Source organism: Stegostoma tigrinum, chromosome 18 (genome assembly GCF_030684315.1).
Source record: "Stegostoma tigrinum isolate sSteTig4 chromosome 18, sSteTig4.hap1, whole genome shotgun sequence".
NCBI lineage: Eukaryota > Metazoa > Chordata > Chondrichthyes > Orectolobiformes > Stegostomatidae > Stegostoma > Stegostoma tigrinum.
The window spans coordinates 58,949,404-59,084,890 of NC_081371.1; the positions used below are offsets into that span (position 1 = coordinate 58,949,404).

At 44.5% G+C, this 135,487-nt stretch overlaps 1 protein-coding gene across 4 annotated transcripts; it reads right to left on the reverse strand.

The window, feature by feature from the left end:
• Positions 1 to 6,322: 6,322 nt before the first annotated feature.
• On the reverse strand, positions 6,323 to 115,873 carry nr1h4 (nuclear receptor subfamily 1, group H, member 4). Of its 4 annotated transcripts, XM_048549148.2 has the most exons (10): positions 115,768 to 115,873; positions 103,192 to 103,315; positions 94,027 to 94,389; positions 67,409 to 67,549; positions 55,121 to 55,254; positions 52,228 to 52,326; positions 50,190 to 50,289; positions 46,291 to 46,437; positions 26,440 to 26,553; positions 6,323 to 11,448 (listed from the first exon to the last, which is right to left on the reverse strand). In XM_048549148.2, the coding sequence occupies exons 2-10, from the start codon at positions 103,283 to 103,285 to the stop codon at positions 11,210 to 11,212; spliced, it is 1,431 nt and encodes a 476-aa protein (XP_048405105.1). In that variant the 5' UTR covers positions 103,286 to 103,315; positions 115,768 to 115,873; the 3' UTR covers positions 6,323 to 11,209. The 4 variants fall into 4 exon arrangements, with proteins under 4 accessions (XP_048405105.1, XP_048405106.1, XP_048405108.1 ...); XM_048549149.2 differs by lacking the exons at positions 103,192 to 103,315; positions 115,768 to 115,873 and adding an exon at positions 103,106 to 103,176; XM_048549151.2 differs by lacking the exons at positions 103,192 to 103,315; positions 115,768 to 115,873 and adding an exon at positions 97,866 to 98,018.
• Positions 115,874 to 135,487: the final 19,614 nt, after the last annotated feature.

Sequence of the window (135,487 nt, forward strand, 5' to 3'; positions counted from 1 at the left end):
GCACGACCTACCCTTCACAAAACTGTGCTGACTATCCCTAATCAATTTATTCTTTTCTAGATGATTATAAATCCTACCCCTTATAACCTTTTCCAACACTTTACCAACAACTGAGGTAAGGCTCACTGGTCTATAATTACCAGGATTGTCTCTACTCCCCTTCTTGAACAGGGGAACCACATTTGCTATCCTCCAGCCATCTGGCACTATTCCTGTAGACAATGACGAGTTAAAGATCAATTCCAAAGGCTCGGCAATCTCCTCCCTGGCTTCCCAGAGGACCCGAGGATAAATCCCATCCAGCCCAGGGGACTTATCTATGTTCACCCTCTGTAGGATTTCTAATACCTCTTCCTTGTGAACCTCAATCCCACCTAGTCTAGTAGCCTGTATCTCAGTATTCTCCTCGACAACATTGTCGTTTTCTAGAGTGAATACTGTTGAAAAATATTCATTTAGTGCTTCCCCTATCTCATCTGACTCCACACACAACTTACCATTACTATCCTTGATTGGGCCTAATCTTACATTCGTCATTCTTTTATTCCTTAAATACCTACAGAAAGCCTTAGGGTTTACCCTGATCCTATCCGCCAACAACTTCTCATGTCTCCTCCTGGCTCTTTGGAACTCTCTCTTTAGGTCTTTCCTGGCTACCTCGTAGCTCTCAAGTGCTCTAACTGAGCCTTCACATTTCATCCTAACATAAGCCTTCTTCTTCCTCTTGACCAGGGATTCCACCTCCTTTGTAATTGTGTTGGGAAGAAGTCAGTTGTATGATTTGTGTCCAAATCCTGGCATTCCTTCCCTAAGGGCATTGTGAGCCTACCCGACAGTATGTGGACAACAGCAGTTTAAGAAGGCAGCTCACCACCTTCTAGAGGACTCTGGTGAGGCCACTTTTAGCTTACTCTGTTCATTTGTTGCCCCCCTTCAATAGGAAGGATGTTGCTAAACTTGAGAAGGTGCAGAAAAGATTTACATGGTAGACTGGTTAGTAAGGTTAGATCACATGGGATCCAGAAAGTGCTAGCCAGTTGAACACAAAATTGGCTTGAAGGTCAGTAGGAGACAGAACGTGGTGATAGATGAGCTCTTTTCAGACTGGAAGCCTGCGGTTTGCCACAAAAATCAGTGCTGGGTCAACTGATTTCTATCTTTTATATAAATGATTTTGATGTGAAGTTAGGAGGTATGATTAGTAAGTTTGCAGATGACACCAAAATAGATGGTACATGGCCAGTAACAGAGATTATCTCAGTGTACAATAGGACTTTGATCAGCTGGGCCAATGGGTTGAGGAGTAGCATTAGGAGCTTAATTTAGATAAATACAAAGTGTTGCATTTTGGAAAGGCAAGCCAGGGCAGGACTTACATAGTTAATGGTAGGGCCCTGGGGAACGTTGTTGAACAGAGAGACCTCGGAGTGAAAGATAATAGGAACTGACGATGCTGGAGTCTGAGATAATAAGTTGTGGAGCTGGATGATCACAGCAGGCCAGGCAGTATCGGAGGAGCAGGAAAGTTGATGTTTCGGGTCTGGATCCTTCTTCAGAAATGGTGGGGGAGGGGGTAGTGGATTCTGAAATAAATAGAGATCGGAGGGGTGGTGCTGGGGAAGGTTGGTGGGGTGGTGATAGTGAGTGCAGGTAGGCAATAGCTTCAAAATCTCCACCACCCCTAACCTCATCCCATGACCAACCCTCCCTCTCATCCCCACCTCCTTGGTCTGTCCGTCTTGTCTCCCACCTATCCTCTCCCCCCACCTCACTGACCAATCCCCACCACTGCCGACCTGCACTCACTCTCACCACTCCACCTACCTTCCCCAGCCCCATCCCCACCCCACCCTTCCTCTCTACTTATTTCAGAGTCCCCTACCCCTCCCCCATTTCTGAAGAAGGGTCCAGACCCGAAACATCAGCTTTCCTGCTCCTCTGATGCTGCCTGGGATGCTGTGAGATCTAGGAGAGCATGTGCTTGGTTCTTTGAAAGTGGAGTTGCAGGTATGCAGGATGGTGAAGAAGGTGTTTGGCATGTTCGCCTTTATCAGCCAGAGCATTGTCATGTTGAGGCATACAGAACATGAGGCCACTTTTGGAGCACTATGTACAATTCTGGTTGCCCTTCCTCAGGACAGATGTTACTAAATTGGACAGGATGCAGAAAAGGTCTACAAGGATGTGGCCTGGACTGGAGAGTTTGAGCTACAGGGAGAGGCTGAAAAGGCTGGTGTTTTTCTCCCTGGAGCATCAGACTGATGTTATAGAGGTTTATAAAATCATGAGGGGTGTGGATAGAGTGAATATCCATGGTCATTTTCCACAAGTGGGAAGTCTAGGTTTAAGGTGAGAGGTAAAAAATTTACAAGGGACCTAAGGGGGAACTTTTTCACACAGAGGGTGGTGCGTTTATGGAATGAACAGCCAGAGGAAGTGGTGGAGGCTGGTACAATTACAAAATTTAAATGGCATCTGGATGGGGGCATGGATAGGAAGGGTTTAGAGGGATATGGGCCAAATGCTGGCAAATGGGACTAGGGATTGGGATGTCTGATCAGCATGGACAAGTTAGTCTGAAGGGACTATTTCCAATGCTCTATGACTCTATAACTAGAGAAGGGTGATAAATGCTGGCCTAGCCAGTGACACCATGTCTCACTAGTGAATATATATACAAAAAAACAAGCTTTTCATTAAATGCCATCTATGGGATCAGCAGTGTACCGGTTGATCAAATATTCCAGTTGATAAGAGAGCAAAATAAGCAATGTAAAAATCGGCACTAAGTAATAGAAACATAATGCAGGGATATATGCATCATTATTATGCTTTACTTACAACATAAATCATTTAAATAATAATGCAACTTTGCCTTAAATAAAACATACCAGTAGACAGACTTTTCTCTCACACCCTCCACTGACTACTCGGGCATCACGGTAGATCACAGTGTTTGAGGAGAAATTGACTTGAAATTGAATCAACTGTTGATATTTCATGGGGCTCTTCAATTGAACAACAAATATATTCTCATTGAGATAAAGAAATTTAAAAGAAACTACAATAATTTGGCAGAATGATACAGTAAATATTGCAGTATTTGAGGTATATATATCCTTTGCTGGTTCGTTGAGAGGGTCAGTTCTTAAGGTGCTGGTTAAAACAATGTTTGAGACCAACAAATCTGTGGCTGATTTGCCCTCAGCTCTAGATTGTTCGGTATTATAGAGGGGGTAAGAAAAGAATAAAGAGAAACTGTTATATTTATAGATAACCAGGTGTGGAGCTGGATGAAGACAGCAGGCCAAGCAGCATCAGAGGAGCAGGAAAGCTGATGTTTCAGACCTGGACCCTTCTGCAGAAATGGTCTTCAGAAGGGTCTTCTTCATTTCTGAAGAAGTGTCTACACCCGAAACATCAGCTTTCCTGCTCCTCTGATGCTGCTTGGCCTGCTGTGTTCATCCAGCTCGTCACCTTATTATCTCAGATTCTCTAGCATCTGCAGTTCAAACTGTCTTTTATTTTTATAATGCTTTTCAAAGCTATAAAAGTTACAAGATGTCTCAAAGTGTTTTACAACAAATGGAATACTTCCAAACCATCAACATTATTATAATGTAGGATTGACACCAATCTGCACACAGAACCATTCTCCAACAGAGAGCAAAGCGGTGTTGAGTAGATAGTCTGTTTTTATGATTTTGATGGGGGAATAAATATTGCCAGGGCACCTTGGATAACTCCTGCGCTCTTCTTGAAGAGAGCCGGCTGTGGGATATTTAATGTCCATCTCTAAGGGCAGAAGATGAGTCCTTTTAATAATGCCTAAGCAGGCAGACTCATGTGAATGAGTCAGAGCTTCAATAGTTAAATGAGATCAAAATAAACGAAGTCTAATGCCGTTACTGAAATTAGTAATGAAGGTCAGAGACTACAGATTACACATCGCTGCGATCAGATAAAATTAAGGCACCAATATTTATTTTGTCTTTTGAGCTAGAGTTCACATTAGCCTTTTCGAATGAATCACCAGGAATGAAGGATGACCTAACGTTTCTGTTTAAGTCCAAGGTAAAATGTTAGTTTTGTGGGAGAAAGGAATGGAAAGATTTGTTTATACAATAAAATGAAGTAATTGGGAGGAGTCTTTCCTGGAGCCTAAATAGAAACTTTTAAATAAATATGAAAGTTTCCATGCTGTAACTCACATGGGATACTCTGAAATTACAACAGCTGCACTTCATTGGCTGTAAAATACTTTCAAATTTGCAGATCTCATCAAAGTTACTATACAAATGCAAGTGTTTCATCTCTCTCTTTGTGGAAACCCATCTTTAATCAGAATATAGGGCCACTGAGTCATAGAGATGTACAGCACAGAAACAGACCCTTCAGTCCAACTCGTCCATATATCATAGAATCATTACAGTGTGGAGACCACCCCTCCAAACAGCACCCCACCCAGACCCATTCCCCTAATTTCCCATATCTAACCTAAACATCCCTGGACACTATGGACAATTTAGCATGGCCAATCCACCTACCCTGCAACTCTTTGGATTGTGGGAGAAACTGGAGCACCCAGGGGAAACCCACGCGGACACGGGGAGAATGTGCAAACTCCGCACAGACAGTCACCCGAGGCTGGAATCGAACCCGGTCCCTGGCACTGTGTTGCTCATATCCTAAATTAATTTAGGAACTAAAACAGAAATTTCTGGAAAAGCTCAGCAGGTCTGGCAGCATCTGTGAAGAATGTTTCAGGTCTGGTGACCCTTCCTCAGAACCCCAGAACTGGGACTTCTTCACAGATGCTGCCAGACCTGCTGAGCTTTTCCATCAGCTTTTGTTTTAGTTCCTGATTTACAGCACCCGCAGTTCTTTCTGTTTCTAATTGAATCTAGTCCCATTGGCCAGCATTTGGCCCATATCCCTCTAAATCCCTCCTATTCATACACCTATCCAGATGCCTTTTAAATGTTGTAATTGTACCAGCCTCCACCACTTCCTCTGGCAGCTCATTCCAGACACACACCACTCTCTGCCAGAAAAAGTTGCCTTGCAGGTCCCATTTACATCTACCCCCTCTCACCTTACACCTATTCCCTCTAGTTTTGGACTTCTCTACCCTGGAAAAATAGACCTTGTCTATTCATCCTATCCATGCTCCACATGATTTTATAAACCTCGAATTGTCACCCTTCAGCCTCAGACATTGCAGGGAAAATAGTTCCAGCCTATTCGGCCTCTTCCTATAGCTTAAACTTTCCAAACTGAGCAATATCCTTATAAATCTTTTCTGCACCCTTTCAAGTTTAACAATATCCTTCCTATAGCAGGGAGACCAAAATTATACGCAGTCAATAGACACTCCTTCTGGTTAACCAGCCTGGGTTTTTCTCTGCTCAGAGAGGCCACTGCGATGCCAGCTATTTGAGATAGCACAACACATGAAAGGGACTTCATTGGATTAAAGAAGTTTGCAATGCAAAGAGACATCATTCATGCCAGAAGGCCATACTAGCTCCTTGAGCAATTGGGGCGAATGTGAGAGAATCCCACTTAGCAATAATGTTGGGATTGGCTTCTGAGGACAAAGCCAGTTCTGTGCTAAAACAGTAGAGAGAAACTTCCTCCTGAAGGAAAAACATCAAGACCTATCCCCTCTCGTGTTTGAAAGGTAGCAGCAAATCCAGCTTCTGCTAGCTCTGCTCACTCTATGTGAATTTACGAATAGCTTCCAAAGTATTCAAAGGATTAATTCTCAACGAATAACCAAAATAAACAAAACACCGGTGCAAATTAGCTTGTGTTGTTGGTAAAGAACTGAAGAGGCAACAAGGGAAATTTGAAAAACATCAAACTCAAATCATTCAGAAAACACCATTTTCCGGATTGGCCTCATCAAACAGAATTATCCTTTTATGACCCTTTAAATCCAAGTTTTTATCTGTTCATGTCTGTCTGTGGGTCTGTCTGTTTGTGTGTGTGTGTGTGTGTGTGTGTGTGTGTGTGTGTGTGTGTTTGTGTGTGTGTGTCCATCTCTGTGTGTCTATCTCTGTGAGTCTGCTCATGTGTCTGTATCTTGGTGTGTGTGTATCTGTCTATGCATGTCTGTCTCTGTCTGTGTGACTGTGAGTGCGTGTGTGTCTGTTTCTGTGTGTGTGTGTCTGTGTGGTTGTGTGTGTGTGTGTCTGTCTGTCTGTCTTCGTATCTGTCTCTGTGTTCGTCTGAATGGTTAAGAAATGGTAGACTCAGAGTTTTAGTTTATGTCAAGAAATAACTATTAATTCATCTTTTATTCAGTATTATATACACATTTCACAAATATTTTTCTGATCATGGCATCAATGCTAGTTATAATGTTATCACATTAAATTAATCGTTATATAGTGTGAGTAAGAATTCCTTAATAACTTCAACATGCAACACATTATGAATGTGAACTGCAATGCGTTCAGATTTGATGCTGATGTAATTCTCTACCCTGTAATGGCTTCACAATGGTTAGATTGGAATAAGTGGACTGAGGGAAGGTTGGACAGTCTGGGTCTGGTTCCTCTAGAGTTTACAAGAGTCGGAGTTGAACTAATTAAATCCTATTAGAATCTAAGGGGACTTGACCAGACGGATTTGGAAAGAATGTTTCCTTTTGTGGAAGAATTGAGATCCGGGGGGCGGGGACGGGGTCACTGTTTAAAATGAGGGGGTGCCTATTTAAGACAGAGATGAAGAAATTCTTTTTTTCCCTCTCAGAGGGTTGTGAATCTTTGGAATTCGCTTCTTCAAAAGGCAAAAGATGCAGAATTTTTAAGTATTTTTAAGACAGAGGTAGATAGATTCCTGATGGCCAAAGGGATGAAAGATTATCGGGGATGTACAGGAATGTAGAGCTAAGGTTAAAATCAGCTCAGCCATGATCGCACTGAGTAGTGGAACAGGCTCAGAGGGCTGAGTGGCCTACTCCTGTTCAGATATAATGCAACATTTCTTTTTCTTTTCCATGAGCGAGCTTCCGTCCCAAGTCACAATGTAATACCTGATTGGTTGCCTCTTTGAAATAAGATATCTTCACGTGGGAGGGTTTCACAGCTTCCTTTTCGGAGTAAAATTGTGTGAAAAGATTTCTCAATTTGCCTTCAATACCAAACCACAGAACTCTTCGAGGTCCACGTTAGTTTCAGCAAACATGATAAAATGCTTTGAGGAATAAGGCAAGGAATTACATTTCCATAGCACCTTTCACGTCTCTAAATCTCTCCAAAAGCTTCACAGTGAATGAAGTACTTTTGGAAGTGTAACCATTGTTGTGATGTCAGACTCACTGAAATGGCCATTGCTGTAGAAATTAATGTGTGTACAGACCATTTTTTCAACATACAATGTGTGCCCATTAACCGACTTAGCAATGAGCACATTTTCCAGCCTATACAAGCTTCTCCAGGCTGGTTTAATCAGATTTTAACTGATGAGAATTACATGTTGATCAAGGCACTGGGTGAAGCTACAGGGCATTGGTCAGACCATATCTCAGAAGGATGTGGAAGCATTGGAAAGGGTGCAGAGGAGATTTACCAGGATGTTGCCTGGTCTGAAGTGAGGGTCTTCTGAGGAAAGGTTGATGGACTTGAGGCTGTTTTCGTTAGAGAGAAGAAGGCAAAGAGGCAATTTAATAGAGACATACAAGATGATCAGAGGATTAGATAGGGTGGACAGTGAGAGCCTTTTTCCTCGGATGGTGATGTCTTGCACGAGGGGACATAGCTTTAAAATGAGGGGTGATAGATATTGGACAGATGTCAGAGGCAGGTTTTTTGCTCAGAGAGTAGTAAGGGTGTGGAATGCCCTGCCTGCAACAGTAGTAGACTCACCAAGTTTAACGGCATTTAAATGGTCATTGGATAAACATATGGATGACAATGGAATAGTGTAGGTTAGATGGGCTTCAGTTTGCTTTCACAGGTCGGTGCAACGTCGAGGGCTGAAGGGCTTGTACTGCGCCATAATGTTCTATGTTCTATATCTCAAGTATTATATTCAGTGTTGGAGACAGCTGAGTCCTGATGAAGGGTTTTGACCCGAAATGTTGACTTTCCTGTTCCTTGGATGCTGTCTGACCTGATGTGATTTTCCAGCTCCACATTTCTTGACGAGTGGATGGTGTTGGTTACCTTGCTAAAGAAAGGATGTAGATGTATTGGAGATGGTTCAGTGTAAGGTTTGTTGGACTAGTTACTGGGCTGTGGAGTTTACTGATAGGGAAAGGTTAAATAGATGGGGCTTGCATTGGCTGGAGTTTAGAAGTGTAAGAGACAACGCGATTGAAACAGAGAATCTTGGCAGGACTTGACAGAGTGAATATGGAGGACATCATGGGAGAAGATAGACAGAGATGAGAAGTTTTTTTCTCTGAGTCCTTGGAGATCTCTTCGTGAAAGGTGGTGGAAGCACAGCCCTTGACTATTTTTAAGGCAGATGTAGATAGATTTTTGGTAAGCAAGAGTGTGAAAGTTTATCTAGAGTAGGTGGCAGTGTGGAGTGGCTAAATCAGCCATGATCCTATTGAATGGTCGAGCAAGTTTGAAGGGGCCAAATGGTCTGCTTCTAGTTTGTACGTTCATACATTTCACAATGTTCCTTAAATTAGAGGCTCTGGGATCTTTAACTGTCTAAATGAAATACAATAGGTCTTTTAGGGCTCAGATGAAGAAAAAGTTCTTCACCCAGAGAGGAGAGCCGATGGAATTCTCTGCCACAGAAAGTGGTTGAGGCCAAAACATTAAATATTTTCAAAACAGAGTTACACATGGTTTTTATTGCTAAAGGGATCAAAGAGTATGGAGTGAAAGCAGGAACAGGGGACTGAGTTGGATGACCAGCCATGATCATATTGAATGATGGAGCAGGCTCAAAGTTCCTAGTTTTTACGTAAGTTCTTCCTGAGAGGTCAGACACAGTTTTGGTATAACGTCAGAGCTGAGAATTTAAGGAACACTTATGCATCTTTTTCTATCTGTAGAGGATTGAACAGACTAAACATTGCATCCATCATTAGCATTTCTGCACATCTTTCCCCATCGCTCTGCATGTGAAACTGGCTAACGGTCCCTCCACAAAATTAAATTCATCAACTTATATCCCGCAATCTTTCTCTTCAGATATGCACTCTGCCCAAAGGAATGGAAAGGCAAAACTTTTGTAAAAACCACACATTTAATTTTCCTCCTTTACTGTTGAGTTGTGGACTCCCAAAATAAAAGATACTGCTTTAAATGTGCAAAGCGATGGTTGCAGTTTTTTAAATCACATTGATTCGAGCATGTTGTGTGTTGTAAACAAAGTTGCTTTTTGCAGCAACAGTGAGAGTGAGAGCAGACAGAACCAAACTGATATGTTTGGGGCACAAATTTGTGACAATACTGCTTTGATTGCTCCTGACCAGGTGACCAGCTGGATGGATAAAAAACTGGCTGGGCAACAGGAGACAGAGGGTAGTAGTAGAAGGGAGTTTCTCAAATTGGAGACCTGTGACCAGTGGTGTTCCACAGGGATCTGTGCTGGGACCACTTTGTTTGTGATATATGTAAATGATCTGGAGGAAGGTGTAGGTGGTCTGATCAGCAAGTTTGCTGATGACACTAAGATTGGTGGAGTAGCTGATAGTGAAGGGGACTGTCAGAAATTACAGCAGAATATAGATAGACTGGAGAGTTGGGCAGATAAATGGCAGATGGAGTTCAATCCGGGCAAATGCGAGGTGATGCATTTTGGAAGATCAAGTTCAAGGGTGAACTATACAGTAAATGGAAAAGTCCTAGGGAAAATTGATAAACAGAGAGATCTGGGTGTTCAGGTCCATTGTTCCCTGAAGATGACAACACAGGTCAATAGGGTGGTCAAGAAGGCATATGGCATGCTTTCCTTCATTGGGTGGGGTATGGAGTACAAGAGTTGGCAGGTCATGTTGCAGTTGTATAGGACTTTGGTTCAGCCACATTTGGAGTACTGTGTACAGTTCTGGTCGCCACATTACCAAAAGGATGTGGATGCTTTGGAGAGGGTGCAGAGAAGGTTCACCAGGATGTGGCCTGGTACGGAGGGTGCTAGCTATGAAGAGAGGTTGAATAGATTAGGATTATTTTCATTAGAAAGTCGGAGATTGAGGGGGGACCTGATTGAGGTCTACAAAATCATGAGGGGTATAGACAGGGTGGATAGCAAGAAGCTTTTTCCCAGAGTGGGGAACTGAATTACTAGGGGTCATGAGTTCAAAGTGAGAGGAGGAAAGTTTAATGGAGATATGTGTGGAAAGTTCTTTACACAGAGGGTGGTGGGCGCCTGGAACGCGTTGCCTGCGGAGGTGGTAGACGCAGACACGTTAGCGTCTTTTAAGGTATATTTGGACAGGTACATGGATGGGCGGGGAGCAAATGGACACAGACCGTTAGAAAATAGATGACAGGTTTAGACAGAGGATCTTGATTGGTGCAGGCTTGGAGGGCCGAAGGGCCTGTTCCTGTGCTGTAGCTTTCTTTGTTCTTGGTCCTTTGAGTTACAAGCTAACAATTCCTACTTCCTGTTTGCCATTAGATAAGGACGATTCACTCATAATAAAGGGCTTTTTGTTTGTTAAGTAGAGAATTCTGAATAAGTATTTTCTTTCAGGTAAATTTGGATAATCTGACCAAATCTGTCTTGATTCCAGGAAGAGTGGGACTTAATTTCCTCCATGCTTCCCCAGTGTTGTGAAGCTTGATGTTGCAACAGTTCACCCTGGATATGCCTCCTCAAAAAACATTCAGTGAAAGTAGAATTCACTAAAGACAAAATGCTCAAACAGACTACAAATAATCTTACATCATCTTTGAAGGGTGTCTGTATTTTAAGATTATGAAGACAATTTAAAAAGTGCCAAACTTCATTCAAGAAGATATAGGGCGCACGGTGCTTCTCCTGCAGAACCTTGCTATTCATGGACATGGGTGAGTGTTATGGAGCTGAGATGTCACATCCTTGTAGTTAAACTGTGCTTGTGAAGAGTGAGTCTTTGCACTGGCAAGGGAGTGACAGGAACATGCTTACATTCCTCAGTGTGGGTACACTCGCTGGGTCAGAACGTTCCAAAATTGGCAGCTTCAGTTTCCAGGCTATTTGTAATTACCGGGTCCTGTAATTGACACAAGAATTCTCGTGAGGAAAGGGGGAATCACTGCACATCCCAGATCTCACAGAGAAGCGGTGTGAACTTCTGATCATTAATCTTCCAGGACATCAGCATCTCTGAATGATGATGGTTAAAGGTCCTGAGCTCGGTGAGTCTGCCCAGCAACCGGGCAAAGTGCTGGGGGTCCTCTGGGTGGTTCAGTTTGCAATATTTCTGCAGGATTTCCAACAGTGGTTCCTGAAGTCTGTCAATGTCTTCCCAATTCTTCACAAAAGAACGATCTACAGGAGAAGAAGGGGATAATTAAAAACTTCAGTGTCACATCATCCAACCTGTTGGATCAGAATCCCTCACACACACATCCCCACTCTACACTCTGAGGGATTCCCTCACAGGTCTCTTCTAATGGAGCTCATTGGCCTAACTCTACACATTCGGACATATCCAGTTTTCTTTGGGCAATGGAGATGGTGGTAGTATGGAGATTGAAACAAACCACCACAGTGTTTCCAGAGATGAGGAACTTTAGTGATGAGGATAGATCAAAGAAGTTGGGAGTGATCTCCTTGGAGACAGGAAGGCTGAGGGGAGATCTGATTGAGATTTGCAACATCATGAGGGGGCTGGACAGAATAGATTGGAAACAACTGCTTCTACCTCAGAAAAGGAAACAGAATGAGAGGCAGTAGATTTAAAGGGATGTGCAAATGAAGCAAGGGTGATGAGAGAACTTTTCTTTCATTCAGTGAGTAGTCATGGAATGCACTGCTTGGAAATGTGTGTAGGCGGGTTCAATTGAAGCATTCAAGAGGGGCATTGGATCGTTATTTGGACAGAATGGCCTATAAGGACAAGGGGGAAAAGCAGGATGTTGGAACTAAATAATAGAGCCAGGCTATGTAATAGAGCTGATGTGGGTATGATGGGCCAAATGGCCGTTTTCTGTACCATAACAATTCTGAGATTCCATGAAGTGGACATTGTTCAGCCCCTGTGCTGAATGGTACAGACCAACATGCCCTAAAATTGGAAACCACCAACCAGATTACCTCAAAGCTGCTGGCCCTTCCGCAATAAAAGATGTTAGACAAACAACAAGTGATTGATTTCAGGCTAGCGGTGGGATGAGGGTTTGTTGGGGGTGGCAGGGTGTGGTGTTTCATTTGATGGACCTTCTCTGATGGTTGGAAAGGCCAGTCCTGATAAAGGATGTTCTGCCATAGGTGCTACACTAGAATCCTCTCAGAGTTGTTGTGCCATGTTGTTCTCAGCATGGGCATCTTTTGGCTGCAGTACCTGTTCACTCTGGTGGTACATGGCAGCCCAATGAACGAGGTGTCATTTTCCTCTGTGGTCAGTCGGTGACTCCCAAGGTGCAGGGGTTAACGTTTAAGGCCTTTGTGTCATTCTTACAAACTGTCTTAAAGCTTCAAGTGTTTTCCTCATTGCCTTGCCACCTTGCTATACATGACGTCCCTCCACCCCACCCTGACCTGGTGTCCAGGGTATGCTCTCCCAGTCACAAAGCTGCCTCTGTCTGATGAGTGCCAAAAGGTTTTGGAGCTCTGTCATTGAGAATCCTGTGGGGAATAAGCTTTCGTGCAAAGTATCTCAGGGCATCAGTCCCTGAAATTCCAACAGTGCCAAAGCCCACTTTCCCACAGAGGAGTGATGGAGGTGGGCAGTCAGCGGGAGGGGAGAGGAGATGAGCGATTGGTAGCTGGGAGCAGAGTGGAGAAGGGTGGAAACATGTGAACCAGTGGGGTAGGGAAAATGGAGTGGTACCTTCTCCCAGCTCTGCATTTCGGTAAGTTTGAGGAGATGCAGTAGACCCCAAACTGAAATAAATCACTTTCACTGTGAAATATTCCCACCCAGTGCTCCCAATACCAACACAACCAAGATGACAGGATAACAAAGTCTGGAGCTGGATGAACACAGCAGGCCAAGCAGCATCTCAGGAGCACAAAAGCTGACGTTTCGGGCCTAGACCCTTCATCAGCCCCGGTCTAGGCCCGAAACGTCAGCTTTTGTGCTCCTAAGATGCTGCTTGGCCTGCTGTGTTCATCCTGCTCCATACTTTGTTATCATGGATTCTCCAGCATCTGCAGTTCCCATTGACACAAGATGACAGGCTGCACACAGCTAAGGGAGCTATGTAAGGATTCCAACTCATCATACTGTGTGCTTAGGAGTAACACACAAAGAGTCATATAGTAGAGACACAGACCCTTTATTCCAGCTAGCCCACTTCAGACCATATTCCCAAACTAAACTAATCCCACCTGCCCGCACTTGGCCCATATCCCTCCAAACTTTTCCTTATACAAATAGCTGTACTTGCATTCACCATTTCGTCTGGCAGTTTACGCCAACACAAACCACTCTCTGTGTCCTCATGTCCTTTTTAAATTTTTCTCCTCTCACCTTCAGAATATGCTCCCTAGTTTTGGACTCCTCCACCCTAGGGAAAACTCCTTTGCTATTCACCTTACACATGCCCCTCATTATTTCATAAACCTCCGTAAGGTCACCGTTCAACCTCACACGCTCCGTTGATAAAAGTCCCAGCCCATCCAGCCTATTTTTCTAACTCAAACCCACCAGACCCGGCAACATCTCGGTAAATCTTTTCTGAACCATATACAGAGCTTAATGAATAAATTAAACATCCACTAAACAAGTTACCCTTCCACTTCCTTGGAGGAGTTGAGGCACATTTTTTCCTTAATTTATTTGTGGTGGTGACTCATACTGACCATACAGAGGCCATTTGGGCTATTGCTCACATTGCTCTCCCTTCCCTGATCATTCCCCGTCATCCTGTAAATGATCTCCCCATGTGTATCAGTTGTGGTACAGTTGGTTGCTCTCTCACCTCCCATTCACAGGTTTCCTGCTCCAAGTCCCACATGCCAGGGCCTGAGCACAAAACTCAAAGCCAACACTTCAGAAATGGGCCAGAAGAAGGGTCCCAATTCAAAACATCAACTCTCCAGCTCCTCTGATGCTGCCTGGCCCACTGCATTCCTCCACCTCCAACCCGTATCATCTCTGACTCCAGCATCTGCAGTTCTTGCTATCTCAAAGCCAACGCTGCAGTGTGGTACTGAGGGAGTGCCGCACTGTCACAGCAGCCAGCTTAAAGATGAGACTGTGAGCCTGCTGCACCTGATTGCTTGCCAGAGTGTAAAAGATGCCACTGTGCGATGCTGGAGCTGTCCCTGGTGCCACAGAAAAAGATATTCCCAGTCTGTTTGCAGGAGCAGGGTGCACACAAATTGCCTGCCACTTTTCCTTCATTTCATTGCACCTTCAAAAAGCACTTCATCAACTGCAAAGCACTTTGACACATCTAGAATCTGTGGAATTCACTAACCCAGCGAGTGGTGTTTGCTGAGACATTGAATAAACCTCAGGAGCAGGTAGACTGATTTTTAATGAGCAATGGGTTAAAGGGTTACGGGGAGCAGGCAAGAAAGCGGAGTTGAAGCCAAAATGAGATCAACTATGATTGTATTTAATGGTGGAGCAGGTTCAAGAGGCTCCTAACCCTAGTTCTCATGCTGTTGTGTGCCTTTGGCTGTCTGGGCCTCTAAGCACTGGAATGCCCTTCTTAAGCCTTTCTGCCCCTCGCCTTCTCAAGAGTTCCTTAAAACAGCGATTCCCAAACTCATTCCCACAGTGACCCCATTCTGAGGCTCAAAAATAATCATGAACCCTCAGTGAGGAATGAGGGCATGATGAGGGTGGGGAATACCTACAAGGGGTAAGGTTTGGGAGATAGGATCAGTGAAATGGGAGTGGAGGGAGTGAGCAAACGAGCTTTTGTTTCTGATTAACAGCATCTGCAGTTCTTTTGGTTTTTGTTTGAATCAAAATCACAGACGGCAGCACTTCCTTTTCTTCATGTGGTAACTCATGGGACTGACGATAAGGGAGGCACGTGGGACCGTGCACACGCAGCAAACTGGTAACTTGGCCTGTCTCTTACAGAGAGTGCACACTTTACTCTGTATCTCCGAAAGCGCGGTTAGTTATGAGGGCCAAATTGGAAGGGAGGTGGGCACCCAGGGATGGGGCATGCACCCATTTATTTGGTGCTCCTAATTTATTAAAGGGAGCCAGACCTTGCCTCCTGTCGTACCTATGCTGTTACTTGGCTGTGCAACAGACCAAGGGAATGGGAAACAGAGCTTGAGTGATGTTAACTAAAATGAGACAGCGAGACATCATGTAGTGCTAATGTCAATGGACTAATAAGCCAGAAGCCCAGTCCTGGGGATCTGGGTTCAAGTCCATGCAGAGGGAGATCATTCAAATTCAGTAAAAAACTGAAATGAAAATGCTGGTCTAATAGTGCACATGTAACCACTGCTCCTTTTCATGGTAAAAAAAACCCTGATTAACTCATGTCCTTTAGGGAAGGAAAACTGCCTTCCTTACCCAGTCTGGCCTACACATGACTCCAGACTCATAACACCCCTTAACTGACACAGAAACACACACACACACACACACACACACACACACACACACACACACACACACACACACAGAGGAGCGTGTGCACACACACAGAAACACTCACACCCGCGTGCACACACACACAAACACTCTTACACACGCACGCGTGCACACACACACACACAAGCACATACTCACACTCACTCACAGAAGCACACTCACACGCACACACTCACACACACAGAAACACACACACCTACATACACACTCACACACCTACATACACACTCACACACACCTACATACACACTCACACACACAGAAACACACACAGAAACACACTCACACGCACACACTCACTCACACACAGAAACACACAGACACACACACACACACAGAAACACACACACAGGCACACACACACTCACACTCACAGAAACATACTCACACGCACACACTCACACACAGAAACTCACACACCTACATACACACTCACACACATACATACACACTCACACACATACATACACACTCACACACACCTACATACACACTCACACACACCTACATGCACACTCACACACACAGAAACAGACACACACAGAAACACACTCACACGCACACACTCACTCACACACAGAAACACACAGACACACACTCACGCACACAGAAACACACACACGCACACACACAGAAACTCACACACCTACATACACACTCACACACACCTACATACACACTCACACACACAGAAACAGACACAGACAGAAACACACACTCACACTTACACACGCAGATGTGTACACTCACACAGAAACACACACATGCACACACACTCACATGCACATGAGCGCACACACACACTCACTCACGCGAGGGTCAGATGAAGAGGCGAGGATCAGGTGGAATATCAACATCAGTACTAACCATAGATGGGCTGAACTGCCTTGTGGGAATCTTTGCAACTCAGACATAGCCATAACCCTCATGGCCACTGAGCAACACCAGCATTTTCAAAGTGTAAGCTGCTGACTCTGAGCTGTAACTAATCATCAATTCTCTCAACTCCATCACTGCTGAAGCAGCGGACAATTTACCTGACATCAGGCTATAACGCGGTAATTTGATGAACAGCAATGCTCTCTCATTAAATCACTGCATCCATTGTTTTGAGCCCCTCCCACGCCCATTCCAAACTCCACTTGTTAGCTCCTAACTCCCTGCCCCAACTGAAATGAAATCAGTCTTTTTACAATTTTGATGTTACATTTGATCCTGGGATGAGCCTCTAATCATATACTTCTCTCATAAAGTGAGGGTTTTTCCACAACATCACTCAACTTTGCTCCTGTTTTATGTTACAATTGAAGCAGGAGGAGTGAACGGCTGTTCCAGTCCCACTGACCCATGTGTCATTACGTAAAATAAAATGGCTTTTCCCAAGTATGGGATGTTGACGTTTATTTCAAAGGGAATGGGGTGCAAAAGTCAGGAAGTCCTGCTGAAACTATACAAGACACTAGTTAGTCCACAGCTGGAAAACTGTGAGCAGTTCTTGCCCCTTTATCGAAGGAAAGATGTGCTGGCATTGGAGACAGTCCAGAGAAGGTTCACTAGGCTGATCGCTGCGATGGAGGAACTGCCTTATGAGGAGATGCTGAATAGGTTGGGACTCATCATAAGGAGAATGAGAGGTGACCTTACTGAAACATGAAAGATTTAATTTAATAGAATTAGCTCTATGGTCACACATAGTCAACTAAGTGCAGTGAAAAGGTTTGTAATGTTGCCACTTGCAATGCTGTCTGAGATGCAGGATACATAGGTACAGATACTTAAGCAATTAGCATAAAATAGAAAATATAATAAATTAGAAGCCAGCATAAGAATAGCAACAAAAAATATACTCAGTTTACAACCGTGCAAGGTTCTTAGGGGTCCTGGCAGTGTAGATGTGGAGAGCTTGTTTCTCTTTCTGAGAGTCTCTTAGGTCAGAAGGCATCATCTCAGAATAGGGGGATCACACGTTTAAGTCAGAGAGTTGTGAATCTGTGGAATATTTTACAGCAGAAACTGTCAAGGCTGGATCATTCGGGACTGAAATAGAGAGTCTTTTAATCCACAAGGGAAGAATGGGTTATGAGGAAATGGTGGGAAAGTGGAGTTGAGGATTAACAGATCAACCATGATCTCATTGACTGGTGGAGCAGGCTCAATAGGCTGAATGGCCCACTTTTTCTCCTACATCTTATGATCTTCTGATCCAAGATCCTTAATTCAGTTTCTTATCTAGTCAGGTTTTCATTAAAGATCAGTTAACTAGATTTCATTAATAAACACAATTATTGGTTTATTATCAAAGCAAAAAACTTATTCGATAAAGATGCAATGATTGGTTGGCAGTCTATATACTTACCCCTCTAAATATCCCACACACACTCACTCTCGCTCACTTCAGGAAATAAAAGAAGCAAAACAAACTCTCTCTGCAGAGGTTCACTTGGAAAAGACATTTTCTGTCCTGAAGGCAAAAATTATAAAGTGTAACATGTTGTAAAACCAATCATTCTGGCGTCCTGGCACTAATTACACATGATTGTCTCTGGAGTGTTGGCAGACACAGTCCGCTCAGGAAATACAATATTGAGAAGTTCTTGCAATCACTCTCACTGTGAAACAAATAGATTTTATCCCAAAGTCAACGAGAGGGTTATTTTTTAATAGAAATAGGAGAGCCCAGCTGGGTAGCCGTTTCTCATGGGCTGTTGTTCCTAACTGAAGATGAGGTATCACTATCCATCGATCACTGTTCAAACAGCCCTAGCAAGGGTCAATGGTAGGCAGTTATCACTAGTCACATGATTTCCAGGAGTCTCATTAGAAAAAACTCAAATGTTGTAGTAAACTTTCCGTTACCTTCTTTATCCATTTCTTTTTCACAGTCCTTCAAAGCTCCAAGAGAAAGATATTAAATATGAAGGGGCTTGGTAACTCTCAGTTCATCATTTGCTGAATCCCTGTAGCCTGCCTTTGTTAAGTCTGGAACTGGCTACTCCAATGCACTCCAACTGACATGGCACATTCTAGCCCCATCCCTCCCACCAAACCAGAGGTCGTCCAAAACTCTGATCATAGATAATGGGAAGTGCAGATGCTGGAGAATCCAAGATAACAAAGTGTGAGGCTGGATGAACACAGCAGGCCAAGCAGCATCTCAGGAGCACAAAAACTGACGTTTCAGGCCTAGACCCTTCATCAGAGAGGGGGATGGGGGTGAGGGTTCTGCAATAAATAGGGAGAGAGGGGGAGGCAGACCAAAGATGGAGAGAAAACAAGATAGGTGGAAAGGAGAGTATAGGGGGGGGAGGTAGGGAGGGGATAGGTCAGTCCAGGGAGGACGGACAGGTCAAGGAGGCGGGATGAGGTTAGTAGGTAGGAAATGGAGGTGCGGCTTGAGGTGGGAGGAGGGGATGGGTGAGAGGAAGAATAGGTTAGGGAGGCGGGGACAAGGTGGGCTGGTTTTGTGATGCAGTGGGGGGAGGGGAGATTTTGAAGCTGGTGAAGTCCACATTGATACCATTGGGCTGCAGGGTTCCCAAGCGGAATATGAGTTGCTGTTCCTGCAACCTTCGGGTGGCATCATTGTGGCACTGCAGGAGGCCCATGATGGACATGTCGTCTAAGGAATGGGAGGGGGAGTTAAAATGGTTCGCGACTGGGAGGTGCAGTTGTTTATTGCGAACCGAGCGGAGGTGTTCTGCAAAGTGGTCCCCTAGCCTCCGCTTGGTTTCCCCAATGTAGAGGAAGCCACATCGGGTACAATGGATACAGTATACCACATTAGCAGATGTGCAGGTGAACCTCTGCTTAATATGGAAAGTCATCTTGGGGCCTGGGATGGTGGTGAGGGAGGAGGTGTGGAGGAAAGTGTAGCATTTCCTGCGGTTGCAGGGGAAGGTGCCGGGTATGGTGGGGTTGGAGGGGAGTGTGGAGTGAACAAGGGAGTCACGGAGAGAGTGGTCTCTCTGGAAGGCAGACAAGGGTGTGGATGGAAAAATGTCTTGGGTGGTGGGGTCGGATTGTAGATGGTGGAAGTGTCGGAGGATGATACGTTGTATCCAGAGGTTGGTGGGGTGGTATGTGAGAACGAGGGGGATCCTGTTGGGGCGGTTGTGGCGGGGGCGGGGTGTGAGGGATGTGTTGCGGGAAATGCGGGAGACGCGGTCAAGGGCGTTCTCGACAACTGTGGGGGGAAAGTTGTGGTCCTTGAAGAGCGTGGATATCTGGGATGTGCGGGAGTGGAATGCCTCATCGTGGGAGCAGATGCGGCGGAGGCGGAGGAATTGGGAATAGGGGATGGAATTTTTGCAGGAGGTTGTGTGGGAGGAGGTGTATTCTAGGTAGCTGTGGGAGTCGGTGGGCTTGAAATGGACATCAGTTACAAGCTGGTTACCTGAGATGGAGACAGAGAGGTCCAGGAAGGTGAGGGATGTGTTGGAGATGGCCCAGGTGAACTTGAGGTTGGGTTGGAAGGTGTTGAAGTGGATGAACTGTTCGAGCTCCTCTTGGGAGCATGAGGCGGCGCCGATACAGTCATCAATGTAATGGAGGAAGAGGTGGGTTTTGGGGCCTGTGTAGGTGCGGAAGAGGGACTGTTCCACGTAACCTACGAAGAGGCAGGCATAGCTGGGGCCCATACGGGTGCCCATGGCCACCCACTTTGTCTGTAGGAAGTGGGAGGAATCGAAAGAGAAGTTGTTGAGGGTGAGAACGAGTTCGGCTAGGCGGATGAGGGTGTCGGTGGAGTGGGACTGGTCTGGCCTGCGGGTCACTTCACATCCAAAACGCTATTGCCTATATCTTAACTTGCAACGAGACCCATTAGTCCACCACCAGGTGCTCACTGACAAATACCGTAATGGAATTCCTTGTTTTCAAAGTTTTCATCCTCATTTCCAAATCCCTCTATGGCTTCACCCTACTCTGACCCCGTCATCTGCTCCAAGCCCCCAACCCTCCGAGAACCTTCAACTCTTAGGCTTCCATCGTTGACAGCCATACCATCAGCTTCCTGTGTCTCACGCCTTGGGATTCCCTCCCTCAAATTCTCCCCTTCTCAGTCACACCCTCTTTAAGATGCTCCTTCAAATCTACCTCTTCAACCAAGCTTTTGCTAACCGCTCTAATATTCCACCAGCGTGTCTCGATGTCTTGCCTGGGTTGAGAACGCTGTTGTGAAAGAACAATATATAAAAGGTGTCATACAAACTCAAGTTGTTGCTGTTAGGGGAACCATGGGCAATGCAAAGTGGTCTTCACTGGTAAGATTGTGGAACTGTTGTGGGCAAACTTGGTTCTTTTTAACCAACCAACAGTGCCTCATCTTTGTAAAACTGCAGTGCTAAAATTATAAACAATTGTGGAGGGCAGGGGCAGAACTTAATGTGAAACCCCTGAATTAGCGAGTCTGAAAATAATACTGTCCCTCTTCCCCAAACGCATGACCCTGTTGCCTTCTCCGCTTTATCTCAGTGAAACACTGCAGGACATGTTCCTGCACTATAGACACTTCACAGAATCAGAGAGGAGGCCATTCAGTCCACTTTGTTCCATAGGCTGTTTAAATGAGCACCATTGTCTAATGCCAATCTTCCGCCTTTACCCCATTCTTATCCAAATAACCATCCATTAGCCTTTTGAATACCTTCAATTGAATGAATTGAATTAATTGGACTCTATTAGATTGAATTACTATTGAATTATGTTAATTTTATTTTAATTACAATTAATTCACCTGAACTACATTTTGAGGCAGTGCATTCCGGAACCTCAGTGAAAAAAGTTGTTTTTCAGATCAGAGATAATGGGAACTGCAGATGCTGGAGATTCCAAGATAACAAAATGTGAGGCTGGATGAACACAGCAGGCCAAGCAGCATCTCAGGAGCACAAAAGCTGACGTTTCGGGCCTAGACCCTTCATCAGAGGTTTTTCAGATCACTTCCTTTCTTTTCCACATCACTTAAAAAAAATGCAAATAGATTTGTGAGTACTAAAGGGTATGAAGATGATTGGAATGCAGGAAGAGGAGGAACTGATGTAAAATATAGGTGGGGTCATTACTGATTGGCCAAGCAGTCTCAATGGGCAGGCAACAGACTCCTGCTCCCAGTCATAGAATCACAGAGGTCCACAGCATAGAAAAAGGCTCTTCGGCCCATTGCATCAGTGCCAGTCAGCAACAACCGTCTAACTATTCAAATCCCAATTTTTCAGCTCTTGGCTCTTAGTCTTGGCATAGCTAGTGCATATAGAGTTATACAGCATGGAAACAGAACTCTTGGTCCAATACATCCATGCTGACTAGATATGCTAAACCAATCTAGTCCCATTTAGGCCTCTAAATAAAAACTAAAATAACTGCAGTCAATCAGGAACAAGAACAAATTTGCAGGAAAAGCTCAAAACCCTTCTGAGGAAGCGTCACCAGACCAAAAACATTAACTCTGTTTTTTTATCCTTCACAGATGCTGCCAGACCTGCTGAGCTTTTCCAGCAACTTTGTTTTTGTTTTTAGCCCTCTAAACCCTTTCTATCCATGCTCCCATCCAGATGCATTTTAAATGTTGTAATTGTACCAGCCTCCACCACTTCCTCTGGCAGCTCACTCCATACAAGCATCACCCCCTAGATGAAAAAGCTGCCCCTTAGATCACTTCTAAATCTTTCCCCTCTCACATTAAACCTAAGCTCTCTAGTTTTGGACTTCTTTACCCTGGGAAAAAAAAAACCTTGACTATTGAGCCTATCCATGTCCCTTAAGATTTTATAAACCTCTATAAGGTCACCCCTCAGCCTCAAACACTCCAGCAAAAACAGCCCCAGCCTATTCAGCCTCTCCCTAGAGCTCAACCCCTCCAACCCTGGCAACATCCTTGTAAATCTTTTCTGAACCCTTCCAGGTTTCACAACATCCTACAGAAGGGAGAGCAGAATCACAGACAGTACTTCAAAAGTGGCCTAACCAATATCCTGTACAGCTGCAACATGACCCTCCCAACTCCAATACTCAATGCACTGACCAATAAAAGCAAGTACCAAATGTCTTCCTCAATATCCTTTCCACCTGTGACTCCATTTTCAAGGAAATATAAACCATCATCCCAAGTCATCACATCTGGAGACATTTTAAATGTTATGAGGATTTCTGTCCCTACATCTTTACAGGCAGTGAGTTCCAGATTCTCAACAAGATAATAAAGTGTGAAGCTGGATGAACACAGCAGGCCCAGCAGCATCTCAGGAGCACAAAAGCTGGCGTTTCGGGCCTAGACCCTTCATTAGAAAAGGGGGAGGGGGAGGGGGAGAGGACTCTGAAATAAATAGGGAGAGAGGGGGAAGTGGACTGAAGATAGATAGAGGAGAGTATAGGTGGGGAGCTGGGAGGGGATAGGTCAGTCCAAGGAGGACGGACAGGTCGAAGAGGCGGGATGAGGTTAGTAGGTAGGAAATGGAGATGTGGCTTGAGGTGGGAGGAGGGGATGGGTGAGAGGAAGAACAGGTTAGGGAGGCAGGGACCAGATTCTCACCAGCCTCTTCTTTAAATCACATTGAATTGTAAATGTATACGCCACATGAGATGGGGGGAAGCAATAAAGAGTTCATATTGTTGCCAAACATATTGCCTGTGCCTGTTTAAACCCTCATCAGCTCCAGCGTTGTATGGGACTATGTTTTGAGTACATTGTTTTTGTCATTTTATGAAATATTTCTTTCTCAGTCAGTGTGGGATTAGCCCAAATGTTCCTTCTAGTCCAACCCCAGTTCTCTGGGGCAATGAGTAATATTATGAACAGTGTCGACAGTCTCAATTTGAATCTTGACACCAAGATTTCTTTCCTTTACTTCTTTGCTACAGTTGTACAGGGCCTTGGTGAGATCACATCTGGAATATTGTGTGCAGTTTTGGTCTCCTTATTTGAGGCTGGATGTTCTGGTTACGGAAGGAGTACAAGGAGATTTACCAGACTGAGTCCTGCAAATGCAGGATGGACATATGAGGAGAGATTGGATCAGTTAGGACTATACTCACTGTTGTTTAGAAGAGTGAGGGGCATCTCACAGAAACCTATAAAAATCTAACATGAGTAGACAGGGTGAACACAGGAAGGATGTTCCTGACGACCAGGGAGTTTAGTACTAGAGGTTATAGTCTCAGGGCATAGCCATTTAGGGCTGAGATGAGAAGAAATGCCTTCACCCAGAGAGTGGGGAGCCTATGGAACTATCTACCACAGAAAGTGGTTGAAGGCAAAACGTTGAATGTTTATAAGAAGGAGTTGGTTATTAAGGGATCAAAGGAAACAGGGAGAAAGTGGGAATAAGGGACTGAGTTGGATGATCAGCCATGATCATATTGAATGGTGGAGCAGGCTTAAAGGGTTGAATGGCCCACTCCTGCTCAGCTGTAAGGAAGGGTCACCAGGCCCGAAACATTAACTGATTTTTTTCTTCGCAGATGCTGCCAGACCTGCTGAGCTTTTCCAGCAATTTCTGTTTTTGGATGTATTCCTGCTTCTATTTTCTATGGTTCCATTATTCTCCAAATTGGATACTGGTCATTTTTAGATCCTGACCTGACTTGGTCGTGTTTTCCTCTAGATTTTAGCTATGGGGCTGCAGAATTTCTAATAGACCATAGGGATAGAATTATGGGGACAAATGTCCACCTGTTTGCTAGGGAATGGAGGGTGGTTTGGAGGCAGGGGGCCCATTGGAGATGTGAAAAGTGTGTTCCTGAAATAACCAGTGCACCAGCTGATTACTTCCTCTTGTCCCACACCATCTGCCCCACACAATGTGACCACTGTCATCCCCCAGGCTAGGGAGCAGGGACCTCAAAACTCTCCCTCCCTTCTTAATCTCCTCTGTCCTCAATGAAGGAAGGACAAACTTGCCACAGATGTCCCAGGTACTGAAACTCAGTTGATTAAGAATTTAATCATGGATTTAGGAGCACTGAAAGGGGCAATGAAATGACCTGGGCAAACAAGATTAGGGAAAATCTCAAGGTGTTTTGTACAAATAGAAGGAGGAAGAGGGAAAGGGTAGGTCCACTTATGGACAGAGGTTGGAATGTACGCATGGAGCTGGAGGAAGTGAGTGAGGTCCTCAACAAATACTTTGCAACACTATTTGAAGGAAAAGGGTATGGTGGATGGTGACTCTCAGGAGGGGCATATTGGTATTCTAGGGCATGTTGTGATAAAGACGGAGCAGGCACTGCGTGTGTTGAAATGCTTCATGGTAGACAGGTCTCCAGGACCCAGAAAGCTGAGAGAGGTGAGGGACGAAATTGTTGGGCCCTTGTACAAAACCTTTGTATCCTCTTTAATCACAGGAGAAGTCCCACAGGATTGTGGAATAGCCAGTGTTGTTCTTTTGTTTAAGGGTGACAGGAATAATCTGTGAAGTTACAGCCTCGTGGGTCTTAGGTCAGTGATAGGGAAATTATTGGGGATGGATTTCCTCGCATTTGGAAAAACATGGGCTTATTGGCAGCATGGCTTTATGCAGGGGAGGATGTGTCTCACAAACTTGATTGAGTTTTTTGAGGAAGCGGCAAAGACTATTGATGTGGTCGGGTGGTGATTGCTATCTACATGGTGAAGGCCTTTGACAAAGTCCCTCATGGTAGGCTGATACAGGCAAAGTCACATGGGATCCACAATGAGCTGATAAAGATGGGTACATACCTGGCTTGGTCATAGAAAACAGAGAGTAGCAGTGGAAGTGGAAGGGTGGTTTTCCAAATGGAGATCTGTGACTGTGGTATTTTACAGGGATCAGTGTTGGGACCACTGATGTTTGTAATTTATAGAAATGATTTGGCAGAGAACGTGTGTGGTCTGATTAATACGTCCGCAGGTGACACAAAGATTGGGGGAACTCTCGATAGGGAGGAGGATTGCCAGAGGATACAGCAGGATATAGACAGGCTGGAGACTTGGGTGGAGAAATGGCGGATAGAGTTTAATCTGGACAAATGTGAGGTGATATGTTTTGGGAGGTCTATCGCAGGAGGGAAGTACACAGCAATGACAGATATATTAGAAACATCAACATGCAGAGAGATCCAGGTGTACAGGTCCACAGTTCTCTGGAAGTGGCAACACAAGTGGATAAGGTGGTCAAGAAGGCAAATGGCATGTTTACCTTCATCAGAAGGGGCATAAAGAATAAACTTGGCAAATCACATCGCAGCTTTAATTAGGCCACACTTGGGATTTCGTGTACAGTTCTGCTGCCACACTGCCAGAAGGATGTGGAAGCTTTGGAGAGGGTACTGATGTTGCCAAGATGTTGCTTATTTTGGGGCCAACCTGATAGAGGTGAACAAAACTAGAGCATTTCTCCCAAGGGAGAAATGACAATTACTATGGGACAGAGGTCGAAGGTAAAAAGGGGAAGTGTTAAAGGATACAGAGGGTAGTAAGTGCCTGGAATGTGCTGCAGAGGATGAGTTGGAGCGGGATACAATAGCAATATTTAAGGGGCATCTTAATGTATGAATTGGCAGGGAAGAGAGGGATATGGTCTATATAGAGGCCAACAATTTTTATTTTAGAAAGGTGTCATAATTTTGCACAGTTTCGTTGGGCGGAAGGGCCTGTGTTGTACTGTTCTTTGCTGTTTAAATCTACAACTCAGAAGTGAGAGAGTCGCTGAGTCACTGTCCCAGCGCTGTCCCAGTGGGAGAGCCCGAAAACAGGCTGAACACTCAACTCAGTTACAACCAGCACATACCTGGTGACAGAATGGTGATCGCTGTTAAAAGACTAAACTCCTCTTGTGTCATTTTCAGCTCCCCGATACTGCGATAGAAGTTAAACATGGGGGTGATGTACTCCTCAGCTATGCCTGTTCAAAATAAAAATTATGCTTGGTTATAATCCATCACAACCACTTACTTAGATAACAAAACATGTCACTTTAATTAACAAATAAAGCAGGGAACTGCAGATGCTGGAAATCAGAAACAAAACCAGAGGTTGCTGGAAAAGCTCAGCAGGTCTGGCAGCATCTGTGGAGAGAAACCAGAGTTCATGTTTCAGGTTGAGTGACCCTTCCTCAGAACACCATACAACGTGATAATGGGCCTCGGGGCAGATGAGTGACTGTACTAAAAGCAATCCATTTCATGACTGGACTGCAGGATGGGTTAAAAGTACTGGAGGACGGAATCAAGATCAAAAGTTATTGAACTCAAATGTTGCGTCCTAGAGGCTGCAGGGTGTGGAATGTGATGGAATACTCCCCACTTTCCTGGATAAGTGCAGCTCCAAAAACACTCAAGAAGCTCGACACCATCCAGGACAAAGCAGCCACTTGATTGGCATCACATCCACAAACATCCCACTCCCTCCTTCATCGACGTTCACCAGCAGCAGTGTGTACTGTCTACAAGGTGCACTGCAGAAATTCACCAAAGATCCTCAGGCAGCACCTTCCAAACCCACAACCATTTCCATCCAGAAGGACAAGGGCAGCAGATACATGGGAACACCACCCCCTGCAAGTTCCCCTCCGAGGCACTCACCATCCTGACTTGGAAATATATTGCTGTTATGTCACTGTCACGGGTCAAAATGCTGGAATTCCCTCCCTAAGGGTATTGAAGGTCTACCTCCAGCACCTGGACTGCAATGGTTAGAGAAGTCAGCTCAACCCCACCCACATCCCACAAAATGTATAATAAAAAAAGTGAGATTTTGTCCTTTGAGCTTGTGTTGAGTTTCGCTGGAGCACGGCTGCAAACCTCAGACAGATGCTGCCGAGGGAACATGGTGATGTGTTGAAGTGGCAGGCAAGTGGAAGCTCAGAGTCAGTTTTGCATGTCAATTTAAAGTATTTTAATGATTTAGACATCATTTATAGACCTCACATCAAGTCCCATTTGTCACTGATCAAGTTGGATTCTCTCTTTTAAAAATCTCCTTTCTTGTCTTGAAAACTCTCCATTGTCTCTCTATGTAATCTCCTCCAGCCCCACGACCAGTGACATCTCTAAACGTTCCCATTTTTATTTTTCACTCTCCCCGAATTTTCGTCGCTCCATGATTAGTGGGCATGCTTTCAGCTCCCTGGCCTCCAAACTCAGTAATCCTTTCCTGAATGCACACCATACCCCTCTCTTTCTCTCTCTCTCTCACTCTCCCCCATCTCTCCCTGAATCTTTCTTTCTCTCTCTCTCTCCTCCTTGTCTAGATGCTAATTAAAACAAGGTCCCCTGCCCTAATAGCTCTTTCTGGGCCTCAGTATTAAACTGTAACACTCGGGTGGAATACCTTGGGATGTTGTGTGTCATAATCAATCCTGACTCGGAATTGCATTGCCCCTCTTTAAGGCCACATAATATACAGGAGGAAAAGTGGGCCATTCGGCGCATTAAGTGTCCTCTGCCATTCAGTGAGATCATGGCTGATCTGATAATCCTCAACTCCACTTTCCTGCCTTTGTCCACTACCTGATTAAAATTCTGTCGGTCTCAGCATTGAATCTACTTAATGGCCCAGCTTTGGCAACCCTCTGCAGTAAAGACAGATTCGCTCCCCTCTGAGAGAAGAATTTCCTCCTCATCTCCTATCGCCTCATCTTAAATGTGTGACCCCTGATTCTGAGATTACGACCTCTGGTCCTAGGCTCTTTCAGAAGGGAAGGCAACAATTTTTGCATCTGTCCTGTCAAGTCCCCAAGTGAGGATGTTTCTATAAGATTGTCTGTCATTGTTCTAAACTCCAATGAGTACAGGCCCAAGCCCCTCAACTTCTCCTTATATCACAATCCCTCCAAACATAGAGTTACAGTGAACTTTCTCCTGCAACAACAGTATACGATCCCTTAGGTAATTCACAGCAGTGCAGGGCCACTGAATGGTCCCCCATTGGTAGGAAGACAACAGTTTTCGGTTGTACGTTGTCCAATCCTACACCCCTGCTTTCTCTTCATATCACGTTATACACCAGATTTTGCTTCTTCAAATCCTTCGCCAGTCTAGTGACTTTCAAAAGGATTGATTAACTTAACCACAGCGATAGTTTGCACCAAAGAGCTTATCAGTGGCTTCCAACTTCATGTTAGAATCTGGCACAGGAGAAATGTGAGGCATGAATATTATATCAGTTGGCCAAATGTGAGGCTGAACACTTTTCTCGACAATGGGCTTATTAACCAAATTCAGCATAATTTTTGTCTACGTCCTACCTGCTTTGAGCGATAGGGAGAGGCTGAATAGACTGGGGCTATTTTCCCTGCAGCGTTGGAGGCTGAGGGGTGACCTTACAGATTTATAAAATCATGTCAGGCATGGACAGGGTGAATACGCGAGGTCTTTTCCCGAGGGTGGGGAAGTCCAACACCAGAGGGTTTAGGTTTAAGGTGAGAGGGGCAGAATTAAAGGCACTTAAAGGGCAACATTTTCATGGAGAGGGTGGGGCATGTGTGAGCCTCCAGAGGAAGTGGTGGAGGCTGGTACAGTTACAACATTTAAAAGGCAACTTAGATGGTACATGAATAGGAAGGGTTTAGAGGGCTGTGGGCCCATTATGAACAAATGGGACTAGGCTAACTTAGGATATCTGGTCAGCATGGACAAGTTGGACCGAAGGGTTTATTTCCATGCTGTACGACTCCATGACACTGGCTCACCATCAACAGAGTGTCTGGGAGGAATAAGTGAGCTTGGGTTTATGGATCCTAAAGCCCTTGAACACCAGGACCATCCCTGGCATCAAGCTTGCTGGACACTGTAGACTCATTGATAGTGATTGATCATTGTTATTGGTGAATAACTGCATGTGTGAGATAGACTGTGTTCTTCTTAAATTGGAGGATTCCGCACTGTAACCTCTCCCTCTCACGAACAACCCACCAGAAGGTTAGGCAATGACCTAGTGGTATTATCACGGACTATTAATCCAGAGACCCGGGCAATATTCTGGGAACCTGGGTTCAAATCCCACCACAGCAGATGGTGGAATTTGAATTCAAAAATATCTGGAATTAAGAGTCTAATGATGATCATGAAACCATTGCCGATTGTCAGGGGGAAAACCCATCTGGCTCACCAGTGTCCTTTAGGGAAGGAAACTGCCATCTTTGTCTGGTCTGGCCTACATGTGACTCCAGTCCCACAGCAATGTGGTTGACTCTGAACTGCCCTCTGGGCAATTAGGGGTGGGCATTAAATGCTGCCTGGCCAGCGATGCCCTCATTCTGCCAATGAATAATTTAAAAAATTGATTAGCTGTGGTAACCATAATGTCCTGTCTGTCTCCCACACTAAATACCTTCCTAAACATGAAAGATAAACATTCACAGCCTTTCTGAATTTGTGTATTGAGATCACAGGGCCAAGAAATGTCTTATTAAAAACGAAAAGAACTGAGGATGCTGAAAATCAGAATCAAAAACAGAAGTTGCTGGAGAAGCTCAGCAGGTCTGGCAGCATCTGTGGAGAGAAATCAGATTTAACCTGTCCCAAAACATTAACTCTGCACAGTTGCTGCCAGTCCTACTCAGCTCTTCCAGGGACCTCTGTTTTTGTTTGTGCGTGCATGAAATGTCTTTTCCTCATTTCCTTGTTCGCTAGTCAGAAATGAATGACACAGATCTGAAACAAAGCTAATGATCTTAAATTTATGACATCACGAGTAAATCCAATGGGGAAACTTTGTTGACCAGGGAGTGTTGAGAATGTGGAACTTACTGTCATAGGGATTGGTCAAAGCGAAGCCAGAGCAAAAAATTACTGATCAGGGGATTTGAAGAAGTTGAAAGTTGGGTCCAAATTTGCCAATTATTTACTGTGTAGCATGAGTCTTCATTTAGCATCTATTACACCAGGAATTACTTTTCCAAAAATTCTAGCACAGAAAAACAAAAGAGATGACCCACAACAAAAGCAGAGGTCAGGACGCACAATGAGCTAAGTGCCAACAATTGATCTGGTGCTAAATGTACCCAATTATCAATGTGTTACTTTTGAAGTAAAGATTATGTTCACAAAAGAATGAAAACTAAACTTCAGACAGAGGTGGGAAAAAGGACAATGCTCATTCAACATCATGAAGAGAGATTGAGTACTTGAGGCCTTGGAGTTTGGAAGAATAAGAGAGATCTAATTGAGCTATGGAAGATGTTAAAGGGATTTGACAAAAGTAGGCACAGAAAGGATGTTTCCTCATGTGGGGCAATCGAGAACAAGAGGTAATAGCTTCAGGATAAAGGGTAATAGATTTAAAACAGAGATGAAGAGAATTACTTTTCTCAAAGGGTCACCAGTCTGGAAGTCTCTCCCCTGAGGCCATGGTGGATGCTAGGACATGGAGTAAAGTGAAGGAGGAGATAGACTTTTATTGGTAACAGTCCAGCAGGTTACAGGCAGCAGGTAGAAACATGGAGTTAACGCCTAAATGAGATCATAATGATCATATCAAATGGTGGAACAGGCTCGAGGGGCTGAATGGCCTACTCCTGCTCCTAGTTCTTATCACAAACCCATCCCATGGCCATTGGCTGAAAGCGTTCAGGCAATAATTGATGCAGAGCTAAGTTACCTGCCCCTGGAAATCTGAGATAACAGCAAGTGCTCTGGGTTGAGGGGAGTTCACATCAAGAGCTGTTTTCAGAGATGGAAGTCAGACCAGAAGAGGAGGATGAGAAAGACTGAGGGAAGAGTCCCGGAACACTTCGCTGGAATGCAAGATGCTCTCCCAGAATTTTAACAAGCCAAACACATTCCACTCAAACAGCCTGTTTGTGCTCTAGTATTGGTGAAACATTGTCAATGCTTATGATTGTATACTTTAACCAATTAAATAACATATCATAACAAAATTTCTGCTTCTCAACATAATAAACTACTATAGATTAGTCGACTGTCTACACTAGATAACCGTGAAACCCCAAGACTAACAGTATCAGGCAGCTGATGTGAATCATGAACAGTGACACAACACGCAAACATGTAACTTCCTACAACCTGACACTGCTTGCAGTTCACAGTTATAACCACCAGATGGAGGTGTCTCCGGTCATTTCATTGTTCTGTGTGTTCCAAGGGAGTTTTTCTTAACATTTTTAAAAAGTGCTTCCTTGAAGAAGATAAATAACAAAAATCTTTGACTGTGGAATCAGAAGAATGGATGGAGAGCAGTGGCAGCGTCCACCAAGATACTGGGGTAAGTAAGAGACTATCATGGGACATAAAGAAGATCATAGAATTCTGACAGTGTGAAAACAGCCCTTTGTAAGCCCACACTTACCCTCGGAGCACCCACCCAAACACACAAACACCATGGGCAATTTAGCATACCCAATCCACCTAACCTGCACACCTTTAGACTGTGGGAGGAAACCTATGCAGACACAGGGAGCATGAACAAACTCTGCACAGACAGATGCCTGGGGGTGGATTCGAGCCCAGGTCCCTGGCGCTGTGAGGCAGCAGTGCTAACCCTATCGCCATCATGGCACCCACATGGACTAGCTGACTGAATGAACATAAAATTGGAAGCAGCTTCAGTATAATGTGGGTGAATGTAAACTCATCTAGAAATCCTTTGTCAGAACTCAGGGTCTCGCTTCATGTCTATTGAATGGCTTCCAGCATCTGCAGTCCTTACTTGTCTCCTATATCTAATCAGATGCTTATTAAAATAATCCATTCAGTCCATTTGCATTGACAGAAACTACTCTCAGAATACTCTATTCCTACTTTCCAGTATAGCTTTGAATGTGATGACATTGTGTGTTCTTCCAGGTCTTTTTTAAATGTTGATGCTCCCAGGGAGCGCATGCTAGACCCCCAGCACCCTCTGGGTGAAATGGTGTTTCCTCAAATCCCCTCTAAACCTCCTCCTGCCTTTCACCTTAAATCCTGCCGTGTTAGTTAGGAGTGGTTTGTGAGTGAGCTTGGGGTGGTAGTGTTCCTATTTCTCCACAACTTTTCTTTCACTTTCTACCAGTGACTTTCAGCCTGTTCCCCCAGTTACTGATGTTGTGAGGAGTATCTGGACCCTGGAGCAATCTCGCAACATTAGGTTGTGGATGTGCACATGACTTGGCATAAGTAACACCGTGTGGGCAGGCTTAGACCGCTCGGGAAACAACACTGGAATGCTAAAGGGAAGCACATGGGTGTGAATACGTGAAGCAGAGAGATTGGTCACTATTGAACATAACTTTCAATCAAAGCCTGGTCTAAGATGATGAAGTATTTAATATGAAGTTTAATAAACAGTGAATAACCAAACCCAAAAATATTCCTCAATGATAACAAGGTGTAGAGCTGGATGAACACAGCAGGACAAGCAGCAGAGGAGCACGAAAGCTGACGTTTCGGACCTAGAGCTTCTCTGTGGCAGATCTGTCACGAACTCAAACTGATTGTGTGGCATAAAAACACATTTAAAAATTGGGCTCTGTTTCACAACGCTGGGAAATAGTTCCTTTCCACCCAGTACGTCTGGACAACAAAGATACCTACATCAGGCTCCTGCTCGTTGACTACAGCTCTACCACCAACACCATTATCCCCTCCAGACTGATCTCAACACTCCGACACCTTGGTCTCAGCTCCACCCTCTGCAACTGGATCCTCAGTTTTCTGACCCACAGACCGCAATCAGTGAGGGTTGGTAACTGTACCCCCTTCATAATAACATTCAGCACTGGAGCCCCCCAAGGATGCGTTCTCAGCCCCCTACCGTACTCACTGTACACCTATGGCTGTTGCCAAATTCCAAACAAATGTCAGCTTCAGGTTCGCTGAAGACACCACTCTAGTGGGACAGATATCTAACAATGACAAGTCAAAATACAGGAGGGAGATAGAGGCCTTGATGACACGGTACAGTGAAAACAACCTCTCACTTAATGTTGGCAAAACTGAGCAACTGATCATCGCCTTCAGACAGAAAGGAGGAGAATATGCCCCCATCTACACCAACGGAACGGTGACCGAGAGAGTGAAGAGCATCAAGTTCCTCACGGTGATAATAACCGATGAGCTGCCCGGGACTTCCCACATAGATGTGCCAGTCACATACGCACAACAATGTCCCTTCTCCCTCAGGTGGCTCAGGAAATTCAGCATGTCCTTCAGGTCCCTCACCAACTTCTACAGATCGAAAGCACACTGTCCGGGTGCATAACGGCCTGGAACGGCAACTGCTGAACCCAGGGCTGTGAGAAATTACAGAGGGTGGTGTGCACAGCCCAGACCATCATGAAAGGTGGCCTTCCATCCATGGGCTCTATTTCCATGACTCACTGCTGCAGACAGGCGGCCAATATCATCAAAGACCCGTCACACCCTGGCAATAATCTCCCACGGCCTCTTCCATCAGGCAGAAGATACAGGAGCCTAAACACACGCACGAGCAGGTTCAGGAACAGCTTCTTCCCAGCCGTTACCAGACTGATGTTTGGACTCACGCCTCGAATAATGTACCCTGCGATGTAACCTGTGTGCTTCTAAGTCTTTTTGATTTGCTGTGATCTGCCCGTACCACTTGTAAACAAAGCTTTTCACTGTATTTTGCTACATGTGACAATAAAATCAACCAATCAATCCAGATTCCCCAGATCCCCCTCACTACGATTTTAAAAGTAAAAGTACCTTATATCTTCTATTTCATTAGCGAGGGGGAGGGATGGAGGTACGGGCTTCACCCAAGGATCACCATATCCTCAGGTAAGTGGAGATTTTGAAAAGGAGAGTCCTTCACAATAAGCTGGTGTGAGAATTGAGCCCACACTGTTGGAGTTACTCTACATTGCAAACCAGACATCCAGCCAACTGAGCTAACTGACCTCCATTGTAATGTTATACACCATACTGATTATAGCGAGGTCAGCCAGATGGACCTCCTAGAATAGGAGTTCCCTGACTGGGGCCGTTAACCTGGGTGTTTGATCAGGGACCCCTGGTTGAGAGATAAGAACAGGAGGTTCAGGGATCCCCTTCACTCTGAGAGCTGGCTCTGTAAGAGCTGGATCAGTGTCAAGGACTCTCCATGTGTAAATAAAGTGTGACTTGGTGACAGGATACCGGCCTCTGTGGAGTTGTTTCATTCACCTCAGTTAAATATACCGTCACCCTCATCTCTTCAAGAGGAAACAGACCCAAGCCTCACTGGTCTTTCCTTCGAGGTAAAAGGAATGAAAAAACAGCAAGTGCTGGAGAAATTCAGTATCTGCAGGACGAGAGAAACACAGTTGGTATTTCGGATCCCATACAACTCTTCCTGTAAACTCCACTGATGCTGCCAGAGACAAGAACTTAAGAACAAAGTGCAGGAGTAGGCCATTCAGCCCTTCGAGCCTGCTCCCCCATTTAATACAAACATAGCTGATCTCACCTCAGTCTCATCTCCACTTTGCAGCCCGCTCTCCATAAACTTTCAAAACCTCTCTATCACCTCCTTAAATTTACTCAACGTCCACCTCACTCTGGGGCAGTGAATTCCTCAGATCCGCAATCCTTTGAGAGAGGTAATTTCTCCTCATCTCAGTTTTAAACCTGCGGCTCCTCATCCGAAAACTATGACTTCTCATTCCAGGTTGCCCCACACGAGGCAACGTCATCTCTACATCGTCTTTGTCAGTCCCCTTTAGCATCTTATCAAAGTAACATTACCATTGCCTTATCCCACCATAGGGCTGCTCTCTCATTGGAGAGATGTGACTGATGGTGGTTTAAGCTAAGGGTCACCAGGCCTCGACTAAGGGAAGAGATTAAGAGTGAGAATATTTCATGGTGACCTCACTGTTGGTGTCACATTGCATTCCAAGCCAACCAACCCCACACACCCCGGCCTAGCATCCTAGGCACAGCCAATAGATCTCATCTCATTCTTCTAAAATAAAACCCTGCTGAGTTTCTCCAGCATTTTGTGTTCAATTTCGGATCGATGGCATTCCACGATATTACACTTGAACTGAAATTCTCCAATGCCTTGCTTGGTCTCCTCTGCACCTTCTCTCGTGCAAACGCAAACTTTACTGCAAAGTGTTAATTGGGGACTGGTATCTGAATGATAAGATTACACGGTGCGTGCACACACCAGGGAGCCTCAGGTAAATTGAAGGTTTAATTTGGGAAGTTTGACGCACAGCTGAGAAAATATCATCAGGACTCTGCCATCAGAATGAATACAAATTTCATGCTTTGAAAACCTTTCAAGTTCCTCATGCTTCAACTCTCACGTGGGCGTAAAGATCATAATATTCTGCACAGCAAAGGGAAAGACATCCATTTGTATTGTTCTCAGATATGAAAAAAGCTGCCCTTTGTTTGAAGAAAGAACTCATCCATCTCCTATGAATAAATGCTTCTGTCATAAAGGCAAGATCAGACACAACACCATTCAGCCAACAGAATATTAAGAATTCATTATAGATTTTTGCAGAATCTGAAGCACGCAAGTGAATTATTCATTAGACTGACCTTAAGTTAAAAAGTTGAGAGGTGACAGTGTGAAGGTCCTATCTGGACAGTTCAGGCAGGAATGTGTCATTTATCACACCCCGACTGTGTCTCCCAGACAAAAGCACGAGATAATCATTTCGCTCTCCACTGTCCAGCTTAACAAACAATTATCTGCCCAATCCATGGAGGGATGTCAACTCCACAGCACTGCCATTTCAAACCGGATTCTCGAAAGAATTGCTTCACTCTACCGAAAACAAGGGACGCACATCAGGGGCTGACAACCAGAGGAATCAATCCTGTGAAGCAGGAGAGATCAGCTGGTACTGGATAAAAAGATGTCAAAACTTACCTCAGCTGATGGTTAAAATGAGTTTCAGAACGTCCAGCAGATAGTCCAGAGGCAGTGCCGAGGCAGTGCCGCACTGTCAGGGGGTCAGTGCTGAGGGAGCGCTGCACTGTCAGGGGGTCAGTGCTGAGGGAGTGCCGCACCGTCAGAGGGTAAGTGCTGAGGGAGTGCCGCACCGTCAGAGGGTAAGTGCTGAGGGAGTGCCGCACTGTCGGAGGTTCAGTATGAGGGAGCGTCGCACTGTTGGAGGGTCAGTGCTGAGGGTGTGCCGCACTGTCGGAGGGTCAGTGCTGAGGGAATGCCGCACTGTCAGAGGGTCAGTGCTGAGGGATCGCCGCACTGTCGGAGGGTCAGTGCTGAGGGAGTGCCGCACTGTCGGAGGGTCAGTGCTAAGGGAGTGCCGCACTGTCGCAGGGTCAGTACTGAGGGAGTGCCGCACTGTCGGAGGGTCAGTACTGAGGGAGTGCCGCACTGTCAGAGGGTCAGTGCTGAGGGAGTGCCGCACTGTCGGACGGTCAGTACTGAGGGAATGCCGCACTGTCGGACGGTCAGTACTGAGGGAATGCCGCACTGTCAGAGGGTCAGTACTGAGGGAGTGCCGCCCAGTCAGAGGGTCAGCACTGAGGGAGTGCCGCATTGTTGGAGGGTCAGCGCTGAGGGAGTGCCGCACTGTCGGAGGGTCAGTGCTGAGGGAGTGCCGCACTGTCAGAGGGTCAGTGCTGAGGGAGTGCCGCACTGTCAGAGGGTCAGTACTGAGGGAATGCCGCACTGTCAGAGGGTCAGTACTGAGGGAGTGCCGCACTGTTGGAGGGTCAGCGCTGACGGAGTGCTGCACTGTCAGAGGGTCAGTACTGAGGGAGTGCCGCACTGTTGGAGGGTCAGCGCTGAGGGAGTGCTGCACTGTCAGAGAATATGTTTTTGAAAACATCCAGAAACAGTTTGGCCAATGTTTATCGCTCAAACATTGTGTGCAAAACAGAAGAGCTGCAAGTTCTGAGGAAGTGTCACAGGAACCAAAATATTAACTCTGTTTTCTGTTCACAGATGCTGCCAGACCTGCTGAGCTTTTCCAGCAATCTCTATTTTTAACCTGGTAGTTATTGCATTGTTGTTTTTGGGATACCCCTGTGTACATTCTGATTGCTTTGTTACACTCGAAACATTCTTCAAAAATACTTCATTGATCAGATTAGTCCAGAGATTGTAAATGGTACTGTACAAATGCAAATCATTTTTCCTTATTGTTAAAGATGAAGTGAGTTGAAAGAATTTCTTGGATATGCATATTAATCAGTCAAAACCCGCACCTCCTTTCTAACTGATGATAGATTTAACAGGAGGGAGTCAGCCAGCCATTTTTGGTTTCTTCAATACTTTCACATCAGTTGTATGATCCTTAGAGCTTTAACTTATAAATTTTGTGCCTTTGGTGCCTCTCTAGCTACACCTGATGAAACAGCAATGCTTTGAAAGCTAGTGTTTTCAAATAAATCTGTTGGACTGTAACTTAGTGCCGTGCGACTCCTGACTTGGTCCACCTCAGTTCAACACCAGCACCTCCCCGTCACAGCTATCATTGGCACACCAACTGCCAGCTCGAGGGGAGAGAATGTCCAAGAAGATTGTGCATATCGACACAGGCATCAAGTTTGTACAGAAATTCAGGAAAAGAAGAAAGATCCCGAAAGGATGACAGATCACAGACCCACTCAAGTCGACCTACAACACAGATTACACTGTGTGACTTTGCTGTCACATCTCTGGCAAAGCCCTCAACCATCTCATAAACAAATTCCTCAATCATCTCGTACACAAACTCCTCAACCATCTCGTACTCAAACTCCTCGACCATCTCGTACACAAACTCCTCAACCATCTCGTACACAAACTCCTCAACCATCTCGTACACAAACTCCTCGACCATTGCTAACGCAAACTCCTCAACCATCTCGTACACAAACTCCTCCACCATCTCGTACTCAAACTCCTCAACCATCTCGTACTCAAACTCCTCGACCATCGCGTACTCAAACTCCTTGACCACCGCTTACGCAAACTCCTCAACCATCGCATATGCAAACTCCTCGACCACCGCTTACGCAAACTCCTCGACCACCGCGTACGCAAACTCCTCGACCACCGCGTACGCAAACTCCTCAACCATCACGTACGCAAACTCCTTGACCATCGCATAAGCAAACTCTCGAACATCGCGTACACAAACCCCACGACCATCGCGTACGCAAACTCCTCGACCATCGCGTACACAAACTCCTCAATTATCTCATACACCAACTCCACAGCAGGTGGCACAATCCTGAAAGCGAGGTAGAGTCCATATTCCCAACTTGTGCTCAGGATACAGCAGTGCAGTTATGAGACACTGCCAAACAGATGAGGCAATGGAACTACACCACCTACATGCACATCAAGGGCAAGAAGCTGGGGAAAGTCAGCATCACCACCTGCAATAACTAAGTCTCCACGGTACCCCAGTTGAAGGTGGTAGCACCACAAGGAAAATCCAACATCAACGTATCTGACCACACCCAACAACCAGATGGGATCAAAGTTCTCAGCCGAGGACTCAATTTTTGCCCCATCAACAAAATGTGTCCTATTGGTCTCGGGGCACACACAGAAGAATTCATCAGACAAATGAGATTCTGGGAATTCTTCCAAGATTTCAGCAACAAGCCCAATGAGACAACCAATGAACCGGATCTGTCGACAGAGAGATTCATGGAGGAGCAGACACAGAAGGAGTTGGATTGGGCCCCTTTGAGGGCCATTGCCCGGGGTTTGACACGTATACTCAGGCCATCAGAGAAAGCATGAACGCCAGATCCATCAGCCACACTCACAAGGTGGCACAAAACATCACCGAGGCACAACGCAATGCCATCTGTGCACTCAGAACCAATTGCAACATTGTCATCAAACCAGCAGACGAAGGAGGAGCCATTGTCATATAGAATAGAACAGGCTACCTTTTCTGAGTAGTCAATACTCAGCGCTCAGCTTCAGTACTCAATACCAATTTCCAGACGCTATCCTACAACTCACCCGCTCATCCTCGAGCACAACGTCTTCACCTTCGACAGCCAGTTCTTCATTTAGACACATGGAACAGCCTTGGGGACCAGGTTCGCTCCCCAGTATGCCAACATTTTCATGCACAAATTTGAACAAGGTTTCTTTGCTGCTCAGAACCTCCAACCAATGTTATACACCAGACACATTGATGATATTTTTTTACCTCTGTACTCATGGTGAGAAACAACTACATAGTGCTATCAACAAGTTTCATCCCATCACCAGACTTACCATGGACTACTTTTTCAGAATCAGTCTCATTCTTGTACATATGTATCTCCATCAGGGACGGACAGCTTTGTACCTCACTCTACCACAAGCCCATGGATAATCTCACGATGCTGCACTTCTCTAGCTTCCATCTTAAATTAAAACAGCCATCTCTATGGACAAGCCCCACACATGCACAGGAGCTGCTCAGATGAGGAGAACGAGACTGACACATTGAAGGATGCCCTCATAGGAATGGGATACAATGCTCAGCTCATTGATCACCAGTTCCAACGAGCCACAGAGAGAAACTGTAATAAGCTCCTCAGAAGACAGAGATGGGGCATCACCAATAGGGTACCCTTTGCAACAGTTGAATGATCGTTTGATTTTTTACTTATAAATTCTGTGCCTCGATGCCCCTCTCACTACAACTGATGAAGGAGCTGCAGTCTAGAAGCAAATATTTTCAAATAAATCTGTTGGACTGTAACCTGATGCCATGTGATTTTTGACCATATAAATAATGTCTACCGATTTGCCTCCATCAGTCTTCATTACCACTTTGTATTCAACTTGGGGGGGAAAGGCTTGTTGTGGGTGAGATTTGGTAATCACTGGCGCATTTACTGTTTGGATCAGTTTGGATGCAGTGGGAATATTTGCTGAGCCACTATCATCAGGATAGGAACATTTGACATTGACAGAATGCAGAGCTGGGCTGAGAAATGGCATATGGAGTTCAACCTGGATAAATGCGAAGTGATGCATTTTGGAAGGTCGAACTTAAATGCTGAATATAGGATTAAAGGCAGGATTCCTGGCAGTGAGGAGGAACAGCAGGATCTTGGTGTTCAAGTGCATAGCTCCCTCAAAGTTGCCACCCAGGTGGATAAGGTTGTTAAGAGACCATATGGTGTTTTGGCTTTCATTAACAGTGGGTCGAGTTTAAGAGCCGCGAGGTTATGCTGCAGCTCTACAAAACCCTGGTGAGACCACACATGGAATATTGTGTCCAGTTCTGGTCGCCCTATTATAGGAAAGGTGTGGAGGCTTTGGAGAGGGTGCAAAGGAGATTTACCAGGCTGCTGCCTGGACTGGAGGGCTTGTCTTACGAGGAGAGGTTGACTGAGCTCGGACTTTTCTCACTGGAGAGAAGGAGGAAGAGAGGTGACCTGATCGAGGTGTACAAGGTAATGAGAGGCATGGATAGAGTCGATAGCCAGAGACTTTTCCCCAGGGCAGGATTGACTGCCATGAGGGGTCATAGTTTTAAGGTTTTAGGAGGAAGGGATAGGGGAGACATCAGAGGGAGGTTCTTCACCCAGAGAGTTGTGAGCGCATGGAATAGTTTACCAGTGGTAGCCGTGGAAGCGGAGTCATTAGTGACACTTAAGCGACTGCTGGACATGCACACGGACAGCAGTGAATTGAGGGGAATGTAGGTTAGGTTATTTTATTTTTGGATTAGGATTATTCCACGACACAACATCATGGGCCGAAGGGCCTGTACTGTGCTGTACTTTTCTATGTTCTATGTTCTATATTGTTTCAATAGAAGGGGTGTGCAGTGCTCTGAATGTTGCTATGTCACTGAAAATATTACTGCCACAATATCCAGTGTGTCCGAACTCTACCCACATATCTCCATGTGTAAGAGCTTGTTTTAGCGCGGCTTGATCAGTTTTTCTCAGTCACAGCAGTAAGGACATCAAACATAAACCACGTCCTCAAACAACCTGAAATCAAACTCCAGGATAACAGTGGAACTCTGTCTCTCTCTCTCACTCTCTCTGTGCCATTGATTTAAATACAGAGCAGTAGAATGCGGACAATACTGTGCACTGAAATATTTATCTTTTCTGAGACCTCGTTTCAAGCTACAACATGCATTATTCATGTCGTTGTTTGATCAAAAGCCTGGATAAATTGCTAGATATTGTTACTCCTAGCAATTCTGAGTTCACAACACAGGTGTGTAAAGTGTAAAACTGGGAACATATTTACACCAATAACAATGAATTGTACTCAATATCACTGCAGCTGCTGTTAAATAGGAATTGTTCTCCTCCCTGGTGAAAAAAAGTCCAAAGGTTTTAATAGGCTGGGCTTTGAAACATTCCTAGGATTGTGGGAACGGGCCATTCAGCCCTTTCACCCCCTTCCGCTGTTAGAACATAGACCATAGACCATAGACCATAGAGCACAGAGCATAGAACAGAAAGCACAGAACACAGAGCACAGAGCATAGAGCATAGTACAGTACAGTACAGTACAGGCCCTTCGGCCCATTATGTTGTGCTGACCTATTATCCTACTAAGTTCAATCTACCCTGAATGTTCTGCATTTTACTATTCTCCATGTGCCTATGCAAGAGTCACTTAAAAGTCTCTAAAGTATCTGACTCCACTACCACTGCTGGCAGCTCATTCCAGACACCCACGACTCTCTGTGTGAAGAACCTACGTGTGACATCCCCCATACCTTCCTCCAATCACCTTAAAATATGCCCCCTTGTAATAGTCACTTCTGCCCTGGGAAAAGTCTCTGACTATCCACTCTATCTAAGCCTCTCATCATCTTGTACACCTCTATCAATGTTCAATAAGATCATGGCCGACCTGCATTTGAACAGCACCCAAGCAGCCTGGTTCCCTGTGGAACTGTAAAACTAAACAGCTCTGAAAGGGCACATCTGTCCTAAATTGCTGATAGCATCCAGGGATGTGCAGGCTGGGTGAGTTAGTGACAGGAAACACAGGGTTTCTGGGAGAGGATAGAGGGGTGGGACTGGGTGGGATGTTCTTCGGCGGGTTGGTGCAGACTCGATGGGCCAAATGGCCTGTTCCGCACTGTAGGGATTCTATGATTCTATGAAAGTTGAGCTCCAGTCTTTGCCACCTTACGACAAGAGAGTTCCACACTTGCCAACTTCTCCTGCAAATGACCAAGCTCAAACTTTAGCTGTAAGCCCCTGTGTCCTAACAGTGCTGGAAAGATTCTGATGCCCTGTTTGTTCCTTTTCAAACCCTTCCTCACCAATAATTGAAAATATTTTCAATTGAGAATCGCTCGGTACAACCAGCTGTGATACTCCAGATTATTAACACTTCTCGGCAGATCCCCCGTGGCATTGCTCATCAGCGTGTAAACAATTTGATTCTGATCTCTGGTTGCTAATGCAACCTGTGCCTTTAAGGCCAATATTTTAAATAGGCAAAACAAAATCCATATCAGCTTAGCCACACACGCTGCTTAAATCTTACCAGGTGTAACTAGAGTCCAATTTCCTCGACTTTTGACTGTGTTTAAGTTTGACAATAGACAATAGATAATAGTTGCAGGAGTAGGCCATTCGGCCCTTCGAGCCAGCACCACCATTCAATATCTTCATGGCTGATCATCCACAATCAGTATCCTGTTCATGCCTTATCCCCATAGCCCTTGATTCCACTATCTTTAAGAGCTCTATCTATCTCTTTCTTGAAAATATCCAGAGTGTTGGCCTCCACTGCCTTCTGGGCCAGAGCATTCCATATATCCACCACTCTCTGGGTGAAGAAATTTTTCCTCAGCTCTGTTCTAAATGGCCTACCCCTTATTTTTAAACTGTGTCCTCTGGTTCTGGACTCACCCATCAGCGGAAACATGTTTCCTGCCTCCAGAGTGTCCAATCCCTTAATAATCTTATATGTCTCAATCAGATCCTCTCTCATCCTTCTAAACTCAAGTGTATACAAGCCCAGTCGCTCCAATCTTTCAACATGTGATAGTCCCGCCATTCCGTGGATTGACCTTGTGAACCTACGCTGCACTCCCTCAATAGCAAGAATGTCCTTCCTCAAATTTGGAGACCAAAACTGCACACAATACTCCAGGTGCGGTCTCACCAGGGCCCTGCACAGCTGCAGAAGGACCTCTTTGCTCCTATACTCAATTCCTCTTGTTATGAAGGGCAGCATGCTATTAGCTTTCTTCACTGCCTGCCGTACCTGCATGCTTGCTTTCATTGACTGATGTACAAGAACACCCAGATCTCGTTGTACTTCCCTTTTAACTAACTTGACTCCATTTAGATAGTAATCTGCCTTCCTGTTCTTGCCACCAAAGTAGATAACCACACATTTATCCACATTAAACTGCATCTGCCATGCATCTGTCCACTCATCCAGCCTGTCCAAGTCACTCTGTATTCTCATAACATCTTCCTCACATTTCACACTGCCACCCAGCTTTGCGTCATCAGCAAATTTGATAATATTACTTTTAATGCCTGCATATATATCATTAATGTATATTGTAAATAGCTGTAGTCCCAGCACCGAACCTTGTGGAAACCCACTGGTCACTGCCTGCCATTCAGAAAGGGATCCGTTTATCACTACTCTTTGCTTCCTATCAGCCAGCCAATTTTCAATCCAAGTCAGTATTTTGCCCCCAGTACCATGTGCCCTAATTTTGCTCACTAATCTCCTATGCCGGACTTTATCAAAGGCTTTCTGAAAATCCAGGTACACTACATCCACTGGTTCTCCCTTGTCCATCTTCATAGTTACATCCTCAAAAAATTCCAGAAGATTAGTCAAGCACGATTTCCCCTTCGTAAATCCATGCTGACTCTGACCTATTCTGTTAGTTTGATTTGTAACAAAAACAAAGTGTTACCTGGAGCACAAAGTCAGGATTGTGACTGAAATGCTGTAAGCAGGAACCGTGTTGTGTATTTCTGAGCAGAAACATAACACTGCGTTTGGGAGCCAGTCTCAAATGTTTGGGTTGTATTTATTGCTGATCGTTGAGTTACCATTTGTTTGCTGTTATCGTCAATGTAGGAGCCTGGTCAAGGATGCAGGAGTCAACATCGCAAAGCACTGTCCCTCCCAGCAATGTGGCAACAACCCTCTCCCTCTCTCTCCATTCCCGATAGCTCATCAGGGAAATATATTGGAATTTCTGACCTGAATGGAAGTCTAGTGGTAATGGTACTGGACTAGCAAGTAATCTAGTTACCAGGGCAGCCTAGAGATAGGAAATTAAGAACATATAGGAACAAGAGTAGGCCATTCAGCCCCTCAACCCATCCCCTATCCATCATTCAACGAGACCACGACTGATCCACAGTCCAACTTCATATCCCTGCCTTAGGCCCTTATCCCTTTATACCTTTTGTTTAACAAAAATGTATCTCACTCAGGTTTAAAATTCACGACTGATCCAGCATCCACTGCCATCTGTGGAAGAGAGTTTCAAACCTCACCCACCCTTTGTGCCTAACATCTCTCCTGAATGGTCTGACCCTAATTCTCAGACTGCGCCCTTGTTCATGAATCACCAAGTTCAAGTTCAAATCCTAGCACATTCAACGTTGACCGTTCAGTTAATTAATAAACATGAAACAAAATACTTGCGTCAGCGATAATGATCACTAAATGCTGGTTCCCACATCCCACGAATTTTTTTTTATACAGTTAGAATAAAAACCCAGCTGGTTTACAAACACCTTAATATTTACAAATACGTTACACTTATTAAAATTCATTAATGAGATGCATGTTATTCATTGCCTGAGGCCAGTCAGGAAATGGGTCCAAAGCTACATATAGAGTAGACAAGGAGAAATTATTTCCTTCCCCAAAAGGCATCAGTAAACCAAATGGGTTGTTAAAACAATTGACAATGTTATCTGGCCAAAATTAGACTAGCTTTCTAATTCTGGGGTGTATATTCAATTCAAGTTGCACCACCTGCCCTGATGGGATTTTGCACCAAATCCACACCCCCATGACTGAGGTGTGAGAGTGGTATCAGTTGTGTATTTATTAATTTGTTGAATACTTCATATCCCAGAGCTCTGCATAGATGATATTGAGCAAGAGGTTTTATTTACACTGCATAAAAATGCTTGCTCCTTGTTTATCCCAGTTCGGTGTCTAAGTCTTTGTGTGATGTCTGTTGTTTTTTTTTGTATATATTGCGTCCAGTTTTGTGTGGCACCTGCTTACTTTCCTTTGAGCCACATCTAGGCTTAATCAGTTAGTGCGGATTGGGATCCTCCCACCTCAAGCCGCACCTCCATTTCCCACCTACCAACCTCATCCCGCCTCCGTGACCTGTCCGTCCTCCCCAGACTGACCTATCCCCTCCCCACCTCCCCACCTATGCTCTCCTCTCCACCTATCTTCTCCTCTATCCATCTTCGGTCCGCCTCCCCCTCTCTCGCTATTTATTCCAGAACCCTCTCCCCATCTCCCTCTCTGATGAAGGGTCTAGGCCCGAAACATCAGCTTTTGTGCTCCTGAGATGCTGCTTGGCCTGCTGTGTTCATCCAGCTTCACACTTTGTTATCCTGAGTGCCTTATTACGTTTTTCAGTAGCTCAAAACAAACATCAAACAAGTCAATATCTGCCGATGTTAAGTGTACCCTGGTCGTGACAATTACCCTGGGTGCAGCCCAACACCTCCTGACATGGACTGATAGAAATTCCATGTAGGTTCTTCAGACTTACCACTGTGACGAATTCGATCTTCCAGCAATTTACTCTGCTGGGAGGGGATCTTCCTGCTGAATATCTGAGCTGACCGAAGGAACATGGCCTCAACAGCAGAACCTTTCAGCAAGGCAATCTGATCCTCGTTGTCCAATGTCTGGAACCCTGCAGAGTAATGGAGAGGCAGTATTATCCACCACAGCCATGGCCAATGCTCCTCATTTCACTGGGAGTGCTCAGTCACCATAGACCCAGATGACCAAAGGGTTTCTCTCTTACTAGAGAGATAGAGATAGAGAGAGGCAGACAGATAGACAGAGAGAGAGAGAGTGTGGTGGTCTCACCCATGAGGGTCAACATACTTCAAGGTTGAGAGCATGGGTTCTTCAGGGTCACCTCAGCCCAGTTGAGGAATTAGTCACACCCTGATTGGTGCCACTCTGCATTGCAAACCAGTTGTCCAGCCAACTGCGCTAACTGTTAGCCTATGGAAAAATCCATTTTCCAGAGCGAAAGCCTGGAAGCTGTGAGTGTAGGCTCCATCCTATTGCAAGTAAGATCAATTCCTTCCAGAAAACCATATTTTCAGACACAGTATTCAATTAAAAACTGTGGTGAGTGGAGTCTTTTCAAGAAGAAATAACTTTGGACTGACAATTTCCAAAGCCCTCCATCTAAAGCTCAAATTTTTTCTCTGATTGATCGAGACTGATCACTATAATTGATGAATAAATTCACTATAATTATAGAAAATGGCTGCCGTGATTGTACAAAGCAGAGATTAACCCTGACTTTTTACAGAATCCCTACAGTGTGAAAGCAGGCCATTTGGCCCATCAAGGCCACACCAACCCTCCAAAGAATATCCCCACCCAGACTCCCTACCCTATCCCCATAGCCCTGCATTAACCATGGCTAACCCCCTTAGCCTCTATATCGCTGGATACTATGGGGCAATTTAGCATGGCCAATCCACCTACCCTGCATACCTTTGGGCTATGGGAGGAAACCGGAACACTGGGAGCAAACCCACGCAGACACAAAGAGAATGTGCAAACTCCACACAGACAGTCGACCGAGGGTGGGATTGAACCCAGGCCCCTGATACTGTGAGGCAGCAGTGCTAACCACTGTGCCACCCCAATGGGGTTTCAACACTAGGTACGTATGATTTCCCATTGTGTGCTCGCTCTCCCCAGTGAAGAGGAAGTCAGGCATGGATCTGTTCCTCTCACCTACATTGCCTCTGAACCATGTGTATCTCATGCCTGTGTAGCTCACAACCCATTTCCTCCTGTGCCCTCTGGTTGGGAACCTTGTGGTGCTCTCAGTGTAGCCCTTTGTTGGATTTGATCATTCATTGCAATGAGGACACCAATCCGAGTCTCTCCATGGTCTCCCCCACCCCCCCCTTCTCTGTTTACCTGCAACCTTACCCCTTCTGAGGCCTCCACCATCCTCCAACTCTGGCCTCTTGTGCCTCCCCAATTTTAACTACTGCCCCTTTGACTGCCATATCTTTGGGCAAAAGATACTTCCAAGGAGGAAGTTCAGAAAAGGTTCACTCGATTAATTCCAGAGGTGAAAGATGGGTCTTATGAGGACAGATTAGGCAGGTATGGGGAAGCAATGGTATTATTGCGAGACTTTTAATCCAGTAGGGCGCAGTAATGAACCTGAGACCTGGGTTTGAATCTGTTGTGGCCGATGGTAGAATTTATATTCAACTAAAAATCTGATATGAACAGTCTGATAATGATGGTGTGGATTGCATTGAAAAACCCATCTGGTTCACTAATGTCCTTAGGGAATGAAATCTGCCATCCTTACCTGGTCTGGCCTACATGTGACTCCAGACCCACAGCAATGTGGTTGACTCTTAACTGCACTCCGGGCAATAAATGCTGGCCTGGCCAGTGATGCCCCCATCCCGTGGATTAAAAAAAATTGAGAGATGTACTGAGTCAAGTTAGGAAGAATGACGGGGCATCTAATTAAGGCATATAGGATGCTAAAGGGGATTAACAAAGTACACACAGTGAGGATGTTTCCTCATGTGGGGCAGTGTGTTACGACAGGTCATCCTTTGAGACTAGAGTGAGACATATTTCAAACGAAGATGAAGAGGAATTACTTCCCTGAAGGGCCTGTGAATCTGTGGAGCTCACTGTCTGAGAGTACAGTGGTTGCAATGAAAAGATTGAAGGAGGAGATAGATAGATGTTAAACTAGTAATGGGGAGCTTGTCAGGCATGGGACCCCCCACATGTCCATCCCCTTGTCCCCCCCCCGCCATCTCATGGAGCTGGTTTTAATTGACTCAAAATCAGAAGTCACACAACACCAGGTTATAGTTATATCACAAGCTTTTGGGGGCGTTGCTCCCTTGTAAAGTATAACTTCCCCTGACAAAGGAGCAGAGCTCTGAAATCTTGCGATTTCAAACAACCCATCGAGTTGTGCGATTTCTGACCTTGGCCACTGCAGTCCAACACCAGCACCTCTACACCTAGTTTGATTCACCCCTTGCTACCAGGCAGATTGGCTTCCTTTATTCATTCAGGGGATGAGGGCATGGCTGGCCAGGAAGCATTTATTGCCCATCTCCTAATTGCCCAGAGGGCAAGTTAAGAGTCAACCACATATCTGTGGGTCTGGAGTCACACGTAGGCCAGACCAGGTAAGGATGGCAGTTTCCTTCCCCATAGAACATGAGTAAACCAGATGGGTTTTTCTGACAATCAACAATGGATTCACAGTCGTCATTAGACCGTAATGTCAGATATTTGTTGAATCCAAATTCCATCATCTGCCATGTTGGGATTTGAACCCAGATCATCAGAACATTGTCTGGGTTCAGGATGAACAGTCCAGCTGTAATACCACTAGGCCATCACCTTCCCTATGGCTCGGTATGGGACCTTCCTGTAGGACCATCTTTCTTAGCATTAGATTTGAAGGGTCATCCTCTGGTGTTACTCCTCCAGTGCTTTGAATTGCCTGCAACAGATTGTCCAAATATACTGCAGTCTTTAGGAGCTCAGGAATCACTGCAGCCTGGAAAACCCTGGCCTTAGCCTGAGGTTTGAAATTCGCACCTTTAAATCCTCTTTTCCTCAATTGTCCAGAGGCTGGCTGGTGCATTGGAAGTGATGCTCAATTTTATCACCTATGTCTGCCTTCATGGAGAGAAGACCCTGAAGACCTGGGGAATGAAGTGTCGTGGTTTAGCAGTAATGTCACTGGAGCAGAAAGACCCATTTCTCCAAGACTCTTACCACGGCCACTCCATTGTTAGCCCAATTCCTGTCTTACGGAATTTCCAAAACTAGGGTCCATAATTATGAGAAAGTCACTAATAAATCCAAATGGGACTTGAAGCAAAATGGTTTTACACAGAGAGCAGTGTGAGAGTATGGCGCTCACTAGCAGAGGGAATGGGTTGATGTGAACACAATTGTACAAATACATTGAAGATAATAGCTGAGAATTTCATCTTCCATTTGTTCAGTAAATGCTCCCTCTAATGTGTCAATTTCCTATGGGGGAAGGATTCAAATCATTATGGGATGTACTATGCTCTCCAGTACTTCCTCTACTCAAATTATTTGATTCTGCATCTCCTCCTAAACTACATAAGCTTACATTGTTATAATCCCTATTAGTTCACTTAAGTCCCTTTAGCGAAGGAACCCTCTGCCCTTATAGCCTGGGTCTATTTGTGGTCCCACAAGGCTACCTCTTCACCAGCTCCCCAAGGCAAGTCCTTCAGTTGTAACAAGGTCTTCGCAAAGTAAAAAGCAGCCCCTACCACCTTCTCAAGGGGTGCTGAGGGACTGGCAATAAATGTCAAGCTTATGAGAAAACCTCAGGCCCCTAGGAATGGAATGAAAGAAACGACAAGTCAGGTCACTTACCGGGCAATTTCTTTGTGAATTCGACAAGCACCTGTACATGGCTGGTGGCTGTTTCAGTGAGCAGGAGGAAGTTTTCCTCAGCACTGCTTCTCTGCTGTAGCTGGAGAGACACACACACACACAGAGCAGTCAACACTCTCCTTGAGTAGGTCAATATCACCCCTATTTTTCCTAACAGGTGCTGAGGATATCTCAGATATGGAGTCGCAGAGGTATACAGGATGGAAACAGCCCCTTTGGCATAACTTGGCAACACCAACCAGGTTTCCTAAACTGAACTAGTCTCGTTTGTCTGCGTTTGGCCCATACCCCTCTAAACCTTTCCCACCCATGGACTTGTCCAAAAGTCTTTTAAATGTTGTAACTGCACCAGCATCTACCACTTCCTAGAGATGTAGAAAAAGATTGCACACTTGGATTCAAACTGTGAAACTTTTTTTGTATGTCTCCTTCTTATGGTTTTATGAGATTGTAGAATGGCTCAGCAGTAGGAATTTAACACAATCCAGCCTGATCCGTTACGCTAGCCAGAGCTGTTGCACTGAATTTCATTTGGTTTTTCCTGCAGTCAGGGACCTGGGGAGACCTGGCAGGAGGTCACTTTAAGCTCAGTTGGTCGTAAGGTCATGATGCCCGGGTGTTGGGCTGGGGTGGATAAAGTCAGAAGTCACATGACACCAGGTTATCGTCTAACGGGTCTGTTTGGAATCAGTTAGCAAAGCAGTGTGAAGTAATGGGTTCAATCCCTATCACCATCAGGTTACCATGAAGGACTCTCCTTCTCAACTCCTCCCCTCTCCTGAGGCATGGTAGCCCTCTTGTTAAATCCACCACTCTCTCTAATGAGAGAGCAGCCCTATGGTCTGATAAGACGACGTTGACTTGACTGGGCATCCCCTGCAACAATTTTTTGTTGTCCATCCCTCATCTCCCTCAAGAAGGTGGAGTAGAGCTACCTTTGAAATGGGACTCCCACAATGCCATTAGGGAGGGAATTCCAGGATTTTCACTCAATGATAGTGAAGGAATGACAATATACTTCCAAGTCAGGATGGTGAGCAGTTTGGAGGGGAACTTGAAGGGGGTAGTGTTCCCATGCATTTGCTGCCCTTGTCTTTCTAGATGGAAGTGGTCATGCATTTGAAAGGTAATGTCTCAGGAGCCTTGGTCAATTTCTGCAGTGCATGATGTAGGTAGTACACACTGCTGCTATTGAGCATTGGTAATGGAACATATTTATGGATGTGGTGCCAATCAAGCAGCCTGCTTTGGTATAAGTAGTATTGTCTTACTGTTGGATCTGCAACCATCCAGGCGAGTGGGGAATATTCCATCACACTCCTGACTTGTGCCTTGTAGATGGTGGACAGGCTTTGGGGATTAGTGGGTGGGTAGTTACTCATTCTGTGATCCAGATTTGGGGCCACAGGACAATGGGACCATTCCGTAAGTGCACATGGGAGAACTGGCAGTAATATTATAAGGTTCATCCAGTTCTGACTTCATTGCAATGGTTGCTACTTAAATTGAGAGCACAAACAGGAATAGATTACAATGATAACATCCTATTTCAATGCAGCTGCCAAGTCAAGAAATACAAATGAATCTTACATTATGAAGTACGCTATTGCTTGGCACTTTTTAATGGTCGTTTTTACTAAATGCTCATTTATTTAAATGATCAATTTATTGCTTTGGATTTTTATGAAATTCACATTATACTGTTTTAAAAATCTACACGTTTCAGGAATTTGGTCATTGGTCCCAAAGAAGAGAGAAATTGAAAATGTTCGGGATCTCTGTCTTAGCCAATATTCTCCCAGTAGCTGAATGTACAAAACATAAATTTATATAGTTGTTCATTCATTTGCTCTTGGTGTGAATTATGCTCTGTCAAAATTGACTGCATATCGGTCTTGTCAACGTAGCAAAGATTGAGCAAATGTGAAAGAGAAAAGATCAGTACATTTGCTTTTGGGATGTGCCAAAGATGTAAAACAACACTAAATAAAGGCACATTCTTCCTCTAATCACTTACCAACTTCCTGGTCACTTCCTGAGGGATTCGATACTTGGAGAAAGCATCGAGGATATGTCTCAGGAGTTCTTGTTGCTTCTGGGTGAACTCTATTTTATGCTGGAGGTAATAGAAACATGATCAAAACCTTAACTCAAATGTTAAATGATGAATGATTGAAATGCTGACTGGATGATCACCCTGTGTCATTAATGCAGTATCTTACATCCTCACTACCCTGTCCAAAACCCCTCCATACCTGCTGGTCTGCTCCTAGGGAGGGTGTGAAATTCCAGCCTTGATGTCAATCTGAGCAAGCCAGGTGTTAAAAGCTGGAAGTTTAACAAGTGATGACCAGGACTGACCAACATCAAGAATTGGTTATGTAGCCCTGTCAAAAGTTGTTAACCTGGTAAATATTTATCTTTCTTTGGTCTGAAGGACGGTCTTTGGACCCCAAACATTAACTCTGCTTTTTCCTCTCCATAGATACTGCCAGACCCACCGAGTTTCTCCAGCAATTTCTGTTTCTCTTTGTTCTGCCATGGGCGTGGGTATTACTGGAATTTGTCGCCATCCTGACTAAAGCTTGAACTGGGTGGTTTTCTCTGTTTTCTCAGAGGGCAGTCAAGAATCATCCACACTGCTGTGGGTCTGGAGTCACATGTGGGCCCGACCAGGTAAGGACAGCAAATTTCCTTCCCTAAAGGAACCAGATGAGAGTTGACTGAAATTTGACAATAGTTCCATTAACTTTGCTGTCCTGTTTAGCCTTTCCCCGGTCATCTGCTCCTAATCTCCACTTGTACAATGACCTATACACACTCAGTTACCAAAGTTGGCTCTGCCCTCCTGCTCCCAGATAAGCACTCTGTCCTCCATGCCACCCCTCACACACACACACACACACACACACACACACACACACACACACAGTCACACACACACACACAGACAAATGAACATGCGCGCGCACACACACACACACACACACACACACAGACACACACACCATTGGACCAGGCTTGTGGGAAGTTCCAATCACAACAAGACACTGGGCATCCACTTTCTCCGAATTCTCTGGGACTCAGCAGAGCATTTTGTGATCTCCTGTACATCAGACTGGTATAGAGCACATGGCCACAGGCTGTGGTTGAGGCCCCAACCATTTCAAACCAGAGGTTTTTTGACTCAGAGAGAGTTGTCAACCTTTGAAATTCTCGACCTCAAAAGGCCCTGAAAACTTGATTGTTAAACATACCCACAGCTGGGATAGAAGTTTGATCTCTTGGGGGAATGAACGGACACAGGGACCATGCAGAAAAGCAGAGCTGAAGCTGGTCAGTCACAATGCACTGACTAATGGAATAGGCTTGTCAAGTTGATGGTGCAAGCCTGCTATAGTTTCTTATGCTCCAGTGCATACCACAAGGTTTAAACACATGGATAGCCTGAAGATCACAAAGAAGGAAATTCCACTGACATCAGGTCTTTAAGGTTACCTGGGAAACTGCTGTACTGAATCATAGAGCTGTGTAGCATGGAAACAGACCCTTCGGCCCAATTCATCCATGCTGATGGGATATCCTACATTAATCTAGTCCCATTTGTCAGCATTTGGCCCACACCCCTCTAAACCCTTCCCATTCACATGCCAATCCAGTTGCCTTCTAAATGCTGTAATTGTACCAGCCTCCACCGCTTCCTCTGGCAGCTCATTCCATACACTCACCACCCTCTGTGTGAAAAGGTTGTACCTTAGGTCCCTTTTAAATCTTTTCACACTTGCCTTAAACCTGTACTCTCTAGTTTTGGACTCCCTTATCCTGGGAAAAGACCTTGACTATTCATCCTATCCATTCTCCTCATCATTTTATAAACCTCTAGAAGGTAACCTCTCAGCCTCCGATGCTCCTGGGATAAAAACCCCAGCCTATTCAACCTCTCCCTATAGCTCAAACCCTCCAAACCTTGGCAACATCCTTGTAAATCTTCTCTGAGTCCTTTCAAATGTAACAATATCTTTCCTATGGTAGGGATGCCAGAATTGAATGCAGTATTCCAAAAGTGAATTAAGCTTCCAGTTTATAAGAAACACACAGAAAGTTGCTTGTAAAACCCAAAGGGGCTAGCAGCATCTGGGGAGGGAAAGCAGAGTTAACATTTCTGATTGAATGACAGCAACAACTGCCAATGCTGGAATCAGAGTTAGTACAGTGTGGAGCTGGTGGAACACAACAGTCCAGGCAGTGGCCCTTCTTCAGAACTGATTGGAAAGAGTTGGTATATATGCTGGAGAAGGCGTAGGGGGAGGGGAGCAAATGATAGGTGGAGATGGAGCCCAGACTGAGAGAAAGGCACTTGGTCAGAACCTACCCAATTCCTTTGTCTGCCCAGCTGTTTTTCTCCCTCTCTGGGCTCCCTCTCTATCTATTGTCTACTCCTACCCCACCAAGCTCCACCACATCTTCAGCACAGATACCAACTTTTTCCGAGTTACAATTAGTTTTGAAGAAAGGCCTATGTATCCAAACCATTAGCTCTGCTTTCTCTCCACAGATGCTGCCAGGTCTGTTGAGCTTTTCCAGCAATCTCTGTTCTTGTTTCTGATTTCCAGCATTCACAGTTCTTCGGGTTCCCACGTTTTATAGCTGGTTAAGGAAATGCTTTGTCGATCTCTCCTTTTTCACACGGGCCCAAAGACCCTCTATTTCCCAAATAGCGGTTGTTCGACTGCCCTGCTTGGTGTCCTCCCTCATCGCTGTGCCACCTGCTGCTGGTAGTTCTGTGACCCTTGCCCCCTGTCCAGGATAATGCCATCCCTTTCAGAAACCAGGACAATTCAGGACACTTTCTTGGGGAAATGTGATCTGAATGGCGCGTTACGCAGGAAAAAAATGATGAACATTTTTACTTTGTTGTGTCGTGTGGTGGAAGTGATTTGTTTGGAATCGATTCCATCAAATGTCTCTTGGCTGGGCTGTACAGAACGAAGTGTTGGGGCTTTCCTTAGTCTCTTTGATTTACATTGAATTTCTGTTAATAGACCTGGAAGCAGAAAAACATGTTGTAACATTAGATTGGCTTCACAGCGAAGATTTATAGATATGATTGAATGCCCCCAGTGCATTAGAGCCCAAACATCACCAACACTTCAATTTTTAAAAGATCATCCTTGTTTTTAAATCTCTAGTGAGACCTGACTCATTCATATCTCTGATATAATGAGCTGTAGAGCTATCAGTACTGATAGGATATGCTATGTTTTAATCTAGTCCCATTTGCCACCATTTGACCCATATCCCTCTAAACCCTTCCTATTCATGTTCTCATCCACATGACTTTTAAATAAGTTCACCCCACATCCTCTGATGCTCCAGAAAATGAAGAAGGGTCTAGACCCTAAACGTCAGCTTTCCTACTCCTCTGATGCTGCTTGGCCTGCAGTATTCATCCAGCTCTACACCTTGTTATCTCAGATTCTCCAGCATCTGCAGTTCCTACTATCTATCATCCATATCTCTGTCACTTCCTCCGAGCCTAGCACCCTCTGAGATCTCCGCATTCATCTAAATCTGGCCTCTCGAACTTACCCCAGCTGTGAGCGTTGCTGTAAATGAAGCAATATTCTACCAAGCCTTCTTGACCTTTTTGAGGGGAGAATCACCAGAATACCAGTCACAAATGGATCAACAAATTACACTGCAGGAAATGGGGATATTGTTCAGTAGGGAAATGGGCTCTGATTGGTAGGCCCATCAGTCAATTTGTGACCATGCCTTCAGCTGCCTGGAATTTCCTCCTAAACATGGTGGCTCAGTGGTTAGGACTGCTGCCTCACAGAGCCAGGAACCCGGGTTCGACCCCAGTCTCAGGCAACAGTCTGTGTAGAGTTTGCCCATTCTCCCCGTGTCCATGTGGGTTTCGTCCCACAGTCCAAAGATGTGCAGGTCAGGGTGGATTGACCATGCTAAATTGCCCATAGTGTGCAGGCTAGGTGGTTTAGCTATGGAAGGTGGATGGGATACTTTTCAGAGGGTCAGCATGGACTTGAAGGGCTGAATAACCTGCTTCCACACTGCAGGGGTTGAATTTCACTTCTCCTTAAAACCTACTACTTTGATCAGGGTTTTTGTTCAACTGTCCTACTATCTCCTTTCCGTGGCTCAATTGTCTGATCATACTCTTGCAAAAAAGACTTGATACATCTTAGTATGGTGCTATATAAATGCTATTGAGTCATAGGGTCACACAGCAAAGAAAGAGGCTTTTCAGCCCATCATGTCTATGTTGACCAACAAACATCAAACTACACCAAGTAAAAACCGAAAGAACTGCGGGTACTATAAATCAGAAACAAAAGCAGAAGTTGCTGTAAAAGCTCAGCAGCTCTGGCAGCATCTGTGAAGAGAAAATGGAGTTAACGTTTTGGGCCGGGTTCTGAGGAAGGGTCACTGGACCCGAAATGTCACCTCTGATTTCTCTTCATAGATGCTGCCAGAGCTGCTGAGCTTTTACAGTAACTTCTGCTTTTGTTTCACACTAATCCAATCCCATTTACCTGCATTTACTCCATAACCCACTATGCTCTGGTATTTTAAGAGCTCGTCCAGAAGCTGCTTAAATGTTGTGAGTGTAGCTGCGTCCAGCACCCTATCAGGCAGCACGCTCAATATTCTACCACCCTCTGGGTGAGAGACCTCTTTCTCAGATCGCCTCTAAACTACTTGCTCCTCACCTTAAACTTATGCCGTCTGGTCTAAGACTCATCAGCCATTGGGAAGAGATTCTTTCAATCAACTATGTCTATACCTCTCATAATTTACTATTCCTCAATCAGATCCCTTCTCTGTTGCAGGGAAAACCAACCCAGCCCTTCCAGTCTCTCCTCATAACTGAGACTTTACATCTCAGGCAACATCCTGCTAAATCACTTCTACATCCTCTCCAATGCAATCATTTCCGCTTGATAGTGTGGCAATCAGAACTGCATCTGTGGTCTAACCAAAGTTTTATAAAGTTGTAACGAAACTTCCTTACTCCTGTACTCTATGCCCTGGGTATTGAAGATAAGCACTTTATTCAGGGATCTATGGGCTTGTACACCAAGGTCCCTTTGTTCCACAGTACTCCCTAGGGACCTAACATCATTGTGTATATCTTTCCCTTATTAGACCTCCCAAAATGTATCACCTCACCTTAACCAGGATTAAAATCCTGCCATTGTTCTGCCCAAGTGTTCTGATCAATGTCAGACTGTAGCCTGACACCATCTTCCTCACTATCAACAACACTCACTTATTTTCACATCATCTGCAAACTTACTAATTAAACCTTCCGCATTCACACCCAAGTTGTTAATGTACACAACACAGTAAGGGTCCCAGCACCGATCCCTGTGGTACACCGCCGGTCACAGGCATCCAGTCACAAAAACATTCCCCCACCATCACTCTTTGCCTCCTATTTGAAAGCCAGTTTTGGATCCACTTTGCCGACCTGCCTTGGATCCCATGGGATCTTACCCTTTGGACCAGCCTTCCATGTGGGACCTTCTCAAAGGCCTTATCCAAATTCCATGTAAACAACATCAACTGCGCTACCCTCATCAATATATTTTGTCCCCTTTTCAAAAACTCAATTAAATTAGTCAGACAGAATCTCCCTCTGAAAAATCTGTGCTGACTATCCCTGATCAATCCCTACCTTCCCGAGTAATGATTAATCCTGTCCTTCAGAATATTTTCCCAATAATTTCCCTACTGCTAATCTCAGACTAACTGCTCAGTAATTACCCGGCCTATCCTAACCCCTTTTTTGAACAAAGGAACCACATTAGCTGTCCTCCAGTCTTCTGGCACTTCACCTGTGACCAGCAAAGTATTAAATATCTCCGCCAGGGCCCCAGCAACACCCTCCCACACCTGCCATAGCAGCCTAGGATACACCTCATCAGGCTCTGGGGATTCATGCACCTGTCTGCCCATTAAGATATCTGATACCTCCTCCTTATCAATCTTCATGTGTTCTAGAACCCCACCATCCCAAGTGAAATCCCCGGCTACAATGTCTTTCTCCTCTGTAAACACAGGTGAGGTCGATAATGCAATGCCCTCATTTCTCTTGCTTCAGCAAGCCCCTGTCACACCTAAAACACCTACACCCTGGAATATTGAGCTGCCAGCCCTGTCCTTTCTTCAACATATCTCTGTGATTGTATCATTTTCCCACGGGCTGTTCAATGTTGTAGCGAATCCACTTTACCAGTCACACTCCTTACATTCAAATAAATGCAATATATCTTTCCTGTTCTCCCATGTGCTTGATCCTGCCCACTCTTTTTCCACCTACTGGACTGTCGTAACATTCCTCCTACATCTGATTGGACCGTGCTCCCAACTTCTCCACTGTGCCCGATCCTCTATCCAAATTAGTTTAAAACCTCCCCAACCGCACGAGCAAACCTCTCAGCAAGGATATTGGAACCCATTCCAAATTTTGCTTTTAAAATGTATCACTCCTCCCAAAACCCTGCCTCGGATCAGGTAGCTGTCAGTAAAGAGACCGTTTCTTCATGTTGTGCTATTGAGGACCAATCACAAGAACACTTTGAAATCCTTGCCTCCTCCTCCACTGCACCCATCGAAATAACACTGCAATAGAAATTCTACCAATCTTTGCTAAAAATTCCTACATAACATACACACTTTAATCCTGTTAACTCTGATGGGGTTTTGGTGGCACAGTGGGGGGAACATAGAAGCATATGAGCAGGAGTAGGCCATTAAGCCAATCAAGCCTACTCCAGTATTAGGGCAGCACGGTGGCTCAGTGGTTCACACTGTTGCTTCACCGCACCTGGGGCCTGGCTTCAATTCCACCCTAAGGTTACTGTCTGTGTGGAGTTTGCACATTCTCCCTGTGTCTGTGTGGGCTTCCTCTGGGAGCTCCAGTTCCCTCTAACAATCCCACAAAGATGTGCAGGTTAGGTGGATTGGTCACGGGAAATGCAGGTCTACAGGGATAGGGTGCATGTGGCTGGGATGCTCTTCAGAGGGTCAGCATGAAATTGATGGGCCACATGGCCTGCCTTTACACTGTCAGGATTCAATTAGACAATGTGTCTAAATTCAATGTCTTTTCCCTGTATTATCAGTTTACACCATTGGTGTTTGGAAATCAATAAACATCTACATTAACCATGCTCAGAGACTGAGTTTCCAAAGCCCTCTGGGGTATAGAATTCCAAAGTTTCACCACCCTCCAGTTGAAAAATATTCTCCTTACCTCTGTCTCAAGTGGTTTCCCCCATACTGAATTTCTGCACCTTGGTTCTTAATTCCCCTCCCAGGGGAAACATCCTACCTGCACCCACAGGACGGCACAGTGGCTCAGCGGTCAGTGCTGCTACCTCACAGCACCAGGGACCTGGGTTTGATTCCACCCTCAGGCGACTGTCTGTGTGAGTTTGGACATTCTCCCCGAGCCTGCATGGGTCTCCTCCCACAGTCCAAAGATGTGCAGGCTAGTTGGATTGGCTATGCTAAATTGTCCCATAGTGTTCAGGGATGTGTAGAATAGGTGGGCTATAGGGATGGGTCTGGTTGGGATGCTCTGAGGGTCAGCATGTACTTGTTGGGCTGAAGGACCTGTTTCCACACAGTTGGGTTTCTGTGAATGATACCCTTTCCATTCCTTTAAGTATTTTTTAGACTTGAATGAAATTACCCCTCATTTTTTTGAAAATTTAGGGAATAAAAGGCCCAGTTTGGCTAATTCCTCTCCACAGGTCAGTCCCCCTACCCCGGGAACAAGTCTGGTGAACCTTCATTACACTCTCTCTTATGGAAATTATACCCTTCCTGAGATAAGGCAACCAAAAGCAAGAGGTAGACCAGCTAGTGGGAAGGATTTTACTGGGAAGGAACCAAGGGATCGGTTAAAGTGTGTTTGCTTTAATGCAAGGAGTATCAGGAATAAAAGTGATGAACTTAGAGCATGGATCAGTACCTGGTGCTATGATGTTGTGGCCATAACAGAGACATGGGTTTCTCATGGGCAGGAATGGTTGCTGGATCTTCCAGGGTTTAGAACATTTAAAAAGAATAGGGAGGGGGGAAAAAGAGGAGGGGGTGTAGCACTACTAATCAGAGAGGGTATCACAGCTACAGAAGCTTCCATTGTCGAGGAAGATCTGCCTACTGAGTCAGTATGGGTGGAAATTAGGAACAGCAAGGGAGTAGTCACCTCGTTAGGGGTTTACTGCAGGCCCCCCAATAGCAGCAGGGAGATTGAAGAAAGCATAGGTCGACAGATTTTGGAAAAGTGTGCACGCAGTAGGGTTGTTGTAATGGGTGACTTTAACTTTCCTAATATTGATTGGAACCTCCTTCGAGCAGAAGATTTGAATGGAGCTGTTTTTGTAAGGTGTGTTCAGGAGGGTTTCCTAACGCAATACGTTGACAGGCCGACGAGGGGAGAGGCCATTCTAGACTTGGTGCTCGGAAACGAGCCGGGGCAGGTTTCAGATCTTGTGGTGGGAGAGCATTTTGGTGATAGTGACCATAACTGCCTCACATTCTACATAGCTATGGAGAAGGAGAGGATTAGGCAAAATGGGAGGATATTTAATTGGGGAAGAGGAAACTATGATGAGATTAGACATGAGTTAGGAAGCATGGACTGGGAGCAGTTGTTCCATGGTAAGGGAACTATAGACATGTGGAGACTGTTTAAGGAACACTTGTTGCGCGTGATGAGTAAATATGTCCCTCTGAGACAGGCAAGAAGGGGTAAGATAAAGGAACCTTGGATGACGAGAGCGGTGGAGCTTCTTGTGAAAAGGAAGAAGGTAGCTTACATAAGGTGGAGGAAGCTAGGGTCAAGTTCAGCTAGAGAGGATTACACGCAGGCAAGGAAGGAGCTCAAAAATAGTCTGAGGAGAGCCAGGAGGGGGCACGAGAAAGGCTTGGCAGAAGGAATCCGGGAAAACACAAAGGCATTTTACACTTACGTGAGGAATAAGAGAATGATCAAAGAAAGAGTAGGGCCGATCAGGGATAGCATAGGGAACTTGTGTGTGGAGCCTGAGGAGGTAGGGGAAGCCCTAAATGAGTTTTTTGCTTCTGTCTTTACGAAAGAAACAAACTTTGTAGTGAATGAAACCTTTGAAGAGCAGGTGTGCATGCTGGAATGGATAGAGATAGAGGAAGCTGATGTGCTGAAAATTTTGTCAAACATTAAGATTGACAAGTCGCCAGGCCCGGACCAGATTTGTCCTCGGCTGCTTTGGGAAGCGAGAAATGCAATTGCTTCGCCACTAGCGAAGATCTTTGCATCCTCGCTCTCCACTGGAGTTGTACCTGAGGACTGGAGAGAGGCAAATGTAATTCCTCTCTTCAAGAAAGGAAATAGGGAAATCCCCGGCAATTATAGACCAGTAAGTCTCACGTCTGTCGTCTGCAAGGTGTTAGAAAGGATTCTGAGGGATAAGATTTATGACCATCTGGAAGAGCATGGCTTGATCAAATACAGTCAACACGGCTTTGTGAGGGGTAGGTCATGCCTTATAAACCTTATCGAGTTTTTTGAGGATGTGACTAGAAAAGTTGATGAGGGTCGAGCTGTGGATGTGGTGTATATGGACTTCAGTAAGGCATTTGATAAGGTTCCCCATGGTAGGCTCATTCAGAAGGTCAGGAGGAATGGGATACAGGGGAACTTAGCTGCTTGGATACAGAATTGGCTGGCCAACAGAAGACAGCGAGTGGTAGTAGAAGGAAAATATTCTGCCTGGAAGTCAGTGGTGAGTGGGGTTCCACAGGGCTCTGTCCTTGGGCCTCTACTGTTTGTAATTTTTATTAATGACTTGGATGAGGGGATTGAAGGATGGGTCAGCAAGTTTGCAGACGACACAAAGGTCGGAGGTGTCGTTGACAGTGTAGAGGGCTGTTGTAGGCTGCAGCGGGACATTGACAGGATGCAGAGATGGGCTGAGAGGTGGCAGATGGAGTTCAACCTGGATAAATGCGAGTTGATGCATTTTGGAAGGTCGAATTTGAAAGCTGAGTACAGGATTAAGGATAGGATTCTTGGCAGCGTGGAGGAACAGAGGGATCTTGGTGTGCAGATACATAGATCCCTTAAAATGGCCACCCAAGTGGACAGGGTTGTTAAGAAAGCATATGGTGTTTTGGCTTTCATTAACAGGGGGATTGAGTTTAAGAGTCGTGAGATCTTGTTGCAGCTCTATAAAACTTTGGTTAGACCGCACTTGGAATACTGCGTCCAGTTCTGGGCGCCCTATTACAGGAAAGATGTGGATGCTTTGGAGAGGGTTCAGAGGAGGTTTACCAGGATGCTGCCTGGACTGGAGGGCTTATCTTATGAAGAGAGGTTGACTGAGCTCGGTCTCTTTTCATTGGAGAAAAGGAGGAGGAGAGGGGACCTAATTGAGGTATACAAGATAATGAGAGGCATAGATAGAGTTGATAGCCAGAGACTATTTCCCAGGGCAGAAATGGCTAGCACGAGGGGTCATAGTTTTAAGCTGGTTGGTGGAAAGTATCGAGGGGATGTCAGAGGCAGGTTCTTTACGCAGAGAGTTGTGAGAGCATGGAATGCGTTGCCAGCAGCAGTTGTGGAAGCAAGGTCATTGGGGTCATTTAAGAGACTGCTGGACATGTATATGGTCACAGAAATTTGAGGGTGCATACATGAGGATCAATGGTCGGCACAACATTGTGGGCTGAAGGGCCTGTTCTGTGCTGTACTGTTCTATGTTCTATGTTCTAAAACTATGTACAATATTCCAGGTGGGGACTAACTAAACTCCTGTACAATTAAGGCAAGACTTTGCTACTCCTATACACATATTCTCTTGCAACAAAGGCTAAATTTCTATTTGCTTTCCTAATGGCTATGAGCCACTGTCTGTTAGCCTTCAGTCACTTATCAATAACAGCACCTGGGTCTATTGGCCCATTTCCCCTTGCCAATCTCTTACCATTTAATAAATAATGTACACATCCATTCCTCCAACCAATGTGGGTAACCTCATACATTTCTACCTTGTACCGGCAATGCCACTGGACTACCAATCCAGAATGCCAAGCTGATGCTCTAGGGACACGGTTCACAGCTCAATATGGCAATGGATGGAATTTAAATTCAATTCATGAATCAGGAATCAAAATCTCATCTCAATAATAGTGACCAGGATAACTACTGTCGATTGCTGTACAAATCCCCCTGGATTACTGGTGGCCTTTAGGGAGGGAAATCTGCCATCCTCACCTGGCCTGGCCTACATGTGACTCCAGATCCACATCTTACCCACCCTCTGCAGTGGTTCAACAAGGCACTTTGTTTGAGGGGCAATGGAAGATGGACAACAAATGCCTGTGACACTCACATCGCGCGGACAAATAAAACAACGCAATTAAAGCTGCAGGGAGTAACAACTGGCATTTATACGATACCTTTGATGAACTAAACATATTCACAGGAGTGAATGGAATTTTGATACTGAGCCCAAGGGCAGGTGAGCGAAAGCTTGTTGTAAGGGGAGATTGAATGGGGGAGAGAGGCTGAAGGTTTAGGGAGAGAATTCCAGAGCTTAGGGCTCAGTTATCCCCAATGAGGGAGCGATGGATAGTAAGGATGTTTAAGAAGGTCAGGATCAGAAAGTTGCAGACATGTCGGGAAGGTGAGGATTCTAGAGGCGGTCACAGAGACTGGGAGGGGAAGGCCGGGAAGGAGTTAGACAGTGAGGAAGAGCATTTTAACATTAGCAGCCTGTTTCATGGGCAGCTAAAGAAGTTCAGTGAGATAGTGGGGTATTGGTGTGAATTGGAAGGCAGGGAGAATGTTTCCAGCTGGTTTTTTGGGTGGTGGAATGTGGGTGGCCAGCCACACAGGGGCTGCTGAAATAGTCAAGTCTGTACAATATTTATAAATAACAGTGATGTTCAATTCATGAGCAATTTGAGCAGCCCAGCTTGGAGCTTAATGTTTCCATTACTCAGAGCCTGGAATAGCACCATCTCACTCATCACAATTTGACATGTCCTTTAGTGTAACCTCGCTTGCACCTTCTGCTTAAGCCTGACCTTTTGGCTTTGCTGGGAATTAAATCTTGACTCTCCGAAGCTTTTAACGAAATGTCATTTCAGAACGACGGAGGAAGGGGTGGTCCCTGTCAGAGCTTTCAACTCAAGGGCTGTATTTTACTCATCTCCCAGGAGGGGAGAAGAATGATATTTGCTAATCTCAGTATACAGAGGGAGCAGCACGATTGAATCAATCTAGACACACACTTTCTGTATGAGTTATGGGCAATTGTCAAGCACAAAAGCTTATTTTAATAAAAAAGGTGGAGTTTAAAGTCAGAAAATGATCCCGATATGATTCTGCCCTATATGTTCACTGATATTTTCATGTATTGGGTGTAATGTATGTTCTGACAGCGTCACCCTCCCCCGACAGTTAGATATCAAGACAATGCAAGGAGGCTACAGTGAGATAGAGACAGGTTGTGAGGGTGTGCACACATGTGGCAGATGGATAAAATGGGGGACATTGTGAAGTTATCCACAGAAAGTGCTGGCAAAACCGCAGGTCTGGCAGCAGCTGTGGGAAAGGAATGGAGTTAACCTTGTGGAGTCATAAGGCATATCCAAAGCATCCGTGCTGACCATAATCCCAAACTAAACTAGTCCCACCTGCCTGCTCCTGGCCCATATCCCTCCAAACCTTTCCCTATTCATGTGCTTCTCCAAATGTCCTTTAAATGCTGTAACTTTACCTGCATCCACCACTTCCTCTGGAAGTTCATTCCACACAAACTACTCTCTGTGTAAAAACATTGCACGTCTTTTGTAAAACTTCCTCCTCTCACCTTAAAAATATGTCCCCTCGTTTTGAACTCCCAACTTGAGGGAAAAGACCCTTGCTATTCACCTTGACTGTGAAGGCAAGTGTGCTAAACATCTTCTTAACTACCCTGTCTACCTGTGACACAAATTCCAAAGAATTGAGTACCTGAACTCTTAGGTCTCTCTGTTTTACAACCTGGCTGTAAAGAAGAGCCACATCAGACTCAAAATATTATTGCTACTTCTTTCTCCACAGATGCTGTCAGTTTCCCTAGCACTTTCTGTTTTTCCTTCAGATCTCCAGCAGCAACACTACTTTTATTTTATGTGAAGCTATCCGGTTTGATATAATTTTTTTGGAAAATCATTATAATGTTTGAACAATGAAGGGCTGAGAAATATTTGCATTCAGACAGACCTTGTACATGAATCTCAGAAAGTGAACATGAAGATGCTGCAAGCAATTAGCAAGGCAAATGATGTTGGATTTTTATTACAATGTGATGGGAGTGTAAGAGTAAAGATGTCTCAGTGCAATTATGCAGAGTACTGGAGAAGCTACACTGGGACCACCCAATGCAGTTTTGATCTCCTGCTCAAAGCAAAGGCTCAAAGACATTGTCCCAATGTCATTAGAGAGACAGAGAGAGGTGTGGAGATTTACCTGAGGGGCACCATGCTGCAGGTGAAGGGTGAAGTTGAGAAGGTAGGGTGTTCAAAGTGATCTCAGCTAGGATGGAAATTGAACCTGCACTGTTGGCATCATGCAATTGCCATTCAGCCAACTGAGCCAACCAGCTGACCCCCACTATCCAAGGGAATACATCCTTGCCCTTAAGGGAGCACAACAACCCAAGCTGGATTTTGGAATTAGTTGCAAAACCAAACTTGCTGGAAAAGCCCAGTAGCCTTCCAAACTCAGTTCTGAGGAAGGGGCATGGGAACCGAAACCTTAACTCTGTTTTTCTCTTCACAGTCGCTGCCAAACTTGCTGGGCTTTTCCAGCAATTTTGTTGTTGTTCATGATTTACAGCATCCACAGATCTTTCGGGGGTTTTTTTGGAGTTAGGAGACTGTTCTGTAGGAAGCAATTATGTAGAATAGGCCATTCCTAAGAGTTTGGAAGAATGACTGAATCTCCCACTGCCAACATCTGGCGGGTTACCATTGACTAGAAACAGACTGGACTAGCCATATAAAACTGTCACTACAGGAGCAGGTCAGAAGCTAGGAATCCTGCAGCAACTCACCTCCTGACTCCCCAAAGCCTGTCTACCATCTGCAAGGCACAAGTCAGGAGTGTGATGGAATACTCCCCACTTGCCTGGATGAGTGCAGCTCCAACAACACTCAAGAAACTTGACACAGTCTAGGACAATGCAACCCACTTAGTAGGCACCAAATCCACAAGCATCCACTCCCTCCACCACCGACGCTCAGTAGCAGCAGTGTGTACCAACTACAAGATGCACTGCAATAAATCACCAAAGATCCTTCCAAACACATGACCACTTCCATCTAGAAGGACAAAGGTAGCAGGTACTTGGGAACACCACCCCCTGCAAGTTCTCCTCTAAACCATCCATCACCCTGACTTGGAAATCTATCGCTGCCCCTTCAGTATCACTGGGTCGAACTCCTGGAATTCCCTTCCTAAGGGAATTGCTGGTCTACCAACAGGACACAGACAGCAGCTCACCACCGCCTTCTCAAGAGGCAAATAGGGATGGGCAACAAATGCTGGCCCAGCTAGTGACACATGTCCCCTGGACAGATAAAAAAATTTTAACAGATGAAATTGGAAGGTGGCAAGAACTGGAGCTGGAGGAACACAGCAGGTCAGGCAGCATCAGAGGAGCAGGACAGTTCTGATGAAGGGTCGAAAACGTTGGCTTTCCTGTTCCTCTGATGCTGCCTGACTGGCTCTGTTCCTCCAGCTCCTCACTGTATTGATAGAAACAGATAAAATTTTTGGTCAATTATTTTAATATCTTCTCACACTGTGTCAAAACTGTGTGGTAGCTCTCCAAGGCAATGCGCCTTTAGTTTCCATCCTACACTCTAGAATTACATCCACAAACCTCTCCATCTCAATGTTATGTTCTTAAAGTCATCCTGAAACCTAACTCTTTAACCAGGATATTTGTTACCTATCCTAAAGTCCATTTCTTCCACTAAACATCAGTTTCTTTTGTCAACTGTGTTCCTCTGAAATGCAGTAGGATTTTTTGCTGTGTTAAAGGTATTACATAAATGCAGACTATTGCTGGCCTAAAGAAATTCCTTTGGACATGTTTGGATTTTTGAGTTGAACGGAAGATACTTACATTCTGCCAGCATCCCTACTTCCTTGCACTTCCTTAGGCGGCATTCCTGGCATCTCCGTCTCATGTACATGTCCATCTCACAGTTCCCTCCATTCTTACACTTGTACACCGCATTCTTAGTGATACTGCGACGGAAGAATCCTAGACGGGAATATTTAAATGAAGAAACTTTGAGAAACATGTTGTATAGCTCAGTCCGTACAAGTTCACCTTTGCTCAGGTCAATAGAAGTTCATTGAAATAGACTGAACTTCAGTGAAAACAATAACCCTGTTGAAAAGAGAAGTGAGTTGCTGAAGCTTTCCATGTCACACTCACCAGGACAAATGCAAAATGCCAAATTTTAAACAATCACAACTATTTGTACTACAGGACAAAAGTGTGCTAACTGGTTAGCATGTCAACTCTGAATGGCTGTTCTTTTGCTATGGCAACAGCAAAGAATTATGGGCTCCCCGAACTCCCAGGTAATTCACAGTAGGCACAAAGATTAGATGTAGTCCTTTTGGCTGCAGAGAATGTATCCTTGCATGTAAATATAGAACACTTCCAGCAAGCATTAATAAGTTATATTACAAGCTTATAGAACAGTACAGCACAGTACAGGCCCTTCGGCCCATAATGTTGTGCCGACCTGTTATCCCAGTCTAAGGTCAAACTACCCTGCATACCCTACATTTTGCTATCATCCGTGTGCCTATCCAAGAGTCACTTAAATGTCCTAATGTATCTGACAGTTATGTAATCAAATAGTGTGGTTATGTAATAGAAGGCTAACAGAAAACCAGACTGTTGATTTTATGGAATTAAACTTTTTTTAAGTTTGGTCAAAGGATAGTTTAACTTTGAATATTACTGCAGACACAATACCATTGGAGTGTGACCTGGATTACAATCTCACACCTCAGAATGGGCACATACCTGAGCCAAAGACCCTCCAACTTAACTCAACCTGGGACACACTCAAATACTTAGAAGCTGAGGCACAAGAGTAAAACATGATCAGAAATCTAACAGAGATTTTCAGTTTGATGCAACCCATGTTAAACTGGTGTTGGAGAAACCTTTTGGTTACCATTCCTGTAATTGATAGTGATCCACAATGTAAGTTTAAAGCTCATCCAGTAAGTTGTGAATCTCAACCTATTAGTACTACAGGGACATAGTAATGGAGTGGCGATATAACTAGATTGATAACTCAGGGGAATGTGAGATTAAATCCCTCCACGATTTGATAATCTGGTGGAAATTTACAAATGTCTGAATTAGGAACACTCGGTCTTACAAATGAAGTCCCATACAGAGGTGTATTAACGTTATTTGATATCAGTTTTAAAGATCTGACTTGTGAAAGTTTCCTTACATCTATGAATGGTCTCTTTACCTTGTACTGCATTGTGTTCCAAATTGTGTACAAATTGCTTTACAAATGGACCAAGAACACAACCCATTCACAACCTGGGGACTGTATCTGTGAAAGCGACCTTGAAGTATTGGTTGCAGTAAACATTCAACTGAGTCATAGCTATAGAAGTTTTCAGCAAGAGAAAGCCCCTTTGGTCTGCACTAGTTAAAAACATCCACCTCACTATTCTAACCCCATTTTCCAGCACTTGGCCTGTAGCCTTGCATGCCTTAGCATTAAATATCTTTTTAATGTGATAATGGTTTCTGCCTCTCCCTTCCTTACAGGCAGTGAGATCCACCCTCTGGTAGAAGATTTTTCCTCATTTCTCTAACTGATTTAAAATTTTATACTTCTCAATCATTGCCCCCCTCAGCCTCCTGAGCTCCAAGAAAAACAATCCCAGGCTATCCAATCTCTCTTACATGGCAACATCCTGGTAAATCCCCTCGGCACTCTCCCCAGCACTATCACAGCCTCCTATAATGTGGATTCCAGAACTGCATACAATACTCCAGCTATGGCCTAACCAATGTTTTAATTGTGTGCTGTAAAGGGAAGGAAGTGTACCTCATCCAGTCTGGCTTTTATGCGAGACCCACCACAATCTATGCTTTTTAAACAACCGGTTAAAACATGCCTCTGGAGCAGGTGGCACTTGAACACAGCCTCCTGGCTCAGAGATAGGGACATTATCACTACACCACAAAAGCTCACCCATTCCAACATAGTTGACTCTTAACTGTTCCCTAAAGGGGCCCAGGAAATCACTTCATTGTATCAACCCTTCCTCCATCAGGAATTTAAAGAGAGGGCCTCATATATCACCAGCCAAACAGAACCAGGGGTGGCAAAAGATACAGTTTTGATAAGGAAATTAAAATTAAATGCAGCCTTGCTGTTGGTCTGCGCTTCTCAAGAGAAATTTTCATTCTTTAAAAGCAGAGTAACAGCGAAGAAAAATTCCCAGAGTCAGAAAATTGTGAGTTAAAACTCCAATTCAGGCCCTTTACCTCATCACCTACAGCTACACTTGGATACAGCAATGATCCAATATCCAAATTTCATCCCCCTTAGCATCAAGACTGAGCCAGATTTTGGATTTCTCACGTTTCGGATAATCCTGCATCAGATGGGAGAGGTGACCAGGTGTTTTCTTTTGAACTATTTGCAGGATTGAGACCTGACCTGGGGTTAGCAACACACCATTGCCAGGATCTCAAAGCCTCTCAACAGAATGAAACCACCACTGACCTAATGCTCTCCACTCCCAACCACCACTTGCACGCTTCACTCCCACCCTCCACTCCCACACACACTCTCACCCTCCATCGACGCTTCACTCCTGCTTTCCACTCCCACCCTCACTCTCACCCTCTACTCGCATGCTTCACTCCCAACCACCACTCCCACTCTTCACTCCCACCCTCCAGTTCCACGACCTACTCCCACCCTCTACTCCACCCTCTACTCGTATGCTGTCTTCCCAATCACCACTCACACCCATATTCCACTCCCAAACTCCACCACCACCCACTATTCCCACCCTCCACTCCCACACTGCACCCCCACCCTCCACGCCCAACCTCCACTCCCACCCTCACTCCCAACCTGTAGTCCCACCCTCCACCACCACCCACTACTCCCACCCTCCAATCCCACACTGCACTCCTACCCTCCACTCCCATCCTCCACTCCCCCCCTGTAGTCCCACCCTCCACCCCCATCCTTAACTCCCATGCTCCACTCCCAACACCCAATCCCACCCTCCAATCCCAGCCTTACTCCCACCCTCAACTCCCACCATCCGCTCCCATTGTCCACTCCCAATCCCCACTCCCAAAGTCCATTGCCACCCTCCACTCCCTCCCTCCATTCCCTCCCTCCATTCCCTCTCCCACTCTTATGATCCACTTGCTGCAATTTAGTGAAAATACATACAGGAAGTTTCCTGTTCTAGTTGGAAGGATCCAATGGATCTAATTCTGTCTAACACAGCTGGGATAGGTTAGGGTTAGGGTTAGGGTTAGGTTTAGAGTTAGGGTTAGGATTATGGTTAGGGTTAGGATTAGATTTAGGGCTCGTGTTAGTGTTAAATTTATGGTTAGAGTTAGGATTCGGGTTAGATCTAACACAGCTCTGTCACCCTCACTCTAACTGCAAGTTCCCCTACCTTACCCCTCCCAGGACCACGTTCCCTCATGGAGAGGATTTCCAACTCTATTCCATTAGAATAGATAGCTTCACGTCCAGATAATCCGGTGGGGCAATGTAGGGGAGAACGGTATTGGGTGATGAGATGTGATGCCAGTTCTTAAAATGTCACAGTGGATTCAGGTCCTGTGTGTGCCCGAATCTCACTGACTCTGCCCTTTGGGATTCACCGGAGACTGCTTCAATCCAGATCTCACTTCTTTCAGGGAGCAAATCTGATTTTTGGACAGTGGGATTTTTAGTAACTATTGTGCATTTTCAGAGGTGGTTGATCAAATGAGGGCTCCCTTGCTCTCTCAACTGAACGTAAAAGTTTCCACATCACCATTTTGAAAAAGAGCACAGATGTTCTTGCCAGCGATTGACCAATATTTATCTCTCAATCAACATCAGATAATGGCCTAATCATTATCACTCTGGTGCCTATTGGAACATGCTGTGTGCAAATTGGCCATAATACAATGGTGACTGCACTTCCCAAGTGTTTCATTGGCTATAAAGCTCTTTGGAACATCTTGAAATCGTGGAAAGTGCTCCAAAAATGTAAGATATTTTTTTTTTTAAATTGTCTGATGCAGTCGGTGACCTGCAACCCTCTCCTTTACAGAGAGTGCTGATTAACATTGAAGATAGTTACACTTTAAACACAACATGCATTAATATTATTGAAATTAGCAAACTCTTGGCTAACAAGCAAACAAAGCAGAAGTGAATAGCAGTTCATTGGCTCAAACCAGCAATTTAACTAATGAAGCATCAACACTACCATATGAGTCCTGAATACAAGAGATTATATCCCTTTTAAGTCAACTGTTAAACCCCTCTGAGAATTATTGGTTCTCTTCCATCAATTATGACAGTTATGTAAAAAAATGTGATTTGTTGTAAAATTTTAAACTGCTTTAAATTTTAATCGTTTAGAGTCACATCGTTTAGAGTCCCTACAGTGTGGAAACAGGCCATTTGGCCCAACAAGTTCACACTGCCCCTCTGAAGAGCATTCCACCCAGACCCATTCCCCTAAGCCTGCATTTCTTATGTCTATCCCACCTAACTTAAACATCCCAGAAAACTACCGGCAATTAAACACAGCCCACCTGAGCTAACCAGTGCATCTTTGGACTGTGGGAGGAAACCCACGCAGACACGGGGAGAATTTGCAAACTCCACACAGACAGCTGCTTGAGGGTGGGATTGAACCCAGGTCCCTGGTGCGGTGAGGCAGCAGCGCTAACCGCTGAGCCACCGGGCCGCCCCTAGGTGCAGGTAAGATGTTTCCCCTGGGAGGGGAATGAAGAACCAAGGTGCAGAATTTCAGTATGGGGGAAACCACTTGAGACAGAGGTAAGAAGAATATTTTTCAGAATTCTATACCCCAGAGGGCTTTGGAAACTCAATCTCTGAGTATGGTTAATGTAGATGTTTATTGATTTCCAAACACCAATGGTGTGAAGTGGTAATACAGGGAAAAGACATTGAATTTAGACGTATTGTCTAATTGAATCCTGACACTGTAAAGGCAGGCCATATGGCCCATCGAGTCCATGCTGATCCTCTGAAGAGCATCCCACCCACATGCACCCTATCCCTGTATTTCCCATAGCCAATCCACCTAACCTGCACATCTTTGTGGGATTGTTGGACTGTGGGAGGAAACCAGAGCACCCAGAGGAAACCCACACAGACATGGCGAGAATGTGGAAACTCTACACAGACAGTCCAAAGGGTGGAATTGAACCCAGGTCCCTGGCGTTCTGAGGCAGCAGTGTTAACCGCTGAGCCACCGTGCCGCCTAACTCTTTATGTTGCAATTGGCCGATATGCAGAGCTTCAATTGCCACAATAGCTAGGAATTAGACTGTGAAATGAAGGGCATTAAGAAAGATTAAATTAAAGAAATCATTGAGGTGCAGAAACAAAGGGGCCCAGGGGTGTATTTACTTAAATAGTTGACAGGGTGGGAAGGGGGTTCATAAGATATTAGGAATTTACAAATTGAGGCACTGTGTACAAAAAGCAAGTTCTGGTGAATTCTCATAAACATGGGTTCCCAGTTGTATCTGGAGTATCAGTTCTGCTCACCATGCAATGTGAAGACATTGAAAACTGTACAGAAAGATAGATGAGATAAGGCCTTTCAGTCAAAAGGTTCAGTTACTAGGACAGAGTGAGGCCCATCTCTTTGAAGAAAGCGAAATTGAGAGGAGATTTAACTGAAGCATTTAAAATCATGAAGGGACGGGAATAAAGGGAATCGGGTAAGTGCTTCAGCAACAGAAATTTGCAATGGTACGGGGCTGGAGCAGGGGAGTGAGACCAACTGGGTAGCTCTTTCAAAGAGCATAGTGGGCCAAATGGCCTCCTCCTGTGATTTAATAGAGAGAACCATTCCCAGTGAGAGATATTCAGCACTTCTTTTCCCAATCAATGGTGACAGGAGACAAACTGTTTCACACACCTCTGATGAAGGGTCGAGGCCCGAAATGTCAGCTTTTGTGCTCCTGAGATGCTGCTTGGCCTGCTGTGTTCATCCAGCTTCACACTTTGTTATCTTGGATTCTCCAGCATCTGCAGTTCCCATTATTTCTCACACAGTGAGTGGCTGGGATCTGGAATGTGCTGCCTGTGGCTGGTGGAGTCTGGTTTTATTGAGGCTTTAAAAAGGCATTGCATAGATCTCTGAAGAGAAAGTAATGTGTGGAGGACCTTACGGTGGCAGAGGGAGGATCCAGCCGACATTCTCCACTGAAGTAACAGTTAGACTGGCACCACAAGGAAAGACATTCAGTTTCAGGAGTTAGCATTAAGAAACAGAATTTCAAAGGTTGTATTTCACGAGATCTAGGTAAAGGGCATGGCTCTGTTATTGATATATGGTATTAGCATAATAAAGAAAGATGACCTAATTGCAGGAGACCAGGATGTAGAAGTGGTTTGGGTAGAGACGAGAAATGAAGAAGTCATACAAGCCCAAACCTTAAGATGGAAAATAATGGAATAATGAATAGGAGCTTGTCAGCACGGGTCTGTGATAACCATGGGGGAATTTAAATCTACAACTAGGTTACAAACTACAGTTGGGCAAAGGTAGCTTAGATGAGCACATCATTGAATGTTTTTGGGATAATTTCGTAGAAGAGAACATTCTGAAGCCAAATAGAGAGCTGGCTATACTAAACCTCCTACTGTGCAATGAGATGAGATTAATTGATAACCTCATCGTGAAGTAACAGCAACCATGACATGATTGAATTTTACATTCAGTATGAGGGAATGAGGTCAGGACTTAAACTTAAATGTATATGCATGCATGAAAGCAGAGCTGTCTAGAGTGAACTGGTAGCGTAGGGTAAGAAATTGATCATTAGCAATGCAATGGCAGACATTTACAAAGAAACAAAGAAACCTACAGCACAGGAACAGGCCCTTCGGCCCTCCAAGCCTGCACCGATCAAGATCCTCTGTCTAACCTGTCATCTATTTTCTAACAGTCTGTGTCCATTTGCTCCCTGCCCATCCATGTACCTGTCCAAATATCTCTTAAAAGACACTAACGTGTCTGCGTCTACCACCTCCGCTGGAAACGCGTTCCAGGCACTCACCACCCTCTGTGTAAAGAACTTTCTATGCATATCTCCCATAAACTTGCCTCCTCTCACTTTGATCTCATGACCCCTAGTAATTGAGGCCCCCACTCTGGGAAAAAGCTTCTTGCTGTCCACCCTGTCTATACCCCTCATGATTTTGTAGACCTCAATCAGGTCTCCTCTCAATCTCCGTCTTTCTAATGAAAATAATCCTAATCTATTCAACCTCTCTTCATAGTTAGCACCCTCCATACCAAGCAACATCCTGGTGAACCTCCTCAGCACCCTCTCCGAAGCATCCACATCCTTTTGGTAATGTGGCAACCAAAACTGCGCACAGTACTCCAAATGTGGCCGAACCAAAGTCCCATACAACTGCAACATGACCTGCCAACTCTTGTACTCAATACCCCGCCCCATGAAGGAAAGCGTGCCATATGTCTTCTTGACCACCCTATTGACCTGCTTTGTCACCTTCAGGGAACAATGGACCTGAACACCCAGATCTCTCTGTTCATCAATTTTCCCTAGGACTTTTCCATTTACTGTATAGTTCGCCCTTGAATTTGATCTTCCAAAATGCATCACCTCGCATTTGCCCGGATTGTACTCCATCTGCCATTTATCTGCCCAACTCTCCAGTCTATCTATATTCTGCTGTAATCTCTGACAGTCCTCTTCACTATCTGCAACTCCACCATTCTTAGTGTCATCAGCAAACTTGCTGATCAGACCACCTACACCTTCCTCCAGATCATTTACATATATCACAAACAACAGTGGTCCCAGCACAGATCCCTGTGGAACACCACTGGTCACAGGTCTCCAATTTAAGAAACTCCCTTCTACTACTACCCTCTGTCTCCTGTTGCCCAGCCAGTTTTTTATCCATCTAGCTAGTACACCCTGGACCCCATGTGACTTCACTTTCTCCATCAGCCTGCCATGGGGAACCTTATCAAACGCCTTACTGAAGTCCATGTATATTACATCTACAACCTTTCCCTCATCAATCAACTTTGTCACATCCTCAAAGAATTCTATTAAGTTGGTAAGACATGACCTTCCCCGAACAAAACCATGTTGCCTATCACTGATAAGCCCATTTTCTTCCAAATGGGAATAGATCCTATCCCTCAGTATCTTCTCCAGTATCTTCCCTACCACTGACGTCAGGCTCACCGGTCGATAATTACCTGGATTATTCTTGCTGCCCTTTTTAAACAAGGGGACAACATTCGCAAGTCTCCAGTCCTCTGGGACCTCACCCGTGTCTAAGGACACTGCAAAGATATCTGTTAGGGCCCCGGCTATTTCCTCTCTTGCTTCCCTCAGTAACATGGGATAGATCCCATCCGGACCTGGGGACTTGTCCACCTTAATGCCTTTTAGGATACCTAAAACTTCATCCTTCCTTATGTCAATTTGACCTAAACTAAGCAAACATCTATCCCTAACCTCAACATCCGTCATGTCCCTCTCCTTGGTGAATACCGATGCAAAGTACTCATTAAGAATGTCACCCATTTTCTCTGAATCTGCGCATAACTTTCCTTCTTTGTCCTTAAGTGGGACAATCCTTTCTCCAGTTACCCTCTTGCTCTTTATATATGAATAAAAGGCTTTGGGATTTTCCTTAACCATGTTTGCCAGCAATAGCTCATGTCCTCTCTTAGCCCTCTTAATTGCCTGTTTCAGATTCACTCTCTCATTCCCGATATTCTTCCAAAGCTTCGTCTGTCTTCAGTCGCCTAGACCTCATGTAAGCTTCCTTTTCCCTCTTGGCTAATCTCACAATTTCACCTGTCATCCATAGTTCCCTAATCTTGCCCTTTCTATTCCTCATTTTCACAGGAACATGTCTCTCCTCTCACGCTAATCAACCTCTCCTTAAAAGCCTCCCACAGATCAAATGTGGATTTACCTTCAAACAGTTTCTCCCAGTCTACATTCCTCAGATCCTGCCGAATCTTGGTATAGTCGGCCTTCTCCCAGTTTAGTACTCTACCTTTAGGACCACTCCTATCCTTTTCCATGAGTATTGTAAAACTTATGGAACTGTGGTCGCTATTTCTAAAGTAGTCCCCTACTGTAATATCAACCACCTGGCCGGGTTCATTCCCCAGCACCAGGTCCAGTATGGCTCCTTCCCGAGTTGGACTACGTACATACTGCTCTAGAAAATCTTCCTGGACACACCTTACAAATTCCGCTCCATCTTGACGCCTAACACTGAGTGAATCCCAGTCAATGTTGGGAAAATTAAAATCTCCCATCACCGCCACCCTGTTTCTCCTACACCTTTCCATTATCTGTTTGTATATTTGTACCTCTATCTCACGCTCGCTATTGGGTGGGCTGTAGTACAGCCCCAACATTGTTACTGCATCCTTCCTATTTCTGAGTTCTACCCGTATTGCCTCATTGCTTGAGTCCTCCATAGTGCCCTCCTTCAGTACAGCTGTGATATCGTCATTGACCATCACTGCAACTCCTCCACCCCTTTTACCTCCCTCTCTATCCCGCCTGAAGCATCGATATCCTGAGACAACTAGTTGCCAATCATGCCCTTTCCTCAACCAAGTCTCAGTAATAGCAATAACATCATACTTCCAGGTACCGATCCAAGCCCTAAGCTCATCTGCCTTGTCTACTACACTTCTCACATTAAAACAAATGCACCTCAGACCACCTGTCCCTTTGTGTTCATCATCTGCTCCCCGACTCCTATTCCCTTTAGTCACACTGACTCCATTATCTAGTTCCCTACAGGCTTTCGTTTCTACCTCTTTTATGTCCAATATTTGGTTCTCATCCCCCTGCCACATTAGCTTAAAGCCTCCCCTACAGCATTAGCAAAAGCACCCCCAAGGACATTGGTTCCAGTCCGGTTCAGGTGTTGACCGTCCAATTTGTAATAGTCCCACCTTCCCCAGAACTGGTTCCAATGTCCCAAAAATCGGAACCCCACCCTCCTGCACCATCTCTCAAGCCACGCATTTATCCTGGCTATCCTTTCATTTCTGCACTGACTGGCACGTGGCACTGGTAGCAATCCTGAGATTACTATCTCTGAGGTCCTACTTTTTAACTTGGCTCCTAACTCCCTAAATTCTACTTGTAGGACCTCATCCCGTTTTCTGCCTATATCGTTGGTCCCTATATGCACCATGACAACTGGCTGTTCGCCCTCCCCCTTCAGAATGTTCTGCAGCCGATCAGAGACATCCCTGACCCGTGCATTTGGGAGGCAACATACCATTTGGGAGTCCCGTTTTTGACCGCAGAACTGCCTATCTACTCCCCTTACAATTGAATCTCCAATGACTATCGCCCTTCCACTCTTTTTCCTGCCCTTCTGTGCAGCAGAGCCAGCCACTGTACCATGAACCTGGCTACTGCTGCGTTCCTCTGGTGAGCCATCTGCCCCAACAGTATCCAAAACGGAATACCTGTTTTGGAGGGAGATGACCGCAGGGGACACCTGCACTGCCTTCCTGCTCTTCCTCTGCCTTTTGGTCACCCATTCGCTATCTCCCTCAGCAATCCTAATCTGCGGTGTGACCAAATTGCTAAACGTGCTATCCACGACCCCCTCAGCATCACATATGCTCCAAAGTGAGTCCATCTGCAGCTCCAGAGCCATCATGCGGTCTAACAAGAGCTGCAGCTGGACACACTTCCTGCACGTGAAGGAATCAGGGACATCAGCCCTGATGTCTGATTAACAGTGATATTTCAAAAATACACAGGATTGATTCATTCTAACAGGTAAGGAAATGTCCAAGGGACAGACCCACTATCTGTAATTAACTAGAAATGTTGTGAGGGGAAATTATATCTAATTAATTTATTAGGGTTCTGATGTGGTGTGGAAAAATAGGAACTTTCAGTGCATGCACTTAGATTTCTAGAAGGCATTTATGCCACATCAAAGATTATTGCAGAAAGTAAAAAGTTATAGGGTTGGGATAGAGGGTAACAGATTGGCATGGGTCAGAGATGTGCTGGCTAACAGCCAATGTTTAAAAAGCATTTGGATAGGTACATGGATGGGAAGGGTTTAGAGGGATATGGACCAAATGCAGGCAATTGGAACTAACTGAGTGGGCTCCATGGTCAGCATGGACCAGCTAGGGCCGAAGGGCCAGTTTCCATACTGCATTACTCTATGATTCAATGACTCTCTAACCGGAAGCAGAGAATTGGCATAAATACATCTTTTCTTGGTTGGCGAGATATCATGAGTGGTGTGCCAAAGGGAATAGTGCTAGTGCCTCAATATTTTACAATTGATTTACAAATGATATAGATGAAGGAACCAAAAGCATGTTTGCTGATGACACAATGATAGTTAGGAATGTAAGTTGTGAAGGGACCATAAGGAAGCTACATAGTGATATAGATAGGTTACATGAGTACACAAAGATTTGGCAAATGGAGTATAATGTGGGAAAATGTGACATTGTGAATGTTGGCAGGAAAAATAATAAAGCATATTATGTAAACAGTGCGAGATGGTAGAGCTTTGAGGTGCAAAAGGGTCTAGGTGTCATGGCATATGAATCGCAAAACATTAACATACAAGTGTAGCAAGTAATTAGGATAGCTAATAGGTTATCACTTATTGTGAAGGGAATTCAATATAACAGAGAGAAGTCATGCTTCAGTTACAGGCTACTGATCAGGCCAGACTTGTATCCGCTGAAGATTAGAAAGTAAGAGGTGACTTGACTGAAATATTTAAGATTCCGAGAGGTATTGAAACATTAGATGTGAAGAGGATGTATCCTCTTTAGAAGAATGTAGAACTAGGGGTCACTAATGGTGGTCTTTTCTTCATCCGTTTAAGTTCTAAGCTCTCAAGTCATTGTCATCGAGTCACAAAATCATACAGCACAGAAACAGATCCTTTGGTCCAATCAGTCCATGTTGACCATATCCCAAACTAAACTAATCCCACCTACCTGCCATGGGCCCATATCCCACCCAACATTTCTTATTCATGTACTTAGCTAAACGTCACTTCCTCTGGAAGCTCAATCCACACATGAACCACTCTCTGTGTAAAAAAAGTTGCCTCTCGGGTCTTTTTAAAATCTTTCATCCCTTACCTTGAGATGCAAAAGGATCTGGAAATCCTTGTATATGAGCCACAAAACATTAACATGTAGGTGCAGCAAGTAATTGGGGCAGCTAACAGAATGTTACTATTTTCTATGAAGGGAATTCCCTATTTAAACTTCTTCAATCTTTAACTTGCCTCTCCTTTAAGATGATCCTTAATTCCTAGCACTTTGAAGATTTTATCACCAACATTGATAATCCTCCTTTGCACAGGCATCAGTTGTTATCTAATAATGGCCTTTGTTGAGGAATTTGCGATATTTTACAATATTAAAGGTGGTATATATAAATACAAGTGCTTGAAACATATAAAACAATCAGAGGGTTAGATAGGGTGGATAGGGAGATCCTTTTTCCTAGGATGGTGACGGCAGCACGAGGGGGCATAGCTTTAAATTGAGGGGTGAAAGATATAGGACAGATGTCAGAGATAGTTTCTTTACTCAGAGAGTAGTAAGGGAATGGAACGCTTTGCTGCAACGGTAGTAGATTCGCCAACTTTAGGTACATTTAAGTCATCATTGGATAAGCACATGGACGTACATGGAATAGTGTAGGTTAGATGGGCTTGAGATCGGTATGACAGGTTGGCACAACATCGAGGGCCAAAGGGCCAAACTGTGCTGTAATGTTCTATGTCCTGTGTTCTAAGTGGTATTTGTTGCAGACATGCTGAAAAGATGGGCCTAGTCTTCGAAGTAGCCTTGGTGATGGGGTCAGATGCTCAGTTCATCATCAAACAAAATGCCATGAACTGGTTAAGCTTTGTAAGTTTGCCTAAGGGAGGAACAGAGTTTTTAGCCGGGGAACAGAATTATTGTTGCTGTCAGCAAACAATTAATCTTTCTCTTAGAAGATCAATCACCAGATTCTCACACTCACCACACTATCCCTGTTTCACACAGAAACTCCATATTGTCTCAGTGAAAGCCCTCAATATCATTAATTCACATTACCAAAGGAACATCAGAGAAATCTCCAACTTACCATGAGGCATCAGTAGCAAAAAGACCATAAGAAATAGTAACGGGAGTAGGTTTTTTGACCCCACAAGACTGCTCCACCATCCATGGTTGATGACAGTTTCCAATCTTTTAACAAATGATCAAATATTTGACACGTTTAAGTTCATTACAGTCCAACAGTGACCTGGTTTCAATCTCCACGAAAGCACAGGAATTTGCTCCAGTGCAATCCATAATGCCATCGCATGCCTGGTCAACACTTGCTGCTAATTTCTCATCAACCTCGGTGCATTGGACATATGCATTTACCTCAGTGAATTCCAAATGTTGGGATCAGGTGACAGGCTCAATTTTTCAGGCATTACCTGACCCTGTGCTTTGTTAGAATAATGAGTATTATTTCTGCCTCATGTCTAATCAATGTGCACTCATTCTTTTTCAGCAGTCAGGAGGCACTGGTCTGAGCTATTCACAAGTTTTGTAAAAGAAGTGACTCCTCAATCATCCACTTATTGAAACACATCCTTCGCATTACAATCAGGAAGTGGTGTTGTTTGGGGAGGGGGTGTTGAACCCCTCCAATAATTAAAAGCGAAACACAAGCTCCCAATCTGTTATGGTGGGAGTAGAGGACCCTTCTCATGATTAAATCCAAAATACCTAGAGAAGTTGCTTTATCTCACCTAATCTGTTAAAATGGAGAAAACTGTTATGAGAAGGGGAGGTTAAATGAAAAAACAAATTCCTGATGTTCACTTTATAAGCAACAATTAGCCCAAACAATTAGACTTATATAGCCCAAATAGTAAGGAAAAAAAAAATTTAGTCTCTCAAAGCCCACATAGAATGTGTCTTCCAGAATACTCTGCCTTCTCCACTTTCTTTCCATAATAAATGCCTTTCTTCCATTGATCCTGCTGTCCAAAATGTTGTCTCTATGAAGGCTCTTAGAAGTGTCATGGTACCTTTTATGGATGAGATGGTGCTCTCATAGAGAGCTTAGTGATTTCTTTTGAGAACTAGATGCTTATTTCTCAGATGGCAGTTCACTCTCGCACTGATCTTCAAAAAGCCTTCTCCTTGTATACCTTGGATAACATATCAATCTTTTTATAACAGCATTGGTCTAAGCTTGTCAAAACCTTCAGATTTAAATCCAATTGGCTTTCAATCACGAAGAGCTTAGTTTAAATTAAATGGCTGATTCAAGCTGGTTGCTAAAACATCAAATCAAGCCTAAGGTTTCCAATCACACAGCCAATTGATACATATTTCATTTTTGAACTGGCTGTAAATCTCTAGCTACATGCAGACAGTTTTTTTTGCCCTGCCTTAATTTGTAAGCATAGAAAAGCACTTTATCTCTTAAAGAAACTATACACTCTACACAACTTCATAACACCTTCAGTCCTGCTTCAAAGGCTGGTGCATTAAATTCAGTACAGAAAGAGTGCCGCACTGTTGGAGGGTCAGCGCTGAGGGAGCGCCGCGCTGTCGGAGGGTCAGTACTGAGGGAGTGCCGCACTGTCGGATGGTCAGCACTGAGGGAGTGCCACATTGTCGGAGGGTCAGCGCTGAGGGAGCGCCGCGCTGTCGGAGGGTCAGTGCTGAGGGAGCTGACCATCCGACAGTGCGGCACTCCCTCAGTACTGACCCTCCGACAGCGCGGCGCTCCCTCAGCGCTGACCGTCCAACAGTGTGGCACTCTTTCTGTACTGAATTTAATGCACCAGCCTTTGAAGCAGGACTGAAGGTGTTATGAAGTTGTGTAGAGTGTATGGTTTCTTTAAGAGATAAAGTGCTTTTCTATGCTTACAAATTAAGGCAGGGCAAAAAAACTGTCTGCATGTAGCTAGAGATTTACAGCCAGTTCAAAAATGAAATATGAGGGAGCGCCGCGCTGTCGGAGGGTCAGCGCTGAGGGAGCGCCGCGCTGTCGGAGGGTCAGTGCTGAGGGAGCACCGCACTGTCGGAGGGTCAGTGCTGAGGGAGCTGGCACTGTCGGAGGGTCAGCGCTGAGGGAGTGCCTCTGCTAGGGGACTATCTTTAACTGGTGAATCCTTACGCTGAGGTACATCTTTCCTCAGAAGCGGATTCTGAATAAGAGCAGTGATGGGGCTGGGATGTGTCCTGAAACAGGATCACTCCAAATGTGACCATTTGTCCTTTTTGAGCAGTGAGGTGTGATCGGAAACATGCTGTGTGCTAATTGGATAGCTATTTCAAGAAACTTGCAGAAACGCATATACTGTCAGGCCATGGATGGAAGGGGTTAATTCTACAAGCTAACATGTTGATCCACCCACCCTGATGAAGAACACAGCTAGTGTCGTAATATGGGCTGTTTACAACTTGGCAAGGTCTGGGCAGTTATACTTGGAGACAGCCATGAATTCCACACCTTGTGTTAAAATCAGCACTCTATAACCTTTGTACAGCTGCTAAGATTTGATCAGCCTTATTCACAAAGGTACAAGTTCCGTCTGCCAGCAGTTATTTGTAGTTCATCCTCTACCTCAAAGTATCAAAAAGCCCCTCGATGCTCCCAGGAGGATGAAATGGTTGCATTCTATCTCAAAACACCAGGCATCAGTACAGCAGCAGGATGGGCTGAATATCCTCCTCTGTACTGCATCAATCAATTGTACAAGAATTTGACGTGATTTTTGGTTTATTCAGGTTCTGACTTAATTCTTAAATTTCCTACACCCTTGGCTCCATTTCTTGATAGACATTCTTGATAAATATTGCGACTAAAATATTTATTTTGAATATCAAGACTTGACTGTTAATCCTCCTCTCCCCTAAATGCTTTTGCCCCAGCTCCTAGTCTCCCCCTATTCTGACTTATGTCCGCAGAGGAGTTGCTGCATGGTAGGTCATCTGAAAATGAGAGGATTCAGCCCACTGTCAGAATTCTGTCAAGAGTGTGAAAGTCTGGCCTTAGCACTGCCTCAGCACTAAGGCTGTCTTTAAACTGCCAATGTCTGCAACACCAGGCAAACTGAATAATGTTAAGAATCAGGTAAACAGGCGTTCCAGAGAATTTTCTGTGAAAGGACACACCCATACTCTCATTTAAGGTGCAAAATACTTTTTTTTAAGTGTATGGTGTTCTCACGCAGTTAAGAGAGAGTTCTTATTGTTTGGCATCATTTTTACCCCCAGTTGAGAATGTCAACTGTTCTTGGAGCCCAGAGTGAGTGAGAATTAGAATCAGATCCATTCAAAGAGGCCATTTGGCCCTTTGAGCCTGACGCACTATCCAATAAGGCCATGGCTGATCTGATTTTAACCTCAAACTCTACACTCCTGCATCTCCCCAAGAATCTTTCATCCCCTTAGATTCTTGATGTCCATCTCCTGCTGTCTTAAGAATATTTAAAGATTCTGCATCCATTAACTTGTGAGTGAAGGAATTCCAAAGACTCATGACCCTCTGAGAGAAGAAAATGTTACCTCACCTCTGTTTTAAATGGGAAAACCCTTAATTTTAAACAGTGTCCCTTCATCCTGGCTTCTCCCACAAGGCGAAACATCCTTTCCACGTCCACCTGGTCACTCGCCTCAGGGTCATATATGTTTGAATCAAAGGTAAAGTTGTTGTCATCTTATCAGACCAGGTTGCTCTCTCATTAAAGTAAGACACCAGGCATTGGTTTTAAGCTGAGGGTCGCCATGCCTCAGGTGAGGGGAAAGGCTGAGAAGCAGAATCCTTCATGGTATTGAACCCATGCTGTTGGCATCACTTGGTACTGTAGGAAGACAGCAGCAGAGTAAAACAGTCCAGTGTTCCTCTGCTCCCCAGTTCCTTTCTCTTTTTCTTTCTTTATTTTCCGTCTTTGCTGCAGCTTTTCTTCCCCTGTTCCCAAACCCAACTTTTAACTTCTTAAACAACCCTACCTGGAGGGAATGGAGAATGGAGTCGGAGACCAGCCTGTGCAGGAGATGATTCAGAGACCAGGCCAGTTGGGGAAGCGAGTTGCGGCCAGAGCCCGGATTGGGAGCAGAGCGAGCACAGGCCGAGTCCTGGAGGTGAGTGGGGGCTGGAGCCTGGAGCGGGAGCAGAGCGAGTGCAGGCCGAGGGCTGGAACCTGGATTGGGAGCAGAGCGAGCGCAGGCTGGCCAGTAGAGGGGATTTGGGTGTGGGGCTCATGGGGGCGGCGGGGAAGGGGATTCCTGGAGATGAGTGAGACGGAGACCAGAGCGTGGAGGCAGCGAGGCCTCATGTTCTGAAGCCTGGTGGGCACGGACTTGATGAGAAAGGACGAGAACTTGAGTCCTTTAAAGACACTTTTTATTATCATTCTGGACTTTGTAAACTCTGTGTTCCCATGCTGGTCTATCTGTTTTTATTATTTCAGTTCTGGAGCAACACTTATAGTATCTTTACCAAGGTACCCTGTACTGAGGATGATGCTGAGGATGCATGTGACAATAAAGGCTATTCCTATTCTATTCCTACTGCCAACCAGCTAGCCAACTGAGCTAACCGACCCCTATTTTTCAATTACTTAACCTTGACTCTTCCAAAATTCAAAGGTCACATGAACAAAAACAGAAGTTGCTGGAAAAGCTCAGCAGGTCTGGCAGCATCTGTGCAGAAAAGTCAGTTAATGTTTCGGGTCTGGTAGCCCTCGCTCAGAACTGATGGTAGCTAGGGAAATGCTGGTTTTTATGCAGGAGATAGGGAGGGGGAAGGGGGTAAGGAGTAAATGATACGTAGGGATAGTGCACAAAGAGATACAGCAGCAGTTGGATAGACAAAGCAGTTGATAATGAGATAGTAGGAGCTGCAGATGCTGGAGAATCTGAGATAACAAGGTGTAGTGCTGGAGGAACACAGCAGGCCAGGCAGCATCAGAGGAGCAGGAAAGCTGATGTTTCGGGCCTTGACCCTACTGGAAAATCTGATTTTCTAAAGAAGGGTCTAGGCCCGAAACGTCAGCTTTCCTGCTCCTCTGATGCTGCCTGGCCTGCTGTGTTCATCCAGCTCCACATCTTGTCATCTCAATTGATAATGATCTGGTTGGGAGGGTGAATAGTTGTTAATGGAGATTGTTAGTGACTAACAACAGGGGGTGTGTAATGGCAGGCTGCACAATAACAAGACCTGGTGGGTGAGGTGGGGGGGATGAAGAAATGGGAGAGTTCAGGCCCTAAAATTATTGAGCTCGATATTGAGCCCGGAGGGCTGTCGGGTCCCCAAGTGGAAAATTAAATGCTGTTCTTCCAGCTTGTGCTGAGCTTCGCTGGAACACTGTTACAAGCCAGAGACAGAGATGTTGGCCAGAGAGCAGTGCTAAAGTGACAGACAACAGGTAGTTCAAGGTCTTTTTTTTCTTGGGCAGAAAGTAGATGTTCTGTGAAGCAGCCACCTAGTCTACACTTTGTTTCCCCCATGTAGAAGAATCCATTTGTGTGCAGTGAATGTAGTAGGTTAGATTGTGTGAGTTGCAGGTAAACTGCTGCTTCACCTGGAAGGTACGTTTGGGCCTTTGGACACTGGGGAGGGAGGAGGTAAATGGGCAGGTGCTGCACCTTTGCCAGTTACAGGGGAAGGTGCCTTAAGGCTGTGAGAAGGTGTTGAGGGTGAAAGAAGAGTGGACCATTATGTCCCAGAGGGAATAAGGTGAACAAGGGAGAGGAGGGGAACATGTTTCTGATGGTGGCATCATGCTGGAGGTGGTGAAAATGCCATCTGATGATCTACTGGATGTGGATGCTGGTGGGATGGTAGGTGAGGATAAGGGGAACACTATCACTGTTGCGGGAGGGAAGAGAAGGGGTGAGGGTAGAAGTGCGAGAGATGGATTGGACCCAGATGAGGGCCTTGTCGACAACAGAGCTGGGGAATCCTCAGTTGAGGTAGAAGGTGGACATTTTGGAGGCTCCCGTGTTGATGTTGGCCTCATCTGAACATGTGCAATGGAGACGAAGGAACTGAGAGAATGGGATGGAGTTCTTACAGGAAGCAGTGTGAGGATGTATAGTCTGGGTAGCTGTGGGAGTCAGGGGGTTTATAGTGGATATTAGTGGCCAGTCTATCCCCAGAAAGGAGATGTTGAGGAAGTGAAGGGATGAGTCAGAGATGTTGACGAAATGAAGGGATGAGTCAGAGATATACCAGGTGAAAATGAGGACAGGGTGGAAATTGGAAGCAAAATTGACCAACTTTTCCAGTTCCAGACAAGAGAGGGGAGCAGCACCAATGATATCATCAATATATTGGAGAAAAAGTTGTATGTGGGGGTCGGAATAGGACTGTATTAAGGAATGTGCCCCTCCCCCTACTCTATCGTCTGCAATATAAACCGACATTTTCCTAGCTACAATCAGTTCTGAGACCTGCTGAGCTTTTTCAGCACCCTCTGTTTTTGTTCTTGATTTACATCGTCTGCAGTTCATTTGGTTTTTATTCAGAAGATACGAGCCTGGTCTGTCTGGCCTTTTCTTACAAGGCAACCCACTCACTGTAGATCTGAACTGGTTTTCAGCAAGGGATTTGCATCGGGAGCGAATGATCCCAGGCTCTTTGGAAACCTTCTCCAACAGATTAGGCTCCAGATCCAATGAGACCCAAAGTGCAGAGATGGGAATTCCAGCACTGGATTCCTAGAAAACACCACCCACATGAGAGGAGGATATTGTAAATGGTGAGGGTGCAGCCATGTAGCCTTCCCTGAAGCCTACTCCAAAGAGGGTCATAGAAAGATAAAAACTGCGAGGAAGCAATGGCAAATTGATTTACTTTTTCGAGGAAAATCAATTCATGCAAGACCTGAGCTAGGATCTGCCTTGGTTACAATATATTGGGTGGCAGCATGAAAATATTGTATTTCGGTCCAAAATGGATCAGTCAGCCACTAAAGTCAAAAATGAACATTGGACTCAGAGTGCCATGAACAGAAACATCCAAGATTTAAAGAGCTGAGTGCTCTCCCTCTTTGCCAGAGCACTTACAAACCTATCAGCAATGCCACTATGTTGTGAAAAAAACAAATAGTGACTTCACCTTCTGTAACAAGCAATTTGTTCTGCTGCTGGCTGCAATTTGTGAGGAGTTAATATTTGCTGTGGATGATTAATCTGCCAAAGGAGTCTCACACCTCTTAATTTCTCTGAAAAGAGAGTTGCAAAATTTTGGCCCCCACTCACTTTCCCAGTCAGAGTGAAAAAAGCTCTTATCAGATTGTAAATTTATCACAAGGACTCTGGCACAAATCCCAAGGCCACTTACTCACTGCAACTGTATAAAGATAGACAGTAGGATATTTGCTTTTCTGCCTTGTTGAAGAGAATTTAACCTGTATGTGTCAGGCACTGGAGTAGATTTTCCACTCCCTTTTCTCAGTGCATAACACTTTGGCAAGCCAATCGCCAACTTAAAAGGCATTTCTGCCAGGTATTTGTAACACGGAATTCCAAATACCACTCCTACACTCCAACCAAGCTCCTACTTGTAAGGAAAAACATGGGAGCACAGGTTCATCAGTGCAGGAGTAGGCCATTTGGCCCTTCAAGCCTGTTCCAAAATTCAATAAGATCATGACTGATCTGATTCTCATCTCATGTCCTTTTTCTTTCCTGCTCCCCACTCACTAATCAACCTTGACTTTTGTTTCAATCAAAACTCAGACTCTACCTTGAATAAATTCAGTGACTCGGCTTCTACCAGCAACTGAGGAAGGGAATGGCATGGACTAATGACCCTCTGAGGAAAGCAATTCTCCTCATCATGTTTTCAAATGGAAACCTCTTTAAGTAAAGTATGTCTCCAAGTTTTAGTCTCCTCCCTCAAGACCTTACCCTTGAATAAGATCACATTTCCTTCTTTGAAATTCCATGGACAGAGGTTGAAAACTGCTGAATCTTTCATCCCAGTGAGCCTTCCACAAGCTGTATCTAAAGCAACTACATGTTTTTTTCAAAGATAGCAGGAACTGCTGATGCTGGAGAGCCTGATATAGCAAGGTGTGGAGCTGGATGAACACAGCGGGCCAGGCAGCATCAGAGGAGCAGGAAAGCTGGCGTTTTGGGTCTGGACCCTTCTTTAGAAATGGCCGAAACGTCAGCTTTCCTGCCCCTCTGATGCTGCTTGGCCAGCTGTGTTCATCCTGCTCCACACCTTGTTATCTCATGGTACTCCAGATGTGCTCTAGCTAATGCCTGGTGCAGCTTCATCACAACATTCATACTTTGATATTCTACTCCCCTTGCAGGGCACAGTAATGTGATGAAGGGTCTAGGCCCAAACCGTCAGCTTTTGTGCTCCTGAGATGCTGCTTGGCCTGCTGTGTTCATCCAGCCTCACATTTTATTATCTTGGAATCTCCAGCATCTGCAGTTCCCATTATCTCTCACAGTAATGTTCCATTTGCCTTTCTAGTCCCTTGGTCCCCCTGCATGCTAACCTTGTGTGATTCTTTGCCAGAACTCCCAGATCCATCTGCACCTGCAGGTTCTGAAATCTCTCTCCATTTAAATGCTATATTTGTTTTATTCTTGCTATCAAAGTGGATTAGTTCACATTTATTCACAATCTACTCCCTGAAAGAAAATGGGGAGACACGTGAGGTCATCCAGTTTGGTAGCAAAAAGGCAAGACAGATTATTATCTGGCTGGTGATAGATTGGGAAAGGGGGAGGTACAACATGACCTGGGTGTCCTCGCACACCAGGTGCAACAGGTGGTGAAGAAGGTGAATGGGATGTTGGCCTCATAGTGAGAAGATTTGAGTACAGGAGCAGGAGCGTCTTGCTGCAACTGTACAGGGTCTTAGTGAGACTACACCTGGAGCATTGTGTAGTTTTGGCGTCCTTATCTGAGGAAGGATGTTCTGTCGATGGTGGGAGTTCAATGATTTACCAGATTGATTCCCGGGATGGCAGGGCTGAAGTATGAAGAGAGACTGTTTCAGTTGGGGCTATATTCACTGGGGTTTAGCAAAATGAGTGAGGTTCTCATTGAAACCTATAAAATTCTAACAGACACAGACGGAGTAACAGAGGAAAGATGTTCTTGATGACCAGAGAGCCCAGAACCAGGGATCACAGTCTAAGAAGATGGAATAGGCCATATCAGACTGAGATAAGGCAAATGTTAGTGAATGGTATCAAGAAGGAACAATACATCATTTTTAGGGCTAAAAGGATCAAAGTTATGGGGAGAAAGCAAGAACATGGGATTGAGTTGGATGATCACTCTGATCATATTGAATGGCAAAGCAGGTTTGAAGGGCTGAATGGCCCACTCCTGCTCCTATTTTCTCTATTCCTATCTGCCATCAACATCAAACATCTATGTTAGTAATTGTCTATGGATGACTCATGCAGCCTTTCGGCCCGAGGCGTCGGTTTTTCTTCTCCTCTGATGCTGCTTGGCCTGCCGTGGTCATCCAGCTCTATACCTGGTTATCTCAGATTCTCCAGCACCTGCAGTTCCTGCTATCCCAGAATAGTTCAGTGACAAATTACCATTAAATCAACCCTGGTAGCTTATTGTCACAAACTAAAGCTCAGCAGCTTCAAATCTCTCTTTGGTTTGATGAAATAAACATCTTGTCTCAGCTGGTTAAATTGCACTAGTGTAAAGTTGGCTCCACTTCAGAACAGATCATAGCCTGTTGATTCGGGAGTTCGATGGTGGGGAATGTGGGTGGTCGGGGATGTGAAAGGAGATGTGAGGGACTAGTTTTTTCACTCAGAGAGTGGTAGGAGTGTAGAAAGCACTGCCAGAGGTGGTGGTGGAGGCAGATACGATCGGGATGTTTAAGGGGCTTTTAGTTAAGCATCTGAATATGGAAGGAATGGAGAGATATGGACAATGGGAAGGCAGAAGGGATCAGTTTAATTCGGCATCATATTTGGCACAACATCATTGGCTAGGGGCTCGTTCCTGTGCTGCAGAGTTCTATGTTCTATGAGCCAGTTGCTCATGATGGGCCAAATGGCCTCCTCCTAATTGTAACAAGTTTTATAGAATCATTCCATATATCATTTCACATAATCTTCCATAGTTCAAAGAAATTTGTCTTGCATGTTTGAGAATGAAAACAAATTGTTACAAACCAGCCTGCAGTTGTAATTCAGGGTTAATAACTCCTCTAATTTAGCACAGATTTTGGCAACAATTTGCATTAATATAGTCCCATTCATGTAGTAAAGCATTCCAAAGAGTTTCATGGGAGCATTAACCAACAGAAATTGACACTGAGCCAAAGATTATGACCTTGGGAGAAGTGACCAAATTGAAGCTTTTCAGTAGTCTTTTAAGGAGCAAAGAAAGAGTAATACAGGTGGAGATGTTGAGGGTGGATATTTGAATGTATGGTTGCTAATAGTGGGGTAAAGGACGGTAAAGATATGCAAAGATTTGGAAGAGAACAGAGATCTCGGAGGACTATGCTGGAGGTGCTACAGAAATACAAAAGCGAGGTCGTGGGCCAAATTGAACAAAGGTGCACTAAGCAATCAAAGACAGCAATTGCTGGAGAAACTCAGCACATCTGGCAGCATCTATGGACAGACAAACAGAATTAATATTTCAAGTCCTTCATCAGACAGGAGATTGGAAAACTGTAGGACTGTGGACTCAAATTGTAAACCGTGTTTATATCCCCACACATGCTGCCAGATTTCCCAAGTTTCCTCAGCAAGTTCTGTTTTTATTTATTTCAAATCTCCAACATCCATAGTTCTTTGTTTTATAAAAGACGCACCTGCATGGAAACATTTCAGTTTACATGAAAAAAAAACTCATCTCATCTCATCACAAAGATTCCATTCCTTATGTAGTTCTGTGATTGTGTGCCCCCTCCTAATAGTTTATATTTGGCATGATTAATGATGCTGTTGATCAAAAGTAAATTACTTTTTATTAATTAATACTGCATCATGTCTCATTTTAGCCTCAATAAAGAAATGATCACTGCTACATTATAGTGCAAATCTTTCACAAGAAAAGTGGATAATTTACCTTCAACTTAAATTAACGTGGAGGGAATATAGATCCCTTGTGAGCTTTCACTGTGTTTTATTTTTGTATAGAGTTCCCAGCACAGAGACAGCCATGTCTGTGCTGATATTTTTACTCCAATGTTTGACCAAGTAATTAATCTTCCCAAAATCTTCCCTTCTCTTCCATTCCCTCTTGCATGTTAATCTAATATCTAATCTAATCTTCAATGTATCAATAATACTCACCTCAACCTTTTCCTACAGCAGCCAATTTCACATTCCCAACACTAAAGAAATATCTTCTGAATTCACCTGCTGGAGTAATGAGTGATTAACCTATATTTCTGGTCCCTCACTTTGAAATAACACAAATAACTTTGTTTTCAAATTACATGATCCTGGATCTTGATCACATTGCTGCTTATGGAAACTTGCTGTGTGAAAATTGGTTGCCATGTTTCCTATACTGCAACAATGACTCCAAATCAAAAAGCACTTGCTCATCATAAAATGCTTTATGTTATGGGCCAGACCAGATCCCTTCAAAATCTTTTAAGAAGGGAGCCTAGATCCTAACTTTTTCTTATTTTAAAGGCAAATGTGAAGTGCTATGTTTCAAATGTAATTTGACTGTTCAAAGTACTTGACGTTAAGCATAACACAATTTATTCACTATAGTTAAATACAACAAAAAAACTTAGAATAACAACTCTATTGGAAAACTTAACAGAATAATAGATACAGTAATTATTACAAATTAATTGTTCCAGTACAGTAACATCCTGTAAACACAGTCTGTGGCAAAAGCTCAAGTTTATGAATCGGATTTTGTCTCACATGCGGTCAGGCAGCTTAGGAAGAGAACACTCAACTTTTGGCTGTAATCGAGAAAAGGAAAAGTACCTTCCACTTCTTCAAGCCCACAACAGCAACTGCTGAAAGCTAACTAAAGATCCTTTATCGGTGAGAGCTTGACCACACCCATTCAGGCTGCTTCTATTGTTCCAACGTTAAAAGAAAAATAAGGCCACACAAGTTGCTTGACTTCTCCCAGTCTGTCCCCTGGTCTCTCTCTAAAGAAACCAGGACAAAACACATCTCTTAAAACTACAACATTGGCACATTTAGGGTCAGCCTCAAAGTGGCTATATTAAGAGTGGCTATATTACAGTAAGAGGAAATAAATAATGGATACCTGGTATGTATTCCCATGAGTGTGGAAGATTTGAAGTGTAGAAGAAGTGTAGAAGCTGTTTGAAATGTTCAAGGTTTTGACCAGCTACACAGAAATAAAATCTACTTTTTTTCAGGGTCATCCAGAATGAGGGGCTATAACTTAAATGTATTACTAGAGCATTCAAGATGGGTATCAGGAAGCATTTACCGACACAATACTGGAAATATGGGACTAAGTCCTTCCAAACATTTCTGGAGACTGCAGGTCGATTGTCAGGGAGGTTATTAAAAATTATGGAACCAAGGTGAGCACACTGGATTAGATTGTCAACAAAATAGTCACAGAGTCATGGAGCTGTGCAGCACAGAAGCAGACCCTTCAGCCCAACTCAGCCATGCTGACCAGATATCCTACACTAATGCAGTCTGATTTGTTAGCATTTGGCCCATTTCCTTCTAAAACTTTCCTATTCACATGCCCACCCAGATGCCTTTTAATGTGATCATCGTACCTTCTAACACTTCCTTCAGCAGCTCATTGCATACTCGTGCAACCCCCTCCATGGAGAAAAGTTGCCCCGAAGCCTCTTTATTAAAGGAAAGATGTAACTGTGTTGGAAACAGTTCAGAAAAGGTTCACTGGACTAATGCTTAGAAGAGGTGGGTGTCTTATGAACAAAGGAAATAGAAATAGGAGTAGGCCATTCAGCGCCTCAAGTCTGTCCTACCGTTCAATGAGATTAAGACTGATCTATAGCCTAACTCCATACACCTGCCTTTGGCCAATATCCTTTAATATCTTTGCTTCACAAAAATGTATCTATCTCAGATTTAAAATTAACAACTAATATAACATCCACTGCCATTTTTGGAAGAGAGTTCCAAACCTCTACATTGCTTTGTGTTGAAGTGTTCCCTAACGTCTCTCCTGAATGTTCTGGCCTTCATTCTCAGACTCTATCCCTAATTCTAGCATCCCTAACTAGTGGAAATAATTTATTTCCATCTACCCCATCTGTTCCTGTTAATATCTTGAAGACTTCGATCAGTTTACCCTTTAACTTTCTGAATTCAAGACACTTTATGGGGAATTGTTGAGCAGATCATATTGTATCCTACAGTTTGGAAGAGTACATTCTGTTAATAATTGGATTGAAAATGTACACAATGAGTAACTGTCCTTACCTTTACAACCTTCACAGGTGAGTGCATTGTAATGATATCCTGAGGCCTTGTCACCACACACAACACACAGCTCATCGCCTTTCAGCTTCCCAGACAGAGAGCCCAGCCTGGACTTCTTGGTAGCTGGGATATCACACTCATCCAGGTCTTCATGAAAGATGGCGTCACAGGGAAGCTTCTTAGCATCATACATAGCTGAGGAGTACCAGGCATCGGAATACTGGGTGTAGTAGTTGTTGCTGGGGTAATATGGAGGGGTGGTGGAGCACAGCTGCATTGAAGGTAAGGGTGCGTTGGGATATTGAGCGTAGGCAGAGACATCTGGATCTTGCAAGGGCAGGTTGGGTTGGTCTGCCATCACATCTTCATTTTAAAGAGAGGGAGAGAAATGCAGTGAGTTAGAATGAGAACATCAGAGATCACAGAAAGTGGCCATTCAGCCCATTGTGATAGTGACATCCCATAGAAAGAACACTTTGCCTCATTTCTCCCTCTCTTTCTCCACAGCACTGCAGATTTTCCCTTTTCACATGTTTATCCAATTTCCCTTTGCAATCACTTTTTGTGGCTGCTTTTAACTTCACTTCAGACGCTCTATTGGAAAGAAACTCCTTATTTAGGCCATGGATTTTCTTCTTCCACTTACCTCTGAACCAAGTGATTTCCTGCCAGTAGAAGCAATATCTCCTGAATGTACCTTCATTCTGATTGTTTATTTAATCTTCCTTTAACTTTCCCTCCTCCAAGGAGTGTCCCAATGTCTCCCAAACCTGAAGGCCTACATCCCTTGTGCCATTTCAATCAAATTGGAAGTGGAAAAAGTTGGAAGTGGAGTTGAGGATTATCAGATCAGCCTTGACTTCATTCAATGCAAAGCAGATTTGATGGGCTAAAGGGCCTATTTCTGCTCCTGCTTTTATTGTTTTTACCATGAGAATGCAATCCCTAATTTTACAACAGCAACTCTTAGTTCTGGATTCCCACTAAGTGGAAACATCCTCACATCCTCCTTGTCAAATCTAGATGCTTCAATCAAACCACCCCTCATACTCTAAACTTCGAAGGAAGCAAGCCCAGTCTGTCCAGCCAGTCCTCATCAAACACTATGTAGGCTAAACCAGAAGAAAATTGACAACATGGATACATGAACACCAATTAGACACCAAAAGACATGACCAGTTCTCACTTGTGTCACTAACACACGGACAAAAAGGGACACGAATTCGACTGGGGCAACACATCCACAATCGCACAAGCCAAACACAGGCATGTCAGGGAAGTCCTGGTATTCCAACCGGAACTCCCTCAACAAACATACTGAATTAGACCCTGTGTACAAACCACTGTGAAACAGAACCACAACACCCCAGCATAACGGAGACATATAACTAACAAGTGGGGCACTTTTACTTACCCCACATTTTACTTACCGTTTTCCTTTTCAAATACCTGTAGAAATTCTTGCTATCTATTTTTACATTCCTTTTATACACTAATGTCTTCCATCTGGTCATTCTTTACTGTTCTTTATATTCTGACTAATCAGCTGACCTAGCACATAAAGTACTGGAGAAACTCAGCATGTCTAGCAGCATCTGTTGAGAGAGAAACAGAGCTAACATTTCGAATCTTCTTCAGAACACCCTGAGTTCTGGTGAAAGGGCACCATACTGGAAATATTAATGGTTTCTCTCTCCACAGAAGCTGCCATACCTCTGAGTTCCTCCAGTAATTTCTATGTTTGTCTCCAATTTCAAGCAACCACAGTGTTTTGCTTTTACTATAATTATCTTACGCCTACCATTCAACATTGCATAGATATATGCTTTTCCCTCAAGTTTGATGCTTTCCTGAAATTCTTTAGTCAAACATAGATGGTAGGATCTTCTTAGACTTACTCTTTACAGTAAGATTATACTTATTCTGAAATATACCTTAAATATCTGCTGCTGTCTCTCTATTGATCGATCTCCTATCCTATTATCCCACTTCACCTCAGCTTACCTGTCCTCATAGTTACCTTTATTTAAGTTTAAAATGTTGGTCTAGGACCCAGTCTTCTCCCCTTCAAACTGTTTGTAAAATTCAGTCATGTTCTGGCTGTTGTATGTGTACCTTAACTTTGATGTTGTTAATTAATCCTGCCACATTGTTCAAAACCAAATCTAATATAATCTTCTCCCTGGGTGGTTCCAAAATCTGCTGCTTCAAGGAACTACCTCGAAAGCATTCAACAAACTCCTGAGCCAGGTTACCAATGCCAATCTGATTTTTCCAGCTAATATATAAATTACAGTTATTCATTATTTTTGCCACCACTTTATCACAAGTAACCAAAATTTCTTCTTATAGACTTTGTCCCACACAAAGTTTACTGTTGGGGGTCTGTAGGCTACTCATATCAGTAACTCCAGTCTGTTATCTTGCATCTTCTCCATTCTTTGCTATGATTTCCTGAATTAAGGCAATCTCTAACTATTGAACAAATGCCATCCTTGATTAACAATGCTGCACTTCCACCTTTACTGAGCTTTCTGTTTTCTTCCATGTCATACATCAGTCGATTTTCAGGACCCATATCTAGTCACCCTGTAGCCAGGTCAACATAATGGCTACTGGAGTGTATTTATTCTCTTAAATGTGCATGATTAATTCATTTTCTTTGTTATAAATCCTTTGCACATTCAGATACAAAGCCTTCAGTCTTGTCTTTATAGTATCTATACTTGGTCATTTCTGTATCCTAATTGTATCTCTCCATGTCCATCTGTGATCCTCTGACTCACATTTCTCATTTACTTTTGCCTGTTACCTTCTATCTACTCATTGACATTATAGACTATTCTGAAAACTAATTGTAAAAGATCCTTAGCATGTTGAGTAAATATTTGAAATGCATTTTCTTGAATACCTTTCTTTCAACTTGAGATTTTCACCTCTGAAGGCAACAGGTTCAAAGATTAGAAATTTATTTCATTGACCAAATCCCTTTTTACGCATTGAAAGGCCCCAATTTTTGTGAAATGGAAGCAAAATACTGTGGCCACTGAAGATCAGAAATAAAAACGGAACATGCTGGAGAAACTCAACAGGTCCAACAGCACCTGCAGAGAGAGGAACAGAGTTAATGTTTTCAGTCCAATGTGACTCTTCTTCAGAATTGAATGGGGCTGAAAAGTAACATTTTTAATGCGCTGGGCAAAGCAGTAGGAGGAGTGAGTAGGAGGAGTGAGTGGAACAGCTAGTGAGGGTACCAAACCCCTGTCCCCATTATCTTATTTGTAAGGTATTGCTCTCAAGAGAGTTAGCCTGGTTTCTTCTATTGACAACAATCATTAACATCTATTTTGAATCTATATCACTCCTCTACTGCCATTAGCACTCCCTTTGCCTTTCCCTCTGGCCCCTCACCCACTCTTCCTTTGTAAACATGATAAAAGCCTGCACTTTTCCAGCTGCTCCGAAGATGTCACGCTGGAATCAAAACATTAACTCTCTTTCTCTTTCCTCGGATGTTTCCAGACCTGCTGAGTTTCTTCAGCACTTTCCCTTTTTGTTCCAACTCCGTTTGCCACTGAAGTAGTCCAGCAAGATCTTTTTGACTGAAACACAACTTACTTCCTTTATGAAATGAATAAACTGAAGAAGCATGAGAGAATGTATTGTACAAGAAAGCATTTTGAAAATCAAAATCAATCTAGAATCTTTCTGAAAACTGGCAATGCAGTTGATACTGTTGAAAGGGTTAGTCAAATTAACAATCACTGTGCTCAGCCTAAGCTTACACTATACTGTGCCTAGTGCAGGCTGATTATATGTATTTATGTTTCTATTCCTACCTTTCCCAGTCTTCATTCTCCCAGTTCTGTGGCAGATGTGACTGTAAAATCTCCTTCAATGCCCACAACTTCAAACAAACACCTGGTGATCCCAGACACTTCCTTACCAGCAGCTGAGTTACAAATCATTCCAAAATAAAGAGGAGGACGATGCCTACGTATGGGAGGCTGTAACAGACAAAAACCCTCCTCCAGCAAACCTCATTTAATGACTTCCTTGAGTTAATCATTTGGTTAGGTCAGAGACTAAAGGTTACAGAAGCTTACACATTAACTCCACCAGAGAAGTGCTGATATCACCAGTTCAAAGCACCTGATTATAGGAATGTCTCACTCCCAGCCTCTCCCTGAATGCTAAGAACTCAGTGACATTTGGGAGCTTGGAAAATGTTTTTGCCCTCCATCGGAAGTGTCCTGATGCTGAGGAAATATTGTATTCCATGACAACACTCCCATCTTGCCACAAGGAATAGAACCCAAATCATAATCTAATTGGAAATGACGCACAAATTACATTGTTTCTAAAGGTGCAGTTTTGGGATAATGCACGCCCTCATTTCACATCACTTTAATTGTCAGTTCTATTGATTTTTCTATTGAAAAATCAACTCTCCATTAGCAGTTACCAGGCTTCAAAAGGACTGTGATTCCTCCTTCCGAGAGGATCTCTAATGGTGAGATTATTAATTGTTCCTGTCTCATTACACAAAACCAGATCTAGGATAGCTTGCTCCCTTGTGGGCTGCATTAGATACTGTTTGAGGAAATTATTGTGGATACATTCTATGAACTCCTCCTCAAGGCTGCCTTTTCAACTTGGTTTGACTAATCAATATGTAGATGAAAATCCCCCATGATAATTGCCATACCATTTTTACATGTATCAGTTATTTTTTTGTTTATTGCCTGTCCCACCATGATGTTATTATTTGGTGGCCTATAGACCAAGCCTATCAGTGACCTTTCCTCCCTTACCATTTCTAATTTCCACCAGTGTTGATTCAACCTTTTTAGAGCATGAGGAGGGGGATTTAATCATGGGAAATGAGGAATGGCTGAGGTTTTGATCATATATTTTGTGTTGGTCTTTAGAGTGGAAGACACAAATAACATGCCAGTAATTGATGACAAGGAGTGTAAGGTAAGTGAGGGCCTAGGGACAACCATAATCCCAAAGAGGTGGTGTTGGGCAAGCTAATGGAGCTAAAGGTAGGCTAGTCTCCTGGCCCTGATGGAACGCATCCCAGGGCACTAAAAGAGATGGCGGGAGAAAAAGCAAATGCGCTTATGGAGATTTTCCAAAATTCACTGGACTCTGCGGCATGTTCAGCAGGTTGAAAAACAGCAAATGTGACATCACTGTTTAAAAAAGGGCATAGACAAAAGGCAGGTAACTATAGGCCAGTTGCTTAATCTCTGTAGTGGGGAAAATGCTTGGATCTATTATCAAGGAAGAAATAGCACAACGTCTTGATAGAAATTGTCCCATTGGGCAGATGGAACATGGGTTCATGAGCGGCAGGTTCTGTTTAACTAATTTACTGGAATTCTGTGAAGACATTACGAGCATGGTGAACAATGGTGATCCAGTAGATGTGGTGTATCGAGATTTCTAAACGACATTCGACAAGGTGCCACACAAAAGGCTGCTGCATAAGATACAGGAGCATGGCGTTCCAGGCAGTGTGTTGGCATGGATAGAGGATTGTTCAACTAATAGGAAGCAGAGTGGGGATAAATGAGTGCTTTTCTGATTGGCATTTAGTGACTAGTGGTGTGCCCCAGTGATCAGTGTTGGGGCTGCAGTTGTTTACAATTTATATAGATTATTTAGAGTTGGAACCAAGTGTAGTTTGTCAAAGTTCCCAGTGTCACTAGGATGAGTGCTAGAGCAGAGTGTGGGGAGGACTCTGAAAGTTTGCAGAGAGATATAGATAGTTTAAGTGAATGGACAAGGTACTGGCATTTGGAGTGCAATGCTGGCAAATGTGAGGTCATCCATTTTGGTAGGAATACCAGTAAAAAGGACTATTATTTAAATGGTGAAAAATTTCAACATGCTGTTGTGCAGAGTGACCTGGGTTTCCTTGTGCATGAAGCACAAAATGTTGGTTTGCAGTTGCAGCAGGTAATTAAGAAGATAAATGGAATATTGCCCCTCATTGCTAGAGGGATGAAGTTTAAAAGCAGGGAGGTAATGCTATCACTGTATGAGGTGCTGGTGAGTCCAAACCTGGAGTACTGTGTACAGTTTTGGTCTCCTTACTTGAGAAAGGATGTACTGGCACTGGAGGGGGTGCAGAGGAGATTTAAGAGGTTGATTTCAGAGTTGAAAGGGTTGGTGTATTGGGCGAGGCTGAGTGGACTAGGATTATATTCATTGGAATTTAGAACAATGAGAGGGGATCTTATAAAAACATATAAAATTATGAAGGGAATAGATAGGACAGCAACAGGGAGGCTGTTTCCACTGGCAGGTGAAACTGAGCAAGAGGGCACAGCCTCAAAAATTAGAGGGAGCAAATATAGGGCTGAATTACAGAGGAAATTCTTCACCCAAAGGGTTGTGAATCTGTGGAATTCCCTGCCCAGTGAAGCAGTTGAGGCTACCTCATTGAATGTTTTTAAGGCAAAGATAGATAGATTTTTTAACAGTAAAAGAATTGAGGGTTATAGTCAGTGGGCTGAGTCCACAAAAACATCAGCCATGATCTTAGTGAATGGAGGAGCAGGCTCAATGGTCAGATGGCCTACTCCAGCTCCCGGTTCTCATGTTCTTATGTTCATTGACTGTAAGCCATCTTGTAATGTCCTGGGGGTCATGAAAGGCCCTGCAGAATGGATAGATTGGAATTCTATTGCTATAGGGGAGGCAGTAGTGAAGTGATGATGTCACTAGATGAGCAATTTTAAACAAAAACTGAAAGGACTGTGGATGCTGTAAACTAGGAACAAAAACAGAACTTGCAGGAAAAGCTCAGCTGGTCTGGCAGCATCTGTGAAGAGAAAGTCAGGGTTAACATTTCGGAGCACAAAAGCTTTTGTGCTCCTGAGATGCTGCTTGGCCTGCTGTGTTCATCCAGCCTCACATTTTATTATCTTGGAATTCTCCAGCATCTGCAGTTCCCATTATCTCTGTTAACATTTCGGATCCAGTTCTGAGCTTTTCCAGCAACTTCTGTTTTTGTTCCTGAGCAATCTTAAACCGCAAGCTCACATGCTCTAGGTGTAGGTTCAAAGCCCACCTGGCAGGAAGTAAAATTTGAACTCAATAAAATGCTAGTCCAATGATGACCATGGCCCTTTTTTTAACAAAACTCATCTGCTTCATAAATGCCTTTTAGCAAGAGAAATCTGCTATCTTTGCCTGATCTAGCCTACTTGTTGATCCTTAACTGCCAGAGGCAATAAATTTCTGGCCAGAAATGCAGTTGAGGGAGAGATGGAAGATATAATGATTTAGAAAGTAACACTCATGCCACATAAGTGCTAGACCATCTCCAAAAAAGAAGAGGTAGATATCTCTTCATGACATTCAAACGCATTAACATCACTGAATCCACAGTGATTGGAATGAGGTCAGCCAGCTAGACGTCACAGAATGTCAGCTGTCTGATTGGGGCTGTCAGTCTTGTCTAATCAGGGAGCCCTGGCTAACAGACATGAGCAGGAGTGTCAGACATCTTGTTCACTCTGAGAGCTGACTCAGTGGGAGCTGGATTCACGTACAAATAAAGGGAGCCTGGATGCTGACCATTTTTGAGATATTTCAGTGGCAACGAGAGTAGGATTGATGCTGTAACCACCGAGCCACCATGCAGCCCACCGGTATGACAGGTGCTGTCCATTCCACAAACTGGGCTGCCTCATGGCTGAAGCCCAACTGGGCTCCCAACAGGCAATACAACTGGATTTGTTATTATAAAATGTGGCAAGTGGAGCTCATGAGATATAGGGTATTCTGATGGAAGTGATACCCTCACTAGTCTAACTGAGCTTGGGGAACACCACTTTAGTGAAGGCAATTGCATTCCCTCACTCAGGAAATTTCCTGAACAGAGGTACTGTACCTCAGGCAGAGGGACTCAGTCCAAAGCCAAACCCCAAAACAAAGCCAAGTCTCAGCCAAACAGTTAAAATTTTCTTCTGGATCCGGACGGGCAATCCATTGTAGTTGTTGTTGACACACAGACTGGAGACAGACAGAGTCCCTCTAGATCTAAACGGAGTGAGAGAACTCATAAGTTTGGATCCAGGGCAGTGCACACCCTGGAAAGTCCACCTACATCTGGATTGGGGATAACAAAGTGTGAAGCTGGATGAACACAGCAGGCCCAGCAGCATCTTAGAAGCACAAAAGCTGACGTTTCAGGCCTGGACCCTTCATCAGGAAAGGGGGATGGGGAGAGGATTCTGAAATAAACAGGGAGAAAGGGAGAAGCGGACCGAAGATGGATAGAGGACAAGATAGGTGGAGACGAGAGTATGGGTGGGGAGGTAGGGAGGGGATAGGTCAGTCCGGGGAGGACGGACAGGTCAAGGGGGCGGGATGAGGTTAGTAGGTAGCAAATGGAGGTGTGGCTTGAGGTGGGAGGAGGGAATAGGTGAGAGGAAGAACAGGTTAGGGAGGCGGGGACGAGCTGGGCTGGTTTTGGGATGCAGTGGGGGGAGGGGAGATTTTGAAGCTTGTGAAATCCACATTGATACCATTGGGCTCCAGGGCTCCCAAGTGGAATATGAGTTGCTGTTCCTTCAACCTACGGGCAGCATTGTTGTGGCACTACAGGAGGCCGTGAGGATCAGTGTGGAATTGTTGGGCTGACGGGTCTGTTTCCACACTGTAGGGATTCTATGAATGATCTGGTATTTACAAGCGATGCCTCCTCGTATAGTATCGGGGTAGTATTAGCTCATTGATGGCCCAATGAAGAGGAATGCCTAATGACGTACGCATCCCAGGCTTTGGCTGATGCAGAATGTAAATATACCCAGACAGACAAGGAAGGTTCGGCAGTCATATTTAGAATCAGGATGTTCTACCAACATCTTTATGGATGTAAATTTGTAACAATAATGGACCGCAAACCCCTGCTAGGCCTACTTAAAAAGGACAAGGCAGAGTCACCCATAGCTTCAGGCTGAATTTAGAGTTTGGGCTCAAACACTAAGTGCATACCATTACCAAATAAAAACCGAAAGAACTGCAGATGTTGTAAATCAGAAATCCAAATAGAAATTACCTGAATCGCGCAGCAGATCTGGCAGCATCTGCGGAGAGAAATCAGGACTAAGATTTTGGCTCGAGTGGCCCTTCCTCAGAACTTACCGAAGAATGAGGAGGCGGTGAGACAAAATCCCTCCGATGGTGAAAACTGACTATGTCCCAACATATTCACCTCAGACATGATCCACTGCTTCATCCAGATAAGGGGCGTGACCAGCAAGAGCCTCTGCAAGGCAAGAATTGTAAACTCAAGCGATTTGTTACACCCACTTCATTTTGAATTGAAGCCGAAACAATAGTAAAAACATAACCTCTGCAGGCGCGAGAAACCAGTGGCAACAGAACGTTAACTTCGTGTGTGTTAGTTTTGGAACAGTTAGAAAGTTTGCTGGAAAGAGAGACATGTTGCTCAGCATTTCCATCTCACATTCACCAGGACAGGTACAAGAATGTCAAATCTCAAACAATCACAACCATTTCTACTCCAGGAGCAAAGGGCAATGAAGTTGACCAATCAATTCTGATTTGCCAAAGTGTTGCCATGAAGACACGGACAGGGAATTAAATGTTGCCCAAGCTTCCAACAATGTCAAAGATAGGGCACAAAGCTAGAACGTATTCCTGATAGGATCGCAGAATCATACAGTACAGACAAGGCCCTTTGGCCCATCAAGCCTGTGCTGCCAAAAATAAACGACGACCTACACTAGTCCCATTTTCCCACACTTGCCTTGAATGTTATGGCATTTCAAGTGCTCATCCAAGTACTTTTTAAACATGTAAGGCTTCCCATCTCAACTACCCTCCCACCCTCTGGTAGAAAAAGGTTTCCCTCACATCCCCCTTTAAAACCTCTTTCACCTTAAAATTACTCCCCCTTGTTACTGACCCTTTAACTAAGGGGAACAGCTGCTTTCTAAGCACCCTGTCCATTCTCCTCAGCACCAAATATCATTAAAGATCCTTCCCACCCTGGTTTTAATCTCTGCCAACCTCTTCCCCATCAGGCAGAAGATACAAAAGCTTGAACACATGCAACAAGTCAAGAATAGCTTCTTCCCAACTGTAATTGGACTGCTGAATGGAGCTCTCAAATTTCAAAGCTAAGTTTGACCTTAATTTTTGTGCACCTTCTTTGCAGGTGCAATTTTGTATTCCTCACTCTGTTTGAGTACCATATGATCTTCCTGTCATTGTACGTTATGAACTGCCTGTATTGCACACGAAACAGAACTTGTCACTGTACTTAGGTACATTAGGTAATAATAAATCAAATCAATACACTTCCATCAGGCCCCCTCAAACCTCTCTGCTCAAAGGAGAGAAGATTTCTGTAGGGATGTTGTTTCTAGCAGCCAGTGATATCGAATCCAGTTTGGTTGTCTATTTTTAACTTTGGTCCATAAATCAGCAGGTGGCTTAGCTAACCATGAATAAATTAGCAGATAAATATCTTACTGGCACGTTCACCCGATATCAATAAGGCCTAAAAATCATTACATTTTGTTTGATTACATGCAGTAGGGGGAGGGGAGATTTTGAAGCTTGTGAAATCCACATTGATACCATTGGGCTGCACCACCCCCCACTGCGTCCCAAAATCAGCCCAGCTCGTCCCCGCCTCCCTAACCTGTTCTTCCTCTCACCTATCCCCTCCTCCCACCTTAAGCCACACCTCCATTTCCTACCTACTAACCTCATCCCGCCCCCTTGACCTGTACATCCTCCCCGGACTGACCTATCCCCTCCCTACCTCCCCACCTATACTCTCCTCTCCACCTATCTTCTCCTCTATCCATCTTCGATTCGCCTTCCCCTCTCTCCCTATTTATTTCAGAGTCATCTCCCCATCCTACTTTTCAGGTGAAGGGTCTAGACCCGAAATGTCAGCTTTTGTGCTCCTAGGATTTAGAGGGATATGGGAAAAATGCTGGCCAAGGATAGGCCTGGTTGGCAGATGAGTTGGACAGAAGGGTCTATTTCCTTACTGTATGACACTATGACTCCATGGCTCGATGGCTGTATCATACAAATTATGAGAACCAGGGGACTTACAAAGAGAATAATGCCACGAAATTCTGACTTTGAGCAAGCAAGAATAAACTTTACTTTACAACATTGGAATAGAAACACAATCTACAATATATGCATAAAAAAAGCACCAAAAAACTGCAAATGCTGGAAATTGAAATCAAAAACAGATACTACTAGAAAACCTCAGATCACGGGTGTTCAAGAAGGGTCAAAGGACCCAAAACGTTAACTCTGTTTCTACCCATAGATGCTGCCAGACCTGCTGAGATTTTCCAGGAACTTCTGTGTTTGAGTCTATAATATGTGTACAACTTATTTCTAATGCTCAGAATTACCATGTGGTTGGCATGGGTAATATGCCGTGATTGGACGCCCCATGCAGATGCATTATTCTATCAAATAATAGAATCCTTACATTGAGGAAACAGGCCATTCAGCCCATCGAGTCCACGTCAACCCTCCAAACAGCGTCCCACCTGGACCCACTCCCCTACCCAATCCCTGTAACCCTGCATTTCCCATGGCCAATCCACTTAACCTACATATTCCTTGACACTATGGGATGCATTAGCATGACCAAACCACCTAACCTGCCCATCTTTGGATTGTGGGAGGAAACCGGAGCACCCAGAAGAAACCCATGTAAACAAGTGAGAATGTGCAAACTCCACAGAGACAGTCAGCCAAGGGTAGAATTGAACCCAGGTCCCTAGTTCTGTGAGGCAGCAGTGCCAACCAATGAGCTTTCCTGAAATCTAAAAAGACCCCACAGATTTCTCAGTAAATATTCTCCGAGACAAATCTCATTAAACTCCATAAGGATTATAATTCTTCATATTTGTGGATTTGGCCACGAAATTCTGATTCCCGAGCCATTCTGTCATGGGCTGCCTCAATGTCCATTCCTGCTCTGGTCAATCATCCTCCTGCCATGGTTCTATGCTCTCCTGGACACTGTAAACTGCCCTTCAGTCCTCATTCACAGGCATTAACTCAAACTCTTCATTAACAACTCACTTCACTAAGTTGGAAATGCCCTCGAGTTTTCTCTGGTCCCAATGGATGCAGTAAATACTGCTTATGGGTGTTTCAAGCTCAGCCTCTCTTCTGCCTTGAAGAATTAATGCTCACAGGCTTGTTTTCAGTCACTTATGGTCTCCCTTAACCCAGGGCCAACAACCTTCCCATTTTTGACTTCTCAAGAACCCCTTCTGAATCTAGTCTGAATTCCTGATCTGGAGACAGCCACTGCCTCTGTATCTTTCTCCAATTATCTGTCAATCTGGAACTGCTTATCATTGACATCAAACTGCCCAACATGGTCATTGAAACCCTTGCAAAAGCCCCACCCCTATTGCTGGATAGATTTGACTGTTGCCACCTAACATCTCTGGAACACGAGATGAAAACATGAATGGTTCCAGGAATGAGAATCTTCAGAGACGAGATTGCATTGAAGAAGTTGAGCCTGCTCTCCTTCAAGAGGAAAAAAAAGTTGAGAGGAGATCTGATTAAGGTTCTCAAACTCATGAGTAGCCTGGACAGAGTCAACAGGGAGAAGCTGGCCCCATGTATGAAAGGAATAGAGCATATAGTTTTAAACTGCTATGCAAATGAAGCCAGGTAATGGGAGGAAAAAACGCATTTTCACCCAGCAAGTAGTTAGAGTCTGGAATGCACTGCCTGGAAATTTGGTGGAAGCAGGTTAAATTGAGGCATCCAGGAGGGTCATTGGATGGTTATTTGGTTAGAAACAGTGTGCAAGGGAAAGGGGAAAAGGCTCTCGGTGATGACGGTTTGAAGTGTCAATGAAGACACAGTGGGCTCAATAGTTGCCATCTCCTGGAGTCCCTACAGTGTAGAAGCAGGCCATTTGGCCCAATGGATCCACACCAACCCTCCAAAGAGGATCCCACCCTGACTCACCCCCCTACCCTGTCCCTCTAACCCTGCATTTCCCATGGCTAAGCCACCGAGCACGCACATCCCTGGACACTATTTGCAGTTTAGCATGGCCAATGCAACTAACCTGCACATCTTTGGACTGTGGGAGGAAACCCATGTAGACAGCCACCCGAGGCTGGAATCGAACCCGGGTTCCTGGCGCTGTGAGGCAGTAGTTCTAACCACTGAGCCACCGGGCTGCCCCCAACAAACGTTCTGTAATTGCTAGAGGGTGGTCAATCTGTGGAGGCCATGTCATTGCGTGTATTTAACAAAGTGATTGATAGGTTCTTAATTAGTAAGGGAATCAAAGGCTACAGGGAGAAGGCAGGAGAATGGGGTTAAGAAACAAATCAGCCATGATCAAAGAGTGAAGCAGAATTGATGGGCTGAATGGCTGAGTTCTAATGGAGATCTTTATCTTATGGTGTTATGATTCTGTGATCTAGGTATGTGTTGAATGTTACTTTCTCAGAGAACGCGTGTTTCTCTGCTACCAATGTATAACACATACTTTACAGCTCAAACATTGCTTTGCCACCAGTTACACTGCCCTTGTGAGTTGTCAAGGACACCCTCACCATCTGTTCCACTTGCCCCTTCTCCATCTTTTTCAACTGCATCCGAACCACTGTTTTTCAACCTCCTCCTGTCCTGAGGAAGAGTCATTGGATGCAAAACATGAACATTACCTGCTGAGTTTCTCCCACATTTCCTGTTTTTATTGTCTAATAGAATTTTGCTTTTAGGGTAGAGCAAGAGACATGTGGCAGCATAAATGGAGATATTGCTGTCTCACAGGAGAACTGTGTTGCCAGTGAAATCCTACTGAACTGGGCGCTCATCACAAAATCAGGAGGCCATGCTGCCCATTGTACCAATGCTTGTTCTAATATCAGCACCGATCTCTTGCCTTATCGCCATCTCCTTGCACACCATTTCCATAGAATATAGAGTCCCTACAGTGTGGAAGTAGGCCATTCGGCCCAACTAGTCCTCACCACACCTCTGAGGAGCCACCGGCTCAGACCCTTCCCCTATCCTTTCCCTGTAACCCTGCATTGCCCGTGTCTAATCCACTCAATTTACTCATTGCTGGACTGTGGGGGGAACCCCACACAGACACGGGGAGAAGGTGAACACTTCATACAGTCGCCCAAGGCTGGGATTGAACCTGGGTCCCTGGTGCTGTGAAGCAGCAGTGCTAACCACTGAGCCACCGTGCCAACCTGAATAATTTCCCTCCATATAGTTGCCCAATGCCCCTCTTAATCAAGTGTTTAATCAGACAGTGACAGGCTATCCTGCCCACCGCTGAGAGCTGCAACCAGTCAGAGGCCAGAACTTGCCGCTGCTGGTGTTTCCACCTGGAGAGTGCTACCAGGGACCTGGTCTCACCAAAAGGCCTAAGCTGCAGGTGCGTGATGGCAGGCAGAGCCGGGTGGTGGGAGAGCCCTGGACTGTGGTTCATGGAAGGATCAGGCTCAAAGTCAAAAGGGTGTGTCTCTCAGTCAGGTCCCTCAGCCCCCTGGACCATTCCCAAAATCAGATCCCTCAGAGCTCCCGATAAAGAGGGGCCCCTCCCACCACCCAGGAAGCAGCTTCAACACATTAGCTCTTTCGGTTCCGCCACCCACGGCTGAATGATTAGGATAGGAAGTGGCATCAAGCCCTCAAATGAGGACCTATTGCCCCTCTAAAGGCCACAAGCGTTCCTATCCCAGACTTTATCAGGTCCGAGGTGGAGGTATCTCCCAACCCTCCAGTCTGATTAAATGCTCTTCTGCCATCTGTCTCACCCTTTGGGGGACATTGAGCGTGCTTTAGGACAGGAACTCCAGAGATACAATGTGATGTTAGCCGGAGTTGGGCCCATAAGGGGAGGCTATTCATCCCCTCATAGGTGTTCTATCCTTCAATTGCCTTTGTTGTACTCAGTGTCAGAATCAAAGGATGATGGAGTGCCAGACCCACCTTCTGTAGGCAGAGAGGAATAGGTGTGCCACAGACTTGTCTCAAAAGCATTTCCCCACCTCTGGAAGGCAACCCTGCAATGCACCACCTCCCCAATGTACTCATCCTCCACAACCAATCCATTCACTTTCACCTTCCTGAGCTAAAGATCTCACTCAAAACTTTTTAAAAAATATTCACTACATGAGATTTGACCGTCCTTGCTTGGCCCAATTTCTTAGCCAGAGGGCAGTTAACAGTCAATAGTTTTGGAGTCACGTGTAAGCCAGACCAAGAAAGGACGGCAGATTGCCTTCCCGAAAGGGTATTTGTGAACTAAATTTGTTTTTTGTATCAATTGACAGCAGCCATTCACAAACTTAACCAGAAATTGCTGGAAAAGCTCACTTGGTCTGGCAGCATCTGTAGTGAGAAATCGATTAACTTTTCAGGTCTGATGACCCTTCCTCAAGAGCAGTAGACATTCAGTTACTGTTAAAGGAGATAACAAGGTGTGGAGCTGGATGAATGCAGCAGGCCAAGCAACATCAGAGGAGCAGGAAGGCTGACGTTTCGGGTCTGGACCCTTCTTCAGAAACCTACATCTTGTTATCTCAGATTCTCGAGGGTTGGCAGTTCCCACTATCTCTGAATCAATTGCCACTAAGCTAGCTTCTCATCCCAGATTTCATTGGCATCAAATTTCAAGGACAATTTCAACCCATTCACTCAAAACATTGGAGCCTGGGCTCATGCATTGCTAGACTGGTGATATTTACCATGGCACCAATTTAATTGGCTGAGAACCATAACTCTGAACATTTAATTATCTCTATCTCTGCTTATCCTTATCATGCTGCTACTAAGCAAGATTTCACTCCAGCCGTGTTCAAAAGCATTCATCACTAAAGTGGGTTATTGGTTTTATCTGGGAGTCTACACAACCTATCCATAGCTGGATTGGGTCTTGTTATCCAGTCACACTGGCACAGTACAAATCTAAAACAATATGCTTCATCACAGTTATCATAAAAAGGAAGCCATTTAACAAGAGGACGAGATTAGATTTCCTTCTCTATCACTGATAAAGGAGGCTGACAACGCAGTGCGTAGTGTTAGTGCCACCGAAAAGCTGCTTATCGGAGATTCCTATCCAGTCACGGAGTAGGGAGCAGAGAGCAGAGCAGACACATTTTTATTAGTCCAGTAAGGATAGAGAAAGATAAAGAAGGAGAAAGGGAGAAAGAATAGAGAGACACGCAAGAAGAGACATGTAGGGGGAGGGAGAGAAAGAAAGTGGATAGCAGGAAATGAAAGAGAAAGAGGAATAAAGAGGAACGATGAGTGTTCTGTTCCTTTTTCTTAGTTCACTCATGGGATCTGGGTGTCGTTGGCTGGGCTAACATTTACTGCTCACCCCTAGCTCTCAGACTTTTCTTCTTCTAGACCAGCCTTTCTTGATGCTAAACTCTTAGATGTGGATAGCAAACCACATAGCAAAAGACCTCTCTCTCCCTCTCTCTCTCTCTCTCTCTCTCTCTCGGCACCTTCCCTCACACTCCTCTCTCTCCCCACCACCTCTCTCTCTCTCTCCCTCTCCTCCTCACTGTCCCTCTTTCTCCCACTTGCCCTCTCTCGTTCCCTCTTTTCTTTCTCTCTCCCCCCTCTCTCCCCACCATCCCTCCCTATCACTGTCTCTTCCCTCCTCCCTCTCCCCACACCATGGTAAATTGCACTGTAAGTCAGAGAGAATGTCAGTCTTCAAGTAGCAACATGGGGACCAATGAGAAAGATGGAAAAGTAGGAAGTTAGAATTTCAATACCAAGAAAAAGCTTCATAGTTTTCACGTTTAGTGTTTAAAGGGCAGTTTCAGAAACTTGTTACCCCCTTTCCATGTATTTGCATCTCATTATGAGCCTAATTCTCCTCAGAATCTCCTCCCCTGTCCCTAGAAACTAGAATGGCCCCAACATGAGGCTGGAGCAGGTACTTACTTGGTCTGACCATCATCCAATGATGTATACAGCACAGCATCTCCATGGTCACCACCATCCACCCAAAACACCACACACGCAAGCTGACACTGACAAACTCTCACCAGCTTCTCCACATCATCATGGCTGCTCTCAAACCAATTCTTCCACCAGCTCGGTGCCTCAAGGAACAGGGCACCATCCACTTGACAATTTCTACCAGGTCCCTTTATGAGCAGATCGCTCAGGATGCTTCAACAACGCACAGCACCATGGGTAGCATCGTATCGCTCTTCGCTTGTTTTCTGAGCACTCACTCACATTGTCCTTACTTGGGGGCTCCCTGTCTCTTTGGCTGACAGTGTAATTTCAAATACATGAGAGAGAAGGGAGAGAGAGAACAAAGTCATAGACTCATACAGTCACACAGCATGGGAACAGACCTTTCGGTTTAACTCGTCCATGCGGACCTAGTTTCCCAATTAAACCATTCCCAATTCCCATTTGGCCCATGTCCCTCCAAACCTTTCTTATTCATGTACCAATCCAAATGTCTTCTAAATTTTGTAACTGTACCTGCATCAACTACTTCCCTTGACAGTTCATTCCACATATAAACCACACTCTGTGTAAAAATGTTGCCCCTCAGATCCCTTTCAAGTCTTTCTCCTCTCACCTTAAAAATATGACCCCTAATTTTGAACTCTCCCACCCTAGGGAAGAAAGACCATTGCTATTCACCTTATCTGTGCTCCCCAGGATTTTATAAACTTGTATAAGGTCGTTTCTCGACCTCCTCTGCTCCAATACAAAAAGTTTTGACCTATCCAGACCTCTTTATAACTCAAACCCTCCAGGCCAAGCAACACCCTGGTAAAACTTTTTTATATTTTGTCATGTAGTTTTAAGAGATTACATTCAAGGCAGATGGTCAAGGAGAAGTTGAGGTCGAGAGCGTTCTTTAGTCTGAGGTTTCTACACGAGTAACTGGAGTGCAAGAGTTATCTTGTGAGGAATATTTGCACAGATTATGTTTTCATCTGGCAGCATCTGAGAAGGAAAAAACAGAGTTAACGTTTCGAGGAAACGTCCTTCCGAGTAAGAGTCACTGGGCCTGAAACGTTACCTCTGTTTTTTCCTTCACAGATGCTGCCAGACCTGCTGAGCTTTTCCAGCAACTTCTGTTTTTGCTCCTGATTTACAGCATCTGCAGTTCTTTCATTTTTTATTTACATTTTCACCACTTGGTTTTTGAACATGTGAGAGATGAATTCATTGGAACGTATTGCGTACAGTTCTGGTCCCCCCATTACAGGAAGGATGTGGAAGCATTGGAAAAGGTGCAGAGGAGATTTACCAGGATGTTGCCTGGTCTGGAGCGCAGGCCCTATGAAGAAAGGCTGAGGGACTTGGGTCTGTTCTCATTGGAGAGAAGAAGGCTAAGAGGGGATTTAATAGAGACGTACAACATGATCAGAGGATTAGATAAGGTGGACAGTGAGAGTCTTTTTCCGAGGATGATGACTTCAGCTTGTACGAGGGGGCATAGCTACAAATTGAGGGGTGATAGATTTAAGACAGATGTCAGAGGCAGGTTCTTTACTCAGAGAGTGGTAAGGGCATGGAATGCCCTGCCTGCCAATGTAGTTAACTCAGCCACATTAGGGGCATTTAAACAGTCCTTGGATAAGCATATGGATAATGATGGGATAGTGTAGGGGGAGGGGCTTAGATTAGTGCACAGGTCGGCGCAACATCGAGGGCCGAAGGGCCTGTTCTACGCTGTATTGTCCTATGTTCTATGTATAAGATTTTGAGTGGACTTGATTGGATGGATGTGAAGGGGATGTTTGCTCTTTTGGGAGAACTTAGAACTAGGGGTCATTTTTAAATGTCAGGGAACACCCATCTAAAACAGATAAAGCAAATATTTTTCTCTCAGACAGTTGTGAATCTCAGAGGGTAGTGAAACTATGGAATTCTTTACTAGAGAGGGCTATTGAGGGCAAAGATAGGTGTATTTTTCCTGGAGCTTTTGAATATTTCTAAGGCCAGTGTAGATAGTTTCTCATTAAGCGAGGGTCTGAAATGTTATGAGGGTCAGACAGGAAGGTGGATCTGAAGTTATAATCAAGTCAGAAAAAATTTTATTAAATGGTGGAGCAGGCTTTAGATCCTTAATGGCCTACTCCTGTTCTCAATTCAAATGTTTGTAATTCTGTTTATTACAATTTTTATTGAATATATGATAATCAGTGATAGATCAAGCTCTAATCGTACTGCTACTTTAAGGAAGACATGTACATCTGCATGTACTTTTCTCTATCTAACTCCACCCACACTGTGCTATTTATACCCAGCAGATTGCACCTCTGAAACATTGTTGCAATGTTGCCCAGGTTCCTAAAGCGCTTACACAGGAGAGACAGGCAGTTCATCATGCTGAGAGGCACTGAACAGTCAAATGCAGCACAGTTCTGTGCTACACCAGACAGCAGACCCACAGCATGTACCAGCGGCTTACACAGCAAACACACAGCATGAGCTACAAGCCAAATGTCCATTAGATATAAGACCAGAAGTAGGCTATTCACCCATTCAATGTGTGCTGCCATTCAATTAGATCATGTCTGGCTTTCTGTCCTACCTTATCCCCTTTTTCCTGCTTTAAAACAATATCCCATGATTCCCTTTTGGCTTAAAAATATACCTGTCTCTGCCCTCAACAGCCCTCGCTGGTAAAGAATTCCATAGGTTCACTACCCTCTGAGAAAAGAAATTCTTCCACTTTGCTGTCTTCAATGGTCTACCCCTTATTCTGAGATGATGCTCTTTGGGCCTAGACTCTCCCACAAGGGGAAACAACCTCTCCACATCTACCGTATCAAGTCATCTAAGAATTTTGTGAGTTTCAATAAGGTCAATTCTCAATCTTCTAAATTGCAGTGAGTACAGGCCCAACCAACTCAACCTCTCCTCATAAGACAGTCTGTCTATACCTGGGATCAGCTGGGTGAATGTTCTCTGGACCATCTCCAATGCCAGTATATCTTTCCTTTGCTAAAACAACCAAAACCATTCACTGTACTCTAGCTGTGGTCTAACTAGTGCCTTGTATAGATTTAGCAAAACCTCCCTTTTTATTTACTTCAATTATTTGAAATAAGGGACAAAATTCCATTTAGAGACAGCAAGAACTGCCGATACTGGAGTCAGAGATAACACAGTGTAAAGCTGGAGGAAGACAGCAGGCCGGGCAGCATCAGAGGAGCAGGAAAGCTGACTTTTCAGGCCGGGACATTCTAACCCGATATGTCAACTTTCCAGCACTTCTGACGCTGGCTGGTCTGCAACATTCCACTTACATTGTTTATTACCAACTAGCCTTGAATACTAAATTTTAGTGGTTCTTGCACAAGGACTCCCAAATCCCTCCGTAGTGCAGCTTTCTGCAGTCCTTCTCCATTTAACCATATTCAGCTCCCTTATTTTTCCTGTCATTCTTACCCAGTCTGGATGAAAACTGAGGAGAAATTCTTTCACTCTGTTAGATTCGGAACTAGCTGAGCTGGTGGTGATATCAGATTCCGCAAGAGCTTCCAAAACGGAATGGGGCATGTACTTGAAGAGGATAAATTTAGAAAGATTCTGGGAAGCAAGCTGGGTTGTTAGACCTAATTGGTTGACCCTTTTAAAGACCTAACATGGGCATGTTGGACTGAATGGCCTCAGTCTGTACGGTAATGTTCCTTGATTATTGTGAACTGAATCACAGGAGGAAATGGTCAGGTTCAACTGCAATTCAGTCCTGAATACATTGGGAATTGTCTTACGATGTTTCAGTAAACATATAGATCCTGCATGTCATAATAAAACTTTTTTCTTTAGTTTATTCTCATGGCAGGTGAGACAATGAGGAAGCCAAAACAAAAAAACCCTTCTGCAGTCTTATATACATTCCAGCAAAGTTTCATAAGTATTTTATAGGCTACAAAACACTTTGGGACATTGTTAGGTTATGAAAGGGTGCTGTAAGAATCAATGATCTATTTCTGTTTTAAAAACATTGCGGACTCTTGTTTTTAATAGTGGTTGCAATGTTTTCTCTCCCTCCTCCGTGTGAAGAGATTTCTCCAAGTTCCCCTTTACTTGTTTTGGTAATTACGTACAATACAATGTGACTGCCTCGACATTATTAGTGTCAGAAGCAGAACCCATCATTTTGATTTCAATAAGCCAAATTTCTTAATGAGTTATTGCATGAGCATAGCAGCAAGATAGTACAGTTAAGAAATATAACAAATTGCAACATTGTTCACGAAGGCAGCTCAACAAGGTCAATGTAAATGTGAAAATATTCCAGACAATTTCAGAGCCGAGTCCATCTCTGCTTCAACACTTGTAAAAACAATTCAAAATGGCACATGTTCTGCAAATCTCTCAATCTCCATTAGACAATCATCAGCCTAAAGTATGTCAAAGACATCAAACTGTAATTTATAAAATGCACAAAGCTCACATGACTGCTAAATATTCATCATCAAAACTTTTCAATTTATCAATCAGATGTAGGATGCTGCTGAAGGAATCTCTTTCGAGGCTTTTACATTGATTGACATCTTCAATCCATTTGTTGCTAAATTAATTGTGGAACAGCCAAATCTTGAACAGTAGTGTTCCTGACTGACTGTATGCCCAGAAGGAATGAGTCCTGTGTACTAACCAAAAGCAAAGCTCCAGGTTGGTTTGCATTTTTAAGCAACAGATACTTACCAAGCTGAACTCTCTGTCACTAACAGGACCGTACACCCCACTGCTTTGAATGAAACCTTGTGTTCAGTTGATCAGGTCTGAATGTGCTAGTTGTTGCTCCTCTATCAGTTTCATGTTGACATTGTACAGACACTTCATCCCTGGACTCACCAAAAGCTCTTTTGCAAAGTTACTCGGGGTCAAGATGAAAGTGCAAGCATGGAGATTATTCATTAAACAGTTTGCCTAACAGTCTCCGAAACATGGCCTGTCCATGGCCAGCTTGTGACATTGATAAAATAGAGATCATACTCACAACAGACAGTATTTAATCAGCTGTGATTTGAGCATGAAAGTGGAGAGATGTGGCAGGGATGATGCATTGTAAGAAAAAGGCAGTAACTAGAACATAAATTCTAATCAATAGAAATGAATGTGTGATGTGAAACAAGCATTAAAATAAAAAGCTCAAAAAAATTAGTTGCGGAAATTAAATGATTAACCATTAACTAAAGAATGTATACAGTAATGAAATGGTATGTCTCATGACAAATGAAACATATTCTACATAAATGATAGATTAGAATGCTTGAAGTGACTGGGTGTGCAGGTACAACAAGTAATTGGTGAAAGCTAATAGAATGTTACCATTTATTGTTGGGGAAATTAGTGCAAAGATAAGAACGCGGCTCCAGAGATGCTGTCAGACCTCCTGAGCTTTTCCAGCAATATTGATTTTTCTCTAAGGATATGATGTTTCAGTTATACAGGGTGCTGGTGAGACCATGTTTGAAGTACTGTGTGCAATATTGATCACCTTAGTTAAGGAAGGATATAAATGAGTTGGAAAATGGTTCATGAGACTAACATCTGGAATGAGCATGTTGTCTAATGAGGAAACATTGGGCAGGTTAGACTCATATCTGCTGGTGTTCTGAAGAGTCAGAGATGGTTTTTGATTGAAGCACTGAAGATCCTGAAGGGTCCTGACCAAGTGGATGTGGGAAGCGTGTTTCTTTTTCTGGGAGAATCTAGTATTAGGAATTACAGTTTTAAAAATAAAGGGTCACTCAGTCAAGTTGGGAATAAGAACAAGCATTTATAGAACATAGAACATAGAACATAGAACAGTACAGCACAGAACAGGCCCTTCAGCCCACAATGTTGTGCCGACCATTGATCCTCATGTATGCACCCTCAAATTTCTGTGACCATATACATGTCCAGCAGTCTCTTAAATGACCCCAATGACCTTGCTTCCACAACTGCTGCTGGCAACGCATTCCATGCTCTCACAACTGTCTGCGTAAAGAACCTGCCTCTGACATCCCCTCTATACTTTCCACCAACCAGCTTAAAACTATGACCCCTCGTCCTAGCCATTTCTGCCCTGGGAAATAGTCTCTGGCTATCAACTCTATCTATGCCTCTCATTATCTTGTATACCTCAATTAGGTCCCCTCTCCTCCTCCTTTTCTCCAATGAAAAGAGACCGAGCTCAGTCAACCTCTCTTCATAAGATAAGCCCTCCAGTCCAGGCAGCATCCTGGTAAACCTCCTCTGAACCCTCTCCAAAGCATCCACATCTTTCTTATAATAGGGCGCCCAGAACTGGACGCAGTATTCCAAGTGCGGTCTAACCAAAGTTTTATAGAGCTGCAACAAGATCTCACGACTCTTAAACTCAATCCCCCTGTTAATGAAAGCCAAAACACCATATGCTTTCTTAACAACCCTGTCCACTTGGGTGGCCATTTTAAGGGATCTATGTATCTGCACACCAAGATCCCTCTGTTCCTCCACGCTGCCAAGAATCCTATCCTTAATCCTGTACTCAGCTTTCAAATTCGACCTTCCAAAATGCATCACCTCGCATTTATCCAGGTTGAACTCCATCTGCCACCTCTCAGCCCATCTCTGCATCCTGTCAATGTCCCACTGCAGCCTACAACAGCCCTCTACACTGTCAACGACACCTCCGACCTTTGTGTCGTCTGCAAACTTGCTGACCCATCCTTCAATTCCCTCGTCCAAGTCATTAATAAAAATTACAAACAGTAGAGGCCCAAGGACAGAGCCCTGTGGAACTCCACTCACCACTGACTTCCAGGCAGAATATTTTCCTTCTACTACCACTCGCTGTCTTCTGTTGGCCAGCCAATTCTGTATCCAAGCAGCTAAGTTCCCCTGAAATGCTTAATTCCATGAGATAAGCACATTGCAACATCAAACTCTCACAGTCATTAAATATCTTCAAATCTGATACTTATTACAGTAACGCACTTATTTCAGTGAGGTAAGTGCATTGGAACGTCAAAAGCTCACCTTTAACAAACAGCTGAAAGTTAGGTGGAGGTTGTGCTAAAATCCTGATTTCAGTGAGATGAGCACTTTGCAACATTAAAATTCAACGTTCACTGAAAGTCTTAAGCATTCATGCTGATAGCTTTAAAATGCTTATTTTTGTGCAATAAGCACATTAGTGCACAAAAGTCTACCACTCACCAAACATTCTAAAATCTCATGCAGGCTGTACTAAAACACTGATTGCTTTCTATGACTTCAGTATTAAATTATAACTGCTTCTCTAGCCATGTGGATTAAAAAATTGCTGTGCTGTTTTAAAGGTGATTTGCTGTGCAACTGGAATTATTAATGTTTGTGTAAATATGTAATTGATTTTTTTTCCCATCTTTTTTCTCTGAGGTTTTTGAATCTAAGGCATAATTTCTCAAAAGGCAATGGAAGCTTATTCCTGGAATATTTTTAAAGTAGAAGTTGGTAGATACTTGTACAGCAAGGAGGTGAGAGATTATCAGGGATAGATGGGAATGTAAATTTGAGGTTGCAATCAGATCAGTTGTGACCTTATGGAATGGTGGAGCAGGCTCCAAATGGCCTATGCTTGCTCCTGATTTGTATATTAGGATGTGCGGGTAGTTCAGCTATAAAGCATGTTTCATTAACATGAGTCTGCAGTAACGCGATTAATGAATAGTGAACACTGCTTGGATAATGGGAACTTTCTGCTGTATAGATATAGCGGTTTTCTATAACCATTTCCCAATAACGCGATTTTCTATACAGCAAGGTCACACAGGAACACAATTATCACGTTAAAGGAATAATGCTTGTATGTTCATACTGTACATTAATTAGCTGCACAACTTAATCCCAACAAGTATGGAGAGGAAGAGAAAATTTAGTTCTGGTTTTTAACAAGCCTGGTAATTTCCTCCCACAAATCCCTCTCATTGGATTTAGAGACAGAATGCTGCAGTGAGGACCAATTTCAATATAAAGCACCATAGCAAATATATGCAGAAGAAGTCATGAATAGATATCCTGCACAGTCATTAAATGACCACCTGGACTTGATGTTAAAAATATAGGAGCACCAGTAGGCCATCAGGCCCTTCAAGCCTGCTCTGTTACTCGGTCTGATCATGGCTGATCATCCAGATCCGATCCACCCTGTTCCGGCTTTCTCTCCACATCCCTTGATCCATTTGTTCTTCGAAAGATGTCTCCAGAGGAGTGTGGACTGTGCACCATTCTCACAAGGTTGCAGTTCAGACTGGGAGACTGGAGTACAGCCTCCAGTGCATGGAGCGAAGCAATGCAGCTAGAGGTAGGGAAACATAAGCCCATTCTGCACCCTCTCCCTCTCTTTGTCAAAGGGCTGTGAAAAGGTCACTTATGTCCACAAAGAGCACAGGAGCAGTTTCTTGCAGTGAGCTCATCAATGTTTACTCTTAAACTAACATCACAATGTAGATTACCTGGCCATTTCTGTAACTAGATGTTTTGGGAGATTTTTTGCTGTGTGCAGGTTGGCCATTATGGTTCCGACAACAATTATGAAACTTCAAAAGCATTTTTTGTTTGGCTGTAGAATTCTTTGGGGGTCCACTGAGGACAAATAGGTGACTTAACTGCCTGAGGAACAGAAAGCCATTGGGACATGCTATGGATTTGTCATGTTGTGCAGGTTTCTCCAGCTGGCCAGTGCCTGTTCATGAGTTCCGAGAGTGTGTGAAAGTTTGTAATAATTCCACGACTGCCTGAAGATGCACACATGGATTACTGCAGTGTACCTTACTGGGATCAGGCAAGTGATCAGGTCACATCTGTGAAGAGATATCAGAGTTAACGTTTCAGGTCCGGTGACCCCTAATTGATCAGGTCTGGCAGCATCTGAGGAGAAAGAGAGAGAGTTGACGTTTTGGGTCAGGGATAACACTTCTTCAGAAGTGAAAGGTGTTAGAAAAGCATTTTTTTAACGTTTTTTTGATCAAGGTTCAAGAGGGCCGAAGGGGACAAAAATCACCTTGCCTCTGTACTATCTGCCTCTTAGTCCTTCCCTTCTGTCAAAAATCTTTAAAAACCCATTTTCCAACACCTTTCTGTTCTGAAAAAAGTCACACCAGACTCAAAACATTAACTCTCCCTCTCTTTGCACAGACGCTGCCAGACCGAGTTTCTCCAGCCACTTTCTGTTTTTGTTTCAGATATTCAGCATTCGCAGTATTTTGCATTCGTTCAGTCATATGATCTCCTCCAAACCTCAGCCCAGACCCACACCTCTGCCCCCTCCACAAGCCATGAGCCAAAAGATTGTCTCACATTCTCCTGGCCACAGCACGCAGACCACCTCGAAGCCCCCATTCCAGCCTTTATTCACTCCAGCCCCTTCACTCAGAGGTAACCAGGGAGCCAAGCCTGAAACATCCTCTGATCCCATGAGCAACAGCAGATGTGGTCTTGAAAATAAAAGGATTTCAGCAAAGACCAGGAGTGATGGCTGCTAACCTTTTCTGTACAAGCTAGCACCAGTCCTTGTGATGACTATATATCCACAGGAATGAATGTGTGGCATACCCAGTGTTGATTAGGTTAGGATTTGAGTTATAAAAGCATGTAAGGTAACTACAGGGCAAAGGATGAGTCAAGGCCAGCCACACTCCTATTTCTACTGAAATTCAAACTTTAAAACTGTGTCAGGGTCAGGGCTAGGGCTAGAGTTACAGATCCCTAATCCTAACCCTAACCCTAACCCTAAATTTAACCCTAACCTTAAACCTAACGCTAGCCCGAACCCTAACACTAACCCTAACCCTAAATTTAACCCGAAGCTTAAACTTAACCCTAATCTTAACCCTAAATTTAACCCTAACCTTAAACCTAACCCGAGCCCTACCTCTAACCTTAACCCTAACGTAAACCCTAACCATAACCTTAACACTAACCTTAACCCTAACCCTAATCATAACCCTGACTCTAACTCTAACCCTAACCCGAACTCTAACCCTAACCCTAACCATAACACTAACTCTAACCCTAACCCTAACCCTAATCATAACTCTAACCCTAACCCTGACCCTAACCCTAATCCTAATTTTAACCCTAACCCTAACCTTAACCCTAACCCTAGCACTCACCCTAACCCTAAGCCTAATCGTAACCCTAACACTAACCCTAACCCTAACCCTAACCTTCACCCTAACCCTAATCGTAACCCTAACACTAACCCTAACACCAACTGTAACACTAACCCAAACCCAAATCCGAACTTTAACTGAACTTTGGATGGAGCAGAATTCAAAGAATTCACAACTCTGAAAAATACCACCCGATGTTATCGATTTTACTTTTTTTGAGTGATTATGTCAGCAATTGTGCTGTTAGGGAAGTCATTTCTGTTAGGAATCTTTCAGGAGTAAATAAGCAAGTTAGACCAAAGGACAGCCAGTGACCAAGATCTATTTAGATTTCCAGAAGGCCATTGATAAAGTGCCACACAGTAAGATGGTGAATTAGCGCCCATTGGAGTCGAAATCTGAACCGTGTAAATTGGTATTCTTGCAAATTGTCCTGATGACTGAAAGAAGACAAGCTTCAATGGAATATGACAAAAACAGAAATTGCTAGAAAAGCTCAGCAGTTCTGGCAGCATCTGTGGAGAGAAATCAGCGTTAACATTTTGGATGCAGCGATATTCGCCCAGAATTTGTGATCCTGGGAGAATTCAAAGCACAAAGAGTGAGCCTTGAGTTTGAATCCATGTGAGGAGAGTCTGAGTCAGAGACAATCACTCAGCAATGTGATGTGTCGTGAAAATGAGTTTTAGCAAATACCTTGTCAAACACTAGGAGCAACAGCGAAATTAATGATGGTGAACAAGGAAAAAGATTGGAATGGAAATCCTGTCAGAGAGAGGAGCAGCGTTTCTTCAAGGTGGGCATGCCTGGAAGATATGTGGCAGTGAGTTAAATACTAAACAAAAAGCCAAAAGAACTGCAGAGGCTGGAAGTAGGAAACAAAAATAGAAATTTCTGGGAAATTGGGTCCAGTAAACCTTATTCAGACACTTCTTCAGGTCACTCGACCCAAAACATTAAATCTGATTTCTCTCCACAGATGCCCCTAGACCTGCTGAGCTTTCCCATTTTGTTTCCAATTCATAGCATCTGCAGTCCTTTCAGTTTTCAACAGAATGAATCTCTTTTTCAGCAATTACAAAGTTCAACAATACCAACCGACAGTTTATTATAATTTTGATTTGGGGAGGAGTGGGGAGGGTTTGGGCCCATACTATGAATCCAGTTGAAAAGGGATCCCTTTCAGTGCAATGTTTTTGGCAACTACTGCTCTAAACACAGTTCTGGACTAGGACCTAATAATAATCAGCAACAGTATCAGACTGCAAAGCTGCAGATGTTTGAGCAAATATCGAATTGTACAATGTGTATTTGGTACAAGGCTAAGATCAGTTTGTTGTCCATTGCAAATTCACTTCAATTTTTTGCTTCGTAGGGTCAAGTACAAAGTCAGTCAATATCTTACAACACTTTAGAAAATCACATGATCTGTTGCACACACTGGAAGGTCATCAATTATCCTTCTGTCATGAGTTTGTAAGAAGAAAAATGAATGAATGTCTCATTTCATACCCCCTCAAGATTCCCAAAGTATGCCTCATGTATGGTAACTGCTGCAATATAGACAACTTGGGCAATTTATTTACAACCAATCAGTTTCCAAGTCAACAAGTTGACCAAAAATGAGACAGGACTTGCCACATTAACAGGGTGCATACGAGAGCAGCTCAGAGGCTAGGAACCCTGCTGTGAGTAACTCACCTCCTGACTCCCCAAAGCCTGTTCACCATCTACAAGGCACAAGTCAGGAGTGTGATGGAATACTCCCCACTTGCCTGGATGGGTGCAGCCCCAACAACACTCAAGAAGCTTGACACCGTCCAGGACAAAGCAGCCGCTTGATTGGCAGCACCTCCACAAACATCCCACTCCCTCCACCAACTACACTCAGTAGCAGCAGTGTGTACTATCTACAAGGTGCACTGCAGAAATTCACCAAAGATCCTCAAACGGCACCTTCCAAACCCACAACCACTTCCATCTGGAAGGACAAGGGAAGCAGATAAATGGAAATGTCACCACGTCCAAGTTCCCCTCCAAGCCACACACCAATCTGACTTGGAAATCTTTCACTGTTCCTTTGGTGTCACTGGGTCAAAATCCCAGAATTCTCTCCTCCAAGACATTATGGGCAAAGAGTTCTGAAGAAGGGCCACTGGACTCAAAATGTTGATTTTGTTTCTCTCTCCACAGATGCTGCCAGACCTGCAGAGTTTCCCCAGCATTCTATGTGTTTGCTCTAGGTTTCCAGCATCCACAGGGAGTGACCTCATCTTGTGGCTGAACTCGGCTGAAAGCTCACTCCCTGAGAATCTGCCTGTTGAGCTACACTTCTTCCCTGGTCTGGCTGCAGCCCATTTATTCCACTCACCCTATGCAGATGTCAACTTGATCCTGGCTCTGAAAGGTGAAGCACAGCAAGATCCCACTATAGCAAAGTGACAATAGCAGGATAGTCTGTTTTAGTAATGCCGTTTGAAGTATAGACCTTGGCCCAGGGCAGGGGGAGAATTCTTTTACTCATCATCCAAACAGTGGCCATGGGGTCTTTTAACTCCACTCGAAAGGGCAGAGGAGACCAAGTCATTGCGAAATATCAAAGTTGTTGCGCATTTGGGAAATGGTGGGCTGGTGAGACCAGACACTCTCAAGTTTGGTAATGGACTTGGTTTTGTTGTATTGTAGGCCTTTACATTAGGGCTAAAATGATCAAAGGGTTTGGGGAGAAAGCAGGAACAGGGGACTGAGTTGGATGATCAGCCGTGATCATATTGAGTGGTAGGGCAGGCTCAATGGGCTGAATGGCCTACTCCTGCTCCTAATTCCCATCAATTAAGTGACACAAAACAAAGAACTAGCATTTATAAAACACATTTCATAAACTCCAGGTCTTCCAAAAGAGCTTTGCAATCAATGAAGGGCTTTTCAAGTGTAACAGTCACATAGTTCCACTCTCCCATTAGAGCATGAGAGTGAGAGAGAGACAGGGAGAGAGAGACAGAGCAAGAGAGTGATGACCACTGACCAAGATGTCCAAGTTTAACCTGAAGGCCACCAAACCTCAGGCGAGAGGACAGGATTTGTCTGGTGACCTCAGCTGGTGCAGGAATTAAACCCAGTCTGTGGGTATTCACTCTGCATCACAAACCTACCAGCTTGAGCTTACTGATTACTGTTCAAGTGTGGTTGTTGTTGTAAAATAGTTAATGCACTAGCCAAATTGTGCACAGCAAGATCCCCACTAGTAGCAAATGAAATAAATGCACTGATCACCTGTTGTGCCTAAGGTTTCAGTGTTGGCCGGGGGTGGGGGTGGTTGGGTTGATAGTGAGCAGACAGAATGGTGGAGCAGGCTGAAGATGCTGGAATAATTGAGGGAGCTGCTTTATGTTCCAACAGGGTCTCAGTGTTTACTGAAAGCAGACACCTGACCCAGTGACATAAACATTATGCCAATCTGATTTGGAAAGAGAAATCGGTTTGCAAGGCTGTTAAATGATTGATAGGCTATTGCTTCATTCCCTCCCAGGCAGCTTTACCCACTTGCTGGAAGATGACAGATCAACATTGCAGTAAATAAAACCTTTATCACAAACGTGCAGGATTAACTTCATTGACATGTTGCCAACACAGCCCTATGACAGGCAAGAGTCCATGACGTTCTTAAAAGGTCTTTGAAGTTTATCAGCCGTTCTGTACGGCAAAACATTTCCCAATTCTCCGCATCAGAATTTGTGTTTTTCCACAATAACACAACAAATGCCATTGTTCAGTGTTGACGTTTAATTAGGCTAAACTTGCTGCTGTTGATGGCAATATATACATTTCTTCTTTGTGCTCCATTCACCCATCACTTAGAGGGATAGCTGCTGACTGCTGGCTCACAGCTGACACCTTATCACCTATCTGGACTCCATTTTCTCCCCTTTGGTCCAGGAACTCCCCACCTACGTCCGTGACACCACCCACGCCCTCCACCTCCTCCAGGACTTCCAATTCCCTGGCCCCCAACACCTCATATTCACCATGGACGTCCAGTCCCTGTACACCTGCATTCCGCATGGAGATGGCCTCAAGGCCCTCCGCTTCTTCCTGTCCCGCAGGCCCGACCAGTCCCCCTCCACCGACACTCTCATCCGCCTAGCTGAACTCGTCCTCACACTCAACAACTTCTCTTTTGACTCCTCCCACTTCCTACAGACTAAGGGGGTGGCCATGGGCACCCGCATGGGCCCCAGCTATGCCTGCCTCTTTGTAGGTTACGTGGAACAGTCCCTCTTCCGCACCTACACAGGCCCCAAACCCCACCTCTTCCTCCGGTACATCGATGACTGTATCGGCGCCGCCTCTTGCTCCCCAGAGGAGCTCGAACAGTTCATCCACTTCACCAACACCTTCCACCCCAACCTTCAGTTCACCTGGGCCATCTCCAGCACATCCCTCACCTTCCTGGACCTCTCAGTCTCCATCTCAGGCAACCAGCTTGTAACTGATGTCCATTTCAAGCCCACCGACTCCCACAGCTACCTAGAATACACCTCCTCCCACCCACCCTCATGCAAAAATTCCATCCCCTATTCCCAATTCCTCCGCCTCCGCCGCATCTGCTCCCACGACAAGACATTCCAATCCCGCACATCCCAGATGTCCAAGTTCTTTAAGGACCGCAACTTTCCCCCCACGGTGATCGAGAACGCCCTTGACCGCGTCTCCCGCATTTCCCGCGACACATCCCTCACACCCCGCCCCCGCCACAACCGCCCCAAGAGGATCCCCCTCGTTCTCACACACCACCCTACCAACCTCCGGATACAACGCATTATCCTCCGACACTTCCGCCATTTACAATCCGACCCCACCACCCAAGACATTTTTCCATCCCCTCCCCTGTCTGCTTTCCGGAGAGACCACTCTCTCCGTGACTCCCTTGTTCGCTCCACACTGCCCTCCAACCCCACCACACCCGGCACCTTCCCCTGCAACCGCAGGAAATGCTACACTTGTCCCCACACCTCCTCCCTCACCCCCATCCCAGGCCCCAAGATGACATTCCACATCAAGCAGAGGTTCACCTGCACATCTGCCAATGTGGTATACTGCATCCACTGTACCCGGTGCGGCTTCCTCTACATTGGGGAAACCAAGCGGAGGCTTGGGGACCGCTTTGCAGAACACCTCCGCTCAGTTCGCAAAAAACAACTGCACCTCCCAGTCGCAAACCATTTCCACTCCCCCTCCCATTCTCTTGATGACATGTCCATCATGGGCCTCCTGCACTGCCACAATGATGCCACCCGAAGGTTGCAGGAACAGCAACTCATATTCCGCCTGGGAACCCTGCAGCCATATGGTATCAATGTGGACTTCACCAGTTTCAAAATCTCCCCTTCCCCTACTGCATCCCTCAACCAGCCCAGTTCGTCCCCTCCCCCCACTGCACCACACAACCAGCCCAGCTCTTCCCCCCCACCCACTGCATCCCAAAACCAGTCCAACCTGTCTCTGCCTCCCTAACCGGTTCTTCCTCTCACCCATCCCTTCCTCCCACCCCAAGCCGCACCCCCCGCTACCTACTAACCTCATCCCACCTCCTTGACCTGTCCGTCTTCCCTGGACTGACCTATCCCCTCCCTACCTCCCCACCTACACTCTCTCCACCTATCTTCTTTACTCTCCATCTTCGGTCCGCCTCCCCCTCTCTCCCTATTTATTCCAGTTCCCTCCCCCCATCCCCCTCTCTGATGAAGGGTCTAGGCCCGAAACGTCAGCTTTTGTGCTCCTGAGATGCTGCTTGGCCTGCTGTGTTCATCCAGCCTCACATTTTATTACCTTATCTCCTTACCTGCTATAGGATTCATGTGTCTCAAATCTCCCATCATGTGTCTGCAGCTCATAAGACCACAAGATATAGGGGCAAAATTAGGCCATTCAGCCATGAGTTTTGCTCCGATTCACTTCAATTCAATCCAATTCAATCATGACTGATATGTTTCTCAATCTCAATCTCCTGTATTCTCCCCATAGCCCTTGATCTCCTTACTAATCATGAATTATCTATCTCTGCCTTAAATACACTCAATGACTTGGCCTCCACAACCCTCTGTGGCAATGAGTCCCACACATTCACCACCCTCTGGTTGAAGAAATTCCTCCTTATCTCAGTTCTGAAGGGTTGTCCCTTCACTCTGTGGCACAAGCATCGAATCCCAGCCTGTTCGACTGTGGAAACATCTTCTCCACGTCCAATCTTTCTAGGCCTGTCAGTGTTCTGTACATCCCAATCAGATGCCTCCTCATTCTTCTAAACTCCTTCGAATACAAACCCAAAGTCCTCAAATGTTCCTCATATGGCAAGACCTTCATCCCTGGGATCATTCTTGTAAGCGCCTTCTGGACCCTCTCCAACACCAGTACGTTCTTCCTCAGTTAGAGGGCCCAAAGCTGCTCACAATATTGCAAATGTTCATAATGTTCTCATGCAGAAGGGCCTTATTTTGCTATTCCCTTACTCATGGGATATGGGTACCGCTCACTTGGCATTTGTTCCCCAGCCATAGTTGCCCCTTGAGAAGGTGATGGTGAGCTGCCTTCCTGAACCACTGCAGTCCATGCACTGTAGGTTGACCCACAATGCCCTGAGGAAGGGAATTCTAAGGTTATGACCCACCAACACTGAAGGAACAGTGATACATTTCCAAATCCAGATGGTGAGTGGCTTGGAGGAGAACTTGCAGGGGATGGTGTTCCCATGTATCTGCTGCCCTTGTCCTTCTAGATGGAAGTGATTGTGGATTTGGAAGGTGCTGTCTGAGGATCTTTAGCAAATTTCTACAATGCATCTTGTCGATAGTACACTGTGCTGTTACTCAGTTTTGTTGGTGGAGGGAATGGATGCTTGGGAATGTCGTGCCAACCAGGTAGGCTGATTTATCCTGGATGGTGCCAAGTTCCTCAAGTGTTGTCTAAGTTGCGCTCATCCAGGCAAATGTACAAAGTCTTGACAGTGTGACCCACACCCAAAGGACAGACAACTCCTGAAACAGACCAATGAAATCTGTGCACAATCAAGAATTGGCAAACTGTTGGGAATGGGATTTCAAATGGCTATACAACTGATGAACTGATATGTTTGCACAGGCCTGATTGTTACATGACATCCAATCACCAAAAGTTTTAATGGGCCCAATTGCACAATTTTAACATATTTGTATGAATGTGTTGCATGTGTTTTGAACTCAATAATTGAACCGTTTAATAACCAGCTAATTTTAAACAGGTTGTCAGTTCTTCTAAGACAGTACAGAAAGATGCAGCACTTGATAGGAGGAAATTAAAACATCAAATGTCTTTCAAACAGCCCAGACTCTGGCAATGAATCATTTTAAAAGTGATTCATATACCTCTGGAAATTTCAAGACTTTGAAAAAGGACAAAGCAATGGAAAAATTTTTGAGTGTGAAATGAGTCCCCAATGTTGGCCGACCCCAGTGAGGGTCTAACCATTACTCATCACATGCAATAGGCTTACCATCACTGAAATCCTCATCCTACCCGTTATCATTAAATACTGCCCGTAAAAACTCTGTCGCTACAAGACTTGATCAAATGCTAGGAATACTGCAGTGAATTATTCACCCAACTCCCCAGTGTCTGTCTGCTACCATCAAGGCACAACTATGATGGAATACTCCCCACTTGTTTGGATGGGTGAAGCTAAAATAACACTCAAGAAGCTTTTAGGTTGAATCAGCCTGCTTGTTTGTCACCCAAAGCACTACCTTAAGTAATACCTCCCTCTGGCATCAGAGCCTCAGTAGTGGGTACTATCTACAAGATGCACTGCATTATCTCACTGAAACTTCTTCAACAGCACCTTCCAAATCTGGGACCTCTACCATCTCAAAGGACAAGGGCAACAGATACATGGGAACACTACCCACTGCAAGCTCCCTTCCAGGCTACTCACCATCCTGACTTTGAAATATATCGCCGTTCCTTCACTGCGGCTGGGTCAAAATCCTGGAATTCCCTCCCTAAAGGCATTGTGGGTCAACCCACGGCAGGTGGATTGGAAAGTTTCACCTGCTCAAGGGGAATTAGGGACGGGTCATAAACACTGGTCTCATCTGAAATGTCCATTTCCCACAGATGAATGTAAAAAAGGTGTGAAGCTGGATGAACGCAGCAGGCCAAGCAGCATCAGGGGAGCAGGAAAGCTGACGTTTCGGGCCTAGACGCTTCTTTAGAAATGGGGGAAGGGAAGGGTGTTCTGAAATAAATAGGGAGAGAGGGGGAGGCAGATGGATCGATGAGAAGATGCTGTCTTCTATCCGCCTCCCCGTCCCTCCCTATTTATTTTAGAACCCCCTTCCCTTCCCCCATTTCTGACGAAGGGTCTAGGCCCGAAACATCAGCTTTCCTGCTCCTCTGATGTTGTGTGGCCTGCTGCGTTCATCCAGCTCTGAACCTTGTTATCTCGGATTCTCCAGCATCTGCAGTTCCTATTATCTCTGAATGTAAAAAAGATTGTTTGACCTCATCAATTAAGAAATATTGACAGCTATGATTTTTTTGTTGAATGTTCTGCCATTTGGATTGATTGGATTCGCCAAAGTGATGGTTCCAATTTTAAATCTAGTCGGTATAAGGTTGAAGGGGGTAACCTGCTGTTTCCAACCGATGTTAGTCAGCAGCCTACCCACACATGAACCCCTTGCAATTCACATTTAGGGTATATTCACCTCAACAATAACTAAAAACGTTCCCAATAGTTCCCAACAGCAAGAACAATAGGAAGGGTTTAGAGGGATATGGGCCAAATGTTGGCAAGAGAGGCTAGATTCATTTAGGATATCTGGTCAGCATGAAAGATTTGGACTAACGAGTTTGTTCTGTGCTTAGGAGGCTCTATTTTTATTTCTTTATTCATTCATAGAATGAGGGTGTCGCTGGGCAGGCAGCATTTAAGGCCCATCCCTGATTGCTCAGAGGGCAGTTAAGAGTTAACCACATTGCTGTGTGTCTGGAGTCACATGTAGGCCAGACCAGGTAAGGATGGCAGTTTCCTCCCCTAAAGGATGGGTCTTTTCCCAACCATTGATAATGGATAATGGATTCACAGTCATCATTAGATTCTTAATTCCAGATATTTATTGAATTCGGGTTCCATCATCCGCTGTGGCGGGATTTGAAACCCAGGTCCTAGAACATTATCTGGGTCTCTGGATTAACTGGGTTCTGAGGAAGGGTCACCAGACCTGAAACATTAACTCTGTTATTTCCTTCACAGATGCTGCCAGGCCTGTTGAGCTTTTCCAACAACTTCTGTTTTTGTTCTTTGGATCAACAGTGCAGCGATAACACCACCAGGCCATCACCTCCCCCCATGATACTATATGACACTGTGCGATGGGAAATATTGATTTAAGGTTTTGGGCAGGAAATTCAGACAAATATGAAGAAGAATATATGTTACACAGTGTGTGGCAATGATTAGGAACTCACTGAGAAGAAGGAAATGGAGTTGACCAATGTTTTGAGAAAGTAATTAGACAGGCATTTGAGGGAACTAAACTAACTGGGCTCTCATGTTAGACCTGGGACCCTCTCCATCGCTGATCAATTGCTGTACAGAACATAGCCAAAGGGCAAAATGGTCTCTTTCTGTGCTGTGATGGCTCATTGGCTACTTGAGCACAACATTGGGGGTTGGAGTACCGAGGAACTGCTACATTGTTGGTGGTAATGTGTTGTCTGCAATCAGATGTTAAATCATGTTCTGCAGAAGAGGCATATCAGACTCAAAACATTGACTCGGTTTCTCTCTCCAAAGGTGCAGACAGGCCTGCTGAGTTTCTCCAGCATTTCATTCCAGATGTCTGCACATTCGCAGTATTTTATCTTTAGTAAATCAAGGCTATACCTGTTGTGTCAGGGCAAAAGGAGAGTTCTCACTCACATCCTGGCGGAACCTCTGCTTCACCCCTCAGCATTAAAAACAGACCATCTGTTGATTGTGAGACATGACCATTTTCTGGAAGAGCTTTCTGGGCAACATGGCATAAACTGCTCTTTAAAAAATAGTTCATTGAGAGTAAAATGCTTTGGGATATTCTGAGATTCTAAGAAGAGAATGGCTGGTCTTAAACTCTCACTTTCTTTTACTATTCACACGCCTGTAATGGCTGTATTAAGAAGGAACACAGGGAAGATGTTGTTCAGTGAGGATTGCTGTCTGTCACCCATGAAAGTAATTGAATTAATTACTAATAAAGGGAGCATCGGAGAAGGGTACTTAATGCACTGCCTGTAAAGCTGAACAGATATCATTAACCATGCAACAGGAGAGAAGATGTCATGGCAACAGACTGACCTAAATAAATGATAGGGAATTCTGCTCCTATTAAAGGAAACAGAAACTTATTAACTGGAGATATAGTCGTTGAGTGGCTAGCACAGCTGCGTCACAGCACCAGGAACCTGGGTTCAATTCCAACCTTGGGTGGCTGTGTGGCATTTACACAGTCACCTTGTGTCTGTGTGGGTGTGCTTCGGTGTCCTCCCACAGTCCAAAGATATGCAGGCTGGGTGGATTGGCCGTGCTAAATTGTCCCACAGTGTCCAGGAACATGTAGATTACATGGGTTATAGCAGGATGGGTCTGGTTGGGATGTCCTGAGCCTCGGTGTGGACTTGTTGAGCTGAAGGGCCCATTTCCACACTGTAGGGATTCTATTAGCGATGAAAAGACTTTCTTATCTCATGCTTGCATTGGCTGAAGTGTGACTTCCAAATGTTGTCCCGTCCAATCAGCTACTCTTGTGCTAGTGTCCCACTATCTTTCATTTTGCACAGAAAATCGCAGTCTATTGTGAGAGGTATGGACTGGGTAGACAGGAGGAAACTATTCCCCTTTGGTGGAGGGGTCATTTTCCAGGGAAGGTAAAGGGCAGGAGGTTTAGAGGTGATGTGAGGAAAAATGCTTTCCCCCAGAGGGTGGTAGGAATCTGCAATTGACTGCCTGTAAGGACAGGAGAGGTAGAGACCCTCATTCATGTGGAAGAAATGTTTACACATGCTCTCATGACACCAAGGCACACAAGAAACAGGTCAGATATTTATGTTTGATTTGCATGGACCTGATGGGACAAAGGGCCACTTTCTGTGCTGTAACTCTCTATTATTCTATTTCATTTCTTGCACAAAGTTGGAGCAACTGGGAGCCTCTCTGATCAAGTCGGAAGGCCCTTGGTCAAACCATACTTCAGAGGTGTGATTGATCCCAAGTGAGAAAGTGAGAAGGGTTTAATTCAACTGGGCCTTTATTTGAAACATAGAAACTAAGTGTAGGCCATCCAGCCCCTTTAGTCTGCTGAGCCAACATGGGGCTGATTCAGTATCTCAATGCCAAGTTCCGACAATCTCTCCCTAACCTTGGTGCCTTTAAAATCTAGAGATTTCTTTCTCCATATTCTGTGACCCAGCTCTGAGTGAAGCAATGTTTCCTCATCTCAGCCCTAAATGATTGACACACCTTATTCCTGAGCCTGTGTTCCCTGGTTCTCAACTCCCCATCCAGGCTCATGGGGACCAATCTCTTCTCATCAGCCTAGTAAACCTCCAATCACCCTCTTTTACAATTAAATGCTTTCAAAGGTAGGGACACAGAAACTTCCCACAATCCTCCAGGTGTGGGCCCACCAAGACCCTGCAGTAAGACATCCTTACCTCTGAACATAAATCCTCAAGCAATGGAGGCCCCTTTTCAAATTGCCTTCCAAATTGCTTGTTGTACCTTCCTATGTGTTTTCACGGATTGGTGTACAGGGTCACTCAGATCCCTCTGTACATCACAGACTAATGCACAGGGTCACCCAGACCCCTCTATACATCACAGACTAATGCACAGGGTCACCCAGACCCCTCTGTACATCACAGACTAATGCACAGGGTCACCCAGATCCCTCTGTACATCACAGACTAATGCACAGGGTCACCCAGATCCCTCTGTACATCACTGACTAATGCACAGGGAACACCCAGACCCCTCACTGACTAGCGTACAGCCTCATTTTCTGGAGTTTAGGTCAAGGGGAGCTCATCTCAATTGAAACATATGAATTTCTTGAAAGGTTTAGCAAGGTTAATGGTTACATCCTTTGACTGGACAGTCTGGGAATTTCCAAATTCATTTACAGGACACGAGCCCCACTTACAACGGCAGCAGTTATAGTGTATCCCTAATTGATCTTGAACTGAGTGGCCTGTTAGGCCCTTTCAGAGAGCAGTTAGTAGTCAACCACATTGCTATGGGTCTGGAGTTACATGTATACCTAAGTGGGCAGCATTGCTACCTCACAGTGCCATGGACCTGGGTTTGATTCCATCCTCGGGTGCCCCTTGGAGGGGCGGTGTGGCTTGCTGGGCCAAATAGCTTGTCTCCACACTGTAGAGATTCCACATTTCTAGATCAGGCCAGGTAAGGATGGCAGATTTCTTTCCCTCAAGGGCATGAGTGAACCACATAGGTTTTAAATGACAATCAACATTGGGCTCATGGTCACTATTACTGAGCCTAACTCCAGGTTTACGAATTAAAGTTCAGATTCCACTGTAGTGAGAATTGAACCTGTGTCCCAAATCATTAGAATGGTCCTCTGGATTACTACCGCATTCTTAGCTTGTTGCCACCAACACCATCTCTCCCCAGGGCCAAAGCCTCAGGAGAATATTTAGAAAAGAGAAGAAGAGAAATTCTTTCATTCAAAAGGTCTCAAATTCTCTACCTGAAGCAGCTGTGGATTCTCACTCGCTGGGCACTATCAACACAGAACAGCTTGGGGATATACATTATGTTCGAGGAAATCAACAGATGTGGGCAGGAAGGTGGGGTTAATGTGTGCGCTCACTCATGATCTTATTGAATAGCAGAATCCAAGATGCACTTCAGCCTATTGCTGATCCTAATACTTACGCCGGAAAAATAGAAAATAGGAGCAAGAATAAGCCATTCGGCCCTTCGAGCCTGCTCCCCCATTCCATATGATCACAGCTGATCATCCAACTCAGTCCCCTGTTCCCACTTTCTCCCATATCATTTGATCCCTTTAGCCCCAAGAACTATACCTAACTCCTTCTTAAAAATATTCAATGCCTTGGTCTCAACTACTTTCCGTGGCAGAGAATTCCACAGGCTCCTCGATCTCTGGGTAAAGACATTTCTACCCATCTCAGTCCTAAATGGCCTACCCTGTAGCCTTAGACTGTAAGCCCTCGTTCCAGACTCCCGGTCTTCGGGAACATGCTTTCTGTCTAATCCTGTTAGGATTTCATAGATTTCTATGCGATTCCTCTGGAATTCTTTTGAGCCAGTGAATGTAGTCATAACTGATCCAGCCTGTCTTCAAACATCAGTCCTATTATTCCAGGAATTAGTCTGTCAAATTTTTGTTGCACTTCCTCCGTCGCTAGAACATCCTTCCTCAGATCAGGAGACCAAAATTGCAACACAATACTCTAGATTCTGATGTTACAACTTTTTAAAGATCTCCATGCTCCTCTAATTCTGGCCCCTTGTGAATCATTCTATCATTGGCAGTTGGTCCTTTTGCTGCTTTGACCCTAAACTCTTTCGCATCTCTACCACCTCCCCCTCCCTGTTTCCTTTGAAACGTCTGTTAAAATTTAAATAGAAATTGCTGGAAAAGCTCAGCAGGTCTGGCAGCATTTGTGGAGAGAAATCAGAGTTAACGTTTCAGTTTGAGTGGCCCTTTCTCAGAACCGAGCCAAGACGTTATCTCTGATTTCTCTCCACAGATGCTGCCAGTTTGCTGAGCTTTTCCAGCAATTTCTGATTTTGTTTCTGATTTACAACATCCACAGTTCTTTCAGTTTTTATGGGTTAAAACAGACTGCTTTGACAAAGGTCTTGTTGAGCTGTGTTAATATCTCTGCCTTCAGTGCGATCTTTCTCTTGTGATGTGCGTGAAGGTGCTGTAGGCCATTGAAGGGGTTTGCTATCAACATTTATGAAAATAATTCCTGAAGCTGATACAGGGACCAAAAGATCTCATCAGCAGGGTTTCAGTTCTCCAATGTTCTGATAGTGTCATTAGTGGAGTATAAATCTACCACCTTAAACTACATGGGAACAAACAAATCCTCAAAATAGTTCCCACAAACAGAAATAATATTTTTCCTGAAGTGGGCATTGCTGGCCATATCTTGAAATGAGCAGCTCGCTTGTCCATTTTAGAGGATAGTAAAGAGTCAGCCACCTTGCTGTGGGTCTGGAATGACAT

Coding starts and splice junctions, on each gene's coding strand:
- nr1h4 (XM_048549148.2), bottom strand. CDS start 103,285: ATGAAGCAGTGGATCATGTCTGAGGTGAATATGTTGGGACATAGTCAG. Junction 50,290..52,227: donor AGGAAGTGACCAGGAAGTTG/GTAAGTGATTAG, acceptor GTGTCTCTCCAG/CTACAGCAGAGAAGCAGTGC. Junction 11,449..26,439: donor GATCACCATTCTGTCACCAG/GTATGTGCTGGT, acceptor CTTCTCCTGTAG/ATCGTTCTTTTGTGAAGAAT.